The sequence below is a fragment of the Elaeis guineensis genome, chromosome 3 (genome assembly GCF_000442705.2).
Source record: "Elaeis guineensis isolate ETL-2024a chromosome 3, EG11, whole genome shotgun sequence".
Taxonomy (NCBI): Eukaryota; Viridiplantae; Streptophyta; class Magnoliopsida; order Arecales; family Arecaceae; genus Elaeis; species Elaeis guineensis.
In genome coordinates this window covers 116,677,538-116,821,716 of record NC_025995.2, presented here as the reverse complement: position 1 = coordinate 116,821,716, position 144,179 = coordinate 116,677,538, and the positions used below count along the sequence as shown (strand labels likewise).

The window sequence follows — 144,179 nt, the reverse complement described above, 5'->3', positions numbered from 1 at the left end:
AAAAGGCCGAAATCAGAAGTAATGATTTATTGTTGAAGATAAGACAGTGTTATGGTTAATATTTAGAGAAAGAAGATAAACTTGCGTGGAATATTTGTCAGTAACTCCATTTCACCCATCTTGGCTACTTTTAACATGTGTTTTGGTAGGATAATCTGAACATGTTTTTTTTCTTTTTAATTTCCGTGCTCTATTTTTTTGAATTATTATTACTCTATTAGAGTTGTTAAATCATGGTACCCAATTCAGTATTTTTATGACTGAGTGAACAGAATTTGCTCTATAGAACAAATACTAGTAGTTTGGTGCTAGTCATAATAATGATTGCTCTAGTGACTTCTGGAACCATGCCCCATAGTTTGGTGAATAGAGCACTATGCAAGCACCAAGATTTGGAACACATTTTACATGTATTGTACTGTCATTGGAAATAATTAAGGCAAATAGTGATGGATGTTCCATACCTGTCAAATGGTTACTGACTTGAATTTGTGCTTTTGATGCCAGGACTCTGCTAGGAGTCATGATTACCATGGGATTAATAGCCTTCTTAATCTCATTTCTTTTATTCATCGACTGGTGTTCTTGGAAGATTGTTAGACTTCCTCTGGAATCCTTTTATTTCACACACCCTTTTTCATTATCAGCAGTGTTATCTGCATGCGCTGGATGTTTATATGTTCCTATAGCTGAGAGCATGAAGATTCGTCTGATCCGTAGGAGAGAAAGGCCTATGACATATTTCCATAAGAGTGCTACTCCAACAATGGGTGGCTTGTTTTTTCTTCCAATAGGCATTGTTGTTGCAAGAGGCATTGCCGGTCTCAACTCCACTCCAGTAAATGGAGTGGTAGTAGCGACTGTTGCATGTGCAGTAATTGGGTTGCTTGATGACACTTTGAGTTGGATCAAGAATCCCAATTATGGACTGCCACAATGGCTTCAATTCTTTTTACAGGTATGTCATCTCTCTCTCTCTCTCTCTATATATATATATATATATATATATCTCACACACACACATTCTCACCCTCAAACTAGTCGATGCTCTTTGCATAAATTTATACATGCAAATGAAAACTGTCGAATGTTTCTATGGTGTTGTTAACAGGTAGCTGTTGGGACATGGTTTTCAATTTGGCTGGATTCAGCAAATATATCAACACCATACAGCATGTATAGCTTCTCATAACCAATCTGATCAACACTTGTGGCTGGTAACGTGCTACCGATTAATGGTCTGAACATGTCATTGTCTTTGGTCTTATCAATTATTAATATATATACAATTTAGGGAAGTAAATCCGCTTTTACAATAAAGATAGTTTCTTTAAAAACATGCCTTAACTATCTCAAGCTCATAATTGTGAGGTATAGGCTTGAGAAACTTACTGGTTAACATCTATTGCAAATGTGATAATGGTAACAAACAAGGTATTAAATACCATGGTATGGGGCATCCCAATTTTCCCACAAAACGGGTGCCCCATGTCTTGATGGCCATCTCGGGCAAATATCCTGATACTTGCTTGGGATGCCTTTGTTTTTTTGTCCTTACGAAATTGAGATGCCCGGCATCTTGCCTTGTTCTAGTGGCTATCCCTGCCAAACATCCTAATACCTGCTTGGGATGCCTTTTTTTGTTTCTTTTCTTTTATTTATCTGAGAAGTTGTACCATCTTTTTAAGACACATTTGAACTTCAAAAGTAATACATTTAAGGTAAGTTGGCCCTATTTTGTGTACTCTAAGGTCAAAAGCCATGTAACTAGAAATATAATTATCTGAATATTGTTTCATAAACCATATTTCAATATTTCACAAAATACATTCATGATATCAAACTCTCTACCAATCCCTTGCAGAATATCTATTGTACTTGCACACATCTTGGTCCTTTTCATAATTAGGTCCTTGATTATGATGCCAACTTGGATACTAAGCCCATCCCTGTTACTCTTTGTACTGTCAGGATAAGTCTCCTGATAGTATGTCAGATAAAAGACTAGCCATCATTGCTTAGGGTAATGTGAGGCATGATCATACTATGACTCTAGAATATATCCATATAAAGATGGATGCTGTGTAGGTGTGTACCTCTAAGGATATGATGGTTGAGGGTATACATCTGAATCATATCTAGAAGTGAAAGGGTGATAATATGCACTCTGACTATGTAATGTGCTGATAGATCTTCCTCACCAAATATGGTCACCTCAATTAAAATCTGCCTACCCGATTATTGGGTCCAACCCAACAACTCATATCTAGCCACCTCATCACCAAATTCAACCAGTCTGATACATATTGTCTAACCACCCCGATGCACATTTGGCTTACCCATTACTTGATTCAGCCATCTCATGCTTAATCAGGCCTCCTTGATGTCATTTATGACCGCCAAGTGCCAGTTGTTGTTGTGGTTGCGATGCCACCACTGTTCATCTCTCACCGCTTGGTATTCCTATTGCATCGACAACCACTTCCTAAATGCTGGGCAAATAGGTGGGGTTCAACTAAGCTGAGTTGATCCCAGGTCGATTTTGTGTCAGCCATACCTAAACTGTTGGAGGATTGGTCAAGTTCAGTCAGATTCATATGGACTTGATATAGGATGATAACCTTGCCTGAACACAACCCAAACCCAACACATTGCCATGTCTGTTGATGGTGGATGTAATGATATTCCAACTTGAAAGTTACTGTATAGAAGTTTTTATGCGGACTAATTTATTTGTTTATTTATTCCTTGACTGCTACCCAATTGGCTATAAAGGAAATTGCTGGTTCCTCTTCCTCCGCCACATGGCCTTGTCTGCATGGAGAAGTTCTATATAGTCTTGACGGCATGTAGTTTTGTTGCTATGGGGAGTGGAGTGAAGTCAATTGATGGACTTGATGGCTTGGCCGGAGGGGTTGCTGCCTTGGCATTTATAGGGATGTCTGTTGCTGTTCTCCCAATTTGTCCAAGTCAGTATTGTTAACTTGTCAGTATTTTTTATTTGACTAGCATTTGACATAATATTTGGAAGACCAAGGCATGCTTTAAAATTGATTGTATTTCCATCTTATCTTGCCCATCATAGTATTATCAGCTTGTCTGTTTTCTACATACTGGGTCCTTTGTCATGGACTTCTTTTGAGAGATATGGAACTTCAACTACATCTTTATAAATGTTGTTCTTAGCTAACTACTTCAAGTGGTTAATCATTCCATTATTCTTTTTGTTCTTGCAATAAATCATGGAAATTTTTAGGAATCTTCTGGGAAACTGATGCAACCTATGTTACCATCGTATTAATTTTATAGGTACCGCCACAACTCACCAAAAAAGGAAAACACCTATACAGAAAGATGAGTATAAATTGCATATGCCTTTTTTGGTATTAATTTTGACTTATTTTATCATCGGAGTTGCATCAAAGTTTTATGCTTGTATATAACTTACGTCAAGCCATTTTTCAAAGTTCAATTTATGATGGCTATGGGAGACCTTTATATGTATTTATCATGTTTGATGTTAGAAATGTTAGGTTTGGAGTCAGAAATGAATTAATTAACTTTTCCCGTTGGGACTCCAGGGCTTGCTTAGATTCTAGTTTTCTTCTCTATGGCGGGACTCAGTCAAGATTCTCTTACTCCATATAATTGATTGAGTTGGAGTTGAGACCCTCGCCTTCTCACTAATTCCATTTTCTTGTTTGCTTCCAATATATTATTTAACATGTGATATCCAAGGAAAGTCTTATTGTCATGGGAGGATGTTTACCTTGTCTACATTAAAATTTGATGTCCAACAAGTTGCATCTTTGGCAAGGGAGACTCTTTGCTTATGCTGTCTCATAGGGTTGACTTATGGATAAGTCTTAACAGAGTTGGCACAGCACATGAAAGAGCCATATCATGAGGTATTGATTAGGAAGAAAAGAAGCAAGTAGGTGATGTATTCTGGCTTTTACTTTTCTTTTTTTATGCTTAAGGTTGGTTCTTATGGTTAAAAGAGAGAGTCAAGTATGAAAGAGGTGAGTTCCAACTTTATTTTTTGGATCACTGGATGATTGATGCAACTTCCAGATGAGTGAAAAGAGAAGGTCATGTATAAAAGGTGAAGCCAAAAACTCTGGGTGTCACTGAATTTTAGTTTTGAGTCATGTTTTGCTGTAACTAATGTTCATGGGGTTTAGAGGCTATTGTTTAGGAGTTGTAGGGGTGGATGCATCGGTTTTCTTGTTTAGATGATGGGATATGAATATATGGCTTCTTTTGTATGGTTCCATTGAGTTTAAAGTTGTAGGATCAGAACTTATGTTATATCAGCCTCTTCTTGGGGACTGAGGCTTACTAAAGGACTGACTGTTTGAAAAGGGAGAATGATCAAAAGGATGTTCATGCTGCTTCAAATAGTTATTCTTCAAATGTATAACTATAGCTATATCATCATCATCACCATTCATGTTCTATTCTATGAGCTGCATGGTTGAATAAGTTTTGCATTGGACCTATCACAATATTTATTTAATGCCTGTTGTGGTTGAGAAAACACTCATTTATGTTGCAAGAGGGTGACCACAACACTAAATATCCTAGTAAACCCAAACATGAGAAAAAATAGCAGAAATGGATCAAATCCCATCAATTAATGACCAGCCAAGCGGCAAGCATGACATGGCTACAATAGTGATGTGGGAGATAACACTATAAAAAGGTGAAGGACTGAGATTAATAGTTACCACTTAAAGCTTGTTTGCAGAGATTTTTGAGGGAATGGACTCTTTGTGAAGGGGGTGATTTTTCTATAGTAAATGATCCAAGATCAACTACCGTAGATTAGATTATATTGAAGTTCTTACTGCTTCAACAATAAAGTATGCATGCAAATAATGAGTTACACACACACACACACACACACACACAGAGCAAAGAAAATGTCTCCTGTTATGATAGACATGCTGTGAAGAATATAATGCCCCTACATAATGCTGCTTCCTTGAGATTTAGAAACTGCTATCTGAATTTTTTTTTTCATGCATGAATGCTTGTTCAATAACCTGTTGGTCCATGATCTTGTATGATGATTTTCTATGCTTTAATTTGACCTTCATGAATAAGTCCTCAGAGCCTAAGGAATGATATACTGTCTGAGGGTTGTTTATTTGTTTTTTTTTTATTAATTTTTTTTAACTTTAAAAAAGAAAAATCTTCTTTGAATTTGAACAAAAGCCAATTTCCATGCATGGTCACATGTATAAGTACAAAGATTAGTATGGAGTTTACAGATTTTCTCATGTTGCAGTAGAAGAATTTTATCTGGTATTACAGAGTAAGTTGTCAAATCTGATATTTGAAAGCCATGGTTTGTGGTTGTCGTTACCGCCTCCAGCATTATCTAATATTATCATTTATCCTTGTGTATGCTATAGATAAGAATTTGGACTTTTTTAAACTATGTTCTAGGATCTGATTGTTCGGCTTTTTTCCCCTTCCTAATTGGAACAGAACTGTCCATTTTTGGAGTGTCAATGGCAGGAGCCTGCATTGGCTTTCTTTTCCACAACAGGTATAAGGCTACCGTATATATGGGTAGAATTGGATCCTTGGCTCTTGGTGGAGCACTTGCTGCAATTGCTGCTTGCACAGGAATGTTTTTCCCTTTGCTTATATCATCTGGTGTTTTCATCCTGGAATTGTTGTCAGTCATCGTGCAGGTATGATCACCTATCCCAAATATTTTTATTTCTTAGTTACCAGTAGATTGTTACTAATATGTTGGATTAAGGCCTGAATCTTTGGTTTTCATCGGGCTCCATCACGTCGGTTTCATTTGGTTCACCAATAGTTGTCACAATTCTGGAAGGAAAATGATTTAAAAGTGATTATTTTTGTAGACTTTTGACTCCACTGTCATTTCTTTGAGGTGTACATTGACCGGAAGAGGTTTTATTTTTCATTGCTTAGTACTGGCATGACACCTCATACTTTCATAACCAACATCCATACCAGCATTTTTACAACTATGGACAATATAGTGTTTGTTTTTAGACTAGCATACACCATCATGGGGCTCCTATTAAGGAGGTTGGGGAGTTTTGCAACTTGACGGTTATGGTATTATCAACATGTCAGTTCTATCGTATCTCAAACTTTCTGCTGTTGCTAAAGGAGTATATTCCACACCATGTTATCTAATTTTCAAGGAAGTGTATATGGGTGTAAAGAGAGGACTTTGCATTCACAATCAAATTCAGTGTCCTTTAAAGTAGAACCATTAGATATGATCTACAACTCAAATACATGTTTTGGAGATATCTTGCCCATACATCGACTCCCAAATTCGTAGTTAGGATGGCACAAATAACATGCGTTGACTTTTGGATGCCTTGGTGAATAAGCAAGAAATATTCAAAGCATTTTTTTTTGTTGATATATAGCCATTTTAGACCTTATACGTCATATCAAATCATTTATAACGATTTTATTCACAGGACTTGATAATGGGTGTAACATTTTCTCCTTGTCACCTCCGTCTATTGCAGCACCCAACCATGCAATACCTAATGGATATATGAATCATGACATATTGATGGGACATAATTCATAGATATCTATGTGTTCTTTCTATCACATTTGTCATACAAATTGGAAAATTGTAGTAACAATGAATTTGGTATATGAACATATAAGCATCAGATTGTCCAAATAATTCAGATATCGAGGCAGTCATGTCTCCTCAAAGTTTTTTTTGGTATATCTGCCCGTTGGATTATTTCTAATTATTGCAATAGACGGTTTGTGTCAATTGGTCAAGGTAAATCATGTGGCAACAGCATCTGCTACCCCAGTATTTGAGTGGTTATTGCTAGAAGCCTGGAACTGGGAATCGGGTCCCCTACATGGATGCAGTGGGCCAAGAGTTACAATATGTGATGTCATCTTCCACTGTTATTGGAGTATTATAGTTTTCATGGGTTTGTCCTTCATCTCTTTTGTGTTAGGAAGACGAGAAAGGAAAGCAAAGTTAAGAAGGAACTGTGCTCATGACTAGCAAACAAATTATCTTGTTGTAACTTAGGTCCCTTTTGGCATCTACCAAAAAGCACTTCTTTAAGGGCCAAAGCACTTTTGGATGATTTTGAGGTGCTTGGTGAGAAATCTTAAACAGCGTTCTTGCTCCTCTAGAAGCTGAAAAGTCTTAGGAAAAAGCTTCAATTTGGAGATGCTAGGCAAAAGCTCTATTTGGGATGTGTTGAGAAGTTGTTTTCATTTTAATAAAAACTCCACAAGATGAAAATATCCATGATAACTCATAATAAATATGATATGATAATATAATATAATATACTGTAATATAATATTATTATATTATAGTAATATTATATTATAATGTTATAATGTTGTTATAATAATATTATAATAAGAAAATGTTATTATAAATATGATATGATTAATAATGTAATATAATATATGATTATAATATAATATATTATATAATAATGTTGGAATGTATCATGATATAATATAATTATTATATATTACATTATAATTTGTAATGTGAAAATATTATTATTATAATATGAGTACAACTATTTTATAATTAATATAATGGAATATTACAATATTTTAATATAATGTTCTTGTAATATATTATATTATATTATTATAATACTGTATAATATAATTCAATATCAAATTATTATATCGCCATAAAATATTTAAAGTATAACATAGTATAATATTACTATTTATTATATTGTTTAGATTAAAAAATAAAGTAAAGGATTTATAAATTATGAATATTTTATTATAACAGTTTTGTTGGTACAAAGAGTTGAATGATTGAAAGTATTAAGCAATGTCGTTTATTGTCATTTCTTGTTACTAAAAGTACTTTCTCGGTTTAGTTACCAAACAAATTTAGAAGTTCCATGGTATTTCAGAAATATGGGTAGTGGACAGCAACCAGCTTTTTATTAAAAGCTTTACCACCCAATGCTTTATAGGCAAAAGATCTACTTCCTAAATGCCAAACGGGGCCTTAGTGCACTCAAAAATAGTAATGACCAGCAAATTATGGAGAAATGGTCTACTTCAGGTGCTTCTTAAGTTGTGTGGTTTAAGGGTTTGCCCTTCGGTTGCTAGAATAAATATTTATAATCTCATTTGGTACTTCGTTAAGACATTTTTATTTGTAAAGGGCAGATAGGTTTTTCATGCAAGAGACATCAGGTGCTTTGTAGTCAAACTGCATAATAGTGGTCATTGTTTTAGTCATCTAGGGGGCCTTTTTCTCTTTGGTTCAGCTAATGGTACAGGAGTTTTTTTTATTTCTTCAAGTTAAATCAAGGCATGTTGTCTTGGTATCAGATCCCGTTCAGGTGCCATCTTGTTATTGTATCCGTATGGGTCCGATTCGGTGTACCGAATATCGATACGCCCTCTATACTGTATACTGGTACCAAACCAGTACGGTACACCCCATACCGTCTAGTTTGGTTTCAGTATGGCATACCTTGTTAAATATTCGCTCATGATGGAGCCATTTCAAAATATAACAAGTGAAGCAAATGGGGTTTATATGCTGGTGCTGTGCAGGCCTGGCATATGGATGTTATTGTTAGATACTGTTGGTTCCACAAGCCTGTCTTGGAGACCAGAGTTCAACTATTTTTCTAGGTTGTACTAGTAACATGCCATTGACCCCTTGACAAAGACTTGTCATAATTTTATAGATGAAATAGTTGCCGCCTTTAGAATTTTAAACTAGACTATATGATGGGAATTGCTTGTGATGTCCTTGACACATCATGGTTATGCATTAAAGATTTTAGGCCATTATTTCTTAAAAAATGAGAAAACATTGTGGAACAGTAATGTTGAAACTTCGAGATTACCTTTCATGCTCTGATATCCTTTTTCTTTGTCATTATTGCACATTAATCATCTCAGTCATCTGTTTCTAAGCATGTCACTTTCTGTTTCTTTAATCTGAGAATCGTGCTTTTGTATATGATTAGGTTTTATTCATGATGGCAACAAGGCACATGTACGGAACAACTAGACGTTTTTTCAGGATGGCATCCTTGCATCACTGCTTGAAATTATTTGGTCTAAAGGAACCACTCATTGTTGCAAGCGCATACATCATATCGTCCATCTTGGCTTTGTTCGCTGGATATGTTGGTCTAATTTCAGCTTGAGTTGCAAAGCTTCTTTATCTACTTGTTCTTGTGTCGTTCCTTACCATCAGAATCTCATGATTTCAGCAGAGTGCATTCGACACATGGCTTTTTGTTTACTGCACCATCATCACTCATTGGTCATGTTATAATTTGTGACTCTTGCTGTATTCATGCTTCTATACATGCCTTCGCAGTGAAGAAGCTTGACACCTGGAGTATTATTGAAAGGCAAACTTCCTGGTATTGTTACGGGATGCTGGAGGTTGTGAATTGTGGCTTTTGAAGCTTCTGGCTATTGGGTTGTGATAGCATATTTTTGAAAGAACTGTGATAGCATATTGTATAAATTCTGGTACGCAGTGTATTTCTAATCAATCATCAGATGCACCTTATCCATCACAGACTCAGATTTGGGCCATGATTTGTTTTCCATGTTGAACCTCTTTCCTTTCAAGAGCAGTTCTTTATCTCAAGATATGTTTAGCTAGACTTGTTTTTGCCAAACAATTAGGCAATGTAAATTGCTGTGTTTAGAGTTCCAACTGCCATGCTAGTACATCAACCAATGAAGCAGCTGGGAGGTTCGGTTGTTCTGACAATCAACACATCAACTAACGAAGCAACTGGGAGCCCTCTTGGCATGGTTTTGATTGTTTTGTCAGAAAAGGAAGTCCAGAGGTTTTTGAGAAAAATGGAGAAACTGGTAGCTGTGATTCATGTGGAATTGTTTTAGTCAGTTGACAATACGTTGGACCCACGTTGTGTCTATTTGGACCTTATCATGGACCAAATACAATCATGTTGACCCACGCGCCACGCCTCTCTTTTCATTGTGAATTTTTTGGGGACGAGAGATGGTAATCAGCAGCCATGGATAAGCTCCGCCAGCTAAACATCTTTTTTATAATGAAAGCCCGTTTGATTGGTATCTGCTGCTTTGCCTACGGACACAAAACGAAGCATGGACATGACAAATGCCATGATGTGTGACAGGTAGCTCTATTTTTTTTTTTTTTTCCTTTTTACTTTTTCACTCTACAATGTTAACTTTGATTGCGTCATTCAGCGTGCCGGTTCTCAAATCTCGGCCTTCTTGCCTCGGGTAATTCCCCTTCTGGAGCCATCACGTATAACGGTTCTAAGCGCATCTGCCGGCGGTACTTAACTAGAAAGTACAGGTCTTTGGTCCAGGTGATTAAGCGATTCAACGTAGGTTCCTACGTCACATCATACCGGCTTGTTTTTTTATCGGATATCTTCGAGGAGACCGCATCACATCGACTTTTCTTGCGGGGGAAAGGCCTTTAAAATAAAAGAGCAGTTGAAATGTTCCATTTGTAAATAAAGCTTTCAACATTGGTCAAAGACACAGTCATTGACCTTTGTTTGATCGCGCCAACTGTAAGCCTCCAAACTGGATAGTACATTGACGGATAAATATTCTCTAAAAAATACACATACATAATGTCAAAACATGGCAACAACCCTCTAATTTTTTTGTCGGATCAATCTTCGCACGGAAATCTGCATACCGGATGTCGGTGCGTTCATCAATTGGATGACACCAAAAAAAATATTAGAAGACTTTTTGGACTTCCTATTTGTTCTTCTCAAGTGGTTGCACTTGTGACATAGGCTATTGTTGGAAAGCTAGTCCATTTTGCTTAGACCTACTCAACAGACTGCTCAGCCCGAGGGACCACATTATTTACTTGGACCCAAATCTGATCCACCTCAGCCTCCGGGCCTACTTCTCCAATCGGAATTCGTTAATTATCAAGCTTCAGGCTTTTGGATTGGGCTCTAGAGCTGTTTGCTTTTTTTTTTTTAAGGCCATGGCTTGAGCCAATAAGGGCGAAGTTGGTGGAAAAGGGAAGGCGATGATATAGTGGGCATCATCGGTGGCAATAACATTAGCAAGAGCGAGCATGGATTGAAGGAGAAGGGTGTTGGTGTAGACCAATGACAGATTGGGATAGGAGAGGTCGAGGGGTGGTGGTAGTGTTGGGTGGGGAGGGGGAACGAGGCCTTGGTGGGATTGCGGGAGGAGGAGGAAGCGGAGAGGGTGGCGTGGAGAGGAGGGGAGGAGGGAAGGGGATTGGTGGGGGACTGGGACTCAAGATTGGAGGAGGAGAGGGAGGAGTAGTTTGTATGTGATTGGGATAGGAGGGGTCAAAGGATGGAGGGAGGCCATGGTGGGATCTGGGGAGGGGAAGGAAATGGAAGGAGAGGAGAGGAGGGGAGGAGTCGGGGAGGTCAACAGGGGATTGAGACTTGATATCGAAGGAGAAAAAAGAGGGATCTGAGAATCCATGCAAATGTATTTTTAATCTCATATTGATTATTTACTAAAAAAATCTTAGATACTTATACAGAATCAAAGAATCCAAATAATACTTTTTGGCTAGTCTTTTTAGATGATGTCCTGAATTATTGCAAATGATATCAGAACAGATCCGGTTTATAACTCATGTGAACTAGGAGATATTGTAGCAAGATTTCATTGGACTAACCATGGATCGATCAATGATGTTTATAAATTGATACATGAATTTGAATTCAGAGCTAAGGATCCGTACAATCGTATATTTAGTCCCATATTGATTATTCACTAGAAAGATCTTATGTACGTATACAAGATCAAGAAATCTAAATTACATCTTCTGACTAGTTTTTTTGGATGAGGTCCTGGATTGTGATAAATGGTACCGGAACCAACTCAACCCATAGCCTATATGAACTACGCGGTACTGCAGTACGGATTTATTGAGGCCGATCATGGGACAATCGTGATGTTTGTGAATAAATACATAGATTTAGATATTTAATCTGATGAGGATATCAGAACTTAAACAAAGAGAGTATGTGAGGACTCATGTGGGTGCGTATTTAATCCCATATTGGTTATTCGCTGGGAAGAACGAATCCGATCCATAACTCATATGGACTAGAGAATACTACAGTATAGATTTATGGAACTGACTACAACTCGATTGTAGTATTTATGAATGGATGCATGAATTTGGACTCTTAAACAAGGATCCGTGTGGCAGTGTATTTAGTCCTATATCGATTATTCACTGAAAAGATCTTAGATATTTATACAAGACTAAAAAATCCAAATAACATCTTTCGGCTAGTCTTTTTGGATAAAATCCTGAGTTATTACAAGAAAGAAGTTAGCGGGAATTGGTATGGGAGGGATCAAAGGGTGGAAAGGGCTGTGGTTGGATTGGTGGAGCAGGTTGGTCTCGCAGCCAAGTCCTTGATGAGAGAGAATTGGAAAAGTGCTGGACGAAGACGAAGAGATAATTTCATAATTCATAGGATATTATATTATATAATATATATATTATATATTATGCATATATTATATAAAATTAGGCTTAGATTGGGATCGGGCCGAGTCGATGTAAATCGAGCCAAGCCTGTTTAATGATTGGACTCAAATTTCAGGTCTAGGTCCGTCTGAAACAGTCCAATCTCCATTCGGGATTTAAGCAACTCTAACTCTGCTGAATAGTTTTAGTAGCACATTACATGATGGATCAATAGTTTTGTTTTGTCATACCATTATTCTATATAATAACAGGAAAGTAAAATATAGTCAAGAGAAACCATAATTTTTTATCTATCTGACGACTTAAACTTTGCAATCGATGGGATGAACGTTTAGTGGGAATAGCTAGGCTCTAAAACACATGAATTTTGAGATTATGAAAAAGACAAAGATACAAGTGAAGTTTACACAAGAGCTTAGCTTAGCCTCTAGCTTCAATAATTACTACTATTGCATCTGAAATTAACAATTGGGTGCTATGTATTAAAAAAAAAAGGAAAAAAAAAGGGCCTTTTACATATGAATTTTGCTGTTATTGAAATAATGCAAAATTACATCTCCGGCTCCCATCTTGTTTGACAAACTTTTTTTTTTTTATGGCAAATGGGAGGTTTGGTGTCCTAGTGATAGGAGATCAACAATAATAATTTTATTAGATAATGTACAATATATTACAAAAGGTATTGACTGCTAATGACAATCTTGGTTATTTTTCTAGTAGTATTCTATGATTATAATTATGTAAGTATTCTTCTTCTAATATACTAATAAGTAACCGCAATCTTAGCTCCTTGTTTGAAGTTGTGCAATCATCTCTTCTAATCCTTCCTTTGTTTTACCTTTATAGCATGAGGTCCAATTGCCCAGTAGGAAGATTGAGCAATTATAGGTCATGTTATATGAGAGAGCTTCAAATTGAAAAATTCTTCTATTTTTTTCCTTCCAGTTTACCCAGCATATAGCTATGAATAAACTATTCCAAGCTCCCTTGTGAAGATTTAGAGGGAGCTTCCTTCGCCAATCTTTTCATACCATTTTGATGTTGTCTATAGGAGAGGGAGTATGAAGCTTTTAAGTGATCTCTTTCCAAATGGCTGTGGAATACCTGCATAATAGGAACAGATAGTCTTGTTTAACAAACTTGAATAAGTAAAACTTATTTTTCTAAGTATTACCTGTAAATAAAGTAGGATAAGCAAGGAGATCGGTTATTCTTAGGATGTCAAACAAAGCTTAATGGTGTAACCTTAATGCCAAAATATTGACAATTAACCACCGGCGACATCAAAGAAAGAGGTTACAAAATTATGTTACACTTTCACAAGAATTAATTACTATCGTATTATCTTGCTCCTTGGACAAACTAGTTGTAAGCATCACAAGAAGCACCGAGTAAAATAGATTCTTGGGTGGTTTTTCAATGTGTTCTTTTACGCGTGTGTGTGTGTGTATACTTTCAGAAATTGCCAATGTCTACTATAATACTATGCGACTGAGATAGGGGCAAGCACGCCTGCAAGGGGTAAAAATATTTTCGTCCAAGGAATTGAAATAAGTTTCATTCTTGCAAAAAAGGAATAAAAATCAAATCAAAATTGCAAATTAATTGTTTGATGAATTGTCTTAAGATATACCTATCTTCAAAGATTTTAAAATCTGAAACTACTAATCTTCTCAAGATTACCAACAATAAAATAATTCGAACTCTCAATTTGTTTTGTTCAAGATAAAAGGTAGAATTGGGATATCAATATCTTACCTGATATAATAAGACCGAAATTAACTATATGTTAAACATTTGTTCTTTATTTATTAAAAACATTTTAAGGTAGTAAAAGAAAGATTAAAATGATGTGATGTTGGATTGGCTGATATCTTGGTACACATTGGTGGTTTGCACCAATGAAAATGGTAAGAGTCAAGACTTTATCAAAATTTTATATTTATGATTTTGATAAGTGCTTGCAAGTGATACAAATTAAATCGAGACTGTTGTCATATGTCTTACCTACATTTTAGGGTTTTTTTTTTTTTTTTGAACAATGCATTTTAATCCAAGTTTTATAAAAAGAGAGTTTGTAAAAATGAGTACCTATTATATTAATAATTATTGATAATGGATAGAAGCAGCAAGTTGAGCCAATCCATCAGGTATCCAATCCTAATGGGATAGATTTTATCCAATCCATTTAATATCGGTGACCAAGACATAATTTTAATGCTAAAAGCCCCAGCAAATTTGGAACAAATATGAGTGTTGTAGTCAGAAGACTCCGAGATTCATACGGATGGAAGACTCATCCCAACAAGAGATATTGTTTGTTTTGGCCAACTGGTACGCTTACGATTGCCATAACTTATAGGCTTGCGGCCCTAAAATTGATGACCAAGATATTTTAATGCTATTGCCGTACTCTGGAACTCATACGGATGAACGGCTTATCGCAGCAAGAGATATTGTCTGCTTTGGCCAGCTGGTATACTTACAATTACTTATAGGCTTCCGATCTTTGGACTATAGCTGGTACGCTTGCGGTTGTCGGACCTATCTCATATAAGATAGAGTATTCCTGATTCACAATCGATGTAGGACTAAATCTCTCCCACAACGGTGAGTAATTTTAAGATCTTCCCGAACTTAACCCGATATAATATAATCTTAATTTTTAAAGTGCCCTTCACTTTTCCTTTCCCACCCCTTTACAGCACAAGCTACCCTTCTACCCATTCCATCCCCCTTTCTCCTTAGGTATAGCACATTAACTACTCACCCCCTCCCTGGCATGTCCTGCCTCCAATCGTTGTCACATTGTTGATTACCGATCGACTACTTTCGGTCTCCGTCCGTCATCACATTTACTCTCCTTCTCCCTAAGAACAAGATCATCAGTCTTCATCTCTTGAAGCCTCTATCCCTTGTCGGGATTGTCGCCATCTCTGGCACAGTCCCACCAACGCCCAAAATCTCTTGCTGATGCTTAGGTATGGATGAATCTTCCTTTTGATGCTCTGTGATTAGGTGGAAAGGGGCTAGGGTTTGTGTGTGAATCTTCATCTGCTATATATCAACTTTGTGGTGCTCATTAAGCTCTTCTTTTTTTTATTTATTACTGCTAATTTATTGGCATATTTGAATTAAATGTGAATGGCTATAGATCTGTTGCAATGTGTATAAGGGGTCATGCCAAGCACTCCATACGTTAGCATTGTTTTTGTTGTCCTTCTTTTACGGAAGAAGTCAAGTGTTTATTTATATTTTCGGGTTCCTTTAAATAGTTAAAATTTCTCCATTACAATCTCCTTACCTTCTCGTTTTGCATGGATTCACGAAATCCACACATTTCATATATCCCTTCGAGTATCTCTACATCTGTGTATGCATTTTGCTAAATTACCTTTCCTACAGAGTATATTCTCCATTGCAAGAAGTTCTTGTAAGTAGGGTTCTTGGAATCCTTCTGCATTTCCCTCTTTTGGTGAGATTGTTCCTTTTTTTTTCTTTTTTAAGACTTCTGGAGAAATTGTTCAATACCCAACCGTACCCGCCACAACCCTTCCCGTCTAGCTCTGCCTAATTTGCTCTGGCCCGGAATGGGGAGTATGGATACAGAAATTTCCAGTACAGTGTGGGTGTGGGTATTGGCCTACGTGGCCCATACCCGACGTGCTGCCATGTTACTAATTACGTTGAAAAGCTGTGATTCGTCCGGCTAATCTACCGTATCAACAGTAGTTTTACCTATTTTAAGTTCAGCTTGTAATGGTTGAATCCAAGGTTGAAGCTCCATCAAGTGGCGTATCCTGCGTCCCCATTACCGGCAATTTACGGATGGATGGATGGCGCTGTATACTTCCTTCCCGTGTCACGATGTCGGTGCACGCTCGGATGCTTCGTGCAAGTGCAACACTGAAATCGACCACTTGTCGCCGTTTGAACCACCACCGTGTGAGAAATTATCGCCTGGACCACGCCCGGGTAGACCAGCGCAAATCTTGGAGCACGTGCACGGTGGATAACGCGCAATCGGGAATTCGTGAAATGCGAGGCTTAATGTGGCGTGTTATCCACCGCGTTTCATGTGCTGTGTGGCGCCCAACAACCGGTTCTGTTCTGGAGACCCCACTACCCACGTGCAGACAGGAAAATCCTAGACCGAGACAGCTGGCCGCGGCCCACAGGCACATGAACAGCCCAGCGCCCCCGGTTTAGCGTAGCAAGCAAGGAGAGGCGCCGGAATAATTTTTTACGTGCTCACCTTGTCCGCTTCTTCGTCTGCTCACCCGGCCACCGTTGGGTTTTACGCCCTCTTGCCCCATCTGGCCCACCGGCACTTCGCCCTGCCTGTCTCTCTCTCGGTCCCCTCCTCCTCCGCAGCTCCTGCTCCTCTCTTTTCCTGCCTCTCCAGTCGCTCTCTCTGTGCCTGGTATAAGTCGTTTTTTTGCATATTTTTCCCCTAGACTTCCCTTCTCGATCTTCCATTTTCGTCTGACGCAACGATTCAGAAGCTGCCGCGCTGCAGTTTTTTGAACATTGACCGGAATTTAACTGCCTTGGCTCCGAAAAATCCGCTATTCACGGTTGAGCTCAACACCCGCAAAACGACGCCCTCGGAGATGGAGAAAATCGATTTGGAGGGGATAAGCGCTCGCTGGACGTAAAAGGCGTTCAACGATTCCAGAATCTGACCATGGGCGTTCTTGACACTTGGCCGTCCTTTTTTTTTTTTAAACGCGGAGGGAGGCTGAAAGCCGCCCGAAAGAATTTATATTAAAGTAAGACTGGGACAAAGGTACATATTCAAACTGGAATTCCCGTAATTTAATTCGATTTGATTTCCCTAGCTAGTCTCACCTTTTACCGGTTTAAAATCGGGGCGGTGGAAAAGCGCGCGTGAGATACCAAAAAGCCGATCCACGCAGAGCATCCAACCACAACTCCTCCCTCCCTCCTTTCTCGCTTTCTCGATGCGAGCGGAGAGGTGGGCGAAACAAAAACCAAACCGAGAGAGCGTCAGCAGTGAGCCCAGGCCAGCAGGGCACGACAAGCCCAAACCTTTTATAGCAGTATAATTCGATTCAGAGAGAGAGAGTGATCGGAGAGAGCAAGGAGGCGATGGACGGGGACACCATCCGGCGAGCCCTGGCGGCCTCGGGCCCCTACATCCTCTGCTGCGTCGTCCTCTTGGTTCTCTTGGAGCAGCTCTCCTACCTCCGGAAGAAGGGGACCCTCCCCGGACCCCACCTCATCGTCCCCTTCCTCGGCAGCGCCGTCCCCATGATCCGCCACCCCACCCGCTTCTGGGAGCGCCAGGCCGCCCTCGCCAAGTCCTCCGGCCTCGGCTTATCCGCCGATTACCTCGTCGGCCGCTTCATCCTCTTCATCCGCTCCACGGAGCTCTCCCACAAGGTCTTCGCCAACGTCCGTTCCGACGCCTTCCACCTGATCGGTCACCCCTTCGGCAAGAAGCTCTTTGGCGAGCACAACCTCATCTACATGTTCGACCAGCAGCACAAGGATCTCCGCCGCCGCATCGCCCCCAACTTCACCCCCCGCGCCCTCTCCACCTACCTCGACATCCAGCAGCGCGTTATCCTCTCCCACCTCCGCCGCTGGCTCGACCTCTCCTCCCCCTCCAAGCCCCTCCGCCTCCGCCTCCTCTGCCGCGATCTCAACCTCGAGACCTCCCAGACCGTCTTCGTGGGCCCCTACCTCACCCCCGCCGCCCGCGAACTGTTCAACCGCGACTACAATCTCTTCAATGTCGGTCTCATGGCCATCCCCTTCGACTTTCCCGGCTTCGCCTTCCGTCGCGCGCGCCTAGCCGTCGCCCGCCTCATCCAGACCCTCTCCGGCTGCGTCTCCCAGAGCAAAGATCGGATGCGCGCTGGCGAGGAGCCCTCCTGCCTCGTCGATTTCTGGATGCAGGACAGCCTCCGGGAGATCGCCGAGGCAGCGGACTCCGGCGCGCCCCCGCCACCGGAGACCAGCGACCTCGAGATTGGCGGCCACCTGTTCGACTTCCTCTTCGCCGCCCAGGACGCATCGACCTCGTCGCTGTTGTGGGCGGTGGCGCTGCTGGAGTCCCACCCGGAGGTGCTCGAGAAGGTCCGGGCGGATGTGGCGGCGGTGTGGTCGCCGGAGTCTGGGAATCCCATCGGCGCCGAGCAGCTCCGAGAGATGCGGTACACGGAGGCAGTGGCGCGGGAGGTGGTGCGGTTCCGTCCACCGGCGACGATGGTGCCGCACATCACCGGGGAGCCGTTCCCGCTGACTGAATGGTATACAATCCCCAAGGGGGCGATCGTGTTTCCGTCGGCGTACGAGTCGTCGTTCCAGGGGTTCACCGAGCCGGACCGCTTCGACCCGGATCGGTTCTCGAAGGAGCGGCAGGAGGACCGGATCTGCAAGCGCAACTTTTTGGCCTTCGGTGCCGGCCCCCACCAGTGCGTGGGCCAGCGCTACGCCATCAACCACCTCGTCCTCTTCATCGCCATGTTCGTCTCGCTGATCGACTTCGAGCGCCACCGGACGGACGGCTGCGATGACATCGCCTACGTTCCCACCATAGTCCCCAACGATGAGTGTCAGGTGTACCTCTCCCAACGCTGCACCTGCTTCCCCTCCTTCTGACGTGAGCTGTTCTCCTCGCTGGCTAGATTGGATTTCCTTCGTCTCTTTCTCCGTCGCTCTGAGTTCTCTCTCTCACAGTGTGTGTGATGGTGGGTTGTCTTGGTGGTCGATTTATTTATTTCTTTAAGACCCTCCCTGGTCTGTTGTTTGCTGGTAACGAAGGACGCCTGTGCAACGGTACTGTAGCTGAGCTGTCCGTAAAAGTTCCAAAGGGAATCAGTTTGATCCAGATAACAAACAAGTTGATATTAGTGGAGGGGGAGGTGCATGTTGATTGTGGTTTTCTTTGTCTTGATCAATTGTTTATTCGACCTCTATTTTCTGTGACTAGTACTAGGTTCTTTTCTTTTTCTAAATTTGAATGCGTGATTAAAAAAGGAAAGCTGATTGGACCGTAGAGATTTAGACCCACATCATTATAAATCAAGAGTACTCTACTTTATACGAGGTATGAAATATTTTTTTTTTTAAAAAAAAATTTGAGTCAAAATTCAAGAGACAAAATCACGATGCTCGACGGCTGCAAGCATATCAACTACGATCCAAAGATCAAAAGCGTTATGAATTACTATTGGATGAATGTCTTATCAGGACACTACCTCTCAAGATCTTTTCAGTACCACGCGATGCAGCAGGAAGAAATAAGAAGCAAAACAAAATAATCAAAATACATGGATCAGCCATAAAAGGGTTCGCCTCTACGGAGCATGTAAATTTCACTATAAAAAAAAAATTTATAAGAGAATATCTCACCCTCAACCCTCGTACACCCAATTTATCTCACCTAAAGTTCTCCTCACAAAAGCTCTCTCTCTTTGAAGACCCCCAGAACTCCTGAAGTGACCAGTGTTCGCTGTCCAAGAGCCTCCTGCTCCTTCTCTCTCAGCGCTTCAGCCTCTCTTTCTTCTCTCGGATTTCGTACGACTCTACATGGCACGTCCTCCGGTATCAGACCACTCTCTTTCCCTCAGTGCCTCACAGGCCTTTTTAAAGAGCTTAAATCCAATTAAATTAGGTTTAAGACTCCTTAATCAACCCATATAAGGATCTGGACCGTTAGATCGAGAACCAGATCAACCCACGCCCTCCAATTGCGCTCCGCCTGGGCCGCGTGCCCGCTTGGGCCGTGCGCCCAGCTGGGCCGCCTGCCCGCTTGGGCCGCACGCTGCCGCCGCCCCGCCGGCCCACAGCCTCGAGTCTCGTACCGACTTCAAAAGCTCGTATCTCCTCCATCCGAGCTCCGTTTGGGATGATCTTGATCTCGTTGGACTCTATTTTTCACCACAAACCTTGCTGTGGGTTCAATTTGGGCTGAATCTCAAAGCGTCAAATCCTAACAATCTCCACCTCAATTCGATATTCGGCGTCCTCCAAACTCCGAGAGCTTCTGGATCTTCCAGCCCCCATGCCCTAGGACAATCGTCTGCTGATCATGGATGGACAAACATGAGAGTCGAGCCAGGCTGCTCGATCTCATCTCCATCGTATGCTGTGCTCCTCCTGATCTGAGACTTGCTCGGGGCATCGTCCTGCGGCAATAGGAATCTCACCTTGCGACGTCGCCTCTCGTCCTCCCAAGTCTCCTGTCTCGTGCCCGATCCGCCTCCTGGAGCTCCACCTCGCTTTGAGCTCCGCCTGGCTCCTGAAGCTCCACCTCGCACTGGACTTCCTGCCAGATAATAATGTCCTCTGCTCCCCTTCTTCCCCTCCAGCACAATCCTATCGCCGCGTAGCACCCTCAGGATTCCTCCACCAGCTACCGTCCTGTAGCCTCTCGAATCCAGTCTGCTAAGTGAGATAAGATTTCGTCTGAAATTGGGTATGTATCGGACCTCCCCCAATCTCCTCACTACACCGTCATGTGTCCTCCAACTGACCGTCCCAATGCCTCTGATCGCACAGCTCGATCCATCCGGCAGATATACAGTGCCCTCACTGTTCTCCATGGAGTCAAACTACTCCTCTCTGCAACATACATAATAGGAGCATGCAGAATCTAATATCCACTGCTGGAAAGAAGTAGATACTTCGTCAGATATCTCCAGGACATCTCCATCTGCATCGCTGCCGGCCGTCGCTACAGCAGCCATCATCCGATTTTTGAGTTAAGGGCAATCTCTGACTAGATGCCCAAACTCCTTACACCGATAACACCTGATTTTGCTCAAGTCCCTCCTGTAATTAGACCGTCCTCATTGCGATCTCCTGTCGCTCCGTCTACCACCTCCTATTCCTCCAGAAGCCACCAAAACTGAGCTACCGCCACCTGAGCTCGAAGCCGGATTCTCCCTCCTGAGAACCTCATTCTGGAGTATCGCCACGATGACTTCATCCATCTTGATAGTGCTATTCCCCACTAGAATAGCAGTCACCAAGGACTCGTATGAAGATGGAAGCGACGCTAGCAAAATCAGTGCACTGGTTTTCTCCTCAACATTCTCACCAACGCTGAGGAGGTCAGTGAGGATCTTCTGGAAATGGCTAAGATGCTCCTGCATGCTCTGTCCCTCAGCCATCCGCAGTTAATAGAACTGTCTCCAGAGAAAAAGAGTGTTGGTGAGAGACTTTACCATGTACAACTCCTCGAGCTTCGATCACAGCACTGTCGGAGAAGTCTCGCTCAGCATATGGATCACCACCTCATCCGTCAGGTACATGCGGATGGTGTTCACCACCTGCATCTGTAGCCGTTTTCAATTCCACACCTCCACGGTGGTCGGCTTCTCATCGCACAAGAGAGCATCAATCAACCCCTGTTGGATGAGCACGTCCTTCACTCTTGCCTGCCATAAGGAGAAATTGCTCTTACCATCAAACTTGTTGATCTCCATCTTGATTGTTCCTGTCTTCTCCATCTTCAGTCTTGCTTACCACCACTGCAATCTGCGTCCTTGTACCGTCTGGCTCTGATACCACTTGTTGGGTGGATGTCTGGCCAGGACACCACCTTTCAAGACCTTTTCAGTACCACGCAATGCAGCAGAAAGAAAGAAGAAACAAAACAAAACAATCAAAATAAGTGGATCAGCCACAAAAGGGCTAGCCTCCACCGGGCATGCAAACTTCACTATAAAAAAAATTTACAAGAGGAGATCTCACCCTCAACCCTCGTACATCCAATTTCTCTTTCACCTGAAGTTCTCCTCACAAAAGCTCTCTCTCTTTTGGAAGACCCCCCTGAAGTGACTGGCGTCCGCTGTCTAAGAGCCTCATGCTCCTTCTCTCTCAGAGCTTTAGTCTCTCTTTCTTCTCTCGGGTTTCGTATGGCTCCGTACGGCATGTCCCCGGCAAAATCAGACCACTCTCTTTCCCTTTGTGCCTCACAGGCCCTTTTAAAGGGCTTAAACCCAGTTAGATTAGGTTTAAGACTCCTTAATCAACCAATATAAGGACTTGAACCGTTAGATCAAGAACCAGATCAACCCACGCCCTCCGATCACGCTTCGGTCTATAGAATAGTATCGTGAACCATGAAAAATATGTGGAAAATGCTCACACGGTCCACAGGCCCAGCCGTGGACCGTTCGGTCCACGATAGACTGGGGTACAGGCCCAGGCAAGGCGCCTGCGGTCCTCCATCGTCTCGGATCTCGTGCCAACTTCAAAAGTTCGTATCTCCTCCATCCGAGCTCCGTTTGGGATAATCTTGGTCTCGTTGGACTCCGTTTTTCGTCGCGAATCTCGCTATGGGCTGAATCTCGAGGCATCAAATCCTAATAATTACGATGAAAATTTGAAGAAAAGACGACTCCTATCTATCCTCACCGACAATTCAGCTGATTAAGTACTATGCTATGAATTGAACCGAGCCATCTAGACACAGCTTTCGCAATAGTCATCTACAAGCAATCCATTACTTGACTTTAATGGTAGTTAATGAGATAATCATTTAGCTGTGCTCTTTCTTCAACTAACTTAAATATCGAAAGGTTCTCTATTGGACAACTTTCTGCAAGAGGACTTATTTTACATCTAATTTTATAAATTTCCTGCGATTTATCACTCAGGAGCAATAATTTGGCTCACTACCAACCAGCTCACCAGAGATTGGCTGCAACAGACCCAAAACGAGAATCCAAAGCTAATATGTTTTCCTACGGGATATCTTTACAGTAGAGGATACATATATGCTTCTACCTCCACGGTGTTCACCACCTGCATCTGTAGCCGTTTTCAATTCCACACCTCCACGGTGGTCGGCTTCTCATCGCACAAGAGAGCATCAATCAACCCCTGTTGGATGAGCACGTCCTTCACTCTTGCCTGCCATAAGGAGAAATTGCTCTTACCATCAAACTTGTTGATCTCCATCTTGATTGTTCCTGTCTTCTCCATCTTCAGTCTTGCTTACCACCACTGCAATCTGCGTCCTTGTACCGTCTGGCTCTGATACCACTTGTTGGGTGGATGTCTGGCCAGGACACCACCTTTCAAGACCTTTTCAGTACCACGCAATGCAGCAGAAAGAAAGAAGAAACAAAACAAAACAATCAAAATACGTGGATCAGCCACAAAAGGGCTAGCCTCCACCGGGCATGCAAACTTCACTATAAAAAAAATTTACAAGAGGAGATCTCACCCTCAACCCTCGTACATCCAATTTCTCTTTCACCTGAAGTTCTCCTCACAAAAGCTCTCTCTCTTTTGGAAGACCCCCCTGAAGTGACTGGCGTCCGCTGTCTAAGAGCCTCATGCTCCTTCTCTCTCAGAGCTTTAGTCTCTCTTTCTTCTCTCGGGTTTCGTATGGCTCCGTACGGCATGTCCCCGGCAAAATCAGACCACTCTCTTTCCCTTTGTGCCTCACAGGCCCTTTTAAAGGGCTTAAACCCAGTTAGATTAGGTTTAAGACTCCTTAATCAACCAAGGACTTGAACCGTTAGATCAAGAACCAGATCAACCCACGCCCTCCGATCACGCTTCGGTCTATAGAATAGTATCGTGAACCATGAAAAATATGTGAAAAATGCTCACACGGTCCACAGGCCCAGCCGTGGACCGTTCGGTCCACGATAGACTGGGGTACAGGCCCAGGCAAGGCGCCTGCGGTCCTCCATCGTCTCGGATCTCGTGCCAACTTCAAAAGTTCGTATCTCCTCCATCCGAGCTCCGTTTGGGATAATCTTGGTCTCGTTGGACTCCGTTTTTCGTCGCGAATCTCGCTATGGGCTGAATCTCGAGGCATCAAATCCTAATAATTACGATGAAAATTTGAAGAAAAGACGACTCCTATCTATCCTCACCGACAATTCAGCTGATTAAGTACTATGCTATGAATTGAACCGAGCCATCTAGACACAGCTTTCGCAATAGTCATCTACAAGCAATCCATTACTTGACTTTAATGGTAGTTAATGAGATAATCATTTAGCTGTGCTCTTTCTTCAACTAACTTAAATATCGAAAGATTCTCTATTGGACAACTTTCTGCAAGAGGACTTATTTTACATCTAATTTTATAAATTTCCTGCGATTTATCACTCAGGAGCAATAATTTGGCTCACTACCAACCAGCTCACCAGAGATTGGCTGCAACAGACCCAAAACGAGAATCCAAAGCTAATATGTTTTCCTACGGGATATCTTTACAGTAGAGGATACATATATGCTTCTACCTAAATACGGACCCAGTTCAAGTAACCATGAAATGCTGGATGATTTTTCCCCTTAGCGCTTGCGCATGACTTTTTTTCTTTTTTTATAATATGGTTCATTCTATGGTCCCTTTTATTACGTTGTTTTCTGTCTTGGCTTTTCCTATCAGTTTTGGAAGGTCTAGTTTGGCTGATAGTATTCTTGGATATATGAACAGTTGTATGTCATCCAATTATCAAACAAGACAAAAGGATAAAATTGTGCCTTTACCTGCATTGAACGCTGAGGTTCTTGTAGCAATGCTCGTTTTAAATAGTGGCATGCGTGCACATAAGCTCCACTTTTAGTAAATAAGTATTGCTATAATTTAATAAAATAGTGAAGATGAGGGATAAGGAAAGATGATGAACCATGATAAACCATAAGAGTTGAATTGGTTGCTAAGATCACATCAAACTTAATTTTCAAATTTTTCATGTTTTTAATGATTATGCGGTAATGTGTGTGTCTATATATATATATATATATATATATATATATATATATATATAAAATAGGAGTTCAAGAAAATAAGTGTTTTTAGAGAGAGATTTTTTTTTTTTTTTTATCGGGGGGGGGGGGGGGGGCTGAATAAAAGTAAGGGTCAAAGCTTTAATATTAAAACAGAGAAAGGTTAAGACATACATCCATCACACTTATGGCAGGCTTCTAAGCATCCAACCACCCTTCCACATGCAACAAAAAGGATGAGCACCAAACTAAAACCTGCACGTCAATAACACATAATTGAAACAAGGATCAAGTAAACACATGAGAACCACATGCCCTGGAGGAGCGCTGGATGGCAGCATCTTGAAGCTTATGCCCCACACCATCTACATTTATGAAGAGCGAGAGTTTAGTTAATATAGAGAAAAAGCAATTCAGCATATTGGAAAACTTCCATGGGATTTGGATGCAGAAGGAAGAATTGGGAGTAGTTATTTGTATATCTCTGTTTCCAAAATTATTCATGCCAACATCCTAATATAATAAAATTTTAAATTTTGTTATAGTGCTCTATTATAGTAAAATATTATAAAAAATATTTAAAATATTATATATTATAATTTATATATTTTATTATTTTTTTTAAAATAATATTTATTATTATATTTTTTTCATTCCTCTTCCTCTCGTTGTCCATGGCTTGTCTGCACTTACCCTACGGATGTCGCAACTCCTTTACGTGCCCCCCTGGTGGCTCCTCCGCCTCCACACCTCCATCAATAGTCCGTGCCTCCTTGCTCTCAGTCCCCATCTCTACTCCCGGCATCGCATCTCCCTGCGCACCCCCGTCCCCCTGTGCGTCGTGCCCTGCCTATCAGGCAACCCCCCTGGTGCTGTGGCTCCTCTGCGACACCACCTTCCCCCTGGTTTCTCCATGGTCTCCTTTCTCCCCACCACAGGTGCTGCGGCTCCTCTACGCACCGCCCCCTAGCACCAAGGTCCTCTACATGCCGCACCCCCCCTCCCGATGGTGTCGTGGCTCCTCTACACACTGCCCCACCACCCTCCCAGGCGTCAGGCTGCTCTTCTACATGTGCAATCCTCCCCCCCAAAACGAGCGCCGCCCACATAAAAGATATTTTCAAACTAAAAAAAAATATAGTATAAAATAATTTTTATTTTTAAAATATTTACGGCATCAGTCATGCACATAAACACTGCAATCGATTGAAATCTGAGTAATTCATCTCTAATCCAACGGTCAGAATTAAATAAATAATAAAAAAATTAAAATACCTTTTGGAAGAGTGTAACAAAATTCTAAAGTTATACTTGTAAATCATCGTTGGCAAATTTGACATGAAATAACCCAGTGCCCGATCAAACTTCGTAGATCCAAAACTACTTTCCAATGCTCTTTTGAATGTAGTATGGACTTGTGGTAGTATAAATTGTTGATAAATAAGTTTCATATTTTTATCATTTGAATAGAAGTTGCTGATGCTTGCAGCCTTAAACACGTGATACCGTTTGTTGGTGATTGCTAGGGCTCTCAATGAGCTAGTTTGGCTCGAGCATCCCAAATATCTTATTTCATGAAAAAAAAAAAATCAAAATAAGGCTCAATGTTTTATCTCTCTCTCTCTCTCTCTCTGTGTAACGGAGCTAAACACCAGATCAATGGTGTCAGTCAAGCTCCAATTGCACCATCTGTAATTGGCCAATCACAGGCTTCATCTCCCAGTGAATTTGGTTGTTGTAAGTAGGAGTAGAAGTTATATCTTCAAGATTAACAAATGATTCACTTTTCTTAGTGCGAATCCACCTATGGATCGTATAATTATTGTTTTGAGATTAATACAATTTGATAAATAATAGAATTTGAAGTGCTTTGAGAGCTACATGGGATCATGTGATCCACAAATGATTATGCGAAAGAAGTCAATTATTCTTTCACATGAAAGATACGATCTGTATTGTCTGAGTAGTGGGTGATCCGGGATATTTTTTTTGAAAAATAAAAAAAAATCTTATGGGCCCCAAGACTAAAAGGCCCGAAAGAATCTTTAAAAAAAATATTTTTTTGAAAAAAAAGACCCGAAAGAATACAGCCTATACGTGATTTAAAACTTTCTAAAAATCTGCGTTGGAATTGTATTGAGCAACACAAAAACATCGGATTCTGTATGGGAGTTGCACCTTGCAATCGTACAGAAATATGGGATATACCCATCAAAAATAAATAAATAAATAAACTAAAAAAAAAAGACGCACCCAAGGCATGAGGTTATAAAGCCACTGGATCTGGTCATCTAGAAAAAGCACCTATAAGGCTATAACTTATAGGTGTGAGATGAGGACAGGACCGGTCCTGATATTTTTTAGGCCTAGGATCAAATAAAAAAAAAATTTATTAAAAATTAATATATTTTAAATATTAATTATTATTGAAAAATTAATCTACGTACATTTTGTAATGCAAGATTTTTTATAATTTCTTTGTAATCAATATTTGACAATAATTCTTCTTCAATAGATAGCATAGCTAAACCATTTAATCTTTCTTGTAACATTGTTGATCGTAAATATGATTTTAATAATTTTAATTTTGAAAAACTTCTTTCAGCAGAGGCAACAGTGACAGGTATGGTCAATAATATTCTATATGCAATTGATGTATTTGGATAACAATTCATTTCATTAATTAATTAAGTATATCAATAGCAGTATTGTTTTCTTTTGGCATAATTGCTTTTAGAACTTTTAATTCTGAAAATAAATCAATCCCATCAAGATCATAATGATTACCATTTGTTAAAATATTTTGAAGATTAAGACAAAATTTTTTCAAACTTTCTTCATCCAATGAAATTAATATTTTGAAATCAAACAAAAATTCAAAATTATTTTCATATAATTGAAATTGTTCAAATTTATGTTTCAATGAAAAGATAGCTTGATCTACTAAATATAAAAAATAATTAACTCTAAATGATTCTTCTGGTGATTGTTCAATATCTACAGTAATATTTTCATCAAATTATTTTTTTCTTTTTACTTGACATTTTATATGAAATATAGGATCAATTCTCATCTCATTTGCAATTTCCTTAGCTGAAATCATGGCAGAAGTAAAGCCAGTCTCTCTATATCTTTCAAAAAATGAAACTAATCCTTTTAATTGATCAATGACAACATCTATACGCATATCCTTAGATTGTAAATTTTTGCTAACTAAATTAACAGTAAATAGTATATCATACCAAATAATCATTCCTAATAAAAATTCAAAATTTTCAAACTCATGTGTTGCTAAAGATTCAGTTTCACTCTTTGTTTTTGAATCCTCACAAATTTCAGCTAATTGATATAAAGCTTCTCTTATTTGTGGAGTTTGAAATCTTATTGCTTTGACGCTCTCAATGCGACTTTCCCAACGTGTTTGTGACAATGGCTTTAATGTTACATTAGGTACATTATCAAGTAAAATTTTTCATCTCTTTGTAGAACCACCAAATGCATTATATATATGTTGTATTACACCAAAAAAAATTTTAGCTTTACTACAAGATGAAGTCATATCACAAAGTGTTAAGTTAAGACTATGACAAGCACATGGTGTATAAAATGCTCTAGAATTTATTTCTAATAATCTTTTTTGTACTCCCTGATTTTTTCCTTTCATATTAGATCCATTGTCGTATCCTTGTCCTCTTATATCATCAATGTTTAAATCAAGAGTTTCTATAATAGATTGTAATTTATTAAAAAGGCCTAAACCTGATGTATTATCTACTTTTAAAAATTCTAAAAAGTATTCTTCTATTGTTATTGGTCTTTTTGAAATATTCACACATCGTATGATCAAAGACATTTGTTCTTGATGACTTGCATCTGGAGTACAATCAAGTATAATGGAATAATATTTTGCTTCTTTAATTCTTTTAATTATTAAATTTTTTATATTAGATCCTAATGCAATTACTAACTCATCTTGAATTTTATGACTAAGATAATGATATTGAATTTCATTATTTTGAATACGTCTAAGATGTTCTTGCATAATTGGATCAAAAACAGCAATCATTTCAATTAATCGTAAAAAATTATCATTACTATTTTGATAAATTTTTTCATTCGTTCCACGAAAAGCTAGAGAACTTTGAGCAAGAAATTTAACAGCAGCTACTATTCTTAATAGTACTTTTTTTCAATATTCTTTCTCTTTATTAATTTACTCTTGAATATGTTTATCGATTGTTTGATTTTTTTTAAATCTATTATGTAAATCAATCCAAGTGGTCATATTATGAATGTGATCATTACTAGTTTCATGAGCTTTAAGTCTTTCACTAAGATGTTTCCAATCTCTAAAGCCATCACTTGCTAATTGACTTCTACTACTATTATCATTTGATTTAAATAGCTTACAACAAAAACAAAATAATTTGTCTAACTCTTTTGAATATACTAACCATTTTCAGTCATGTTGCTCTCCATTTGGTAAAGTTCGATCATAATGTGTTAAAGAAAAATGTCTATTATATTGATCAAGAGGAAACTTTATATGAATATCTCTTTTAGGACCATTTTTAATTAATAAATCTTTAGAATTTGTATCAAGACTATCCCATATCCTAGGATCATAAATGTCAAAAGTATTTGATTCACTTGATTTTTCATTCATTAAATTTTTATCACCACTAATGAGATCATCTGTGCTATTAGTATTATCATTATTAATAATATTATTATCATTATCTAATTCATAAGTAATATTTGTATTTTTATTGACAAATTCACTAGCAATATTATTTGAATTCTCAACTATATCACTTTTTTTACTTATAATAAATTTATCAAGACCTCCTTTTAATGATTGAGTCAATTATTCTTGTTTTCTTTTTTTCTTAAGTTTTTCATGACCCGAAGGATATTTTCTAGGTATCATTTTGATAAATAAAATAATAAATATTAGCTAAAATTAGTAATCAATAAATTTAAAGTTTAGAACAATAGAACCTGATTTAAAGCTTTTTAATAGAACAATAGAACTTGCTTGAAGGCTTTGTTGATGGAACAAAATTTGAGCAAAAGCTACTGTAATTGTAATAAAAATTTAAACCTGAAAAATAAAACATGACAATTAATCAATTATTTTAAGAATAAGATATAGTAAAAACAATAAGAAAATGAAGTGAAACCATAAGCTATCTAAAAAAATAAGATGGATATAAAGATCATAATTATATTTATTTAAAAAAGTAAGTCCTAGGTAGGATCCGAATTGAATTGCTAAAAGAGATAAGTAGGGGTGCAGATGGACATTATGGGAAGGCTAAAACTAAGGCAGAGCTTGTGCCCTGTCTCTCCCCTATACTTTCAAAAAGATTCTTTATTGTATTAGATGATGTATGGAAGACAGATATGTGGAAAGATTTGTTTGAATATTCCTTTGAAAGCGCAACAGCTCGTGGCAGGATTGTGATTGCCACTCGAAACACGAACGTGCCTAAAAATATTGGAGCAGAGATCCATCATGTTGATTGTTGGGTGGATGTCTGGCCAGGACACCACCTCCCAAGATCCTTTCAGTACCACGCGATGCAGCAGGAAGAAAGAAGAAACAAAACAAAAGGAAAAACAATCAAAATACGTGGATCAGCCATAAAAGGGCTCGCCTCCACGGGGCATGCAAACTTCACTATGAAAAAGAAATTTTACAAGAGGAGACCTCACCCTCAACCCTTGTACACCCAATTCTCTCTCACATGAAGTTTCCCTCACAAAAGCTCTCTCTCTCTTGGAGACCCCCCTGAACCCCTGAAGAGCCTGGCGACCGCTGTCCAGGAGCCTCCTGCTCCTTCTCTCACAGCACACCCGCGCCTCTCTCTCTCTCCACGGTTCGTACGGCAGCGAGAAAACCGAAAACCCACAACCCTCTGTTTCGTCACAGGCCTTTTAAAGGCTTAAACAAAGGTTAAAGCATGATTAGAAAGGGATTAGGACTCCTTAACAAAGCCAAGAAACCCTCCTGACCGTCGGATCAAGACCGGGAATCACCTGGGCCCTCCGATCGCACTCCGGTCCACGAAATAGGGCCGTGGACCGCGAGAAATGCGTGGGAAACGCCCACGCGGTCCGCAGACCGCGCCGTGGACCACCCGGTCCACCGTGGACCGGGGCAAGGGCCAGCAGGCCCGCTGGCCTGGGCCGGCCCGCGCCTGCGCGCGCCTGGGCCGCAGGCCCCCCCGCGCGCGGGCCTGGGTCGCGCGTCCCGCACGCCGCCGCCTGCGGCCGCGCCGCTGCCGTCCGCCGCCGGTCGCCGGCGGTCCTCCGCCGCCTCGATTTTCGTGCCATCTTCGAAAGCTCGTATCTCCTCCATCCGAGCTCCGTTTCAGGTGATCTTGATCTCGTTGGACTCCGTTTTTCGCCGCGAACCTCGCTGTGGGCTGAATCTCGAGGCATCAAATCCTAACATTGATAAAATGTATAACGACGATGGCTGGAAATTGCTCTGCAAGAAAGTCTTTGGAGATGATGATGAGGAGGAGGAGATCTCTAGGTTAAGAGATATCGGGATTAAAATTGTTGAAAAATGTGATGGTCTTCCTCTTGCAATCAAGGTCATTGCAGGGGTTTTGCGATCGATGGATAGAAACACCATAGAATGGAATAAGGTTCTCGAAAGTGATGTCTGGTCTATGAGCCAACTTCACGAAGAACTCCCAGGAGCTCTCTTTTTAAGCGGTGAAAATTTATCCTCTGATATCAAACAATGTTTTCTTTATTGCTCGTTGTTTCCTGAGGACTCTAGCATGCTTCATGAGGATCTCATTCGTTACTGGGTGGCCAAGGGTTTTGTAAAAGCAACACCAGGACGTACAGTTATGGAAGATCTAGCAGAGGATTACCTCGGAGAGTTAATTAGGAGGAACCTTCTGCTACATTTCTGTTTTAGATAGAGGATGAGAGCACTTTTCTTGGTGATGGAAAATCGCCAAAAATAAACCCCTTAGCCAAATTTCGTCAATCGTCACTTGCCAAAGATGAACATGGGGCAGATAGTGGAAGTCCCTGATGCAATAAAACAGCAGAAGCGCTTGAGGATACTTCTTATTTTCAACAGTCACAGGGCAAATATGTTCGAGAATGAAATTTTTGGAAGCTTGAGGCTTTTGCCAGTCATGAAACTGGCTGGCACGGGACTTGAGAACCTTCCAGACTCTATAGGAGATCTCTTGCACCTGAGATCTCTTGCTGGGAGCCGTTGGGGTGCCGGGATATGGGAGAGCAAGAAGACGTTTGGTTTACCTAGAAAAGCCATTGGGGTGCTGAGACTCGGGAGAGGGAGAAGGCGTTTGGTTTACCCAGACAAAAAAAAAAAATAGGGGCCTGAGGCGGTCGCCCGCTTTGACCCGCCCCAGGGCCGGCAGTGGATGAAGATGTGGATTAGATAAATTTCGGAACTCTCTCACAATCACAATTACCATGCGTTTGGTTGGATTTCGGATTTCGTTCACATCCATGTGTATGACATCTTTTGGTTGGATGTTGGATCGCCTTCACATTCAGTATATGACATCAAGAAAAAAAATTGCATTTGCAATATGTTGTGATTTAAATTACTAAATTAGTTCCATGTGTTCAGGCTTTTCAATGATAAGACTGCCCTTTTAAGATGTTATTCTTCTTAGGAGTCCTTGAGATCCTCTCTGGTATCTCAGTTTTAAGTCCTACCCTACAACAGTCTCAAAAAACATTAAGATCTTTTGAATTGCAATAAATATCAGTATGCACTGCATGTCTCATGACTAAAGAAAGAAGATAAAATCTATCTTGCTAATAAAATAAATAAATAAATAAAGAAGTGTCGGTGGAGATACCATTTCTTGATATTTGGGAGCTGGAGTTTGTTTGAGGGTCTGATTTCTTAGATATTCTGACTTCACCAGGAATCTTGTTGTTTTCCTTCCTCTTTCTCTTTCCTATCTTTACTTTTTGTGGGGCGAAATGTAAGCTTATCCACATTGTTATTAGAATTTAAATTTGTTATAAAAATTAAAGCACCATGGCTCTCTCTCTCTCTATAAATATATATATATATATATAACGGGAAGCCCTGAAGTCCGAAGTCCAGCATACTCTTAGACTTAATTGAGGCTTCCCTGCTTCGTCGTGAAAGAAGTACTCCAAGACAATGGTGCTTCTAAAAATCTAAAATTGGATACACTGACCCCACCCCAGGGCCGGCCCTGGGGCAGGTCGAATTGGGCGACCGCCCCAGGCCCAGGCCCAGGCCCAAATCCTGTATTAATATTTCAATGGGGTGCAAGAATAATTTTTTATAATATTATAATAAAAAAAATAATTACATAGGTTAATGATGGATTTTATATACTACTTAACGAATATATCTATAAAAAATTATTGCACGTAAATTAATTTTTTTAATGATAATTAATGTTTAAAGTATGTTAATTTTTAATAGAGAAAATCTCTTTTTTTTATTTAGCCCCAGGTCTAAAAAATATCAGGACCGACCCTGCCCCACCCACCACGTGACCCCTCCACGGCTTTTCTTTTATTTTCTGTTCTTTTTAACATGTGGAATGCGTGCAAGTTTCTATGATCTCAATTAAAAAATAAATAAATAAATAAATAAATGTCTTCGCCTAAAATAGAGAGACACAGAAATAAACGTTTCACCTAACATAAAGAGAGAGAAAATTAAAATAAAAAATAAAAAATCAACCTTCTCATATCCGGAACATCTTTTTTTGATCACTCCTACGTGCCACCACCTTAGTCGCCACCTTGTTTCCATATAGCTATTTAAGGGTTTATTTTCTTCCCCGTTCTTTTTGTTTTTGAAATCAAATATATATATGTTGTTTGGGTTTTATGAACGGATTTTGATAGTGGGATTCCGTGAATCTTGTGTGTAGTTGTTTCTTGTTTTGTGGAAGTGATTGGAATTTGGGGATTGTTTTGCTCCTCGTTTGCTTGATGCTAGACCCCCATTATGCGAAGGTGATCTGAGGAAGATTCTACGTCACTAAATTTCTTTCGTGTTGCGAAAATCATTAGGAGACATTGATGTATAAAGCTTATACGCCACCTTCTTTTGATGTGCGTATATGCTCCCTATATATACAAGCTTCATTTTATCAACTATTATATTGACAAAATATGAATAACCATATGTTGCTGGCATTTCCAAAGGAACTAACAATTGCATTACGCAATTGTATAAAGTCCATGCTGAAGGTTAAATATGTCAATGTGGATCATGAAAGTAACAACACATTTTGATATGTTCAAGTTGATTGATACTTAACACAAGCTTAGAAGGTATTTTAGCCAGTTGCTGGTGGTGATGTTGAATTAACACAACATTTAAAAGCAGATAAGATTGACATTTGACAGGTGAGAAGCAACATTACTTGATGGGATTTGATTGTTCTGTAGCTTAGTTATGCGGTGATGTCACCAAAGAGATGTAGTATCAAGGACATAAGCATGACTCTCCATCTATAGTTGGACATAAGAAATCCTTCAATCAACGAAAATAAGGACCATAGATTTTTCTGAAGCAGAATGGAGCATGACCATGTAATGACAAAAAAGGAGGGGAGAAAACACTAATGCATCCTAATTCCTAAAAGGGTTACAATGAATCCATCTTTAGATGTCAGATTATTTGCCAGGCTTCCAAACGGGCTGCGACCCAATCCGATTTCCATATTGGCTAGCTGGATCGGGCCGGTTCTTCTATACAATTCTTTAGACCCATTGGATCAGTTAAGCTGGGCCTAGTCAGGAATGATCCAAACTGGACCCAATACATTCGGGGCCTAGTTGGTATGGTCTTGTGCTCCATATAAAACAACAAGCAAGAGGAAATAACTAAGGACACGTCAGATATTGCTTTTGATTTCTGTTTTTGTTTTCAAAAACACAAGAATAACAATGAACTAGACTGAATGACATATATGATGAAACCCTTCCATTTTTAATAGAACTGCCAGTAAAACTTCAGAGATTTTGCAAGCAAAAATCTGTTGCTTCCAACGAAGAGAAAATAAAAGCAAATAATGATATATCTCACTAATTTGTAGGTAAAAAAGCACAAAACGAATAACAATGCCAAATAGACCTTAAAGAAATGGTGTTGATGTGGAATGCTAATATTAATGTTCCGTATAATGATACAATTAGCATTAATTAAAAACGAATATCTTGAGACCCAATGCGAGAGAAGGAGGAGGGAATTTTCAAAAACACAAGAATTGAATAACTTGGAGTAGGCCGAGCGAGCCTGAGTAGAAAAATTTGTGCCCTGCCCGGACTTGGTTCCTTAAATGAACCATACTTTAGAACCAGACCCAGACCATTGATCTAAACAAATATTGGGCTGAACTTGGCCTCTGACCAGGTCGAGCCATGAGTTGTGACAACCCAAATGCAGTGCTGGTTTTTATGAAAAACCAATTGATCTTGATTTGATTTTGGTGGGTTATTGGAAATCTCTTGCCAATGTAATGATTGACAATTTGTGGCTACTGATATTGTAAATATCTTGCCAAAATAATAATTGTGCAGTTGTGGCTACAGATTTACTAAATGAATTCCAGACATATTGGTTCAATTTTGGGTTTGATTCAGGTTCAGGGTGAAATTTAGCTAGATCGAACATTAAGATCATCTGTGGTTGCATGTAGCATGGCCATCAGTTGGGAATGGGGATAACAGCATATGGATCAAAATTTTTACCAGCACCGCAAATTAGATGCTTTACTTTGTATGGGTTTTCTCTCATCAAAAAATTAGGACTGAAATCGGATTGGATATGAATCAGATACCAGCATATTTATATCCATATTTGTTTGATCTGAAGAATACAAATACATATACAGATATTATTTAGATATAAAAATTTATATTTATATTTATTTTAAATTGATACGGACATAATTTGAATACTAAAAGTATGGATATAATTACAGATATAATTTAGATAATTAAATTTGATGATTACAAAGTCAAAGATACTACTAAATAGATAATAAATCAAGTTAATAACATGTTTATATGGATGTATATCTTTAAAAAAAATTAATAAGTATCATATAAAATTATATAGGATTATATATATATTCAGATATTATTAGGATACGGATTGGATAGTTGTTTATCCATATTCATATCTTTTTTTTTTTTTGACGAATATAAATACAGATATAGATATTAGTCAAATCCTCAAATTTTTATTTATATCCAAATTGATTTGGATATGAAAATAGATCCAGCCATGCTACTTTCATCCCTACCAAAAATTGTATAAAAAGTTTTTGATGAGGGTGGCCTATTCTATAATTACTTAGGTCCTAATATGAAGATATTTAAAGATATACCATGCAAGATTCAAATTCAAATCCCATCATCATCACCATCATTATAAGTGAAGATACGTGACCGCTGGGGTGAGTTCTAGTCCATCAAACATGACTGTACAGGAATCCAATAAATTACAGGGTTGTAATGGTTGCAAGGCTGTGCAAGAGTGTTGCAGTGTCTCCTTGAGGAGAAATGTTTATATAGCCGTGGAAACAAAACATGATCTACAAGCAAGGAATCCAACAACAGGTTATCTTTCCTCAAACAGCATTCAACTTGCAAATAATCGGTGCACATGATCCTAAATTCAACTGGCAACTTACAACTCAACGTTTCTTTAATTAAATTTTGACAGGACATCTTCGAAAACGAGGAAGTCGTTATTAAGGAATGGATCGGGTGCAAGAATTTTTAGACCATCTAGGCTGCATGGAACTTGGTTGTCAGCTGGGATGACAGATTTTAGATCGAAATTTCAACCAAACTGCGGATCGTATAACTTTAATTTTACACGGATCTTCTCTCACCAAACACTATACAACAGTTAGTTTCGGGTTTACGTTTCACGCTTGATACGGTAGAGACTACAAGACTTTGTGTGCATGTGCGAGCGCGAGAGGAGGTCATGTTTAGATACTTAGACATATTTCATTAACATACAAATTTAGAACCTCTTGTTAGTTGTTACTAAGCACAGAGATTAGACTATCGAGACAAGTTCTAATCCATCAAACACTACCATACTGTTTTACCAAAAAAAAAAACACTACAATACTGGGATAGAATAAATTAGAAGGTTATGATGGATGCAAGGCTGTACAAGAGTATTGCAGTGTTTCCTTCGAGATATATATTTATACAGCCATGGAAATGCGAACATGATTTGCTAGCAATGAATCCAACAACGGATTACCTTTTCGCAGATAGCATTCAACTTACGTCTTACAACTCGTAGGTGCATCTGTGCATGAACCTAAATTCAACTTACAACTGAAGTTTTCATTGTTTACCTAAATTTTGACATGACATGTAATTGGACAATGAGGATATCATTATTAAAGAATGGATCGAGGTGCATTTACTAATCCTATCTATCTTATCTCGTACTTTCGCAAGATTTGCCTTTTCATGGCACTTCAATTTTTATTACAACTCGGAGAGAGCATTAATTCGGCTTCCAAAGTGGAATCTCCATATAATGTGAATAGATGCCTCAAAGATATAATGCACGCTCGTAGCAAGGCATATTCATGCACGAACCAGCCACTTGTCTTCCAGGATCCTAAACCAGGCGTATTATTTTATGCATGGAGGGTGGTAGTTTATTGATGCAAAATTTTATGCAATTTTTTTCGCTCGAATGTCTTGGATCTCGTCCACCACCACCTTAATTGGGGATTGGCCTTCACATGCCGCCTCAATCCCCACCACTAACCACTCCTTTGCCCAACAAGTGTCTCCTCTAATATATTCATATAACCCTTCAATTATTAACCCGAACAAGATTCCAAGCATAAGAAAGTTGCAAATTGATGTGTTGAACGCATTTAATATACAATATTTTTCATAGACTTCCCAATCCCCAATGTCTTATGCTTGCTTTTTGCCTCCTATTGAAACGGCCATCTTTGCCCCGCATTGTGCCCCACGTCCAAGGATACAAGGTGTTATGCATCTTAATCCCTCCACAATATCTTTTCCTTTTTAATATTAAATAATCTTCAAGCAATAAGCTAAATCACATGAGGTGAATTAAAAACCAGCTGTAAACTCATATGAAAACAGACAATATATAATTCTAGAAATCAATAGCAAAACTAGTTTACAATAGTTGTCCATCGGTGAGTCCCTTCCTACAAACAGATGGTTTGGGTTGTATCTTTCACGTAAAAGAATGCTTCACCTTTTTTGGCAATATGAACCATTAGATTGCATAATAACTGTTTAAAAATTTATATAGTATAATATAGTAAGAATAGAGTGCTTTGAGATCTATGCAAGATGAGATCTAATAGCTGATGTCACGAAAAAATATCAATCATTTTTTTGTGTGAAAGATACAACCCAAATCCACAAACAAAAATCCTTAGCACTAATCCTTGTTCTCTTTTGAATTACTCAAATTAGTTTTAAATTGGTTTTGCATTGCTCACTTAAACTTTTAAAAGTTTCTAGCATAGAAAAATGGCAATTTCTCATCACCATGCTCCATATATGTTCTTTGTATGTATGAATTCATTTATACTTCTCCATGCATGATTTCGTTTATATTTTAGAGTTGATTGGGTTTTTCTTTAGAAAATATGGCCGGGGGCACCGACCCTGCTAATCCACCAACTCCATGCCATCTTGGCTCAAGGAGCCTACGCGTTAAGCGCGCGGCACCAAATATTTGAGTATGGTAATAATACTCTTCTTTACTTGTTGATGCCCACATGGGGAGACGATGTATACGCCCATGGCCAACCTGGAGACCCCACTTTGGAATTATTTGGGGTTAGTGGCTTCATTGACCAAGCGTGGGTTCGGTGCCTTTCTCGCTTTTATCACCTATTGGACGCTGCGAGGAGACGATACGTACTAAATCTTCATGAGATTTGGCTCATGTGGACATATGTTAATTTATTGACTCAAGCAGGGGACCTTGTTCATCAAAAAAAGAGAGGATGTAGAGTATACCGGCAGTGTTATTTGAACGAAATGCAGATGAACTTTTCCGTCAGCTATATAATTTAATTATATCAGATGCTAATGAGTACATCTATATTAGGATTCCTTAATATAGCTGCATGCTATAGTTTGGACGTGCAAACCCAAGCAAAGGAGTAAACTATATCCTCCACCGCATACATCATGTGGCAATATACCATGTCAATCACAGATTTACTTATAGATTTTATTTATCAAGCATTCATCTCAATGATTAATCCACAAGAACAAATACTTGTGATTGATGTGGGGATTCATCATATGATGCATGTGGCGTAAGATATATTTTTTCAAACAAAAGACTAGATTTAGATACTTAATGACTGAATTATAGGAGCACAAGACAACTAGCTAGTGTGAGCAATTAGCGTCAATTATGGTCGTAGAGTTGTTTGACAGAATCTCTACAGCATGGGAAAGGAAAGGAAACCGATGGCCGACAAGCCAGCACAAAATCGTATTTTTCTATATGATAAACTCTCCATCATCCAGTATTGGGATGGAAGCAGTGGATCAACAAGTAGCATAATTTTTTTGAGCAAAGAAGAGACCAATAGAAAGAAAGACTGGTGGTCGGGACGGGAGAACTAGTTGATTCCATCTAGCTGGCTAAATGGAGAAAACAGTAAAGAAATGATTACTTTTAACTGGCAGGCAAAATAATGTACTCAAACCTTCGGAACGCGTTTAGAAGTCGTATAGAATACACAAAAATAAAACCTTAATTTCTCTATCATCCATGCACAATGATTCCCTTCGAACTTTTTGAATTTCAAGCTCTGGTGTAACCATGTGAAGAACAAGATGGAAAATGGCTGTGTGTAAAGATTGGGGATCCAGTGCTGTCAAACAGAGAAACAATCATAAAGTCTCCCTAGAAATTTTCCGTGGGACTCCCATAGTTAATTTGCAGCCTTAATTGTGAACTCTTGAAATCCTGAGTTTGTTTAATGTTAAAAATGTGGAAAATCAACAAATGCATAAAGGCTAAACATAAAAGCGTACAGTCAGCCCTCGGAGTATGAATCAAAAGTCCAATGGTTTAGTGGTCAATTTTTATTCATTTTTTCTTTTAATTTTCCAATTCAGTTATGGCGCACCACAAGAATGGACAACTTCGTGGGGGTTTGAATTGCAAGGTGGAGTAGTTCAATCTCCGATGAAAGAATGGTTGATCTCAACCATTGCACTACGGATTTTAAAATATTTCAATCCCTTTTTTCTATTTATCTGTATAGATCACGAAATAGATATTTTAAAATCCGACTGTTGATGTCGTGAAAAAAAAATTATTTTTTTATATGAAAGGAACAATCAGAACTCCACCACCACCCACAATAGATAGCTGGAAGTGATTGAGCGATAGTAGGCAAAATCTCAATCTAAGCCTAACTCCACCCACGGAAAGGGCCAGTATCATCAGGTTCTCCAACAAAAGCATTGGGAGTTGCTCTCTCCTGGTCAGACCCTGGGCAGCCACACAAGCCAAATCCTCAACTCACTACCACACTTTCATCCTATCACCATCCTCCTCCATTTTAAACGCAGATCCCCATTATCCCTATCACATTTGAGTGGCCTATGCTTCCTACGGTGGCAGCTCCACTTGCCTCTCCTCTCATCCCTTCCTTCTCTGACTCACTAAAATAATTGTAGAATCCACTGCTGCCTGATGCTGCCCCCTCACTGTTCCCTTGTCGTTGTTTGCCATCTAATTAATGCCATGACATCTGTTCCAATGCATGCCTTCTTTTTATTTCTTTTCTGTGCCATAATCCTAGCCACCATTCCCGTTGGTATTTGTTATTGGGGTTGAGAGGGCATCTTTCGAGGATATTAGGTGCACATGGCCATAGTGTTTGAACTGGAATCCACCTTTTGATGCTCGACTAACGATCCATCTTACACTATATAAGCCAAACCTTGACTCATTTGCAACATGACTCCCATCTCTTCCTCCATTCCAGTTGTTTAGCTTTCTACTTCTTTTTTCATATCGTCTTTTCTTGAGATAACAAGATGGCATCCATGTCTAATGAGAGCTGGAACCGCAACCTGGAGGAGAAGGACCTAGAAAGGCTGGGGGTGCCGGAGCTCGATGGCGCCCTTCTCATGGAATTGCTGGAGGAGTCGGACGCCGACGAGGCCGAGGATGACCGGCTAAGATTCGTCATGCGATCTCTGGAAGCGGAGATCGGCCATGTCGGTCCGACGATGATCAGTGATGGTGAATCCACCACCGGTCCTCATGATGACAGCGAAGATGGTGGATTGGAGGATATACTGTCGAATTTCGATAGCTCTGATGGTTCGAGATCGCCAGCATACCTTATGGAGGACCCGTTTGACTTGGTGGACATGGAGGTGGGTGATGGCATAGGGGGTTGGTGCACGGAGGGTGAGACGGGTGGCGGTGGGATGGTTGGGTATGGAGAGCCAGGACAGTACGGTGGCTTTTACCATGGGGAGGGCACCATGGAACAAGTCTACAGCCCTCTATGGCTCTGAATTTAATCTTGTGCGATCTAGTTCTATAAAATTACTTCTCATAAATACTTGTCAAATTTATGATTATAAGTCCTCCATTTAATGATGAAATATATTAATTTTTATGTCTTAATCAATTGCACGGACAAGAATTTGTCGAAAGCCTCGGGATTGTAGACGATACGGGTGCAAACACTTCACTGTAAATTGCAGAGGAAAAAATAAAAGAAAAAGAAGGCCCAAGCGCGCTATAAATTTCAAGACATACTTATTCCAAGTAAAATTAGGCCCAAGCACATCGAGTTGTTACCTTTTCTTCAAAAAATTGTTTCAAATTAAAGTAGATCCAAGTTATCGGATAAAGGCCTTGAGTCATTATCAGACAATTTAATCAGGAATTTTGTCCACTCAAAAGAAGAGATTTGTGTACCAGATTTTTGGGACTATACTTTTTTCTACCTTATGTACAAGGGGTGACAAACATGAGGTACGAGTAGCATGTGACACGACAACTGCTGATGCGAGAATAGATATGTCAATTTGGAGGGCCATGTCATTTTTCGGAGAGGGCACCTAACACACGATCCAAAATCGGGCCTTTTCTTGTGTTAGAAGGAACGGAAGGCTGGCTGCCACTACGTTTGTCCCTTCTACTTCTTTCCCCCATTCCCCCAAACCAAGGAGAAGAAGAAGACCTGACCGCTGTATAATTAATCCTCGGTTATGCGAGCAATGACTTGGATATAATAGAGAATATCTAACAGCCCTTTCCAGCTTTTAAAAAAGCTTTAAAAATATGTTTTATTTTGTTTGTTTTGGTAAAAGTAAGAGCTGGTCGTTGATTACACATATAAAGGTATGACAATTGCGGTGTAGGTTATAACCATGCGATGACTCGCACTATTAATAGAAGAGCACTAATTTTACAAGTAAGAAAAGCGGACCAAAGACCAGCCTCAATCTTCATACAAATAAGGCAGCACAGGAGCTTGCATCTTGCGGATGATTTGCGGATGCAGGTAGCATCATGATGTCATGAGATCACCGTAGAATCTGATGGATGTAATTAAGGATCGGACTAGAAAATAGACCCATGACCGATGGCATGAGAAGCACCCTGGACGATAGGAGCCTAAGAGAATATCTCAAAAAGAAAAATCTTTTACTTATTAGGCAATGGTCACTGGTCCATGCTTTCCTTGAAATATGGTTGGGTTGCCATTATCAAACTGAACTTGGGACTCCCTCTTATGGATATGGTGGCAATTGATTAGCTAGCTGAGCAAGTCTAATTGGCCTTGGAAGGCCACAGTGGATTAGCATGAGACAGCCGCTAGGAAAAAGTTGTTAACCTGAATATGACCAATTTATTAACCATGTCATAAATCCAAAATTGAATATTCTAACATTTATTAAATACAAATTTGATCTGATCTACGTAACCTATTTAATAAATAGTTTGGACTGGGCCAGACCCATGATAACATGTTTAACGGATTGAATGAATGTGAACTGATTTGATTGATTAAACAAGTCTTGAACTAATTGAATTATAATTAACTATGTTGCTGTGACCTAATGATTAAACCAGTCAGAATAGATTAGATATGTCAGGATCCTAAATTTGAACCGACCTGTTTAATAAATAAATTAAGTTGGGATTTACAATAGACCCATTTAAATCTGAACATGTTTAATTTGGGTCAATTACGGGTCAGATTATAAATTGCCAACCTAATAGCCATTTTATCATCCTTAGTTCGGGCTTGAATTATTTCCACTATCATGCATGGTTGTTGGCGTATTAGGTGATAGTGGTGCCTGAATGAACTCGATGTGGAATCATGTAGCATGGTTAATTTCTTACAATGATCATCGCACAATATGCAGATGATTGTGATTATGAAATTGGACCTCTCCGTTCCACCCCAAACAAGAAAGATTATGAACTCTAACTCTACATTCCATGGTCTATAATCGAATTTGTTCGGAGATGAAGAATGCTACCTTTTGTTTGCCAAGGAAGAGGTGATGGTTTACATGTTAATCCGTCATGTTTTCCACCGGTTTTTGAAAGCCTGACGTGCTTTCTGTGGCCAATCTCTCCGTTCCATTGACTAAAGGAGTGATTGACTTCATCATCTCGCAACGGACTAAAATGTTTGGTAAAAGGTGCTCAGAAGTTTATCCACAACAAATATCAGTAGTTTCTTGACGAAACGAATATTAGAAGTTGACTGCGATTGCCGAGACATCCCAAAATTTTATGTCTGATATGCTTGAGTTCTTTGCTGTTGAATGCAATAATTTCAAGAACTACTGATATTTGTTGTCTGGAAGAGAAGCTAATTTATACAATTGGATGGAACCGGACAGAAACACAAATCAGAATAAGAGAGGATTGCATTTTATATAGATCTATGCAAACTGTTAGTTCTAACGAGCTAATCTATTTTAATTATGAAACTGTATTGAACGTAGTCAAATTCCCTCGTCTCAGAATGGCCTCTGCTTGTGCTCATTTGTTGCAAAGGCCTTCAGGGGACAGAGAATCAACATCCTTCACTTACCATGAAGAATTATTGGGCTGGGCCTTTGATATCGTCGAGCTTGAATAGGCCGAGCCACGCTTTCTTCTCACTTCGTGCATGGTGAACTCACAGTGCAGGGTTTGGATTATGCTACGCATCCTGGTCCAAATTACGCTGGTTTAGCATGGACTTGATGCTTTTTCACGCTTCGAAAACAAATCTATGTCTGGAAGTCAGGTGGGGTTCGGTCAAGCTACTCAATTTGGAGACGAACATGACAACGTGGAATATATACATTCGATTGTGGTGATTGACTGCCTGTTTAAATCATCCCAGGTACCACTGATCAGAGAAGGGTTGGGCATGATGTTCATTAGTCCCTCGGATTCGTGGATCTGCATCAATAAAGTCCATGTGAAGCACAGGTTTTGATGTGACGTCCATGTGCTTTGCCTGTGATATGCATTATGCAGTCCTTAATGCATATCTAAGGGTCCATGCTGCATGGGACCATCAGATGGTACGATGACTCAGATCTACGCTATTTCTAATAAAGTAATGAATCAATTTATTCATATCCAAACATGTGTTTAGTTGCACATTAGTTATGCATTAGATATGTCTTGAATATTTATATAGAACTATGAAATTTAAATAATACTTTTTATTCTTTTTGATGAGATCTTGAGTCATAATAAATAATATCAGTGGACTCAATCTATAGCTTATATAGATTAGGAGATATTGCAATAAAGAATATTTTGAGCTAATTTCTTATGATATTTGTGATTAGATTTGATTGAATTTAGATGCTTAGCCTGACAAGAGCTGCAAGACTTAAATATAGGAAATGTGTGAAGACCTATGCGAGTGTGTTTAGTCCTATATAAATTATGTACTGAGTAGATCTTGGATGTTTATATGGGGCCAAGAAATCTCAATAACTTTTTTAGACTTTTTTTTTTCTTTTTTGTATAAGGTGCTGAATTGATATATCCAATATCTAGATGGGGCCTTCTTTAGCATCGACATTAATGAAGTCAATATTGCACGGAGGGTAGATATAGAAGCAATCCACAATGGAACCTCTAAGGTTTGGCTTAAGATGGGGCTTACGAAGCCAATGATGAAGTTGGAGGAGAGAAGTTGGGTGTGATTGGTTTGATTTGTGAATGCCATCGATGGTGGTGGTGATGGTGGTGGTGGAGCAAGAGGATGGGTGATTGGGAATAGTTTTTTTGATACTGGAGTAACTGAGCTTATGAAACATCGTCTAAACCCAAAATATAAAGAATATTTTATCAAAGATTAGACAGAGCGTATTTGCTACCACTATTGTAGGATTGGTGAAGACATAAAATAATTGGGCAAAGTATATCTACAATACTGTCTTAAAGACAATATTTCTCTATTAAGATCGTAATCCATATATATGCAGATAGCTACTTAAAAAAATTATTTGCACGATACAATACCTAACTATAATCTTCTTCTTCTAAATCTGTGCACGTAGAGAAAAATAAACCCATTAGAATTGTTGATAGCTAAAATAATACAATGAAAATATATTAAAAATATATATATATCTTTTATGTTTTTGTATCAAATTTATAGTAATCCAAAGGATATTATTTAAAAGCCATGTTTTTTTTAGGAGAATACATCTTTTCGGAGGAGAGATCAAAAGAAAGAAAACTTTTTAGAGTTTGGATTTAAAGAAACCTAATACTATTCAAAGAAACCACCAAAACCGAAGTTGCCGTTGGTTTCAAACCTCACGTAGTCCAGTGGACCCCCCCAAAAAATAAAAATTAACAAAAAAAACTTGGTCGCCCATCAAATCTCTATTTTTTTTTTTAATTCTGAAGAAAAGTACAACGACTGCTAGGTTGAGTTCCCCTCCTTGGGCTTGGGAGGGGGCGGGGGAGCTGGTACATCCGATGTGGCGCATGATGTAATTTCTCGTGGGAGGGTATGTTACGAGATGCACGGACTTACAAAGGTGTTTGCATACATGGGAGCGGTGCGGGTGCATGAACCCTGCGTACCCCGTTAACATATGTGCGGGTTTCGGAGATAACTTGGATGCAACCCATACTACAAGAAAGGGCTTTCTATTCTCAACACGTGCACGAAAGCAAACATGTTTTGGCCGATCCCAAATTCGCCATCAAGTTGAGTGGATTGGATACCAAGCAAAGCGTCGTTGAGCCCTTAGAGGGCATATATAGACTTGGCCCTTAAGGAAGCGGCAGTGCGCTTCTCCCGAGAAAAGGTCCCACAAAAAGCAAAGAGAGAAAGACAAGTGGTAGCTGGCTCGGGAGATCATGGAAGGAACCGGATGGTCCAACGTTGCAGGCCCATGCAAAGGGAGCGGAGCTCGCCTCCCGTTTGGTCCGACAAACCCTTTACAGCCGCATGAAGTGCCGCCTACCAGGCGCCAGAAAATTTCCAAGGTAATAAAAATTCATTTTCTTCCTTTTTGTCATCACGTTCGACATCACGCTCAAGCTTTGAAAAAAAAAATGGCGATGCAGTGAATTGCTCCTCGTGGCCCCGCTAACTGGATCAAACAAAAGCCAAAACTTGAAATGTTTCAAGCATTATAGTTACTTTCCAAAAGGTAAAGTGGAAAATGCAGTACACTCGCCGACAGATCTATCCAACTAAAGGCAAAGCAACCACTCCCGAAGGAAGATCCATGCACCAGGATTGCTTTACTTCTTAGGTGACAGCTCCGGCGACGCCACATCATTGTGGTTTGGATGCGAGATCACGCAGAACATTTTTGACCTTCCGCTTTGAGGACTCGACGTTTAGGTTGCGCTTTGTTATTGATTGAGATCATGTTAATTGTTAAACCTAGTTATTCAGTAAACCAGCCAAACAGTTCCATATTTTGCACCATCGATTTTACCTGGTTGACACACTTCAGCCATATAATGGTGATAGAGTTATTTCGAGATGGAATGAGAGGGCAGGGGTAACTTTAATTGCCTGGTTAAACCCCTCAACCCCCTCTCTAAAATGCCCCCTACCCCTACGTGGTTGAAACCCTAGTCTCTTTTTTATTTTGGCTAGGGTTGGTACAGCCCCCTTTTCATCGCAATCATCTTACTCTCAATTCAGGTAGGTGTCATGCAGCTAGCTCTCTTTTTCCCTCTACCATCAGTGCTCCCTTTCGCTTTCTCCCTTGTTAGTTTCCTTTTTTCTTTTTTGGCATATGGGGACCATCACATCACTCTAGTATAAATACAGTTCATAAAGTCGGAAAGCAAAAGGTCTTATAGGGCCCGTGGGCAAGCCTCACCCTTATTAGTTTCCTCCAAACGTAGCCAACAGCAAATCTGCTATCTCTACCTCATTGGATTTAGTTTGGTGCTTGTGGGCTATATAAATTAAGGCTCAACTTAGGTTTCCAACTATTTACTTGTTACCTGATCTGGATCAGCCACTAGTAGTGGTGGATGGCTTATTCCCGATTCAAAAGATCTTGAGGTTCTCTAATCTTCATGATCTCATGGCTATGCTGACATCCATGCACAGAATGTGATGTTTGCTGATGGTAGTTTTTGTTGTTGAATTTTGAGGACAGACTGAGTTCGGTAGGGATCGAGGTGTGTTGAGGTGGTGTGGTAGCCAATACTTCTTGGTTGGCCGTAGAACTTGAAATAAAGTTCTCTTGTTAAAGTTTTTTTAGTGGAAGATTTTCCGACACTCAAGCCATTTGGACTCTAGACTACCGTTCTTATTCTCTCACTTTCCTACTTTCTTTTTTCCACTTTTCTCTGGATTCCAATTGATTTGAGCATCGAAGGATTTTTCATTGGAAAAACTCCGATAAAAAAACTTCTTTTCAAGTTTTGCAACAAACCAAAGAGCATTGACAATTGCACCAACCTCAACTCATCTCGCTCCCTACTAATCTCAGTCAAACTTTAGAGTTTAGCGGTAACAATAGCTAAATTAAGTGAGAATCATTTTCAATGGATAAGTTGATTGAGTTTGGATTTCATATTTAATTAGTTGACCACTCTTATTTTAGAGCTTGGATTTTATTCTTGTATTTATGTAGCCCTTAGTCGTGCATAGTGAATGATATTTACATGATTTTTTTTTTGTTACAATGCATAATATACGATTTGAATAAATATGAGCTTATGTTTCTTTCATTTAGACCTTTTGTATTAAAGGTTCAAATATTTCATACTAGCGTATTAAAGGCCCAAATTGAGGTTTTGGCGACAGGGTGAGCAGGAGTAATTCTTTGTGCACCATAGGCAGCAAAATTATTGTGAAGCATACCATCCAATCATATTGGACCATGTAGCACAATTAATAGTGGGACAGATATTTAATGCCACTTAACTTTTTTTTATCATATTTTTTTTGATGAAAATGTCCTTTCCCTCTGTAGAACAAAGAAAGAATAGTATTATTATTTTCTGATGCCTTATATGACTTCATGTAAGTATATATGATATTCTGAATAATATATATAATTATTTATATTTTTATATGATATCTTGTTAGTTATTATAACTTTATGATATCTTGTATTGATTTTTTATCTTTATATGATATTCTAAACAATATATATGATTTTCTGATGTCTTATATGACTTTTTATGTATATATATGATATTCTGAATAATATATATAACTTTATGTGAATATGTATGACATTCTAAATAATATATATGACTTCTTATATCTTTATATAGCATCCTGAATAATATATATAGCTTGCTGATGCCTTATATGACTTTTTGTGGATATATATGACATCCTAAACAATATATATAACTTTCTGTGAATATATATGATATTCTGAATAATATATATGGCTTTTTGATGTGCTATATGACTTCTTGTCAATATATATGACATCTTGAATAATATATATGATTTTCTATGTGTATATATATATGATATCTTGAATAATATATATGATTTTTTTTTATCTTTATATGATACCTTATTGGTTATTATGACTTTCTGATGCTTTATATGACTTCCTATTGATTATAATAATCAATAGGATATCATATAAAGATACAGAAAGTCATATATATTATTTAGAATGTTATATATATTCATTAGAAGTCATATATATATATATATTGACAGAAAAACTAATATAAGGCATCAAGAAGCCATATATATTTTTCAAGATGTCATATATATTCACAGAAAGTTATATATATTATTCAGGATGTCATATATATATATATATATCCACAGGAAGTCATATAAGATATCAAACAATATATATTATTCAAGATGTCATATAAAGATACAAAAAATTACATATATTATTCAAGATGTCATATATATTCACAGAAAGACATACAAGACATCAAAAAGTAATAATATTGTTCTTTCATTATTGTATGGAAGAAAAATGATATTTTTCATCAACAAAAATCTGTCCAAAAAAAGTCGAGCAACATTAATTGTTTTATCCATTAGTAATTATGCTATGTGATCCAATATGATTGGACGGTGCACTCTACATTAATTTTATTGCATTGTATGCGGTGCACAAAGAATTACTTGAATGAGCAGACACTTAGGGTTGAGCAAATAATCAAAACTCGAAGAAATCCACCCAATCCAACCCGATAAACATCGATTTCAGTCAATTGAAAGATTTGAATCGGGTTGAATCAGGTTGTGATTTATAAAAAATTTGGTTAATTATAGTTGGTTTGATTTTTACATTTTTAATCTGTATGAAACCGAATCCGACCGACCGATATAGTATTTTCAATACTTAAGCTGTTTGAAAAATTAAAAATTGATAATTATGACGTATTATGTACTGACTTATCGATGTTATGAAATTATTATATTCTAATTTTTATATAAATTGAATGGTGTATTGGTTTGTGATGTTTAAAATCAATATTTGATCAATATTAAAGTCCAAACCGATACAACCCATTCGAATCCGCTACATACCGTTAACTTCGGTTTCAAACGTTTATATATGATAAACGGTTGGCAGCGGGTTGGATTTTCTTTAATCTGATTGGATTCGGTCGAATCCATTTTTTTTCTCAACCGAATCCGTGCTTAGCCCTATAGACACCTATGGGCAACTAAAGATGAAGAGATACATTATTGCAGGAATATTAATTGGATGCCCGAATTGGGAGAGGGTTTGGTTGCATCTTCCTCACAAAAAATGATTGTTCTTTTTTGATGACACCAATCATTGGATCATATCTTACACAAATATCAAAAAATATATATATATATTTTTCCATCTGCATATATCTTAAATCGATTATTAGGCGATCCAGCGGTTAACGTTGCCAAAGGAGGGAATCATTCTTTAAGGATACAAACTGAACTTTCCCGCTCGCCAAACACAAGTAGACCCCAGCAGGGGCCGCTTACAATTGGCTTGGTTGGATACTGCAATCTGGCGAGTGGCTTGCTGATTGCGGGATCATAAAGAAGCCGGCCACCCAAGCACCGAGGTCCGTAAGTACGTTTTCGGCACTGCGCGTCCCCTACCTGGAAAACGCTACGTGCCCATCAATTAAAGATCTCCAATCAACGTTGTTCAAAAGACCGTCCCCCTCCCTTCCCTCGTTTTCCCATCTGCGCCGACTTCCCCACTCCCCTCGGAGGGAAAGAACCCCAGCACTCTTATCCCTCGTCCTCCCCCTTCTTCCACCCATCCAGCCATAAAAAAAGAAAGAAAGGCGAGGAGCAAGAAAAGCAAAAGCAAAAGGACTCGCCATTCCACCAAAAAGAAACACTTTCTCCTGGAAAAGAAGAAGACAGCGAGAGATATAGTCTCGAGGAAGGCATGGGGATCGGAGGCAGAAGTACCCACGAGTCTTCGCCGCTTAATGCCAGAGCTCAGATCGTTCGAAAATGTCGGAAATCGTGCCCGAAGGCCCCTCCCACCGGCCGATCCGGCCCTCCTCCACGCGGTGCCTCTGGCGGCCGTCGAGGGACCCGGACTACGTACCGGAGCCCTTCGACAGCGAGAAGCTGCCTTCCACTCTACTGACCGAGATCCGGCCCTTCCTTCGCGTCGCCAACCAGATTGAGAGCGAGTCTCCTCGCGTTGCCTACCTCTGTAAGAAATTAGGGGGCTTTCATAATTCTCTTCGATTCCTTCTTGTTTCTTGCTTTTGTACTCTGGCGCTCGTCTCTGTTTCTTGATAGTTGTTTTGATTTGCTTGCCTGTATTTGTTTGTCGATTCTTGTTTTGAGTCTTTTTTTTTTTTTTTTTGCCTCAATCTTGGTTTCCTTGTGCTGTTTGGAGTTTCTATCTAGCTGTGTCTGCTTCTTGATTCTTGTTTTGAATTTCTTGGTGTATTAGCCTGTTTAATCTACTGTCTGATGTGGAAATTTTTCTGGTCAATTTCTCAACTCTTTCTTATGCTTATGCTGTATTATATCGCCAGTTGCCTCTTATCTGTTTCTTGATTCTCATTTGATCTTTTCGTGATCCCGATCTCCATTTCTTTCTGATGTGCTATTGCTCAGTTTTTCCTGTTCTTGTTTCTTGAAGTCTTGAAACGAGTTTCTTTTTATTCTTGGTCTTCTCAACTGCTGTCCGATGCTGGAAACGTTGATTTCTTTCTTTTTATTTTTTGTGCGTATTTACTGCCTTTATCTGTTTCTCGATCCTTTTTTTTTTTGAGGTAAATGTTTCTTGATTCTTGTTTTGAGCTTTTCTGTCTTAATAGTCTCGCTCTCAATATTTTTGTTTTCTTTTTCTGGACCGTGTTTCTCTCTTCCTGTATCTGTTTCTTGGCTCTTTTTTGCAGTTTCCTTGTATTCCTAGGCATTTTAGCTGATGATTACTTGGAAGTTTTGGTTTCTTGGATGCTCTAACAGAATTCAAACATCATGATCAGGAGAAACAAAATAACATTCACTAAATTATGCGCGTTATATGACTGATGATGATTGTGGCAGAAAGCATGAAAAAAAAACTTAAAATCGTCCAATATTGTTAGGATTAAGATTGTGCTGTACATCTTGCAGGGGTCACATCATATTGGATTGTGAATCACAAGTTTTTCATACTTTTAAAAAGTGAAAGCACGGACAAACAAATTCATAAGAAATTGATAGCTAATCATTATTAATATGAGTAGTTATCAAATGGAAAATAACCAAAATCTCACCTAATTATTGTGCGATTACTTAACCAGAGGGTTTCTTTTCCCTTTTCTTTTCCTTAAGATTTGTGAAGTTGTACCCTTTTTATATTCATAATAACATAATCTTCATGAACAGGTCGTTTCCATGCTTTTGAAAAGGCACACTTGATGGATCCTCATTCAAGTGGACGAGGTGTTCGACAGTTAAAAACTTCACTTCTTCAGCGTCTTGAAAAGGTTCTTGTATTGTTTGCTGTTTTTATGGAAGATGCTAAATACATTCAATGTGTATAATACTACTTCTCTTTAGGATTGACAAACTTGTATTGCTGTAAACTGGCCTTAAGGGTCGGGTGTTTCACCCTAGTTTTACTGTTTTAGGTCTAACATTTTGGTGGTGCTGTCTCCCTGGTATTTGACATAGGTCTATTGTTGTTCCTAAACAAGGAGAAAAGACACCTCTATAATTGTTGCCAGTGAAAGTATCATGCTCCCAAACATATAGAGCATGGAAGTCCATCTGGTTTTGTTAAACTAAAAACCAAATTGCAGCATCGTGTTGAGAGAGAGAGTTTCACCTCGGTAATACTGAAAGTAACTTGTCAGACTGAAAATCAAACAACTTGCAGATATCACAAATAGGACTAAACCATTATAATCCTTCAGCACTCCACTACCTTTCTCTTGTCCAATTTTTCATCCAGCTTAAAGGGACTCAACTGTTGATGTGGTGGATATATGTGTTGCAAAGCCTAGCGACATGTCAAAAATGCATCTCTGTGATAGAAGAATATTATGAGCTTGTGGATAGATGTATAGATATAACAGCATGACACTTTCTCTATGTTGACCATAATATAGGAGTGTACAGTTTGGAAATACAAGCACACCTAGTTAGATGTGTTAAGGACTGGTCCTTCTGCAACCTTGTAACTCTTGTATTGAGAAACTAGTTAGATCACCATGATCTTGCCAGATTTCCACATGTTTCAAATGCAGGGTGTTTTAATTTAATGAGATGGAAGATTCTAAATAAATAGAAATATCCAATGCAATCTAAACATGCCTTTCTTCAGTTAAGGAACAATGCATCAGTTAAGGAATTTTTCTGCCTTTGCTTGCTTTTCCTGATATTTATTTTACCAAATATCTCTGCCCAAGCCTTTATGGATGCCTGGAAATACAATAGTTTCTTTCTTCTTCTTCTTCTTCTTCTTCTTCCTTTTTTTTTTTTTTTTGTGCATATCCTTTTCTTTTTTTGACATTTTTCATAAATCTGAACCATGTTTTTTATGCCTCATATTTGTCTTATATTATAGGACGACAAAGCCACTGTACGGGAGGGAAAACATGATGCTAAAGAGCTGAAATCATTCTTGAATAGGTATGCATTACATGTATATGCCATAATGATTAGAGAATATTATTACTCATTCTATAGCTAATGCATGGTAGTTCTATTTTTTTTGGATCCTAGCTTTTTTCATTTCCTTAACTTTTCTTCTCAGTTTTTTTACTTGAATTGTTTACAGAAAAAAATTGATGAATCAACATGATATTGCATCTGTTCTGTCTGAAGTTTTGAAGGCTGTTGCATCTGGAGCCTGTCCTGAGGTCACCTATAATTTTTTTTTGTTCGTTTGTAGACTACAATAAACATTCTTGGAACTGCATTACAGACCAATAAGTACCTGAAAGTTTTTCTTCATATTAATGAAGGTTCCATCATTTTTCCAGATCCTTGCTGCTGGTGAAGAAATTGAAGAAAAGTCAGGTTCATATCGTCCATATAATATTCTTCCGCTTGATTCTAGAGGTGGTCAGCAAGCAATTATGCTTCTACCAGAGGTTGAATATGCTACACTGTCTGAACTCTTCAAGTATTTTTATTCTTTTGTTTCTATCACAAACTTATTGTAATAAAAGTTGGATTAGTTTGCATTTTTGAAGTTACTTATTCCCTTGATTGTTAAGTAAAAGTACTATCTATCCACAATCTTCCATCCAAACCACTGCCCTATGACACTGATATTTTCACTTTACAACATCTTTTGGTTAACATTATTTTTGTAAAATAATGATCCCCAGATTAAAGCTGCAGTTTCTGCTGTCCGTAACATACGAGGTCTTCCCTTAGCAAGTACTCATCAGGAAACAGGTGCCTATGCAGATATACTTGAATGGCTTCAATGCTGGTTTGGATTTCAGGTAGACAATTAAAAGCTATCTCTTCAGTCTATACAACCCTTTAACATTACAATTTTAATGCAAGCAGCGATGGAGGGCACGGAGGACACAGTTGTTGCTTAGGTCTTCATTTCTATATTATTCTTATATTTTAATAGTGTAATGGAGTTGATGAAGTTGTTTTTTCTTTTAGAACGGAAATGTAGCAAATCAGCGGGAGCATCTAATTTTGTTGCTTGCTAATATACATGCTAGATTGTATCCAAAGCCTGCATCCATGATGAAGGTATCACTTATTGGGTTTTTATTTGCCAGGCTCAAATATTATTTCTTGTGGAATCTAAAAATAACTAGAAAATGCTTCCTGTTTCAGCTTGATGATAGAGCTGTGAATAAACTGATGCTGAAAATATTTAAAAATTACTTGAACTGGTGCAAATTTTTGGGCCGAGAAAGCAACATTTGGTAAGATTTTGAACCACCTACCTTGCACTTGTCCATTAGCTTGGGATGACGGGGATCGTTAATATGTTGCTAAATTCATTAGTTTTAACTCATTAAAGTTATTATTCCAATCACTTTACTTTCTCTAGCTTACTGCATTTGTTGCCCTGCAGGTTACCATCTGTGAAGCAGGAAGTACAACAGTATAAAATATTGTATATTGCTCTTTATCTTCTTATTTGGGGGGAGGCTTCAAACTTGCGGCTCTTGCCAGAGTGTCTGTGTTACATATTTCATCATGTAATATGCAGTCTATCTCCTTATTGGCATGATACAACTCTTTGAAGTCAGACATGATCATCTCTTTTGATATTATTACTCCTGCTTTATGTTGAAAAATATGAATCACTATTAGGTTTGGAATCTGTTGAGATAAGTTTCACAATTTTTTTTGTTCACTTCTCTAGGTTAGCATGAGGGCTTCAAATTCTGCCCTATATTTTTTAACGTCATCATCTATTACCAATATATGCTTTTTGTTCCTCCATTCTTCAAGCAGAATTCAGCCATAGGAAACATATTTCTAGTAAACTTCAAAATAATTGAAAGCTGCAGAATCCGAGGGAGAAGGGATAATATAATAGAAATAGTTGAACTTAATCATTTCCATTAAACCGTGAATTTTGATTGCCCTCAATAAGTTTAGGCATACTAAAGTCATACCATTAAATGTTAAATACTCCTTAAAGGCCTGATGTACAAGGCAATTGTTAGCTTAACCTTTTTTCTGATAGTCTCCCTTGTGGTTTTATTTTTTCGTTTTTTTAAAAATCCTACATACCCAATTATGCACCTGACAACCTAGGATCTTGGGAGGGGCAAACTGGAGACAACCTAACTTTTGACATTTATTTAAACAAAGTGGCTGCCCAGGACTTGAACCTGTGCCATTGCAGTTGTCAGTGGAAGCCTTTACCATTGCACCAAGCAGTGGCCCCTTAAGTCTCCCTTGCAATTTGAGGGGTCTAATTCCTTTGCAAACTGGGTGGTCCTTTTGGGGCAAAGAGGTACTGAAGAAGGAAACATTGTGGATCTTGATAATAATTATTGACTTCTCATAGCAGGCAATGTAACAGTGGTGAACTTGTTGTGAAAAACTTACATGATAAAAAATGATAGTTGAGAAGAACAGTTCTTCAACTTTGACATTATGCATGTCAATATTTTTTTTTTCTTTTTTTTGGTTTTTTGTAGTGTCATTTTCTTGATGGTTCTCATATTTTCTTGACCATAGGCTCAGTCTCATGAATAATTGTTATTGGAAGAACTTAAAAATGCATGTGGCTTTAAGTAGGAGGATGGTGAACATGACTGTGGTGCCATGATGGAACATTGTAAATATGTTATCTGGACAAAGGGATTATACTTATGGTTTTCTATATTTGCTTTAAGCTAAAATTCTGCTTTACAATAAAAAGAAGCAAAAAAGACCATGACTCAATCCTCAGTTACATTTCATTGATGATCTTATATCATCAATTCAAGACCATATGGGGGTTATGAATCAGGCTTGTGTTTCATTGATGGGCCAAATTTATTTATTTAGTCTTATTGATGTGTGACTGTAGAAATCCATGCATCAACATGGCTATGCTGTTATCTGATTTTGCATCCATGCAGTATCTGATATATAAAGTAAACATTGGAGTTCTTGTATTCTAAACTTACCACAAGTAGCAATCCCGATATTACAAATATTTTAACACCTGTATAGTCTGCACCATGACTTCTAGAATTGTCACAGGCTACACAAGTAATAATGCTATTTATGAGCATAGCTGTAATCGTCCATCCTCATTTCAACTATTTGGGTCTGGTTTTGAAAAGCCTCCTCTGCTAATAATTTTTATTAAAGCTAGCTTCTGTGTTATTGCAAGTTTGCCAAATCCTTTCTTATGACTTTCATCCACATGCCACCTTAGGTCCTACCTTATGTTCTCTTTTGACATTGATTCAAGTAACTCTTCATTAGAGAGCCTTGTTAAATACTTAAATTCTGGTGTACATATCCATACCAGCTCAATTATTTCAATGTCACTCTGTCCATATTTTCTATTGCTCTTATTAGTCTGATATGCTTATTTTCAATAGCTCCCTTCTAGTTTAACCATACATCTACTATCAACATTCTCATTTTTCCTGCATTCATTGTGTTCTCGTGGATGTTTTTGGTTGCTAGAGCCATATAACACTATTGGTCCTTTTTTCTCCTCTTTATAGACCTTTACCATGGTTTCCAATAAACCTTGATGGTTGATCACATGACGATATTACACCATAGAAGTACCTCTCCACTTATCATCTCATCTCTAATTATGCTAATTACTAATGTTTCCATCTATTTCTCCGTTCTTTGTACAAGAGATCTTGAATAATGAAATTGAACACTGCATGATAACTTCTGTTCATCAATCTTGATTGGAGCACCATACTCAATTTTCTTTTTCTCTAAACTTGCATTACATATACTTTGCTTTCATTTTGCTGATATTTGTATTGTTTTCAAGGGCATTCCTAATAAATCCAATCCATCAATCTTGAATAATGAAATCGAACACTGTATGATATCTTTTGTCCATCAATCTTGATTGGAGCATCATACGCATTTTCTTTTTCTATAAACTTGCATGACATATACTTTGCTTTCATTTTGCTGATATTTGTATTGTTTTCAAGGGCTTTCCTAATAAATCCAATTTAGCATCTAACCTTGTTTCATCTCATCTGTTAATATTATATTGTTGATCAACAGTAGTAAGATATATGTGACAGCTACAATTGAAAATTTGAAGTTTACAAAAGTCTTTTAGGAGAAATTGTACTGGCTGGCCCTCTGGCAAAAGACTCTATGTACATAATTTCTTTCAATTAGACTGGCTGCTGAATGACAAAAATATTTTGTGATTGTTATGTGTATGTCAACAACTCAAAGACATCCACCATGGACCTGCTGAATTAATAGCAAATATTATGCAAGTTCTCTGATTTCTCCATCTTTCTCTGATAAAATTAATCAAGATTGATGATTAGATGTCTGCTGACTATGAGATTAACCTGTGCAACATAGGATTTGATGGGAGGTTGACCATATGGAATTTGAATACTATCTGATGCGATGCGGTTTGGCCAATTAATAGCATCTCACTTTATCATTTTTTATTACAATTTCTTGTTAAGATGAGATGCTCACCCATTGGAAAATATTCACTTTAATATGTTTGGGATATCTCTTGGGTTTAAAAACATGCAACAGTTTATTCGGGCATGCCTTGATAATCACGTTCTACATGTCATTTGCTATTCTTAGGAAATCCCAGATTCATGTCTTTTTGTGTGTAACATGTGAATTTGAGCTTCTACTCAAGTGATAAATTTACAGTTGTTTTGACAGATGGTCTTCTTATCGTGATTTCTTGCATCATTATTCTTTATCATGAATGGAAAGAATCAATACATTGTATCTTGTCATAGACCAATGTGGAGTATGCAACTATGCTTTGTGTTTCTGTGTATGATAACTTCTTGCACTGTTATGGAGATCCTTATATATTATCAAATCAACTTGCTTGACACTTTCTCATTTCTTAATGTTATGCAAAATGTATTTTACTGTATAATCATGGTCACTGGCTCACTGCCATGAGATGCCAGTGCTTTCATTCGAATGCCTTCTTTATAAGCAAATGAGACTAGTGTGTTACCCTTGTTTGGGTCCAATGTTTTTAGTTTCTTGTGTTTGTATATCTAATTGTAAGGATTTTGTTTTGTGATATGATGCTGCCGTTGATATTATTTTGGTCACAAAATGAAATGCATGATAAACCTCAAGTAAATAGATAGGGTAGGATACTTAATAGGTGAAGAAACTACATTAAGATGATTTTCCACCTTGATTGGCTGCTGGGTATTAATGCAAATTGGTATAACCGAAATAACATTGGCACTGAACATAAATATCAAAATTAGTGCACTTCAAAAATAAGCTGATCATTTTTCTCTTTAATATACTTTCTGGTACTGAATACTTGTACAATGAACTTTTTCTTTTTCTCCAATTTTGTGTTTCATGGTCTTCTTCACTCTCTTATTTTCCTTTGATGTGATTAAACTCTTGCATCAGATGGCATATGAGGTACGTGGAGTGTTAACTGGTGCTGTTAGCATAAACACTGGAGAAAAAGTTGTACCTGCAGGTGGAGGAGAATGTGAATCTTTTCTTAATAATGTAGTTACTCCAATATACAGGGTCATATATGAGGTTCTGCATCACTTCTTAATCCCTATTAGTGTTGCACATTTGTAAATTCTCAAATATTCTTATTTTGGTTTTGTTAATGAAGGAAGCTCAAAAGAACCAAAATGGGACTGCTGACCATTCTACATGGAGAAATTATGATGATCTGAATGAGTATTTCTGGTTGGCAATGTCTATCTATTGTTCTAGCTTTCATGTATCGCTAATAGTTTGAAGTTATATTACTCAACTGCATCATTTGAATATTCTACAACCTGTGCAGGTCTGTTGATTGTTTCAAGCTTGGTTGGCCTATGCGTCTTGACAATGACTTCTTTTGTACATTGTCTTCTACTAAAAGTGAACAACCTAAGGTCTCTTGCAATCACATTCCTTTATTTATGTATATGGCTTGCTGTTGTCGGCTGGCAACTTCATTAGTATACAATTATATATGGGTCTAAAATTAAAGATTTGTTCATCATCTCACCTAGTTTAGATGTATCACTTGTTTTTATGTGCTAGATTTAGGGATCCAATTGCTTTATACCATAACATTTGAAGGAATATGACAAAGCATTCAATTAGTTGTTGAAAACCAACATTTTGGATTTTCAAGTTATTGCTACATACTTAACATTGTGTTTCTTAGTTTCTTTTTTAATATTCACATTATATGGTCTCAAATAGGCTCTTTGTGCTTTCTTTAAATTTGGTTTAGTTCAATTCTTGAATAGATGACTTGGTGCAATAAGTGTGCTCGTGTCACTTTTGTCAAGTGATCTTCTAAAAGTGCACTATTCATGCTTATGTGGGTAGCTTTGATTCACTGGAGATAATTTGTCTTATCTAGTCTATTAAGGAGCAGATTGAAAACTGCTTTTTAGCACGAAGACCTTGACTTTCTTTTGCTATTTTTTAGGCTTTTTTTTTTTTACTTAGAGTAATAAATCAGTGTTTTCTTTTCAATACTTGCTACTTTGGCAGTCATTTCCCATGCTTACATGACTGACACCAAGAGTATATATGTTGTGCTATGGAATTCAGTTAAGAGCTTGTTAGGTACATCATGACTTTACTAGCTAACATTAGCTCACTATTGGTTTCATTTACCTCACCATCTCTAGGCTTGATGTTGCTCATGCGCAACACTATGCATGGTCCTGAGCCAAAAACAGACATATTCTTTTTTCTCCTTTTTTTCACTTCATGTCTGATTCATAGTGCTGTTTATGGGGTTGATGATGTCATTAGTTGGTGCTCCATAACCTGCTAACTTAGGTGATTTTTCTAGTCTCTTGTGAGGCTAAAAAAGACATAATTCTACACTGCCAAGGGCAAGAATTAGCAGGAATCGAAAGAATGAAGATGATGATGACTCGGCCTGAATCTTGGTATTCTTATGAGCAAACCTAGCACAAGAATGTATTTTGGTGAAACAGTTGACAGTTTCTTGTTTCTAAGTTTCATGCTGACATAATTAAGCAAACTATATTAATACTGTTGGCACTTTTTCTTTCATGTGGTTTTAACAAACCTCTCAAGGCTGACCTGGGGTTTCAGTAGGTATGCTCTGCACATGATTGTGACTAGCTGGAGTGCATAGTATGTTTCTAGCGATTCAGTTTATCTAACAAAAGAACATCACCATTGTTTGCCAGCTTCGCTCGACATCATTACTTGAGTTGCTCTCCTACCCTGTATCTTCACTCTGTTGTTTCCAACTTTAACATAAAGCTTCTCGTTAAGTAGTTATTCTGGGCATACTATTCAATCTTTTTGAATGTGAGAGGGGAATGACTTGGTATTATTGTATACTAGATTTATATACTTTGTTTATATTCTTCAATTTGTATTCATATGTCACAGTACTTTCACCCGTGCAATCACTACTATATGACTAGTGGATTGGTGCATTTCATGGTCTTTCTTACATACTTGATCTCCTTGGAACATGATTTGTTTTACTCTTCCTTCTCTCTAATTGACTTCTACTAATAACTAAGTGCATGAAACAATAGTACTTTTAGTTAAAGCATGAAACTGTAAACATGGAAAAGAAAGAAAACAAAAAATAGGCAAAAGAATTCCCAGCATAACTGGGAATCACTCCCTAGGGCCTCACACCTGTTGCTTATTCCTAATATGTAGAGAAAGAGAAAAGGAAATCAGAACTTTCGCTCAGAAAATAAAAAATACAGCGTGCTCATTATTAGTAAAACAAAAAACTCTTTACTAGTGGGGTTGGGAGAGACATTTACGTGGAACCAGTTAAGCCAACCTTTTAAATAACACCGTTAAGCGAGTTTTTTCAAGCATTAACAATCTACGCAAATGTGTCCATAAAAAATAGGTCCAACTAAAGTCATGACTGCAATCGCATAACAAAAATAATAATCCTGACTCTAACTTGACTCCAGTGCTTCAAATCAGCTTCCAATCATAAGATAAAGTTGTATTAATTCTTCTGGAGGCCTGGTTAAGCCAACCTTTTAGATAACACCGCTAAATGAGGTTTTTCAAGCATTAACAATCTATGCAAATGTGTCCAGAAAAAATAGGTCCAACTAAAGTCATCACTCCTGACTGCAATTGCATAACAAAAATAATAATCCTGACTCTAACCTGTCTCCAGTGCTTCAAATCAGCTTCCAATCATAAGATAAAGTTGTATTAATTCTTCAGGAGGCTTGGGCGCATTCTTACATTCCTTGTTTACACCAAAATCCATCGTAATCCCCAATAGATCATAGGATAACTACAATTAAAATGTTACCCAAATTTATATTATTTATCGACCACAGTATCTCCTTTAAGTATTGAATGAGCGGAGAGTCTTGACTAAGAAACCAACCATTAAACTTCATCTTTTTTATAGCAAAATCATAATCATGGCATTTCCAATTTTCTTTACTAATTGCTTTTGTATTTCTAATCTTTTTTTCTTCTTTTTTTTTTCTTTTGACATGGTAGCATGACACTCAGGCTGCTACAAATACATCTTGTCAGCAGAAATGGTTGGGGAAGACAAATTTTGTAGAAATTCGATCATTTTGGCACATTTTCAGAAGCTTTGATAGGATGTGGACATTTTTTGTACTTGCACTCCAGGTTTAAACCAACTGTTATCGATGTGTAGAACTTGTGCATTCACCATTTTTCCTTAGGCGGACCATTATTGATATTTAACATTCGCTATATTTTTCTAGGTAATGATAATTATGGCATGGCATGACCTGGAAACTCCTCTTCAGTTGCTTGATCCAATGATCTTTGAGGATCTTTTGAGCATTTTTGTAACTAACGCAGTTCTGAGGCTCATACAAGGTCTGATACTCTGATTCATTATGTTTCGCGAGCCATTATATATTAAAGAGCAATATGAGTTTGCTAATAGTTTATCTTTTGAATCTAACTATAGAATGTGCAATCCTAGTTGAAATTTCTTCTTTTAATTGCATTATCTAAATGGTTGCATTAGCATTATACATATGACTAGTTATAACAAAACTGCAGCTAAACAACATTACCCAGGAATAACATTGAAGGGATATTGAGTAGTAGGGATAGCCATTCCATCTTTTCCTACGACATGACAAAACACAACCTACATAGATTATTTTAGTGCCTCAGTCTTAATGATTTTTTTCATTTTTAGTACATGTTGTATTTTTGACATCACACAGCTCTTTCTATGTTTTTTATTTAAATGAAAATCTATGTTAGAATTGTTTTTATAGTGAAAATATCTTTATGGAATTTGCTTCATTGCAGTGACTCTAGACATTGCTTTTACATGGAAAGCAAGACACACAATGAACTTTAATCAGAAACTAAGATTCCTGGTCAAGTTTTTTATTGCTGCTGCATGGGCTGTCACCCTTCCAGTTTCTTATGCCAGTTCACATGGAGATTCTCTCTGCCACACCAAACATCCTGAAAGCAATATTTATATTTTTTGTTGGTCACCATATATGATTGTCGTTGCAGTATACTTGGTGACCAATGTAATTGGGGTGGCATTATTTTTTGTTCCTGTGGTTAGCAGCTACATTGAAACCTCAAATTCGTGGGTGTGTAACATTCTGTCATGGTGGGCTCAAGTAAGTTTTTTTTTTAATCTTATTCCTGAACATGTACTTAATCTTCAAGTTCAAGCACTACATTGTACTATCACAAATTAATTTCTGCATAACATACAAGAACTGGAACTGGAACACTTGATGGATTAAGATTTAAATTAGTGTGGTAGTCACAGTTTAAAGTCATCGCAATAAAGCAGTCCTTTTAGCACCTACCACTATCTCCTAGTTCATCTTAAAGTTGAAAAGTTTGAATATAATTGTTTTATTTATTTGTCATTATTAACAAAAGCTGGATATAAAGATAGGAGCTCAAAGTGTCTTTTAAAGCAAAACTTTGATCAAAAAAGGACTGCTAAGGTCTTGATAATTATATTTGCAATTTATATGATACAAGAACCACTGATGCTACACTGGTATTTGCAACGTCGGATGCACAAAGATATTCATGAACATAAAAATTATCTTGATATGAATAGTAACCTTTTTGAAGAAAATAATATGCTTCTACATATTATTAAGGTGTGGAAGCTCTAGAAAATAACAATGTACAACAAATTATGGATGGTATGCATCATCAAAAAGTAGTGTCTTGAAACTTATGTTTTGTTCTCTAAAAAGAGATCAGAATAGTAAGGATATTGTTTTAAGTGTTCCTGTTTTGGTGTTTTAGTACTTGGTCCTGTACAAAGTGGGGCCCAATGTATTTTACACAACATATTCTTGTTTTGGTGTTTTAGTACTTGGGCCCGTACGAAGGCCCCAAAGGGGCCCAACATATTTTACGCAATATAGTCTTACCCAGTCCCTATGCTTCATTGGCCCTATGTCAGCCTAAAACAAAACTAAATTTCCTGACCCATTGAACATCTTCTAAAAGAGAATGATCAGACTGAAGTCCTCTAATAGCAGTGGACCCTGAAGTAAGGACCACCTTTAACATACATTAAATTTGGCATCAATACTCAATGAACTGTCAACCCAAATCAATCTGCAATATGAAATAAAATAGCCAGATTTGTCCATCGGAGATCCATTGTGACAACCTTGGTATTTGAGTGAACTACCACGTACACCACTAGAACATGTCTTGAGAAGCCTTAAAAATTTTGTTCTGACTGTTGCATCAATATTAGGGCTTCTCACCAACTTTTGTGCCCAATTGAATAACTAGCAGTTTCATCATGAGTCAGGAACATTTTGTAAAAAGAACTTATTTTGTGCCATACCTCATAATTTATCCCCAAATCCAGAACACATTGATATTATTTACCAGATGCCCTAAATCATTTTTAGTTTTGGCTCAGGCAGAGTGCTCCATAGGCCTAATTTTGCTTTTTTCCAAAAAAAATAAAAATTCTGCTGATATTAAAGAAACTTCAGTCTGTCCTTAAAGAGAAGCATCATTGATATTCAGTATGTACTATAGAGTGGCCAAGAAACAAAGCTATGTACCCACAATAAACTGATTGAATAAAAAGGAAACAAACGGGAGCAACAAGACATCAAGTCTCTTGAATGAAATAAGAAAGTACCTTGACACACTATATGCAATCTAGCATTCTGCAGTCCTAGTCATCAGCCATCCATTTGCATGTGTTCAAGACTAGTTCCTGCAAAGCAAAGGAACTTTTGAAAACTGCAGTATTACTTGAAATACTTACAAACTATTTCCTTCTTCTTTTTATGGTGACTTGTTCAACTCCCAGCAGTTGAAATTTTGTGACTCATCTCTTTGTCTGTCCCGTAACAGCCGGAAAACATTGGCATAATAATTTGATAAGAATATATAAATCTGGATTAAAGAATGCAATTATGTGTAGGTTGTTGAAGGGATAATAAATAGAGTGAAATAATATGTTGTGTTGTGGGTAACCTGAAAGCATGCTGCATGGAACAATCCTGAATAACACAAGATAACCTGAAAGCATGCTGCATGGACTGCAATGATTTATTGGTTTTTTGATGAGTTGTTTTTTATTTTCCACTATTATACTGCTTGTTTTGGGAGGATAACTTTTAGCCGATATGTCTATTAACTGTTCTATATCCGAGGACTTTATTTTATTTTAATATCATCCTTTTTCAGATATGAATGCACTTTGACCTGTGATTGAGCATGTGATATCATATCTTTGTTGATCTCTTATAATGTACAATTATGTTGTATGTTTAGATATAGAAGTTTTAGAATGTATTAATCTATTGATGGGTTCCAATAAGAGTTCTTTTGTGCAGCCTCGACTGTACATTGGACGAGGGATGCAAGAAGGCCAAGTATCTCTTCTAAAGTAATTTTTTGAATTGTATGTTGAAAATCATTTTATCAATAAAATGTATTGACACTCCCTTTTCTCAGGTATACAATATTCTGGGTGATTTTATTGTCAAGCAAATTTTCATTCAGCTACAATTTTGAGGTAATTGACGATGATTTCTACAACGTGTTTTTTTCTTAAATGTGCATTAGTTGTCCATTTCCTAGTATATGAAATCTGCAAAAGGTACAGGTTTGACCAACAAGGGATTTGGGAACACAAAGTGCTAGAGACTTTTGATGCTTGCTTAATATAGATGCAATGACCAAGTGATGACCTAAAATCATTGTATGTAAAAGAAGAACTGAATGTGGAGCATAATATCTGGGTTGTTGCAATAGAGATTGATGGTTAAGAAATGTTGATTTCTTCAAATGCCATGCAAAAACAACTATTAAAAGATTTTAAGTTGTGTGCCGATCTCCCATGAACATCCTATAGTCAGATCTTTGCAAGAACTCCTCTATCTAAAGATGAACAAAAGTCACATGGTGGTTCTACTAATGTTTCAGGTGGCTAAGAATTATTACTTGCTGGTGCTGAAGGTTCTTGAGTGACAATTTCCACCGTAGAGATGGGAAATGCATGAGCCACTTTGCAGGATTCTTTTCCAAGGTCTCCCAGGAAAGTTGGAAAGATCTTGTTTCATTTTACTCTGAGAATGACTGTTTGTAGGAAAACATAGAAGTTGGGCGGGGTTGTTGGTGGGTTGTTGTTGTTCATCCCAGTGGTAAGCATTCCACATTAGAAGGATAAAAAAGAATTCTACATTCCATATATCTGAATCCATTTTACGTTGAGAACAAGTGTTTGTAGGAAAACATAGAAGTCCGGTGGGGGCGGTGATGAGCTATTGTTGTTCATCCCAGTGGTAAGCATTCCATGTCGGCAGGATAAAGAAGAATTCTACACTCAATATATCATGCAATATGTTTAGGCACTGACACCAACAAAGATGACTTTCACTTAAGGTCTAAAATTGCATGCTACAGACATTTAATGCCATGAACCCACTTTGGTTCTAGAGGCCCATGTCATTAGATTCAAGTACACCGGCTTCTGCATTTTATGGGGTATTTTCTTTATTTTCTTTATCTTTTTTTATTGTATGTTGACTTGCATGTAAATATTTGGGCTACTTAGTTTGTTTAGAGGACTCAAGAAGTCCAATATAACTAAAACTATCTCTACTTGGCTTCCTTGAAATGATTAATAAAACACATATATAAAATTGCTTACATCCATATTGCAGGGGCATTCTAGGATTGATCCTTTTTTTTTGTTTGGGGGGTGGGGGGGGGTGCAAAAACAAAATCATAAATAATAATAATAAAAAATCTTGTAAACAATACAAAAATTTATGTATGTTATAGTTTTTATATCTTTTTACCTTTTTTACCAACAAGGAAAACCAAGTCCATGTCCAGACAAGATTTTAGCAACATTAATTGCACTTCTGTTCCTTAATAAACATATCTTTACTATAAAGAGTATACATCTCTTTTAACAATCCTTATTGTCTGCATTAATAGTTGAAAAATTGAAAGATGTTAAGTTGCTAAATTGACATAGGCTTGTAGTGATTGAGAGGAAAGAGACTGGAGAAGCCTGTGTGAGCTCAAGGATCATACTTGTGGGTGAAGTAGGGACAAGAGGTTGGTTCTATGGTGAGGAAATCTGATCAAATCAAAAATAATGGTGCGAGACAATCATAATATGTTTATACATTAGTTAAAAAGAAATTCCACTGCAAAGACCTTTGCCTCCATGAAATCTAATCCAAGTTACCTATTGTGATAAAGAGCAACCTGTCGTGGTGTACTGGCATTGGGCTTCCATAGGAGAACTTTAGCTGAAACCTAGTGATTTTTGAGGGGTAATTTTGGACCTATCCTCCTATTGAGTCATTGACTGGATTAGAATGGATTGGGTCCTGATCTGGGAAGCATGCTGACCAGACGTCTATATTTGATTACAATTTTAATTTTTGATAGGATTTTTTTGATAAATCATTTTTGATAGGATTTGATATAAATATGTTTTAAGACTTTAGGTTTGCCCTACCGGTGTGTACTGTCCCTTACTGGTGCCAAATCAGGACGAAGTACTAGAGGTGTAATAAGTCTCGATACGTCGAACTTACCCCATACCGATAGTATCGACACTGTATCAACATGATACCCTACCGGATCTGGAACCAAGATTATGAACCTGATATGGCTTCCTCACTTGATAAGAGATGAGAATTATCTTATTGATACAAGATACAATCATGCGATCAAGATTTAACTACAAGATAAGCACATTGCATGATTTTCAGTCTTGAAAGAGGGACACGCTTAATTATTTTGAGGGGCTGAAAAATCAGCTTTATACTTGTTGTATGGAGATTTTTCAGATTTTTTTCTTCTTTTGGAAAGGGGTTGGGGTGGCCCCACTTGCCTCCGCTTGGATGCACCACTGCCTTACTGTTTCGGTATTTGGGGAATTTCAAGACCTTATGACGGTTATTCGCATGCTTTTAAAACTAGGCAGCTCAAAATTTCAGTTAAATCAACTATGAAGAATGTATGTCTTGTGAGTTTACACCATGTTAATTTAGTTGATGTCTTTTTGCCTTCTTATTTGAATAACTCATCCTAAAGAACTGCTATCTGGTATTTGTTACCGATTGGCACAATAATCTTCATGGTCTAGTATTTGATGAAAATTGCATTAGTCTAATGGATCCTAGCTTACTAATACTTTAGTACTAAATGCTACAAGTATGTTCTTAAAACTTATTGTGTATTTGAATATGGTGCGTGTGATGACCATCGATTATGAGTAATATCATCCCCACCTCCCTCTACCCCAAAAAAATGGTAAAAGGAAAAACGGTTCTATGATCAGATTACGTGATACATACCAAGTGAATTTAGAAGCACCAGTACTAGTCACCCACTAAGATGATGTAGAAATATACTGTTTTGAAGTATATTATGCTTCAATAGACATACTATTTTCCAACCAAAGTTCGCAGACTCGATATTGGAACCCATACCGGTTGCCTACTGGTATCATACCGTACCATACCGATAATAAAAAAATCAAAAAAATTCCATCCAACAGCAAAAAAAAAAAAAAAGAACCAAACCGGACCAAATCGGCCCCAAACTGTACCGAAGTGGATTAAACTGCCCAGTATCAGGCGGTTCGGGCCGATACTATACTAAACTGACCGGTTTGATCCGGTTTAGATCATTTTCCGAAAATTCGGCCTGAACCGGACTGGTTCCCCGCTGGTAGGATATGGTACAGGGTGTACCGATCGATTCAGGCTGGTACGAAATATCATGTTTTCAATAAATATCTGTTTATAATGCTTTATATCTGTCTAATGTCAACATGCTTTGGGTATCTCCTCTTCATCATTGATAATTGGAAAAGCTAAAAGTCTTAATGTTTTCCTATATTTTTCCAATTTGGTAGGCACAGACATATCCAAACTTGCCCTGTCTTTATGCATCTAGGAATTGGCCCGCTAATGCACTTAATTTCCATATTTATTGATTCTTTGGACTTACGATGCATACAGATAAAGCCACTTGTAGAACCCACGAAACAAATAATGAAAGTCAGTGTAAACGAATATGATTGGCATGAGCTATTTCCAGAAGGTGAGCTTGATATTTCAAGTGTTAGAGTAATATTGATAAAATATAAATCTTGTTTACAATAACCGCCTATCTTATTCTGTCTCAGTTAAAAGCAATGCTGGTGCAATTCTTGCTGTGTGGTCCCCAATTATTCTGGTAAGGATGCTTTAATACATACTTAAAAATGATTGTTTTGGACACTGAAATTCTACCATTCCTCTATGGTCATATTTCTTGAAAAGTCTTGTACTAAGTGCGCAATTTTCATGTTGAGTACAGGTCTATTTCATGGACACACAAATATGGTATTCTATATTTTGCACAATATTTGGTGGAATTTATGGCATTGTTCATCATCTGGGTGAGGTGTGATGCCATGTTATCTGCAAGTTTGCATGCTTAAATCAGATGCATATACTTTGCTTGTAATTGGGATGTCTGTTTAATTTGGGAATCAATTACCTTTCACATCCAGATTCGTACAATGGGAATGGTGAGAACTAGATTTGACTGCTTGCCATCTGCATTTAATGTTTTTCTTGTACCTCACTCATCACAAAATGCAAATAAGAGGTCTTTCAGAAGCTTCTTGCAAAACAACATTTTTAAGGTCAGAGTTGTTATATATTTTTTACTCATTGTAAAGAATTTGATCACTCCTTTCCCATGTTAATAACCTCTTTTTTTTTCTTTGCTTGCATCAGGATTCAAAAATTGAAAGGAATGATTTTGCTAGATTTGCTTTAGTTTGGAATCATATCATCCGTAGTTTCCGTATGGAGGACTTAATAAGCAACAGGTAGTTGCTAATTTTGGTTTTTAATGCAATGTCTTCTGTGACTAGAAAGTTTAACAATTTAATTTCCATGCAACAGAGAGATGGATTTGATGATCATGCCACTGTCATCAGGCTTGACTTCTGGCCCTGTGCGGTGGCCCTTGTTTCTCTTAGCTAGTAAGGTTGTTCTTTATTCTTGGAAAAATTATCAGATCTATCGGATATCATTTAGCCTTATGACTCACTTGTCCTTTTAATGCCAGTTTTCAACAGCAGTGAACATGACTCGAGATTTTGTTGGAAAGCATGAGCACCTCCACCGAAAATTAAAAAAAGATAATTACATGTTCTGTGCTGTTAAGGAGTTTTATGACTCAGTAAAGAGTATCTTCAAGTTTCTTGTTGTTGGTGAACTTGAAATAAGGTAGATATCTTCTTTCCTTCTACATTATTTTGTTTATACTTGTTTCTACCTTTGCTTCTACTTTCAAAACATCAATTCTGTCACTTTCTGCTTATCTTAGATATCATTGTAACATTATATAACTGGCGTTCCAGGATTGTGGATACCATTTTCAATGAAATTGAAAGAAGTATCAGAAATTCAAGCCTCCTCGTGGATTTTAAGATGCATGAACTGCAAACTCTACGTGATAAATTTGTCCAACTAGTTAAATTACTGGTAAATTAGCTGTTCAAATTTTTTATTTTTTATTTAAATCTTTTCCCCTAGTCATTAGTGATCCCTTGTTTTATTTCTCATATCTTCATCCAGTTTGAGAATGATAAAGATCATTGGGATAAAGTAGTCATATTACTTCAAGATATTGTTGAAATCTTGATCAATGATATGATGGTAGATGGCCGCAGGTGAGATACAGAAACAAGTGCTCTTTTCTGCTCTAATTTAATGTTTCATAATAATAAAGCAGACTTCATTTCAAATTTTCATACAGGATATTGGATATGATTAATTGTTCTCAAATCATGAAGTGGAATGATGATGGCCTATTAAGAGATCATGAACCAGAGTTGTTTGCATCAAATGCCCCGAACTCTTCTATACGTTTCCCGCTTCCAGATGATGGCCTACTGAAGGAACAGGTTGATTCTGAATTATTATTATTTTTTAAAATGTTTATTTTGCTTTAATCCACTGTCTACTTTATGGCAGGTTAAACGACTATTTTTGCTGCTTACTGTCAATGAAACAGCTATGGATATTCCTACTAACTTAGAGGCTCGACGGCGCATCTCGTTTTTTGCAACTTCTCTTTTTATGGATATGCCTGTTGCTCCCAGAGTTCGCAATATGTTGTCATTTAGGTAATCAGATTTTTGTTCAAATACAATGATCAGTTCTTTGATGTCATTATCCTTAAGCAACTAAAATTGGCAACTGCACCACACATTTCAAAGGGGAACTTTTAATTCTGGAGGCTTCCAGCACTAATTAAATTACAAGTACCATATCCTTTGCAAACATTTATGGTGTAAGAAATAAAAATCTCTCATTTGTGGCTGTTCTGTTTACAGCACTGTTGAATCCTAGATTCATGAAAGATGGAAGCGATGAGTTGAAATTTCCCAAAAATGTTGAGGGAAATAACTATTTACATTTCACTCTTAGCTATATGCATTTGAACATACAATTAACAAGCCTTCCTTGGATAGAGACACCGGGGTATATATCTTTGCTTTGAGAGTCTGTTCTATTGATATCTTTTCCTATTAGTTTTATATATCAAGATATATAACTAAATTGAAAAATAAACAAAAAAGTTTGCCCCAAACAGTGAGAATGATTGCCAAATTTTCATGTCCATGCACCGACACATTAAAAGCTTTTTCAAATGCTACATTTTATTTGTTATATTGAATATAGGCTTTACTTGAAAAGGGAAAAGTGAGTGGATTAGCAAAACTAGAATTCTAGAACTTGTGATACAAGAATATAGTTTAATCATTCATTTTTTTGGGGAAAAGGTTGGAAAAATTTATCCTTAATTTGATAAGGCATCCTAGTGCACGAGGCGTCCACCACTGTAGGATCTTGAGAGGGTCAAATGTACATAGGTCACAAGGAGAGGTTTGTTTCCATGTTTTGAACCTGTGAGACCCAGGTCATGATAGAGTGATCTTACTGTTGCATCAAGTCCCACTTTCCCAATCCATAATTCGATGATATTTTATATTTAAAGGATATGTACAATATTTTAAGTTCTACTTGCTAGCGAGAGAAGCTTCTTGGATGACATTTCCTGGTCTGACTAAACTTTCTTTTTTCCCGAAATTAGTGTGATGACTCCATACTTTCTTGAAGAAGTTAATTTTTCAGAGGAGGAGCTTCATTCAAGTGAAGATGGGGTATCCATCTTATCTTATATGCAAAAGATATACCCAGGTAATTTTCAAGGAGAATTGGACCTACATGATTGTTTCCTTGAAGATGCTTTTTCTTGTGGTATGATTTTTGTGTTCTGTTTTCAGATGAGTGGAAAAACTTCCTGGAACGTTTAGGTACTAAGGTGACCAATGATGAAGTTCGATATTGGGCTTCTTTCCGTGGGCAAACACTAAGTCGCACAGGTGGTTCAGATGTAGCAGTTATTAATGTGAATCTAAGATGTTGACATGTTGTTCCTAGTGTTATAGTTTCATGTTATTCAAATTCTTGTTCTAACATAAAATTCTTTCCTCCTCTGAACAAACTAGTTCGAGGAATGATGTACTATAGAGAAGCAATAAGGTTACAAGCATTTCTTGACAGGGCCAGTGATAATGGTGAGTTTGACTCTAAATATATGAGGTATCTATTCATATAAGAGAACTTCCCTTCATCACCTTTTTTATTTTCTTTATGTAAATAGTCTTTGAATTTACAATACTTTGAACTCTTCACTTGTGATCTTTTTACATTGAAAGTGGATCTTTTCGTCCTCACATGATAAAGAATGCTTAATCAGATATTCATAGAGAAAATATTGCCATTGAACGAGAATACAATAAGAAGAACAGCCAACAATCATTGTTTGCCCAATTTGATGCACTGGCAGACATGAAATTCACATATGTCATGTCTTGTCAAATGTTTGGAGAACAAAAGTCTTCTGGTGATCCACATGCTCAAGATATTATTGATTTGATGATAAGGTATACCTAGATTATTTGCATTATTATTAGGATTTCTATTTCAAATTTATATTATTATTCATTTACAAATGCTAATGTCATAGGTTTCCATCTTTACGTGTTGCCTACATTGAAGAGAAAGAAGAAATAGCAGACAGTAAGCCTCACAAGGTTTATTATTCAGTTTTGGTTAAAGCAGGCAATAATCTGGACCAGGTAGTGCTCTTTTTCGGTTAGGGCAAAATTTTGTGTTCGAATTTCATCTACTGAATATAATTATTAGGTTTGTAGTTGTTTGGTTCATGCATACTAGTAGCTCTGTTGAGATATTGAGTCACTAGTAATGTAGAATTATAATTGCATGTTTGCTAGAATTACGTAATTAAATTGATGGAGAGACCACTTCCTTTCATTAGAAATTAATAATCATAAGAGGAGCACCTTGAGCTGTCTTGTGTAATGGCAAGATTTGTTATTAGGATGATCCTTCGTTGTTATGCATTGTCATTGAGAATTGAAGGGAATTAATAGAGAGGCTTAGTGAACAATGGGATAACAGTCTGATTGAGATTGTTTGTTCTCAATTTTGAGTTAATTCCCTACGTTGCCAGGTTATTATTAAATGATCAAGTGCATTGCTCGATTAATCCAGCTATTCTGTGAGTCAACTTTTGCTCAACAAGCCAGCCACTGGTTCATGAACATTGGTGCAAGAATTTCTAAAACTTCCACACTTGCTTAAACAAAGATTTGCAGCCTGAAGTGGATCTAGGTAGGAATTGATACCACAGGTTCTTTAGGAATTGAGAGCTCAAATTACATCTATCAATCTTGATATTGAGTTTGTGTGAAGTAAAGTTGGATCCAAATAATAAATATCAAAGAAATGGGAGAGCGAGAGAATAAATAAATAAAGATAGAATGGTAGTAATCTGTTCTCAAATGAGTATTGGATGTTTGAACCACAGATTCAGACATTGTTGCCTGCATTTGGTAGAAGTCATTTAAGCAAAGTCACATCAGTTGCTTTGGACATGTCAGGTAGGGGTAGGGGTAGGGGAGGAGCTAAATTGCTGGCCATCTTGTAGTGAGGTCTTTGGTGTGGGTAGTGTGAGGAATAAGAGGTTTCCTAGGAGTGGCAGAATAGGATAAGTTGGCACAGCAATGCTAGCATTAAATAGGATTGTGAGTATGGATGCAGGGTGCAATATTCAACTTCAAAGTGATAGCAGTGAAGAGCTAGGATGGTGGTCTAGGACATGGTTTTAGATCTCGCATGGTGGGGATCCTGGCCATGCCATCCCGTCCTTGTGAGAGAATTACAATCGGGACTAGGGCGGGATCCCCAAACACACCAACATGGGGCATCTTGCTCGTCTTGCCTTTGTCTCCTGTGGGACATCAACTATTTACTTTATCCTATGGATGACAAGGGTGGAGAGACTTGTGATTCAGGGAGCATGGAAGGAAGGTCTTTTGGGACTCAAAGTTTTGATCCATTTGACTTTCTTTATAAATAGTATGGCTAGAAATTGAGAGAGAGAGGAAGAGAGAGAAATTAAAAAAAAAAAAAAAAAGAAAGCAATGAAGGAAGAAAGGAAAGAAAGAAGAAGAAGCAAGGATAGAGGAAAGAAGAGGAAAAGGAAAGAAAGGAAGGAAAGAAGAGGAAAAGGAAAGAAAAGAAGCAAGAAGAAGGAAGGAAAAAAAAAGGAAGAAAGAAGAAAAAGAAAGGAAGAAAATAAGGAAGCAAGAAAGAAAGAAGAAAAGAAACAAAGAAAGAAAGAAAAAGAAAAGAAGGGGAGAGGGATGCGCATAACTTCTGAGATGCTTGATTGGGGCAGCTGCGAAACTAGATGTGACACGAGGTGTCTTGCTTCATGGGGGAACCGGGAAAGCAGGAAACCGCCTTTCCTGGGATTTGGAACCTTTGTTTGATGTAATTGGTTGATGGGTATGTTTGCATGGAGGCATGAACTTGTGCGGGTTTGGTTGTTGGAAAATATCAGGAGACATTGAAAGGGAAGCATGATCAAACTACTTGTCCATTTTTGCAACAGCAAATATAGCAAGATCTTGGGTGTGGGCCTTTCTGCAATTGGCCATTAGACATGTTCACTCAAACTTGTTAATGGAATCTTGGGTAAGGGGGGTTGTAGGTGGATGAAGAGCAAGGAGGAAAGGGGTGCTTTAGTGCAACTGGTCGGGGATTTGCAGTGAAATGGATTGGAAGTAAGGATGGGGTTAGGAGGTGCAATGCATAGGTGAACCAAGAGTACTCAGGGGATATGAAGAGGCAAAGGATACAAGGGGTAAAAGAAGATAGGGGCCAATAGGAGTTGACGTAAATATTTAATGGAGATCCTCCATCTCTAAACTAGAATCCTGCCATCATAATTGCTATTTCTCAAGTGATGGTGGGTAGAAGAGTCATGATAGAGTCTAAGAAAATTATGGGTTTGGGTGAGAGGAGGGACATGATAATTTTGGGGACTTAAATTGAGATCCTCAAAGGAGAGCCCTTCTCTGTTTCATTGCATGCTATTCCAATCCAGGCAAAAATAGGTTTTGCAAATCAGATTAAGCTTTAGAGAACCTAAATTGCTTTATTCTTTACAGGTCAGGAGTCTTGGATGCTAAAACAAGCTTGCTTCCATGTAATTTCTGGGGCAAGGGAGATATAGAGAAAGAAAGACCTTTTGACCTTGTATTTGCAAGATCAGGAATTGGATGTTCAAATATTTGACATTGGATACAACAAGGCCCAAGGTTAAGGGTGTAGTCTGGGCTGGTCGTAAGGTAGTGTTCTGTTCACAGTTGTTGATGGAGAACCAAGGTGAGTGGAGTTGTGGGTGGATGGAGGTCATAGAATGCTTTAATGCAGTCGATCAATGGTTCATGGTAAGAGCAAAAGTGTTCTAAGTCTGAGGTTAGACTAGAGGGCATGGAGATGGGTGGCGCGAGGGCAATGAGGATATTTTGGGGGGAGGGTGACGAGGAGTTAAAGAAGCTAGGGGCAATGAGAGTTAATGAAGATTGTGAAAAAAATGGCAGTTGGTTCAATGATTACAGAGCAGAGATCTCCATCTTTGAAGTTTGAACTACAATTGAGTTATCGTGATCACTATTTCTTAGGCAATGTTGGTGGAAAAGAATGCACAAAAGAATTCAAGGAAACTATGGGTTCGGGTACGAGGAGGGTTGTGGCACTTTTAGGAACTCTTAGACTAAGAACTTGAAAAGAGAGTCCTTCCCCTTTTTCGGTAATGGAGCCCTTCTCCTTTACATAGCATCCCAATCTAGACAAAAATCATGGATCAGATTCAGCTTTATAAACCTAAACTACTTTGTTCTTTGTGGGAAAGAGGATTTTTGGATGTGAAGGCGAGCTTGCTTCCATGAAATTTACAAGGCAAGAGAAACAAAGAGAAAGGGAGGGAGAGAAGGAACATAAGTTATTGTCTTTGTATTTGAAAACCATATTTTAATCATCCTATAGTATTTGATGTTGGATACAATGAGTTTTGAGTGGGGATTTTTGGGGTTGGCCACAAGGTGATGTTCTATGTGTAATCGTCAATGGAGACCCTGATGAGGGGGTTGTGGATAGATAGAGGATGGGGTTTAGGGATGCCACTTTAATGCTGTTGATTGATGGCTTGTAGAAGCAAGGGTGAATTGGGGGATTGTTTTTTATCTACGGGCTAAGGAAGTCTTGTATATGAATGTGAGTTTACTTATATGGAACTTCTAGGGCAAGAGAAAAAGAAACAAAGGGAGAGTAGGAACATAATTTATTAATCTATCGAGAGAGCCAAGCTTTAGTCACTTTAAAATATCTAAGATTGAATATAGTGAGGTCTAAGGTGGGATTCTGCTTGCATTTGTTAATGGGGGCCTCATTTAAGAGGTGTCGTGGGTAGATGGAATGTCACGCCCCCGGCCCGAGATCGCGAGCAGGAGGTCGCGGCAACCGCCACATACTTATGAAGAACTCTCTCCATAAGCATGCAAGGCATCTCATCACGATATGAATGCATCACAGCGGAATAAATTCAAATAATTATTATTCAACTTTAATTCAAGTAATTAAAATAAATATCTTACATCCGGTAAAATTTTACTAAAAATAAAACAATAGATCTAAGTTCAATGAAGTTGACAATGCTAAATCTCGCCTCTAAAAGCTCTGTCCCAATATTTCTTCCCACGCTCGAAATTAATTATCTGAATCTGAAAAATAGAAAGAAAGGTACTGAGCTAGACAGCCCAGTAAGTAACAAATATCTCAACTAGATATTTCAGATATTATCTAATTTTCAAGAACAATATTGCAAATAAACATAAAAATATATTTTATGCTGATTTAATACAAATCCAATATTTTCAAATATTCATATATAATATAATCATAAATCCGATTCGATTCAAAACACTCGTAACTCAACAGCCTCGACTATGACCAACGTTTAACCTCCATTGGCGGGGTCCACAAACACCAGCACACAACCCCCACTGGCAGGGTCCACTGAGTACCAACGTATAATCCCCATTGGCGGGGCCCACTGAAACATAGTTAGGCTGAGAGCATAAATCCGATCTGTATCAAAACACTTTGTATCATAATATATCATAATTTTTCACTGATCATGTGCATAATCGACGTACCATAATATTTCAAAAGTATTTTTCTTTCAAAGCATAATTCATAATTCATGCATAATTTCAGAGAATAATTATTTATTTTCAGAATAAATATGAAATATCTCGAGAAGATGATTCATTACTTACCTTTCACAGAGCACTGAATGAATAGATCGACTAACTTCTAGGAGATTCTTCAGTGCCTATTATCCAAAATTATATTTTTACATTAATTTTAATTCAAAATTTAAATCTAAACAAATCCCAAATCAAAATCTCACTTAGAATCAGATTCTTTCCTAAACTCGATCAAAATCATCAAAATGAAGCCTTTCACTACGCTAATCTTAGAAGGATAACTTTAGAGAGAGAAATCCATCAAGAGAGAGAAACAATCTAGAGAGAGAAAATTCTAGAGAGAGAAAGTAGAGAGAGAAAGTCCAATTCCAGAGAGAGAAAGTAAGGGTTCAGACTGAAAGAAGAGAGAGAAACTCTCTCTCATTTATTTATTTATTTATTTATTTATTTATATATATTTTATATTTTTCTTTTCTTTTCTTCTTTTTCTTCTTTTTCTTTTCTTTTTCTTTTCTTTTCTTTTCTTTTCTCTTTTTCTTCTTTTCTTCTTTTTTTTCTTGTTCTTCTCTCGGGCTCCTTCCAGGCCGAATAGGGAATCGGTGGTTCTCCTCTTTTGCCGGGCCATTCAGGCCGCGGCCGCCATGGCGGAGGCCGGCGGTAGAGGGGGCCACTCCCCTGGTTACAGAGAGGCATGGCCGGCGGTCGATTGCGATCGCCGGCGCCGGAAAAATCCAAGGAAAAAGAGGCCAAAACAGGGGTCTCTTTTCTGACCAAGAATCGGCGACATCCGTCGCCGGCAGTCGCGCACAAAGGCACGGGAAGAAGGTGAAAGAAGAGAGGAAGAGAAGGGGAACTCACTTCGACCTCCGGTGACCCCACCGGCGAGCAATCACGGCGAGAACAAGATGAGTGTCCGCGGCTTCAATCGGGAAATCAGGGAGAAAGAGAGGGGTAGCGGTCCGGTGATCGGTTTCTAAGGAGGGGAGGTCTTTTTATAGAGAGCCTTAGGACTCCGAGAGGTCCTAGGACTCCCGATTCCGAGGTTTGATCGGAGAAGAAGACTCCTACCGGGAGTCTTCTTCCCGATCCCCTGTTTCTCTCTATTTTTTTTTTTGGCTTGGTTCTTTTAATTTGGGCTTGGGTTTGGGCTATAACATTCTTCACCCCTAAAAGAAATTTCGTCCTCGAAATTTTTCATACCTGTCACCATTGTATTGGAAGCCTGTGCATTCTGTTGAGTAAGCGCATAAACTCTTCTCTGAATTTTAGAAATCTGTCCACCACCCTTATGTTGTCCTTCATAAGTTCTTTGGCCAACTTGATTTTCAGTATTTAGCGGGCAGCTAGCAATTTTATGATCCATCCGACCACATTTGAAACAAGCACCCGTATTCCAATGGCAATCCTTGTCTGCATGATTTTTGCCACATCTGGAGCACTGCTTACTGTCAATCTGTTGAGTCTTATTATCTATTGCTCCTTTAGCTGAACTTTTTATGTTTTTATTATTTTGCCCTTGTGTATCATTTGATTTTGCTCTCTTTCTTTGCTTTCTTTCCCTTTCCATGCATTCTTCATTGACTTCTCTTTCAATTATCAGTGCTTTGTTTACCACATCTGCATAAGTTGTCAATTCATATGGAATCACTTGTTTTCGAATCTCAGTTCTCAGTCCCATCTCAAACTTGTGAACACGTTCTTGCTCACCATCCACTAATCTCGGAGCAAATTTTGCTAACTCTGTAAATTTTGCTTCATATTCAGTCACACTCATACCCTTTTGCTTCAAATAAATAAACTCTTGCTCTTTCTGGATCCTTATACTCTGAGGAAAATACTGATCATAGAATGCAATCCGAAATCTTTCTCAGATAAGTATTTCACCGTCTTGTTCATACTTGCGCTGTAGTCGCTGACACCAGTTGTATGCTTCTCCTTGTAGTAAATAAGCTGCATATCGAATCTTTTCTTCATTAAGACACTCTTGGACAGCGAAGGCCTTCTCCATCTTCATTATCCAGTTATCAGCCTCCAAAGGTTCAGTAGTCCCCTTGAAAGCTGGAGGAGCAAGTTTTTTTAAATTCTGAAATGTTGTTCCGTTGTACTGGTTGCTCTCCATGTTGTGGTGGTGGATGCTGATGTTGTTGTGTATCTCGTTGTATCTGCTGTTGTTCAAGCATTTGCTGCTGTATTTGTTGTTGCGTTTGTACCATCCTGATTAGGATCTGCATTAACTGAGCCATATCTGGTTCCTGACGTGCTCTCGAAGTACTCCCATTAGGATCTACGACTCCCTCCTCCTGAGGGGTGCCACTGATCAGATGGGGAGTACTACCATCCCGTGGTTGTGATGTCTCTCTTGCAATTCCTTGAGTAGTTCTTGTCATTCTACGGGGAGGCATGATAACCTTGTAGTAGTAAAACTTTATTAGATTCATTTATCTATTTGTTAGGATGGGTTTATTATGATGCTCATACTTTAACGTCCCAATATTTCTAATGTTTACCCACCTACACTCATACTATGTCTAATTCTATGTATCATAATTTATCCACTTATGCTCTGATACCATATTAATTGTCTGCCCCCGGCTCGAGATCGCGAGCAGGAGGTCGCGGCAACCGCCGCATACTTATGAAGAACTCTCTCCATAAGCATGCAAGGCATCTCATCACGATATCAATGCATCACAGCGGAATAAATTCAAATAATTATTATTCAACTTTAATTCAAGTAATTAAAATAAATATCTTACATCCGATAAAATTTTACTAAAAATAAAACAATAGATCTAAGTTCAATGAAGTTGACAATGCTAAATCTCACCTCTAAAAGCTCTGTCCCAATATTTCTTCCCACGCTCGAAATTAATTATCTGAATCTGAAAAATAGAAAGAAAGGTAATGAGCTAGACAGCCCAGTAAGTAACAAATATCTCAACTAGATATTTCGATATTATCTAATTTTCAAGAACAATATTGTAAATAAACATAAAAATATATTTTATGCTGATTTAATACAAATCCAATATTTTTAAATATTCACATATAATATAATCATAAATCCGATTTGATTCAAAATACTCGTAACTCAACAGTCTCGACTATGACCAACGTTTAACTCCCATTGGTGGGGTCCACAGAATACCAGCGCACAACCCCCACTGGCAGGGTCCATAAACACCAGCACACAACCCCCACTGGCAGGGTCCACTGAGTACCAACGTATAATCCCCATTGGCGGGGCCCACTAAAACATAGTTAGGCTGAGAACATAAATCCGATCTGTATCAAAACACTTTGTATCATAATATATCATAATTTTTCACTGATCATGTGCATAATCGACGTACCATAATATTTCAAAAGTACTTTTCTTTCAAAGCATAATTCATAATTCATGCATAATTTCAGAGAATAATTATTTATTTTCAAAATAAATATGAAATATCTCGAGAAGATTCATTACTTCCTTTCACAGAGCACTGAATGAATAGATCGACTAACTTCTAGGAGATTCTTCAGTGCCTATTATCCAAAATTATATTTTTACATTAATTTTAATTCAAAATTTAAATCTAAACAAATCCCAAATCAAAACCTCACTTAGAATTAGACTTTTCCATAAACTCGATCAAAATCATCAAAATGAAGCCTTTCACTACGCTAATCTTAGAAAGATAACTTTAGAGAGAGAAATCCATCAAGAGAGAGAAACAACCTAGAAAGAGAAAATTCTAGAGAGAGAAAGTCCAATTCCAGAGAGAGAAAGTAAGGGTTCAGACTGAAAGAAGAGAGAGAAGAGAGAGAAACTCTCTCTCATTTTATTTATTTATTTATTTATTTATTTATATATATATATATATTTTATATTTTTTTCTTTTCTTTTCGTTTCTCTTTTTCTTCTTTTTCTTTTCTTTTTCTTTTCTTTTCTTTTCTCTTTTTCTTCTTTTTTTTCTTCTTCTTCTTCTTCTCTCGGGCTCCTTCCAGGCCGAACAGGGAACCGGTGGTTCTCCTCTTTTGCCGGGCCATTCAGGCCGCGGCCGCCACGACGGAGGCCGGCGGTAGAGGGGGCCACTCCCCCGGTTATGGAGAGGCATGGCCGGCGGTCGATTGCGATCGCCGGCGTCGGAAAAATCCAAGGGAAAAGAAGCCAAAACAGGGGTCTCTTTTCCGACCAAGAATCGGCGACACTCGTCGCCGGCAGTCGCGCACAAAGGCACGGGAAGAAGGGGAAAGAAGAGAGGAAGAGAAGGGAAACTCATTTTGGCCTCCGGTGACCCCACCGACGAGCAATCACGGCGAGAACAAGATGAGTGTCCGCGGCTTCAATCGGAAAATCAGGGAGAAAGAGAGGGGTAGCGGTCCGGTGATCGGTTTCTAAGGAGGGGAGGTCCTTTTATAGAGAGCCCTAGGACTTCGGGAGGTCCTAGGACTCCCGATTCCGAGGTTTGATCGGAGAAGAAGACTCCTACCGGGAGTCTTCTTCCCGATCCCCTGTTTCTCTCTGTTTTTTTTTTTTTTTGGCTTGGTTCTTTTAATTTGGGCTTGGGTTTGGGCTATAACATGGAAGGTGAGCAAAATTTGTGTTTTTTGAGGGGAGCGGAAGGGAGGGGGGTAGATGCAGCACAAGATGTAGCCAACAAGTACTATGACCAGCTAGACCATTCCAAACATCGTAAGAGCCAGTAGATTCGTGGGCGAAAACTTCAATAAACAAATATTTGAGGTTGCACTTCGAAAATTAACACATAAATAGAACTAAATTGGACTGAAGACCCTTTGCTTGGTGAAGAAAATTTTCTCGAAAAATTTTATTAATATGTCAAAAGGCTACCCTTTAATTCGGTATTAAACCGAATACTGAATCATACTTAAAATAGAACTCGAGAATAAGGAAGCATGCTAGAGTTATGCTGCTACACTTATGTAATCCTAGCTAAAATTCAATATTGTCCCTAATGGAAAATTCATAAGAAAGTCTAGCAGAAATCTCGGAATCTTGTTTGCCTGCATGCTCACTTACACGATGGAAATAAATCAAATATTTGCTTATTAAAGTCTTCGCCTGCAAATTCACTGGCTCTTGCGATGCTTGGTATGGTCTAGCTGTCGTAGTACTTGGTGGCCGCACTTGGTGCTGCATTGGTGCTCACAATGAGAGCTAAAGTGGTGTGGGAGTGAGGATGGGCTGAGGGGATTGCTTTATTTTTTGTAAGCTAAAGTAAGTCTTGGATGCAAAGACATGCTTGCTTTCATGAAACTTTAGTACAAGAGAGATAATGAAAGGGAGTGAATGAATACAACTTATTGCTTCATGCAAGGTTCAATAAACCGGTACCAGCTGACAACTGGTTTAAAATGGTACAGGTTCATTCTGTGCCATTCTGGGTTGCACAGAAAATATGAAGAGGGAGGGTGGGATGGAGAGATGTGGGGAGAGAGAAACCCTAGCTGGAACCCTTGGAGAGGGAGGGGAGAGAGAGGGAGGAGGGGGGGGGGGACAGAGGGAGGGGGAAGGGACAAGGTTTAATAACATATAGCTTCATCTCAGCCTTTAATAGCATATAGGTTCATCTCGAAGTCATTTATTAAATCAAATAATCAGCTCCTTTTGTTTTAGTGAAGTATATATCTCTATGTATAATGTGGTTTTCTCATAAGTAGGTTTCCTTTTGATCAGATTGTTAGGGCACCCTTCTTCAAGGTTGCATCCTTACAGCTTACTTGCAGCACCAGAACTTGTTTCAATGATATAGGGAACTGAAATGAGCATTCCAGCTCAGCCATAAGGTGGACAGGAGGAGAACACTTTATGTGAATTTATACTCTTGAAGAATTCATTTATACCTTAGGAAGTGCCAGGTAGCAAAAAATATAAAGAATATCAAGATTGTTATAAAAGCTTTGGAATATGTATATCATCTTATGAAAAAAAACATTCGTTTTAGATGGTTTTCAAAAGCTGAGACAAGGAGAGAAATTTAACATGGAAATTCTTTAGGAGCAAATATTTACCTTCGTAAACAAGCTGATGAAGAACATACACAAAATTGACATAAACACGAAGCAAATAGCAAACAAGAGTAGCATCACTAAATGGTGGTTTTCAATGCCAGTCCAATTTTCCAAATATGACTTTACGGATATTTTGAAAACTTTAACTTTATATTTATGTTAACTCTAATGTATGTTTGTAATTGGTTTACTGGTGACATCTACAGGAGATATATCGTATCAAGCTTCCTGGTTGTCCAATTATTGGGGAGGGGAAGCCTGAGAACCAAAATCATGCAATTATTTTTACTCGGGGTGAAGCCCTCCAGACAATTGACATGAACCAAGTATATGCTTTATATACTTCCTTTTATTCTCTTTCTCTACCTTTCTCTTTCGCCTGAACATATTTGGTTTTTCAGGACAACTATCTAGAAGAAGCCTGTAAAATGAGAAATGTTCTTCAAGAATTTCTTAAAAATCATGGAGAGCACCACCCAACTATACTTGGGCTTAGAGAACACATATTCACTGGAAGGTTAAGCTCTCTTTCCTAGCATATTCTTTATAGATTATGCACCTTAAAAACAAGGATCAATATTCAATTATTTTAATATAACAATTCTTCACATCTTGGTTTCCCTAATTGCAGTGTTTCATCTCTTGCTGGGTTTATGTCTTATCAAGAGGCTAGCTTCGTCACCATTGGACAGCGGTTTCTCGCAAATCCCCTCAGGTAAGGAGTACACTGCATGTTCATATTTGTGAAATTCTAAAACAGTAATGTCAATAAATAGATGCTTGCTTAATTATATTGCATAAGATCAACTATGTGACATTGTAGCTATAAATGTACAGGGATTGCAGTTTGAAATAGCTGTCTGATCTACTAATATAAAACTATTTCATTATTTTATTTTCCTCCATAAAGAACCTTTAATCCACTCATACACTTTTGATATATCCAGGGTACGATTTCATTATGGTCATCCAGATGTGTTTGATAGGGTATTTCACATAACAAGAGGTGGCATAAGCAAAGCATCTAAAACTATCAATTTGAGCGAGGATATATTTGCAGGTAGGAGTGGACAAGTTTTATTTTATGTTTTTTAATTGCATTTATTAGTACATGTTGTATCGTGAGTTGCTTTGCAGGATATAATTCCACACTGCGTCGCGGATGTATAACTTATAATGAGTACATGCAAGTTGGCAAAGGACGTGATGTTGGTCTCAACCAGATTTCCAAGTTTGAAGCTAAAGTAGCAAATGGAAACAGTGAACAAACCCTGAGCCGGGACATTTACCGCCTTGGGAGACGCTTCGACTTTTTTCGAATGCTTTCTTGTTATTTCACCACAGTTGGCTTTTACTTCAACAGCCTAGTATGTAAAGAACTCTTGCTGGAACTCTTCTATTAGTGTTCTGTCTGCCTGCATTTATGTATATTGGAATAATAAATTCAACAAGAATCCCATTTCTTTACTGTTTTTCCAAGTGCGGCCTTCTTTCAATATGCCACTAAGTTTTATTTAGTATAGGAACAATTAATTGCTTAGAAAACTTGCGTAGTTCTTTTCAGAGTTGTCATGTGCATCATTGTTTTTGTGGCTAGCTTTCTGAACCACCAGTTGCACCTTGCAGACCCTAATTTAGATATTTTTATGTTGAATACTCATGACATGATTTATTATTCCAGTTGGTTTAATGTTATGGGAAATTTTGCAGATATCAATACTCGGGGTTTATATTTTTCTCTATGGGCAGCTATACTTGGTTCTTAGTGGAGTGGAGAAAGCGCTGCTTGCTGAGGCTCAGATGCATAACATAGAATCTTTAGAGACAGCTCTCGCATCTCAGTCTTTCCTGCAACTAGGTCTTCTGACAGGATTACCAATGGTGATGGAGCTTGGTTTGGAGAAAGGATTTCGTTTGGCCTTGAGTGATTTTATTCTCATGCAATTGCAGCTAGCATCTGTCTTTTTCACATTTTCCCTCGGAACAAAGGCCCACTATTTTGGTCGAACAATCCTTCATGGCGGTTCTAAGTACAGACCAACAGGCCGCAGATTTGTAGTTTTTCATGCAAGTTTTGCTGAAAATTATCAACTATACTCTCGCAGCCACTTTGTTAAAGGATTTGAATTGCTTTTCCTCTTGATTGTTTATAATATGTTTAGGAAATCTTATGAGAGCAGTATGGTATATTTCATGGTCACATTCTCCACATGGTTCATGGCTGCGACATGGTTGTTCGCTCCTTTCCTTTTTAATCCTTCTGGGTTTGTCTGGCAGAAGATTGTGGAAGACTGGACAGAGTGGAACAAGTGGATGAAGAATCAGGGGGGTATAGGAGTACAGCCTGACAAGAGCTGGGAATCATGGTGGAATGCTGAACATGCTCATCTCAGGCACTCAGGGCTGAGTTCTAGAATTCTCGAAGTACTTCTCTCCCTACGCTTCTTCATTTATCAATATGGACTAGTTTATCACCTTGATATATCTCAAGATAATAAAAATTTCATGGTCTATGTGCTTTCTTGGCTTGTTATTGTTGCTGTCTTTATATCAGTTAAGGTATGTGCATGCACTTTTATTTTTCTGGTACTTGTTCAACTTTGCAGAAATTGCTAGTTTACTAGTATAATCTCTTTTTTTTTCCCCTGATGCACACATGACTATGCTGCAGGCTGTAAATGAGGGGCATCGGTGTCTTAGTACAAATTATCATCTTCTGTTCAGGTTTTTAAAACTGTTGCTATTCCTGGGTGTGATAGCTTGCATGGTTACTCTTTCAAGTGTATGCAAACTCTCTATCACGGATTTGATTGTATGCTGTCTTGCATTTCTGCCCACTGGTTGGGGACTGTTGTTGGTAAGTAGGGTATGTGCCATATGATTACTTTTAGCTTGTACAATGACTTTGATGATCAATAATTGGTTATTTGTTTTCCAGATTGTGCAAGTTTTGAGGCCCAATATAGAAAGGTATGGAATATGGGAGCCTATCCGAGTTATTGCTCAAGCCTATGACTATGGAATGGGTTCTTTGCTTTTTGCACCTATAGCAGCATTAGCATGGATGCCTGTCATCTCAGCCATTCAAACTCGTGTTCTTTTCCACCAGGCATTTTACCGGCAGTTGCAAATTCAACCAATTCTTGCTGCAAAAAGGAAACATAGGTAAATCAAGGCTTGATGCGGTTGCCATTCAAGGCTGTCAATGTCTTTCTTGTTAAGTATTCCTTGTAATTTATCTTCACACTCTGCATCCTTTCATGAAAGTACTGTTCTTAAGTTAGGCTCTGCATGCATCATGAAGCGCTTGCTTAGATGGTAGCACCTCTTGCTTGGCAAGAGGCCAGGTTTTTGATTTGTAGTGGCATTGATTTGTAATGGCTATAGGACGGTGGGCCGGCATTAGCCTCTTTTTCTTTGAAGTACGGGGGAAAATGTTTTTTGCTTGATCAGAAATGTAGTTAGAAATTCAATGAATTCGGTGCATATGAGAGGTGGCAAATGGCCATAAATTACAAGATTTGGAGCATTCTAACTAGTATGTTTGCGAGAGTGGTTCTAATTCTATATAATTATTATCTTGGGGTTTAATTGAAATTTCAATTAAGTGTAGTCTTGTTTAAGCATAGGTGATCTTTTTAACAAGCTAGATTAGCATGCATGATTTCATCTCTTCGAACACTTTGTAGTATGCTGATGCTTGGAACAATGTTGTCTAGCGAACAATGTAGATAAGAATATGCCTTTGGTTCCGCCGGATGATGGCAACGCCCGGCGGGAGGCCAGCCGGCTTGGAAAAGGCCGGAGGCGTAGAAGGGGGAAGGGGAAGAAGAGCGGACGTGGGTGCTTTAATGACTTCATGCATGATGATAAGTAGAAGCTTTGTGTGATGTGCTGCATTCTGTCTATTATTTTTCCGTGGATTTTGTGGATGTTCGTATGCTTCTATCAATTATTTTTCTTTTCATGAACAATTGGACAGAGAGGGGGTTGAGATTCGTCATGCTATGGTTCACTGAGTTTTCTGTTTTTAATATTTTAATAGTAAATTTTTGAAAATATCCAGAAGAATAAAATCAAGTTTATTTTTTCTTATATTTCAGGAAAGAAAAAAAAAAATGGGTATTGAATTATCACAAAATATAGTAAATAATTTTATTAGGTAACACATGACAAAATATATAAATAATGGTTACGAGTGAAATTATGCCGAGCTAAAGGTTTGACTCTTTTTCAATTCCCCATTTTAGTGGGATTACAAAGAATTATGAAACCCAATTTTTTAAAAAAAAAATCAGCGATTATTTATTTACCCTTGAATAGAGGCTCCATTGGTCTCGAGTGGATCAGGTGATCTGAGACGGCAAGCCTTGGAAGTCTTCCACGGCAATTTCGGCTCGGTCTGAAACCAAAGGACGCTTTTAACAATGGACCAGGTCTCCTACTTGCGCCTTAAGGTCGACTATTTTTGCACCCAAGGTTTTTTCCCAAGTTTTTCGGGGGATGACAGTTGTCAATGTTGACTTGTTCTCGTGTTTCAGCGCGTTTGTCCCTCATGTTGCTTCAGAGCTTGGCATTATTCTTTCATCTTACCATCTTGACCTACAAACTTCTGGAAATGGGCCAACAAAGAGAACCCTTCACATAAATAATGATACAACAAGGAATCTTCCAACGTGGTGAGGCAACGGAAGCTCGATGACTTTCGTGTTGGCATCCGACGCTGGTAGTATTTAGCATTTTGTGGTCTTTTTTTATTAAATAGAGTAAAATATTTCCCAAATTATTCACAGAAAATTTTTGTTACAAAAAGGGTATTTAATCTAATGCGTGAAGGCAACGTACCTGGACTGTCTGATGGTGTTTATATCAGTCCACTAGGCTTTAATCAACATTGATATGACTGCCCTTGCATATATATGATCAGCTACACTATATATGTACCAACTTCAAAAATCAGTGACTACAGCTTATTCTTGATGGAGCCGTGTGAAATACCTCGAGCAAATATTCTTTCTGTCCTATAGATCACTTGAAAACACTTTCAAACCACAGGCAATATCAGCTTTTCCTCGTAACCATGCAGAAAATAAAATAAAAGAGGCATGACGGGAGGTGGAGTGTTTATGGGATGAAGATTGAGATGGTTCACTTTACATGTTCATCTAAAATTAAATATAAACAAAAATCAACTTAACATAGAGGGATTTGAAACAACAAAAAGCCAATGAAATTGGTGCGAGAAAAAAGCCTTAATCTCCCGCTTCCAATGCAGTGCATCTCTTTACTAGGATGAAAGGTATGACCCTCAAGCCAGAATTCTTTATTTTTAAGATTCAATGACAGTATATTGAATTATAATATGCCACACTTGTGCCATATGATGAAAGAAATTTTTTATGTTTCAGGATGATAGCTCAGCAATAACATACGTCATTCTCATTCATCATCAGCAGTTCAATTAATTATTAGCAATTTTTAATATCAAAATGCATCTAGATAAGTTCCTAAAATCTTTTCATCTTGATCACTACAACATGCATTTCATGACTCAATCCCCTCTTATCACCATTTTAACGAGTCAAAAGAGCAGCACCTTTTCTATAATGCAATAGCATATTTCATTTTCACTCATCATTAGCAGTTCAATTAATCATCAATAATTTTTAAAAAAATTAAAATGCATCTAGAGAGAGTTCCTAAAATCTTTCATCTTGAGCACTACAACATGCATTTCACTCAATCCTCTTTTATCACCATTTTAATGAGTCAAGATCCTCCCTAGTTCCAGATTAAACTAGCGAGTTTCAACCTCTCAATCGTAACAGTCCATACATTGCATGATGGACATAAATGAAAAGGCTACAACTTGTAGGGCCCATTCAATCATAACTGTTGCATAACATGCGGATGACCGTGATTATTAGATGGACTAGAGAGGATTGAATGAAGCAAAATTTTAGATCCCGTGGATTGAAGATGTCTTGATTTTTTTATGAAAAAGGGTGCTCTATTATCCTGTACAATCCGAGCAACGGCCCCAATTATATATTTCGATAGATATTTTCTGTTTTTCTCCATTCCTTTCTTTCTTTCTTTTTTCAATTTCTTCTTTTTTTTATTTTTTTTTACACTTCTTTCTTTTTTTCCTTTTTTTTCTTTTTGTTCGGATTATTTTCTTTATTTTTTTTCTTTTTCTTCTTCTTTCAGCCTTTCTTTCATCTTTCTCTTCTTCTTTTCTTTCACTTTTTTCTTTCTTCATCTTTCCTTTCTTTTCTCTTTCTTCTTCTCTTACTATATGAATGAGTTTTAAAATTTCAATCTCATTCTGATTTTATTTTCTCATAGAAATGGAATGAAATAGCCGAGTCACCTCCCATTCTAATAGAACATAAAATCATTGGAATGAAGCATGAATTGTAAATCAAAATTTGTTAACATTTGAAAGCAAAAGTTTTATTTGATTCATGTTAAAACATAAAATGTTATATAATTCGGTAATGTGATCAAATTTTTAAAAATAGATTGAATCTCGAATCAAATATTGACAAATATTAATATGAAATATGTATAGATACTACAACTGATAGATATTTATATGACTGTTATTGAAGTTCAGATTGATAATTTTTTCAAGTAAAGATCTTTGAAATATGTATAAATTGTGCATAGCACAAAAATATCTTAAAAGGTTTCAAGTTGTATTTTTCATACCCAAGAATAATTGATCTTCTTTAGTGAACTTAGCCGATAGCATTTTGCATAATTTTTAAAACAACATAAAGATGTTCCAATTCCACGGCATAAATCATGAAACTGTAGCACACATGAGAAACTGTGCAAAATGCAATCCAACATCTAAGATGGCAAAAGAAGATCAACCCTTCTTTGGCACAAAAGATACAACCCCAATCCTCTTGAGAGGATGAGCTCTCCTACCGTTTCCTTGATCTCCATCCAATGCCCCATGATGGTGGTCCCCGCGTCCCGCTTCAGTGGTTCCCCACCACCTCCACCCCAATTACGAAATAAATTAAAAATAAAAAATAAATACAATATAATTACACAAACAGCACAACATCCATCACCGCCACCATCACCATTGATGATCACAGCCTCCGAACTCGGTAAACAATCACCCCAACCCCAAACAAACAAATGGCTGCTCATCGTCCACCGTTGGTGCCATCTGCCATGGAAGACTGGGACCTACAGTTCGTCAGTTCACGAGGGCTTCTAAGGGGAAGTGTCACGTGTGTGGGCACCGCCGGTGGCTCCGTCCGACCTAAGGAGCTTGTTATCAGCGGGAACGGCGGGGTCGGAGGTGGGAGCACCCATCTTATCGAGGCTCTGCTGGTGGTGGACTTGCCTCAGCCTCTCTAGCTCCTTCTTCAATGCCTCTTGATGAGCTGCAATTTTTTTTTTTGGCCCCCATCAGACATAGAAAACCCATAAACACGTTCATCTCAAATTATTCCGACAAGAGAGCTAATTTTTCACTATGCTGGTGAATATACTCCACTCATTATTCCTTTGCCCCTCAGTTTATATCGAGATACCTAGCATAGTTATGTGAGCCCTCGTACAATATTGTAACAGTAGTAGTTTATACCATACAAACAAAATCTTGACCTTGTTTCGATTCAAGCACTCATTCCGAAAAAAAAAGTAAAGCTTAATTTAATCATCTATAGAATTATTAAGCACCTACCATCCTTAAAGATCTTATCCTGCACGAGGGCAGCAATCCGCTGCTTAAGATGGCTGTTACCCACGGTGAGAAGGGAGCGCTGACGATCAAGGAATGCGACTTGTGGTGACAATGCCGATACCTCGGTCTTCATTTTAGCAGCAGAAAAAAGATCAGTCGCAAATAATTCACAGCCAACCAGCGAACCAGACCTTAATTTTGAACACCCGAACGAAGTTTAAAGCTCGAGGTACCTGCAATGTTGTTACACTGCGTTCGAGCTCGGAGATATACTGCAGCTTCCTAACTCGGGATCTCTGAGCCGATTGCCTGTTCGCCAGGATCCTGATCGAACCCGAATATAATTAAGATATCTTCGAGGTGAATTTAACGTCAGAAACAGTTATTTATACTGCATTGTTGTGATTTGAATGATCTGGGGCTCACCTTTTGACCCTCTTGGGATCAATTGCAGGCTGAGGCGTGGCTGCCGGTGTGGCCTGAGGCTCCACCTTGCACGTACTTTGCGCCTCCTCTGCCTCATTCCGCTGCTGCAGCTCCCCCGTCTTCTCGTCGCTGTTGCTATTGCGATCGGACGGCGTCGACGTGTTCGACGACGAGACGGGTGCCGCCGCCGCCGCCGACAAATGGAGCGCGTCATCCGCGAACATGGATAGGAGCTGGCCGTCATCGAGGCGGTCGAACTCATGGACCATGCTGTCACTGTCGGCCGGGGCCTCGAGGAAGGTGACCGAATCGCTAACCGACCTGCGGTGGGCGCCGCGCTTGGCGGCCGAGAAGTCCAGGAACTCGTCCACCCAGGAGGGCTGGGCGGCGGGAGAGGGCGCCGCGGCCGGGAAGAATGTGCCCATGGAGGGGGACTTCTGGTAGCCAAAATTGGGCCACTCGGTGGATAGGTTAGGGATCTTGGGAGGCAATTGGGCCATTTCTCGGATTCTTGGAATTATACAGCCGGATCCGAGCAACTCAGAGGACCAATGCTAGATCGAAAAAAACGGTGAATCGCGTAACGGCCAGACTGCCGTACCAGGAAAATGGGAGACAGGCAGTTGGAGTGCGAGGCCAAAACTGCCACATTTCTCTAGAAATTGGCATCTTACCTCCCTTTCCGTTTCTCTGACCTCCAATCTGTTCTCGTTTTCGGGAGCGTGGTGGATTGGATGCTTTCCGTTAACGGGGCGAAGGGAGGGAGGTATAGGAGGGAGAGGAAGGGATCACATCCGAGGGAAGAGGGGGACAGCTAGCAACAGCCGTAGAGAAACGGAGACAGATTGGGGGATGGTGACTGGAGAGAGAAAGAGGGGAAAGGTGGGAGTTGGGGCTCAACGGTTATGCGGGGAAGTCGCAAGAGCAGTTTAATTAACCGGCGGAATCAGCGACCACATGCTGACATGACCGCCGATTGTGGATCCTTGGCCTGTAAGCGTATATATTTATTAAACTATTTTATCAGAATTTTGCAAGCTTTCAAGGCTTTAAATTATGAGATATTGGTTATCTTTATAGATGATTTGATATCTCGTTTATCTCACAAGAGAGATGAAAAAAATTAAATGAAGTTAAATTAAATTTTTTTAGATCATATTTGATATTTTATGACTAAGATATCAAATTCTTGATTCATATGTTTAAGTCTGAAATTATTGTTTATATTTAGATATTAATTTTAAAATTGATAATTATAAATATTAAAAAAATTATTGGTTCATATATTTATATCATGTTGTATTGACTTATATATGTCGAGATGACAGAACCAAGATTATTTTGGATGATACATGGGAGGGCGTGTAATATTAGTATGAATTAGTACTTATTTATATTTAAAAAATTAAGATAAAGTTAGATGTGATGGTGATGTAGGTATTGGTGGTTAAGAGGGGAGGGATGATGGAGTTTTCAAAAATAACGATGTGGTTAGGAGGGGAGGGGTGATGGACTTTTCAAAAATAATGACGAAATTTCAGAATAAGAAAAGTAAAGAAACTACGTATTTAAATGATGACTGTCCAATATTGCGGTACTAGTCTCTTTTCTAGTTTTGCCCTAGATAGCACCCCCTCACATACTTGCATCATATCTTATTTTTTATATATTAAATTTTTTTCATTTTTATTGACCTTTATAACTTGCTCTTGCAGGAAAAAACTCATAAAAAATTAAAAAAATATATTTAATTAAAATTTTCAAAAAAAAGAGATTGGAGAAAGATTTTTTTATAAGGATATAATTCTCATATTCCATGAAAAAAAAATCATGAAGGAGATGGACTTTTGAAATTTATATGAGATAAAAATTGAAGATATTTTTTCTGAAAATACTTTTCTAATGATATTTTTTTATATTATATAATATAAATATTAATATAATATTAAATTAATATCCATATTAACATTAATATTTATATTGTATCAAATATATTTATATTAATATACTATTAATATTATACTTTTAATATATAAATATAAATATTAATATATATTATATTAATATAATATATAATTATGATCTGATGTTGTATTATATTATATTAATATTATATTTATATTGATAAAATTTGAGAGCAAAAATATATGATCTTATATCTATCAAAGATATGATAAATATTTTATACAATTTTTTCAGCAAAATAGATGTTCACTAAATATAAATTATTTTGAAATAAGCGTCCATCAAACATGTAAAAATTATTTTTTTAGGTATCATATTCTAATAAATTAATTTTTTAAAAATAATATTTAAGAAAAAAAATTTCCGCAAATCAAATGAATCCCAGGAATAAAAGATGTTGATGCTTAACCAGGAAAAAAAAAAAATGTATTGTTTGATGGCACTTGTATGTTAAGTATTTAGATACAGGAAAATATATGCTGTAATCGGAAAATATGAGCCATTTATAGCTCTGCCAACTTTAGGTATTGGGATTGAGAACATTTAATTAAATTATTATCAAAATACCCGTAGAGAGGAGACCAGGACCATCAGAATGGCGAATCAGTAAGTACGGAAAACCTCGGAAAGTGTATTGTGCTTTGCACACTGGAAGCCATCAGAAAACCATGGGAAGCGTATGTGCTTAATTTGCAAACAGGAAGCCATCACTTACAGTGGTCTAGAATGCACCATGGCCACCTTATGCCACCAGGAGTGGTAAAAACCGGAAACGTACTCGAGGTCAACCTCCATGACACCTCGCAGCAATCTTCGCAGCGATTCACTACAACCATCGATGATCCTGAGAAGGCACTCATTGGGTTAAGAAATTCGTTAATTTTACTGGTGATGTAAGGAGCCGCAGCTGATCTCTCTGCAGCCCTCTCCGCTTTCCCGCATGCATGGTGAGCATTTACGGCGGCGAAATAAGGCAACAAAAATCAAGTAGGGCTGGCACCGAGGAAAAATTATAGGACTGATTTTATCATTTATTATATATTTTTTAATATCAATTTTAAAGTAAAAATTTGAAAATTAAAATTTTTTTCTAAAGCCATTAGTCTCATGATTAAAAATTAAAAAAATAAAATATTATTTTTCTCATTGTCATGCTATAATGTTTAATTATCAATACATACTAAATGACCAAATGAATACATCAAGCAAATTGGTTATCAAGTCAGTCAGTACACACCTTCAAATAAATCAATATATAATTTTTTGAATATGAAGTTCATCCATACATAATACATAATCAGATAATACACATTCACTAAATTAGCCATCTAGCAATCCAATACACATCTTCAAGCAAATTGATATGCAATTTTCAGAATATTATGTTCTTCAACACACACTACATTATATAGTGATACACACTTATCGACTTTCTAATATATACTGTAAGCTTGTCTAATACATATCTAGCAATGATTCAATACACACCTCTACCTCTAGATAAATTGGTACACAATTTTAAGAATATCAAGTTTATCAATATATAGTATATAACCAGATGATACATACTTAGTAAATCGGTCATCTAACAATCTGATACGCACTTCCAAACAAATTAATACATAATTTTCAAAACATTATGTTCACCAGTACACACAATATAGAATGGTGATGCACGTACTCATGGATTTTTTGATATATATTATTCAATATATAACTTCAGATAAATTGATATAGTTTCTAAAACATATTTTTTACATAGAAATATATATTAGACCACTACTGATGTGTATCAAAGGAGCTTACAGTATGTATCAAAAAATCAATAGATATATATCATCAGACTATACGGTATGTACTAATGAATATAATATTTTAAAAATTATGTATTAATTTGCTTGGAGGTATGTATTAGATTACTAGATGACTAATTTGCTAACTATATATCATGTGACTATTTAGCATCCATCGATAAACTTCATATTCTAAAAATTATATATTTATTTATTTAAAAATATATATTAACTTGCTTGATAATTAATTTATTTAGTATCTACCATATCGTCATGTAGTATATATTGATAAAATTTATATACTCAAAATAATGAAGAGAGAGAATGTTACATGGTTAGTAGAAAAATTTTTGATTTTTAAATTTATTTTTTAAATTGATGTTAAAAGAAATGTGACAAATTATGAAATCAATTTCATAATTTTTTCTCTAATACCTGCCCCATATGATTTTTATTCAAAATAAGGCTATGCAACGCCTAAAAAATCAAGTATCAAATTCCGTTGCATCCTTGGATCCTAAAAAACTCATGGATTTTAAATTTCCAAGCCTCGCCGTCCCGAAAGGAAATGGAAAAGACGGTTAAAGGCTTGCAACCACACATAGAAGAGAGAAAGAGGCAATGCATGTGGATGGTGCAAAAAGACGAGAGCAACCATTCCTCTTCAAGCTGCTCGGTGACCGTGGGTTCAAATTGTATCTTTCACACAAATGGATGATTGATCTTCTTTTATGACATTAACTATTGGATCATATTTTGAATAGTTCTCAAAGTTTTTCAAATCTTATCTTTCATTTGTATCATAGTGTCTATTTTGTATTCCAACAGTGTATATTGTGAAATGAATTGAATTATTCTTTCGCACAAAAGATACAACCTGACTCTGTGCGCGGCTCACCCGGATGCCAGCCACTAGAGCCCAACAATCCCAGTGGTGTACTGTTGATGATGTTAGAACTTGTTGGCGGTCCCCTCGCATTTGTCCGACCATGGTGCGGGACTCGCGAATGTTACATCGCTCTCTTGGCCATCCACCAACCACTGTGATGTGGGCCCCCATTTTAAAGACACCATGACAAGCCCTGGCGTGCCAACCAAAAGTCACAAACGATCCAACAACCAGAGCTCCAACTTACTACTCACAGCTCTACGGATGGATGGAACCAACCTGAGCCAAAATTACTTGATCCAATTTAAAAACTTCCACTCAAAGCAAGTGAAAAAAAAAAAAAATGGCCCGTGTCGACTGAGCCGACCAAATCATAGATAATAACATCCAAAAAGTCGGACAGTTATATTCAATACGATCATGCTAAACATTCCTTTTTTTCTTCTTTTTGGAAGAATATTGGATAATGCATGGCACATCAAAATCTTGAAGTGATTCAAACTGCGGGCACCGAAAATTACAATAAAAGTAGTGGGCGCATAGAATAAACGCATGACTGAAGAGCACTACAGTTTATGACCGTGAAACGAACAGAAATTACTGTTCATTTACCAACATACGTAGACAAATCTCAGAATAATGTTAACAAGGCGGATTCAATTCAGGACCCCGGAAGGAGAGAAAGTTGGCTGGGTCCATTACATGCTCCAGGACAGGACAGCTTGCAAATGTCATTTGTGGTAGCCCGTGGATTTCTACATGTGCAAAGCCTTGTCCACATGTGCTCCAGCTGTCCGGAATCTAAGCTTAACTGGTACATCATCTGAAGTAGGTCGGTCCCAAAATACCAACTCCCTGCTTGGGTGCAGTTCTAATCTTAAAATAGAACCGGTGAGATCTTGGAGTACCGAGTTTGGCATGTGACCTCGTTTATTTCGTAAGTTTGTCTCACAATTAAATAATGAATGTGAAAGAACAAGTCTATCTTCAACATTAGAGAATAAAGAAAAGAAGACCTAATGGATACGAGCAAACAGAAATATAAAGCAAATTCAAGAGGAATGGGATTTTTATGGGTATAAGGAGGAATGGGATTCAAAGAACTAAGTGGTTCTGGCAAGAAATCAGCTGGGAGGATAACAAGGTCATGGAGGAAATCACCCAGGAAAATAGCTCTGACTTGATACATGGTCATGAACAACTAACCTAATAAATTTCATAGGAATCATTCTGTAAATTTCTTAAGAGGAAGTCTTCTGACAAAATATGAACTACCCTCTAACATTTGAGTTGCGCTCTTTATTTCTCTAATTGCTTATGGCCTGCCAGAGATACAGAGGTACAACATTCCACAGCTAGCTACATCCGATGCATACAACATGGAAAGATGTTTAAAAGGTGTTTTGTTCTTATTTTTTTAAGAAAAATCTATGAATCCAATTAGGTCAACAATGGAAGTAGTGCTTCCATAAAAAGACTAAAAAGTTCTGAAGGAATGCAAATAGTGCAAAGGAGGGGTAGTAACAAAAAACAACAGCAAAGAGATCGCTCCTCGAAGAAGAAAGGAAAAAAAAAAAAAAGAAAGAAAAGAAAGGATATGTAATTGAGTGTACACCGACAAGTGTTCTCCAAATTAGAATAGCCATCATTCTAGATTATGAGATAAATTGTTAAGAGTCTGAGATGTGGACTCTTCTTGACATCGATCGATCTCCTCGAAGATGGAATGGGACATCATATGTGAAAACATTGGATCATTCATGGATGCAAAATTATCTTCATACTTGTTGCCGCAAATTTTCGATGAGATGATCGGTTGGGAGCCGAGGTATTGCGCCTAGTTGTCGAATGGCAGAAAACTTACAAAATCAAATTTACTTGTCAGAAATCGATGGACGGGGTATCCTTCCAAGCTTAAATCAGCCATAAAAAGAGAACAGTCGAAAAGTCCAAAATATGAGAGTAGAATATTTGATAGCCAAAAAAACTCATCCAATCCCCCTGCTTATCACTTTATATAGGGTAGAGAGTACCGTTACCATATAACTTCCGTCACTTGGAATCTAGGGCATGGGCATTGTCCTTAGTGGGCGGTTATCTCCTTAATTATCATTAAAACTAAGTGACGGATGACCCGTAGGAAGTTGTTATGCCCCACGATTCTCTGACTGTGGGAGATTAACGTCCACATTGAGTAACTATCGTTCAACTTCTATTTCCTCGAGATTGAGAAGTCCGAAAAAATTCCAAGCAAGTATTTATCTAGATATTGACGGTATGTCAGGCCTAGTCGGCCCAAACCTAATTTAGTATAATTGATCATCATCGGTTAATCCCGAGTTAGATCATCGGCGGAGAACAAAGTTGATATGATTCTTTTAATCGGTTGTACGTTCAGTCGATGGGGAGATGAGGATTATACCTAGTCGGTTGAACGATGAGGATTTATCCCAACAATACTCATCATAATAAATATGAGAGGCATAAAAGCCTTATCTCGTGTTAGGGTAGCCATGCGTCTGTATGTTTAAAGTATGAGAGAGTGAATGAAGCAATCTTCCTTTTGCATGATGTAAATTTTTAGTTGTTTTCAGCCATAATTACCCCTTTTTGATGGTTTCTTTTTCTACTGACACCCTTCTTGGTGGTTATCAAAGGTTACCGGCATAAATAATTGTCCTAATAACTTCTTTTACAAAGTTAGTTCTAACAATTAACTACTTAATATGGCCTTTTATATGAATGATAAGTGGTTAAATGAGTTCCTTTCTATGCGTCGAGCATAAATGAATTACTAGAACTTGATCGGTCTTACATTCTTTACCGTTTACTGTAATTGGCTGATGACGCATTAACCATCGTATGTAAACAATTCTATTAACTTCAACAGCTAATGCCGCTTTTAGGAGGGAAAGAAGGGGGAGAGGGAGAGCATTTTATATGACACAAAACACACCATCAACTACTTTCTCCGATAGCATCACACCTTGCCATTTGAGCATGAGGGTATGGGTTATATTTAGTTGAAGTTGGCCCTCAAGGATAGGGTAGATAAGTGTAGAATAGCCTCTCCAAATACATACACACATACATACATATATGTATCTGTATTAGATATTGTGCAAATATAATTCTGAACAACCAATCATACCATGATATGCAAAGTTCTAAAAGCTAGTAAAAGAGAGCGCACCAACTTTTTGAAAAGCCAGTACAATACCTAATACTGACACAGTACGGGATACATAATATGAGACTATATCCCACATCGACATTGTGTATGATGCCAATTTTTTGCCAGAATGATACAATTTTGCATATACCATTCCATTACCACATGTTTTAAAACATTATCAATCTGGTTCCTGTTGACCCTTATAACTTCCTAAAAAACATAAGAACAGGAAGCAAAGACTCATTTAATCTGGAACATACCTCCATGTCGTTGGGATTGCAAGATTACTTTATCCCAAACGAAGCTTAAAGTTAACATTGAACCATGATAGAGATTAAAAAATCTTGCTGAGGCAAACAAACAATATATTCTGGATGAGTGCGCTTTCCGAAACAGAAACTCCATTGCTCCGTTACCATGCAGAACACAAAGTCCTCTACTTGGCTCAAGGAGCAGCCCCTGCTGTAGAGGACGATCATGCATGCAGCACAGGCACCGCCGCCATAGAAACCATGCTCATTCTGGTAATCCTTTGAATTCTGGAGAAAAAAAGATAAAATGTAGCTCAGAATCTTTTGGGGAACCTCGCAATGCACTTACGTGAGTGCAGCAGTAAAAACACAAGCATTACATAGCACTAGGAAATCAGAGCATAGATATTAACATCCACTGTGCATCCCAAAAGAGGATCCTTCATTTGCAAGGAGGACCGCCAAATCATGAGATAGCCATAGGCTACTAGCTCAGCTGTTTTGTACCCTCTTCTAAAGACTTGCCCTTGGGGCAGGTCTAACGTTCAAACCTTGCTAGTGGCAAATCGCCAATGCATTGCCCAAAACATAAACATGAAAAGAAAAGAGCAAAAGAAAAATTAAGGTATGTGCGGGCAATGCAAGGCTTTGCACTGAGGCTTTTTGCATCCAAAACAATGGAATCAGATTCCTACAAAATATCAACAGCTCAAATGCTGAAGGTAATTGAGGGTTTAATTTAGTTATAAATCACTCTTTAAGAAAAATAGATTCCCCAGTTGGATGGCAATATGAATTGAATCATTGATTACATGACTCAAGGACAAAAATGATGAACAAGCTGACAACAAGAAGCAGCCTGACATAAGCTCATTTTGCTGTCAATAACACTAGCCAGAATTCTTAGAACGGGAGGAACCGTATGATGTGGCAAGCTACCAAAGCATCCAGAAAGTGGATAAAGTATGAGAATGAAGTAGCTACAAGACCACAATTTTTCCAAAGCAAAACACTTTGGAATCAGCTGCACCTTAGACATGTCTTACAGAATGTTGGTTACATCTTTGGAAGCGGCTTTCAGGCAGTAATGTAAGCGTGAGCAGATTGCCAGTCTCACAGATTTGATATGAAAGGTATAACCACAGAAGAACAAATCTTGAATCACAAAGACATTCTTAAACAGGTACAAATAATAATTTTAATCAAGAAAAAAGAAAACATTAAGTCTGTGATAGACATCATAGAACTTCAAAAAGTAATTTTGCTTAGTACCTGATTTGCTTTCCAGCTACGCATGATAGACTTCATTTTTTGTAAAAAGTCCAAAACTCTTGCTTGCTTTGAAACTGATATGTGAAATCATGGTAATACTTAAACCTCTAAGCCAGAAGAATTACTACTCTCGGAAAGTTATACAAAATTAAATTAAAGTTATCCAGGCAAAAATATCATGCAGATGAATCATGCACAAATTTCAGTGCCTGCTTGTATTATTAGGGGTTAATGGCTCTTTGACCAAAATATTGTCATAATCCTTGAAGCATCTCCGATAGATGATCTCTTAAGCATACAGTTCAAACACCTTTGATTTGGAGCAAGGGTCGCTCTCGTGGCCCTTGAAAGTTTCTGGACCAGATGGTACTTTCATATTGGACATCATATTTGTTAATGACAAACTCGCAAGAAGTGGCTAAAATGTAAAAATCTTTGCAGCTCAAACCTCAGAAGATATGATCAAAAATAAACTACTCATCTTGATAGAGGAAACTTATAAAAGAGTGTAAATTCAATTAATATTGCAATCAATATTTTATATCCTGACGGGATGAAAGGTGTCCTGACCATCCCATCCTGTTTCTGTGAGAAAAAAAGATCGGGATGGAGTTGGGACTTTGAAACCCATCCATATAGGAAGAGAAGAAGGAAGAGAAAAGAAAGAAAGGAAGATGAAAAAAGGAAAAGATGAAAGGAAAGAAGAAAAAAAAGAAAAAAAAAAAAAAGGAAGGAAGGAAAGAGAGAATCAGAAAAAGGAAAAAAAAAAGGAAAAAAAATAAAACAAAAGAAAAGAAAAGAAAGGCATATAAAAGAAAAAGGAAAGAAAGACATGTAGAAGAAAAAGAAAGAAAAGAAGAAAGAAAAGAAAAAAAAAGAAAGAAATGAAAGAAGAAGAGAGATATCTACCGAGATGTATGATCGGGACAGCTGTCAGGATGGGACGGAGCTACACAGTATCCCGTTCTATAGAGATACCGAGACACCACTATCCCATAGAATTTAAAAACTTGATTGTAATCATACTGGTTCTCCATGTATGTAAGAGATTTTAACTTCACCCAATGAATTAACTTGTAGAAAGCCATATGAGACAAAAAACTTGAATGTGTTAAATTATATAAATAAACAAGCAGTACAAAAAGGACTTGTGCATATAGACTGATCTTGCTCCACCCAACTGCCACTATTAGGGTTGGTCAACTGCAAAAATATCATACAGGCAAAAGATGTGCTTGCACCATGCCCCTTCATGCAAAAAGTAAGGAATCCTCCCTATCAATTAAATTCACCGGATCCATCATGTAGTAATCAATAACCATAATCATAACAACCAGTCTTGCTCAACTATTGGGTTGGCTTCATGGATCCTCATTAGCCAAGCATTTTTATTCCAAGCCATATCTTCAAACTCTTCATATCTCTTTTTACAGCCTCCGTCTATGTTACCTTAGGTCTTCCCCACCTCATCCGACGTTCTTCAAAAGAAACTTAGGTACCTTTCCTTACAAGAGCCCTCTCAGATCTTTGTAGTAGTAGATAAACTTAAATGAAAAAGGAAAATAGATAATATTGATGCCACAATTTTCTACTGCATTCTTTTCTTCTTATTCTTTTCAAGCAATAATATTCACCAAATAGTAAATGAAAGATGAGGTAGCACAAAGAATAAGCAATAGAGCAAGCCAACTAGCAATTTCATAGAATTTTGAACCAATTACATGAAATAAAACATGAGTAGGATTGCAAACATCAAGAAAGCTTCGCTAATCAAGGAACACGAAAAGTAGCTATCTACACCAAGAAAACTTGAAACTTGATTATGTCAAGGCAACCCAAAAACAACTTTCCTAGCGTCGAGAAGACCTCACTTTATCAAGTGCCTGGGGAGCTAATTCTTATCTGCAAATCCTATCTGATGTTTTTGTTTCATCAAAATGAATTTCTTATTCTTGTATTTGTCTTTCTGTTGTAAAATAACCAAGCTGCTTTAAAACTAATCGAGGTTCATTCTAGAGAGGACTTCAGTCCAAGTCGATGAGATTTTGGATGTCTCTAACTAGATTGGCTTTGAGATGTCGGGACATCTAGTCTCCCTTCTATTTTTGGAGTGCGCCACATGGTGTTTATCATTTGGGAGCCCTTATCCTCGCTTTTTCTCAAGGTCAACTTCGATGGTAGCATGATTGGAGACTATGGCGATACTAGGTTCATCATCTGACCTTGATTCCTGATTTATTACGGCTGATGGGGTCCATCTATTTGGGTCTATTGATGCTGGTGCGGAGTTACATGCAGCTTGGGTGGGCATCTTCTATGCGAGGTATATTCTCCGGATGGATTGGTTGGTGGTCGAGAGAGACTTAGTCATGATGATGGACTGGATTTGCTGTCGAGGGGGAACCATTGCCTCTAGTTCTCTTGTCTGCGATATTCGATATTTGTTAACTGGGTGTGCTTCCATCGACAATAGGCATATCTATCATGAGGTGAATAGTGCTGCGAATTAGATGGTGAGTTTTATTACTGATCACTCAAGAAGGGTCAATTGGTCGTGTTTTGATGCATTGCTGTTTACTTTTAAAGATATTCTTTTTTCTGATCTTATGGGTTGTTTTCATACTCATGTTGTATGAACACTCCGTTTTATCAAAATACCAGCCAAAGACAGAAAATGCACCCCAAAAATGGTCCTTACGATGGAGGATTGTGATATTTGTATGCTATATGAGGTGAGCGAACCTTCAAAATTTTTGAGAATGCTAAAATTAACCACTGAATTTTTTTCTTTAAATACAAATAATACTGTTTACCCTGAAAAAAAGCATGGTCTAATGTGACTATTAAATTTTAGAAATCACATAAAGTTAACGACATCACAAAAGCCCACTTCGTTCTCTCGCTTTACTCACTGCGCTTCTTGCTCGCGGAGCGGCATATCAGAAAAAAATGATCCCTTATCGAAATTGAACCGATGCCTTCCGAGTTGGTTTGTACCAAGAGATCCGGATGCAAGCTCTGGCCTTGTCGTTAATGGCTCGCTTGAAAAACTCGTGGAGGTCCTCTTCTCTCTTCTTTCTCTGAGTTCGGATTATGAAAGAAGGAATTGAGAAGGAGGTATCAGCAATAACTAATTTTATTACGGGACAGCTCATGATGTTCATATTGATCTATTATGCAGTTCTACATCTAGCATTGGGCAGACCTCATAGAATAACTATTTTAGTTCTATCGTAAAGCAAGTTTCATAAGGGGTTGTTCACTACAAGCTATCAGCACCGTCTTAGATTGAATGGCAATAAAAAAATTAAGATAAGTGGATGTTCAATCTCTAAGGTGGGTTTCAGCTAATTTTTTTTAAAAAAATCAAGGTTTCAAGATCTTGGGGGATGACAAAGTATCTAATATGAGTATGGAAATCTTGCCCATACAATAATGCCATCATATTTAAAGATATTAATATAATACCAAATAATAAAAAAAATGAGATGGTAAAGATTGATTAAAAAATATTTTAAATTTATATTAGCAAAAACAATAAAGATTGATATGCCATTTATTTTTTGACACGGAGTGCCTGGTATCATTGCAAACGATGATTTTAAACAAGATCTTAATTTGTATCATATTTTAATGCAATAAATTTTTAGCTTGCAAATTTGATTAAGAAAATTCTATTTTTTCTTTGCTCACTAAAATAGCTAACTTATCAAGTAGTAAAAAACTTACCGCATGTAGTATATCACTTAGAATTAGAGTTCATTAGAGTTAACACCTTGTATAGAAGGTGTTTCATATGGAAAGATCAATGTTTATAAAAATAAATATAACATACAAAATTGCCATAATTATCCCGGGATTGAACTTATAGATCACTCTATCAAAAATATGAGAAGGGTAATTAAACAAAGATTTGAAAGAAAAGCAATTATCTTAGATAATCAAATCAAATTTTGTGCCTAGAAAATCAATATTGAATTTCTTTTTTTTTTTTTTTTTTTTGTTTACTTGGACCATTGATGGAAAAATAGAGAGAAAATGAGAAGTCTATATACAATCTTCGTTGATTTTAAGAAAGCTTATAATAGAGTGCTAGGAAAGGTGAATTAGTGGGCTTGAAGGAAGAAGGGCATATAACATATTGAAATAATAAAGAATATGCATTCTAGAATAGTAACAAATATATGAGTTGTTGTGCCATAATAAATATTTTTTGGTTACAACATGTTTATATCAATGATCAACAGTGAGTATACATGGCCAATATCCAGAGAGATGTACCATGATGTATCATTTATGGATAATATAGTATAAATCAATGAAAATAAAACTATATTAATGATGAATTGGACTTATGGAGGAAATTTTTTTAGAAGAAAGGTTGAAATTAGTGGAAAAAGATAGCTAAAAAAGGAGATATGATACTTGGATGAATATTTTTTGTTTGGATTTCCAAAAGGAACTCAACTATTACCATGCCTTATACAGAACTTTTTGGAACGTGGCATCCAACATAAAAATTTTTCTTCCTATCAATTGGCAGGACATAATCTTATATTTTTATGCTGAATATAGAGAGAATAATGTGCACCCTTCGTAAAAGAGATATGTCTATAATTTTCTAGGTCATAAGTTGATTATTTTCATATGGATTTCCATTTCAATCCCTTCCGTAGACAACACATTGGTATTTTTTATTGTGATCCACCAAATTATATTTGAACTATGTATTGATGAATCAGATTTACCTTGTATCTTCTGATCAAATAGTTAGATAAGAAAGTTATTATTTAGCAAATTTGTACCCTACATCCGATGATTTTACCCGATTAAGCTTCTTTTTGAAAAAAATATAATCCAACTTAAAAGATTAAAACATAGCGAGATATTGGATCATGCCAACTCAAACTTTTTTTATAAACATATCAATTTTTCTATCTTTTACATCATATTCCAAGAGCAAAAAGGTATCATGGATAAGTGATGTGGGAAAGACAAAATTTCTTTCTAATGATACGGACTGTGGGATCAATGTCTCATAATTTTGATATTTGAAGAAATTCAAACAAAATACACACTTTCAATTTCATTCAAATTTATTTATCTAAAAAAATTTTGAAGTAATATAATAAAATTTCAGTAACAAACGATACTTTTAGGATCAAAGAAACACTAAAGAACTCACTTGGTTCACAAAGAAAATGAAAAAAAAAAATATGGTTAATAGAAAAATGATAAAATGATTTATGTTTGGTTGGAGTTTTTAAATAAAAAATATAAAAAAATAGATTTTCTATTAGAATAAGTTCCTCATATTTCATGAAAAATAGAATCTATATAGGATATTAAAAATCAACTTTATCTCAAAATCAAGATTTTTAATCTATTTTTATAGAAATCTTTATGATTCTATTGGCTTATATTATTTTTTTTCATAAAAATACTTTTAACCCTAATGGCTTATGTCAATTTTTCTCGTGCAATCAATTTATTAAAAAATATAAAAATATTTTATGTAATTTTTTTTGGATGCTCAACTAAATATATCACTTCGGAAATATTTTATTTTATTAATCAAAGTTTTCAAAAATTATTATCTTAAATCGTTATCTCGTCTCCATGTGTACCTGATGGCAAGGTAGGTCCCACATGCAGACGAACCGAAAAACCTGGCTCGACCCGGTTCGAACCGGGCTAGCAATTTGAACTCGCCCTTGGAACCTCGTTGTGAGCAAGCAGATTAATTCTATAGATACGCAACCAAGGCGAAATCAACGCGTCCTTGCTCTCCTAAAACATTTCCGCTGTCCTCCCCAAGCGGCACCGTGATAGAGCGGAGAGCGGCAATGTCCAAGTACTGGAAACCAGGCTCCGAGAGGCCACGGACGGTTCTCGTCGACGACGAGGAAGGCGGAGTGCTCTTCGTTTCCACCCCTGCCTCCTCCTCCGGGTATTCTCTTTTGCTCTTTTCTGATCCTTTTGATCGTTCTTCTTCTCAATCCTTTCTTTCCTCCTTCGCATGGCTTCCTTTCCCCTTCTCTCAAGACCCTCGAAACCTTAATGCGTGAGCTATTCTTGGATCGAATAGGTTCGGGTATTTAAGTCTGGAGAGGCAGCGGCAGAGGCTTCCGGTGTATAAATATCGGACTGCAATTCTTTATTTGGTGGAGAATCACGCTACCACTATAATCGTTGGAGAAACGGGAAGCGGAAAGACCACCCAGATACCCCAGGTTCGCATCTTAATCCTCGATTCTCTGCTCAAGAATTGGGTTATTTGGAGTTTTCTTGAATTTTTTTTTGCAGTTAAACAGGGTTTTTCAATTCCTTTTTGCGCTCAATGCTTTTGCTATGCTACTCAAGAATTAGGTTCTTGTTTTTTTTTTTTTTTCTTGAGATCTTACTTTCAATAGAATAGGGCTTTTCAATTTCTTTTCATGTCCTATACTTCCCGCGACCCTATTCAAGAATTGGGTTCGTGGGGTAATCTTGAAACCTTTTCCGAAACAGAATAAGCACTTCAATTTCTTTTTTGTGCTTGATGCTTCCGATATTTTCTTCAAGATTTCGTTTCTTGGAGTTCCCTTGAAATCATTCTTCCAATGGGGCAAGCGTATCTTAATTTCTTGTTTGTGCTCTATGCTTCTGTTGATGCATAGGCGCATGCAGTGCTAGCTAACTTATACTTTTTTGTCCCTGTGTTTTTTCCTTGAAATTCATTGTGATTTAAAGGCACCTGCTGACTGTTGTATAGGGCGTGCTCTATGCATGCCATGGGAGGAATAGGTAGCAAGTGGAGGTGGTTGGATGAAAATGGAGTTTGTAACCCTAGAAAGACGTTTGCTATTAACTGTGGAATGGGAGTAATATGAAATAAATTTTAATAGCTGATGCGAGTGAGTTATTATACAAGATGAGAAATAATTGTTCCAAATCAGTGCTATTGATATATGTTACAGCTGGGAGAGGGATGTAGAATTTCTACTCATTGGTAATTGAATTTTTTCATGTATTATTTCTTTTTTCTTTCTTTTTTCATTAATATTGTTAATATTATTATTATCATCATTCCTAGTTTATTGGTATTTACTGTTTAAATGCCTATTTAATAATGTACTTTTAGGGTTTATGCTCCCTAGAGGAAATTTTAATCCCTTTTTTATAGGTATTTTGACAATTTTATTCATTTTTTAATATAGTCAAGTGTAACAAGATGCAGTGCCTTGAATCTCATTTACTGTTTTGTGAATTTGTGAATATTACTCTTTAATGTAACTTTGTTTTCATTCTACCATGAAAAGAAAGTTTACACCTTTGAGATATAGGCATGCTGTGTTTTTGGATTAATAAAGCATACCTTTAAAGACTAATCCTGCTAACTTTTATGTGCACATCTTTTCTCAGTATCTTAAAGAGGCAGGTTGGGCTGAAGGTGGTCGAGTTATAGCTTGCACCCAGCCAAGACGATTGGCTGTTCAGGTGACTATTATAACCATGTTTTGGAGCCACCGTTCTATTGCTTACGTTCAGTTATCTCATATTGAGATCTGCACTTTCAACATATTCATTCAAATAACTTCTACACACAACTAATAGTGCCTAAAGAAATAATGTTCTGTCTGCTGGTTGTTGTGAGTGTTATGTTGCTGAAATCCATTATTTGTCTTAAGTATGTGGCATCATGTTTCTCAGCCTCTCCAATGCTGTAACTATAAATTTGTTAGATTATTTGGCTTTGATAATTTTTTATTGACTATAGAGAAGCATGTTGTCTTTGTTGTGTTGCTGCTTGTACTCTACTTTGTGCTTTGTTGGAATTTTTACCTGCTTTTTTATTTTGTGTTATCTGACATATGACTGGTTTTTATTAGATAAAAGATGCTTCAAATAAGTATCTGAGATCTCGAAAAGATTGTACATGCCCTATTTGTGTTACTTTATTTTCTTTTGCACCATAAGCCCTGCAAGATACTCCGTGAAGGCTACATTTTGTGGAACCAAGTGCATGTTATAGACCCTTTGATTATCATACTCTCCGTAATTAGAATTAAAACCAGTATTTCCATATCAAGAAATTACAGGTACTTGATGTTATAGCATCAGTTGATTTGTGGTATTTTATGGAGATTCTTTTTTGTACCATAAACTAATAATTCTCAACTGTGTTTTTACAGTCTGTTGCCTCACGGGTAGCTGAAGAGATGGGTGTCAAACTTGGAGAAGAGGTTGGCTATACCATTCGTTTTGAGGATCAAACAAAGCCGGTATGACTTATGTATTTTTGGCTGTTAGCATTCTCTGTAGCTAAATATCACTTAAAATACGGCGGCATCTAGGCTTTTTTTTTTTTTTTTTTTAAATTAGACCTTTTCATATGGACACAAGGTGATTAGCTTTCTAGTTCATTTGGATATGGTTGATATGGAGTTTTCTCCTAGATTAGGTGGCAATTAACTGATTTTATTGCTCTCTCTCCCCCAACCCCCCTTCCTCCCACCCTCCCCACTTTCTCTCTGCATGTGTATTGTTACAGAATGTAACCAAGATCAAATTTCTAACCGATGGGGTGTTGCTTAGAGAAATGATGGATGACCCTCTGCTGATCAAGTACAGGTATCAGTTACCATTCAAATATGGATGCTTTCCTTTTTTCATATACATTTAGTCAGTGAAGAAAGATTTATTATTCTGTTGCTTTCTTGCTTACCTCTGTTAAACAAGACTTATCCCAACTACCATGGGGGCTTTATGTATTCTTCTTTAACATGGATTTCATAAAAAAATGCATATTCTGTCCTTAAAAAAAAAAAAGAAACAAAACAAATAACTTATACTATTTTCTTTCTGTTAATATGAACATGAGCTACCCTTCTTACCATGATGTCCTCACGTGGATGCTTTCATACTCAGTTTAGCTCCTTCAGATTTTCCTGAATTATTGCAACTCTACCTTTATCAATGAATAATGTCTAACATGTAACGTCAGTGTGTGCTTCATATTGTAATCATGATCTTAGATTTTTGTGTGGACTTATATTCTGATTTACACAACAGTTTGGCTCTTATTACTGCACCATAAGTTTTTTTCCCCAAAAAAATTGCACAGATATTGAAGGCACTGACTGGTGACATAATGCTATGGGCATCTTTAGTGTTGCTATTTTCTTCCCTACATGAACTAAGTAACCATGTAAGTTTTTTATCATGATAGCAGTGCCACGATATAATATTTTATAGCTCTATTTATCGAGGTTCGCCATCTTAGTACCGGACCCCATACTGGTAAAATCATATTATAATGTCGGTGTGCGGTTCGGTACGGTACGGTAGTGTCGATAAGCTCCGAAACGGCGTACCGATACATAATGATATGGGCGGTATGGGTCGGTACAGCATTCCATGCTATCTATATTTCTGATATCTTCTTTTACCATTGTCTTTTTTTTCGTCTTTTTAAGAATATGTACTACTACAGTTTGGCTTTGGCACAAATATTTGGATGAATTAACAGTTTGCATACATCTTTTTGGTTTTGGTTTTGGTTGTTGAGGGCTTTGAGCAATTTTAATAACTTTTTTCATCAATCCTCTTATCTTTTTATGTTGTCTTGTATTAGTGTCATAATGGTAGATGAGGCTCATGAAAGATCCCTTTCAACAGACATGTTACTAGGCCTCTTGAAAAAGGTACATATTGTAAATATCTTAACAGTTCTTAATTTGACCAGTGCTTCTTTTTGTACATCTTCTTGAACCTAATTTCTTGCATGGATGTTTCAGGTCCAACGCCGTAGACCTCAGCTGCGTATAATCATTTCATCTGCAACAATTGATGCGAAATCCATGGCAACCTTTTTCCATATTAGGTCTTATCCTGATTGAGTTAGAATTGGATAGCTGGTTATTTTGTCTTGTTTGGTTAGCTGGTTATTTTGTCTTGTTTGCTTTATTGTATCACCGGTTTATGTTATATTGTTCTGCTTCAATGAAGAAAGAAGTTTTCTACAGGCTTTTGGAACCGAAGGCCTTAAATTTTTTCATTGATCTGCTAACCCAAACTTGGTCTGGATTAACTTCTGTTGTAATTATTCCATAATCTTTTTGTCATTCTTTATTTTTCTATCATGTAGTTTTATTTTAAATGTTGTAATATTCAAGCTTGTATAGTTGTCGTGGTAGTGCTTTATGATCAAAGTTTTAAATTCCATGAGATACGGCTATAACAATTTTCTCATGGAACGGGATGCGCCGCCGTCTTGCCTTGTCTCGACACTTGGGATAGAAGATGTCCTAAAATGTTTCGATCGGGATGTTGGGACTGTCTTGTCCCGACACATGGGATGGTACCCCGTCTCAATATCCCACGGGACGTTCCGCCAGGACCTGAATCTTTGTTTATGAACTTATTAGTCATGATGATTCACCAAAATAATGATTGGTTTTTGGGACTCTGTGAAGAGTTGACCCAATTTATATTTTAGTTCTCAACACAATTGTATGCTAGTTTTTTATGAACAATCTGACTATAGACAGATCCAAAATTTGAGAAATGCAAAATAATTTTGAATATTTAGTATAGAACACCACTTTTCTTTGTATTGGTGGGAAAGTTGCTAACAAGATGGAATATAATGAGCCATGTTCTTTTGGATTTAGGTTTTGTTGTAAGATGTTTTTCTTGAGGCATTATTTCAAGAAGCTATCCAATGTGACGTTTGTCTAGATATTCGTTCAGAGGACCATTTTTAAAGGTGTCATCTATGGTTCCATTATCATTCATCTATAGTGACCATGATCCAAAACTATCATGGGGAATGCCGAGGCAAAATTAGGATAAACAAAAACTGTCCTAGTAAATTAATTACAAGCTATCATAACATCTAAATTGGATTACAACATAGGTAAAACAATATGATGAGGAATTTATGTTAGAATGATTTTTCTTCAAATAATTTTATCATAGATATACTTTAAGTTCATATTGTAAATCAAATTTCCAAGAAAAAAAAGGATATTATTACTTGTAAATTGAGATTGCTGTGACGTGTTTGGGCCGTTCTTTATACAGTGTCATCTATGTTGAATATAAAACCTGTGTGCCCTCTTATTTAAAACCAAGTTGTTATCATTAGGATCATTGTTCATCATGTTAGACTGTACTACCTTGTACTGCACATGCTTACTGGATCAATAGCAAACAAATAACATGTGCAAGATGAGTACCGAGTGTTGGTACCACGAACTGACCTGTGTCGACACAATGCCAGAATGGAACCAATACAGCCACCGAAACTTGTATCATGAACCATGGCTAGGATATGGTGAGACAACAGTAAACAGCAGGTATATCATCAGAATATGGTTCTGTCATATGTATATTGAATGTCACCGCTACTCTAAATCTAAGGTGTCATTGTTGGAGTACATCAAGATAAAAATAAATGGTGGCCATGTCATTTGAATTTGCTTGTGGCATAGATACTTTGAAGATTTCAGTTTGGAGGAGCAAACTTCTTTCAGGGGAAATCATATGGGACCAACATAATTCAGTTTTATCGACCAGCCTGTTTTTATACTATTATTATCTGCAAATATTACTTGACTGTAATGCATAACTTATTCTACCTCTTTCACTATTTGATACTCTTTCAAACTTGGATTCTGTACATTGATTTGACGCATGAATATTTTAGACAGTGGCTGTAGCCTTGGCATGTGTTTCTTGGTTTTTGCTTGACTTTAACTTGGCGTTTTGTTCTCAGGAGAAGGAATATAGGACAGGCTACAGAAGATCCCGCACCTAGTGAGCTGCCTGCCACACTTTCTGTTGAAGTATGTTGTGAAGAGTTTTATGATCTTCAACACTGCATATAAAGACAAAACATTTAGCAGCACCTTCAAATTCTGAAAATGAGCTAATCAGCTTTCAATTCTACCAGGGAAAAGGTTACAATGTGGAAATTCATTATGTTGAGGAGCCTGTCTCCGATTATTTACAAGCTGCTGTTGATACTGTGATGTCAATTCATGATAAGGTGGATTGCTGCTCACAGTAGGTGATGTTAATCTATACAAGTTGTTATGCCATATTAGTATACATGATTCCAGTTAATTGTATCATAATTTGCGGTAACCTTCTAGCTAGATGTCACACCAGCCCTGCAACTTGCATCCTCGTTCTTATATTCTTCTGGACTTCAAACTCTTTTTTTTCCCTATCTGCGCATGTTAATGTAATTCCATCCAGGCCACCAAAGTAACAACGTTCAATGAGATCAGTACTTTTTTGCCATTTTTGGATCTGAGATGTAAATTTTGTTCTACATGTCCTTTTTTTAAATTCAAATTTGTTATGCTTTTAAAATCTGTCTCTTTAACTACATTAAGGAGTTTTACTTTATTTATTTTGTCAGATAATTTCAATGGACGTGTTTCATAATTCCATGTTTTTGTTCACTTTCTTTTTTCCCTAAATTTAGCTTAACTCAGTTTGCTTATTATGTCAATATTTTTTGCAGGAACCACCTGGTGACATTCTGGTCTTCCTTACAGGTCAAGATGATATTGATGCTGCTGTACAGTTACTTACAGAAGATGCTCAAAACAATGGTAGCTGCTTTTCTGATATTACAATATCGACAATTTAACACCATCTTTTTACTTTTGATCTAGGAAACATTGAATTAGAAAATGTGGTAGCAAAGTACATTGAATAGAAGTAAATGAAGTAAAAACATCGAGAATATGGCCTCTGCTCTCTTATTCATGTAGACTGAAATATGGATTCACCCTAAAATATTCAAAATACACTTCTACTTATCTGTCAGCTGACCTGTGTGAGCAAGCTAATTATTCAGCTGGTTTTGGAGTTTGGGCATAACATCTTGTACGAGAGAAAGACCAATATACAGTCAATTGCCTTGTTCTCTTCTAATATACCTTTTTGTTACTGAATTTTGAATGGGATTGTCAGTTATGTTTTCATTCTGGAACATGAACCCAACCACTCAAGAGGCACTCTGGAACACCTTGAACCACTAATCTGTTTTATTGCTTGAGTGCACCATGTTCTACCTTTATACTTGAACCATCAATGGTCCCTTATTACTGCTTGTTTTCACATTCTGTTTATAGAAGTATAATCATAAACCACAAGCCTTTCTGACGTAAGTATATGGTCTGCTATATAATACTCTTTTGATTGACATTTAACTCACTGAAAATATAGACTATTACAACATGAGTACTTTAGTACATTTCAATAGAGGCTTTTCCTCCGTGGAACTTGTAGAAGCACTAAAGTGTAGGAGCCTTCTAACTTTTATTTCTTATGCTTTGTTTTGCCTCTTAATTATTTTTTATTGCAGTTCTTAATCAACCTATTTAACAGGGTCAAAAATTTTGGGATTTGAATAAGTCTCAGCATGCTTATGTCTCTACTTTGTTTGGTTAAAGATTGGAAGCTCTAAATCAAACAGGATGAAAGTGAAATAAATTTATTAAGCAAACATTTTTGGGTGAACTACAAGAAAGAACTGCAAATGAAAAAAAAAAAAAAAAGAGAAAAAATTAGAGCATATTTGATGGCCTTTTATCATTGTTCTTTTTACACATGACATATCATCATGTAAGCAAGCATGCACTGTAAGCACCATGATAATTTTTTTATAATGTGTTACCAGTTGAAGTAACCATTTTGCAAACTATTATTATTTTTAACATTTTGAAATCTGTTAGTAATCTTTGCATGAACTCAGAAAATGTAAGTATACGAGACTAAACTCCTGTGGAGTTTGTTTTAATTATGATTTTTGGAATCACGATTTTTGTCCTTTTCTTTGAATAAAAATTTTTAAACTAGAAAAGAGAAAGATCATGAACTTGAAAATCTCTGTTCGAAGTAGAATTTTACTTAGAAATTTTGCATTGGAACTGAGTAAATTTCTTTCGGAATCCTACCTGCTGGTTCCATTAATTTGCTTCAGAGTTCTGATTTGTCGACACATGAGGCATCTTTCTAGATCTTGAGGGGAAATGATGAATACAAAGAAACAAAGGAAGGGAATGAGGGAAGACTAAAAGTACACAAAGTTGTCCCAAAGAACATAGCTGATCTTGTGCTGAACCAAGTTAATTTTTGTGAGAGTCTGCCATCTATGAGGTGGCTTGCATATGACAAAGCACTCTTCTCTAAGGTTACACGTAGGAGAAATTTACTATAGATTAGATCTTTTATTACCATAATATGAAATGTTGAATATACACAAACCTATGAATTTCAGCAATCTTTTCTAGCACATTTGACTGACATTATCCTTTTTGGTAATTCTTTGCAAAATGAATGGTTTGTAGCTGGATGCCCCATAACTTACCGTGTGTGCTGGGCTTGTGTTTTTTGAACAAATCTTGGCCAATTTTGTCGTTTATAGTGCTAAACAAGCTGAAAGCACTATATATTACAGAACTGCATTCAATCTGGTTGGTAAACAACCAAAATGTTTTTGGACCATGTAAGATGATCTAGAAGATACATCAAGCTCTACTTTATGATGACCTAATATTTTGTTATATGTCATGTTTTTGCATTCTTACAATACTGTTAGCGAATTGTCAATACTTATTTTCAGCTTACTAGTCATGCTAATCTCTTAATGCTATGAATAACTTTTAGGATTTGATTTTGATAGATTTGCTAACATCAGTATGTCACCATGTCGAGGCTGAAGAAAATTGTAAACATTTTTTTCATTGATATATTTAATGATGTTTTATTTTTAGGTTTGTTAGTTTTGCCACTATACTCGGGGCTTTCACGTGCAGATCAGGTAAGTGGTAACTGATGATTATTATGAAACCTACCAATGTTTGTGGGCCTGATGGAAGAACCATCTATATATGCATTAATATTTCTTTGTTTGAAGGACCTCATTTTTTCTCCCACTCCCAAGGGAAAAAGGAAAGTTGTGATATCAACTAATATTGCTGAGACATCATTGACTTTGGAGGTATAATCCAGCATTTTACTAAAATGTTTATAAGACATGATAGCAATAATTTTTAGCTAATCTTTTTTTAATTTTGTGCAGGGAATAGTGTATGTCGTAGATAGTGGGTTCTCAAAGCAGCGCTTTTATAATCCAGTATATATCTACATTCTTTATTTTCTACATCGATTTGTCTATGTTGTTTGTTAGCCATATAAATTTTAAATTGAGTATTCATATTACTTCATTGGCAGAGATTAGATAAATCTTCATCTTAGTTCAATAATAATTGATATTAAACTTAAGAAAAGGTAATATATGACTCCTTGAGATTCCAAACACCTTGCAAGAGCCTCCAAATCCATATTGAGTTTTCCCTCTTTCTCATGGCCCATCATCATAGATTCAAATGAACAGATATTAGAGTCTCAGATTTTTTTGTCCCATGTCCATCTACTACCTCAAATTGGTCTTCTTCATTTTGTACTCGTTTTTTGCAGCTCAGTTGCTTTCTTTGATGTACTCATCATTAAGTATTTCCTGATATTTTAGTGCATTTGCTTTTTTTAAATTAGTATATATTTTCTTTGGACAAAAGTAAAATATGAATCTTTGCTATGCACACATTGGTGTGTCCTTTCCTTGTTTATAAAGTGACTCCATGTATGTAACTGTTCTGATTATTGGGGAATTAAACTTATGAGTTGATCTAAGAGATTACAGGAAAGGGCAACTAAACAAAGATCAAGAAAATAATAGCTATTTCAGATAAATCAATTTGGATTAACGCTTGAAAGATTGACAATGAAATCCATCTTTTTTACTTAGACAATTGATAGAAAAATATACGGAAAAAGAAAGGGTGATTCGGCGGGTTTTAAAAGGAAGGGTGTACATAAACTATATATTGAAATAATTAAGGACATGTAGACTGGGGGAAGGGTGTACATAGACTATATATTGAAATAATTAAGGACATGTGTGCTGGGGCATTAACAAGTGTTAGGAGTGCCTATAGTTCAATAAGCGTATTTTGAATTACTATAGGTTGCATCAAGGATCATTAGTTAGCCCATATCTTTTTGTACTAATTATAAATGGACTTACTGCTAATATTTTGGAAGGTGTACCATAGTGTGTGTTATTTGTGGATGATATAGCATTGGTTGATGAAAAGAAAACTACATTAAATACTAAAATGGACTTATAAAGGAAAACCTTAGAGGATAAGGGTTTAGAGATTAGTAAAAATAAAGATAGAGTATATGGAATGTAAATTTAGTGAGTACTGAACTAGGATGTGATACCAATTAAGATTGATGACTAATAGATATTGAAAATAGCTGATCTTGTTATTTAGGATCTATTATATAAAATAATAAGGAGATATATGAAGATATATGTAATAAAATTATAGTTGATTGGATGAAGTGGAGAGGTGTATTTGGAATATTATGTGATGGGCACATACCTTGGAGACTGGAGGAAAAATTTATAGAACAACAATAAGTCCTGCTATGTTGTAGGCTTAGAGTGTTGAGAAATGAAACAATCATATGTACACAAGTTGAGTATGGCAGAAACAAGAGTGTTAAAGTTGAATGTCTGGTAAGATTATAAAAGATAAAATAAGAAATAAGTATATTAGAGGAACTATAGAAGTTTTAAGGATAAAGTGATGCAGAATTGAATGACATGGTATGGAGATGTACAACAAAGATTCGAGAAGGCTATTACATCAAAAAAAGAAAGAGATCATAGGAGGCTCCAGTAAGGATAGGTACTTTGGCTTGTGTTGAGAGTTGTAAGAAAAGGAGGGGAGGATCTAAGATAATGTGGGTGAAGGTTGTGAGGAACGATATGAAGAAACTAAATAATACCAGAGATAGCTCTAAATAAGAATACTTGGTGTATAAACATACATAAAGCTGATGTAGAATTTTTAGGAAAAGGCTAGATGGTTATGGTTGTGGTCATACTTCAACTCCATCTCCATGTCTCTTTGCCTAATTTAATTTGCACATGAGAGTTTTCCCTTCATAACGAATAGAGCTTTTGTGTTATCTTCTCATAAAATTATAAGTATTTAATGTTTAGGCCTTGTTCTTATTGTATGACAATGGATTGGACTTGAGAATAACTTCAAACATTGATTTGCTATTGGAGCTGTAAGGTCTCTATTGTGAGATCAAAGATTTGAGACATCTGCATTAACCTAATTATCTGCACTAACCTAATTAGTGCAGCCAATCATGCCTGGGAAACCTTGATGACATAAAGGGAGGTTGATTCCCATATGGAACATGTTAGCTATTATGTCTACCATGTGATGAGTAATTGCAACTTCAGCTTGGATGCTCTCGTGGATTTGTTTCCGAGATGTGTATATTGATGGTGATTTGTGATCCTGATCAACTGTAGATAATTATTCAGTTGATCTGATCGAAGAGATGTTGAGAAAGCCCTGTCAAACATGTCAGTCCCATCCAGCTTGAGATTCTTGAATACCCCCAGGCCATAAGTGCTATTATTGAATATTTGATTTGTGGGTGATTTTTGTGATATCAACATTTAAAAAGATCCTTATTCTGTATATAGTTGCAACTCAATCCAAAGGCTATGAAGAATTATCTTGATTTTATATTTGCAGATGCATGCTGCATCAATTAGTTTATCTCAAATGTTGAGATCAGTGATTAGCAGATTAGGAGCAACTTTTTCCCCAAGGTGTTGATCCCTTCAGAGGACACTTGGCCTCCATCATGGACTGTCAAATATCTAACAGCAAAGAATCTAAAGATTGGAGTCTAAAATTGAACGGATCCTGAGGTAAGGCCCAAACAGCAGAACCCAGCCACAGATAATCAAATGCCCTGCTAGATATTATCAGTAATTGATATTAATCATGACACTTTGAATTGTTAGTGGATGCCTCTCTCAATATATTGCATTTGGTAGGATCGTGCCACTGAAACTTGAACTTTTGGATTAGTTTGACTGTGGGGAATGGTGCTGCTGCTCACTTTTGAAAAAGGCCGGTGGTATACGGAAGTCACTTTCATGCATGCCTTCCCATCCTAGGCCGAATTTGTATTTGATATAAGGGCAGATGTATCCATTTTTTCTGGAAAGGGGAGACTATCTGACCATATGTGTTCTTATTCAGGGAATCTGGATTAGTGTTCTTATTCGGAGAATCTGGATTACCAGAAATTTGTGGATCCTGTCAATTTTCTAGAAATGCTAAAAGAAGCAAATTGACCTGATGGGTTTGGTAGTTACAGATGAAGATGAAAATTTGATATGAAATTCAGTGCAATTTTGTGTTTTCTCTGGTTCGGCAGGCATGTTCCTGATCATGAACTTGTCCTGTTACAGGCAAAGATTTTACATGGACTATGTTTGATGCTTTTATGTGGATTATGTTGGATGACAGGTATTTTGAGCTCCTCATGGGGAGGAAATATGCCAGAGTTCTTGCTCTGCAGCTATTGGAAAGCAAATATGGAACAGCTCTTCATTGTTTCCTAAACATCTCTTTCTAGTCAGGGAGAAGTTGTTTGTTGAGTAGCTTGTAGTTTGGTTGCTTTAAGATGTATCTTTTGTTTTCTACAGTTTGGGGGTTCTAGCTTGTTATCAACTTTTTTATAATATTCTCTCAAGTTGTCCTTTTTTTTTGGCTCCTAGACATACTATGGATTTTATTCATAAGATCCCTGATCTTGTGTCTCTCTTCTGTATTATATAAAAGGATACATGAGAGAGCACTTTAGATTATATGAAATACTATTTGTTCCTTTTACCATTTGTTCTTATAAGGAACAAATGGTGTATGAGGATGCAGATAGAAGATGGGCTATGGTCTGTCTATCATGTTCTTTCTGTACCGGATGATCACATCAGGTCTGATAAAATTGATCGAGATGGCTTAGTCAGCTGTGTGGAGGGGAGAGAAAGCCTTATTAGTTGGGTCATTTGTGTTCGGCTGAAAAGTTGCAGAGTGATAGACCAAGGAAGAAAATTATAGCACATTGACGAGGTCCTCAGGAAGCATTCTTTGACTTAAGACATGGTATGATTGGAAACATTAGAAGCAAAAGATTCATACGATAAGCTAAAATATATGGTTGGGGCTTAAATATTCTTCTTCACGCTTTCTAATAGCTCGATAATGCAGCTTTGAGTTTTGATTGTGCGATAATTAGTTCTATTCTGCACTCCACTTATTTTTCACAAGTAGGTGGTGTTGCTTTTTCATATCTCTGTCATCATTATTTTCAAGATCTAGTTGGAAAAGCTAGTCACAAAAACCATCAGAGTTTCTGCCATAATTTTGCATATCAGTACGGCTATGCTATTGAATTCCATCTGTATTATCTCTTTTTGAATTCTTGCTAAACATGGTATTAAGGTTCTCTTTCAAACTATACATGGCTAAAACTTTGATTTGGGTTTCCTTTAACTTTTGTTTTTATTGACCAGATGACTTGCAACATTAACTTTGTGATGGGGAGCAGAGTTTTTCTGCATCAAATCAAATTTAGAATTAATGTTATTTTTCTTCTAAACAATTGTAAAACAAGGTTGCTTTCCAAGTTTTTTTTTTTTTTGAATAACAGAAACTATTAACGGTTTTGTAAGTTATAATAATCAGAGGTTTATTGGACCCAAGTTATCATACTCTTTGTATTTATTATAAATTGATTAGTTGTTCTCACCTGCTATGCCTTTTTAGCACATGTAGTTCTCTTTATAAAATGGATGACCCATATCAGGGGCTTCCTTTTCTGATGTTCTTGTTTTTGAAAGAGTTATGATGCATAAATTGTAGCCATTTTCTTGTTAGATTGCCGATATTGAGAACTTGGTTGTGGCACCAATATCCAAGGCTTCTGCAAGACAAAGGGCAGGGAGGGCTGGAAGGGTACGACCAGGGAAGTGTTTTAGGTATATGCATGTTGCACTTATGAGTTGTTGTTATTAATCTAGTTCTGTCAAATATCTTTAGTATTTGTAGATAATATATGTGAGATATTTATCACGTATATACATGCCTTGACCATGAATTTTGTTTCTTCAACCATAAATGTTCATCTTTCGTCTACTGTTCTCAGATGTCAGTGGACTACACCTTTGTCTGTAAATCCAATCCCACATAACTGAGAAAGTAGTTGCTGCTTAGGGTATCTATCATGGTTTATTGTACTGGATCGTACCACCCCTTACCAGGCACAGAGTATGGTATTGGTGGCGAACCAATACTCGGAATGGAAGGCATATCATGTGTCAGTACTATGACCCGACCTGTATTGACACTACACTGGAATGGTGCTGAGACAGGTACTGTAACCGGTACAATGAACCTTGGTACTATGCATGTATAGTTCTTCCTTGCATCAGCAAGTCTGAGTCTTTTGTGCATGATAAGTGTGTGGCTGCACTAATTGTATATTGTAACATGAAGAACAACTCAAGGGGGGCCAATGGCTGAGAGTTGAATTCTCGTGATGTGACCTCTAAAAGGGGAAGTTGCTTGACATGTACAGTTGGAAGGGACCATTTCTCAAATTTAGTATACGAAATTCATATAAATACAATCTACTCGCATAATACAATAATATGCTATATTTGTTATTAGTGTCTTTAAATATCAAGCTTGTAATGGATCAAAGAATGGACTAGATGACAAAAGGATGCAGCGTAGTACTACACTCAAATTAACTGAATGTACAAGATGATTGAATATGTATGAAATGAGGTGAATCTTTTAAATTGGCAGTGTGTGGGATTAGGAGCATTAAGTGCAACATTTAGTTTTAAGGTAAGGTGAAGCAACATAACTCGCATGGTCGCACTCTGAGTCATTGCCTACTGCCTGGGCTCATTGTTTGTGTGAGTTGGTATTTTGCTTTGTACTTTTAGAAGTCCAGTCTCCATCCAACACATCAGTGCTTACCAATAACATTAATTAACAATCTATTTAAGTGAGCATATATATAAGCTCTCAGGCAAGAAGTTGGTAGAGATTATGTGACAATGATTGATCATCCGTTGAAGGCAGAAGAATGCTTAAGAGAGTTTACAATGATCGATCATCCATTAAAGGCAGAAGAATGCTTAAGAGAATGTTGTCGAACATGATGTCCATATTCCATAGCAACTACGTTGCCAAAAACCTTGAAGATTATGAATATCTTTGATAATCATTGTACTATAAATTGTAGTCATGTTATGCTGGCATTATTGATGTAATTTTGCAAAGCAAAACTAGACCGGGGTTTAGAATAGGTTGGGATGGATTAGAAATTGCAATTTTTTTTCCAAAAAGGAACTGAGGTATAAATGTTTTCTTTTGCATTGCCATTTGTACTATGGTGATATAGTGATGTCTAGAACATGTTCTTTTCTTAAGCTAAACCTCTGTTTTCCTTTAGATTTAGGCTCACAATATTATTTTGTAGTTTTGATGAATTTTCTTTAATTTGTAGCTCTTTGAACTGTTGGATTAGCTTTATTTCTGAAATATTCTATATCTGGTTAAAATTTGCACCAGACTTTATACTGAAGAATATTTTGTCAAGGAAATGCCTGCAGAAGGAATTCCAGAAATGCAAAGGTCAAGCCTTGTTTCCTGCGTGGTACAGGTGTGTATATCATACTGCAAATTGCTGATTCTTTTTTAACTTTTTATTCATGTCTTGCTTTTCTTTGTTCTTTTTACATTACACCCAGAAAGTGTACACTCTACTTTTCAATATTATCTTCTTCTGTTTTGATATTGTTAGGTGCTGAATTTATTTAGTTTACAGTTGAGCAAGGGAAAAGCTTTTATTTTTAGGTTGGCTATATTAAGTGTCTTTTTGGAAACATTCTCAGGTTTCTGTATCTTGGCATTATGTGTTGGCTATATTTAAGTTTGCATGAAGTTGTGCTGTTTGGAAGCTCATATTTTCTCTAACTTTGTATTTGATAGTCAAAAAAGGTGTCTTAAGGTAATAACAGATTCAGCTATATTGCTGCAATGAATTGAGCTGTAAGCAACTAGCATGCCACGGCTAGCCTGCTGTGAGGTTTGTTGGGTTAAGATGAAAACATGAGATTGATTTGGACCAATAGGTTTTAATGAATTTTTAATACAGAGCAGAGCAATAAGGCAGAAAGTGGTGAGCTGAATGATTTGAGAAGAAACCAAAAGACCCAGAATGAACTCACAGTAAGTGGTTTAAATAAGATTTTTAGTTTCTCTTTGTACAAAATGATTGTCTTTACAAGAAATAGTGTTGAAGGGTATATGGTAAATGGGATTTTTTGGTGTTGGTATTAAAGGTTGAACCAGAAATATCTAGGTTTAGATGATTGAGATAAATTATATGATAAGATGATAGTAGTGGTTGTAATCAATTGTCCACTTTGGGGTTTTAGAAATATCGATTCTTTTTCACTTGTCACACAAAATGGCAAGGCATTTAGCGGAGAGTTTCCTGCTTTCATTAGCCAGAGTTATCCACATTTCATGCAGCTTTTTGGAGCATGGTTGTCAAAGGACACATTGATTTTGGTGACACTTCAGTTCTCCATAATTTATGTGCTAATGAAGTTGAAATGTCAGGACAGCCATATCAACTTGTCGTAATTTGTTTATCTAAAACTTTACTGTAATATGGGATGGAAACAAGTTATTTAGCATAGTACTACTTCCTAATTTAATCATGCACTTAATTTTTTTTTTGGATGTATATAAGTGCCCATGGAGTGATTGTCTTTTGCTCCCTTGGAAGTTGAATAAGTAGTTCTTTGGGGCACCTTGACATTCACTGTTCCAAGTTCTAGATAAATAATGCTTGTAGAGTTGGGTAAGTTATTCTGATGAAGAACTCTGTAAAAAGATATTCTTTACTTTGTCACCAAGTATTGGAAAACTAGCGAGTGAAAAATAAATACTTAACAGGAATGGCAAGTTATACTAACTTCCCAATTGTGCCTAGATAAATGATCTCCAACATTGTGAGTGCTGCAATGCGAAGGACAACAAGAAGTGTTGCACCCTAATTGTTTGTTCCCTTGTCATGAATTTGATTCACATCTCTTGATTATAGATATGTTGCTAATAAGTTTCCAGTTTCCAAAGCCTACCCTATACAAAACAGAATGTTTGTTTATTCTCAACTCAACTCAACTAAGCCTGGATCCCAAACTAGTTGGGGTTGGCTAAGAATGTTTCTTCTCATACTCATTTATCTATCTGTAATCACCAATCATTTTTTTAGTGTGGTATCCATGTCATTGCTGCTTCACAATAGTATATCTTGATCAATCACCATACCCATTTTATTGCATAACGATAACCAATCAAATTTATGTTCTGGATGTGCTCCTGTGGAATATGATTGTGCAAACGTTTCAGCAATCTTGAGTTTGACTTTGCAGAGGTCAAACCAACTCCTAAATAGATTATCCCTGGAACATTGCAATGTGCTCCTTTTCTTCAAACCTGATTAAGGAGTAATTCGTGCCAGGTGAATAAATGTTTAAAGGGAAATTAGTAATCTTCAGCTTATGTCAGCATATAATTAAATTCACTATTCCTTTGTGTTTAGAGAGACAGATCCCCCCCACCCCCGCAAAAAGAAAAAAAAGAAGCACTATGATCATATCTTTACCAATGAATGTACAATGTTGACGCATTTTACAATAACAAGGCCAGCAGGTCAACCAGATCGGAACTGTTGGACCTACAGTTTTGCCTTGCTGGTCCTATTTTCAATCGTGTTTTTGACTTTACTTTATTCATTTATTGCAGTCCATGTTTCATATTTTGGGTTACTTGATACATAAAGATGGATGCATGAGCATGCCATCTTTTTTAGAAGGTTCTGGCATCACATTCTTTTGGATCTTAACATTCAATACTTGGGTCTAGTGTTTGATTAGATTCATTACAGCAACTCAGAATGAAACAGTCTCGTTTGATGTACATTACTTAGCAAAGAGACTACCTCTTCTCGTGAGTTGTGACAACCCAGCACCATGTAATTCCTATTCTTTTGCGCTTCGTAACATTTTTATGTACCAAGTCTATGGGATACATTGAAAGTGGATACTTCATGGTGAGCTATCACTCCCGTCCAAGGGTTGATTTGTAGCAACTAAGTTCTAAAACAAGGTTTGAGGCATCACATATTTTGCTTATACCATACTCTGCTTTACATTAACTATACTGCTCTATGACCCATCTTGTTGACTATCATCATATATCCAATATGGAAAGATGCACGATTAATTTATCGATTCTTTACAAGTTATGTGAAGATATGCTCGAAAATTTATAGTATTATGATTATTATCTTAGCATTTGTAATTTTGTACAAAAATGTTAAAGCAGAAATTTTGTTTAACTGGATTTACTGAAGCTTTATATTTGATTTGCCCCTACTATGAAATAAGACTGTTGAATTAAGACGTCAGACAGGCACCCTAGCTGATCAGTGAGATTATTGAGCTGGCATGCATCAAATATCAGCCTATACAAATTGTTGTAGGTTGACATGATGTTCCTTTACAATATAAAAGGTATAACTTCATTTTAGTGAGACAATGCACCATAGGAATTGCGATAGGATATTGTAAACCTTGACATTGAAGAGAAGGTGAGCTAGTATCTTATTTACAGTCTATTAAATGAAGGATATAATTGGTAAGTTAACTCTTAGCATTAACGTAGCTGTTCATTATTCTTGCATAGTATTGGAACAAAATTTTATTTGTTAACATATGGTTATTTCATTTCTTGTCATTTTTTTTGCTTTATTCATTTCATTTGATCCCAATAATAGGGTGTTAACAAACCCACAATGGCAGCAGGTGTCTTTGATGAAGAGTAAAATTGGAGGCTTTGAAGTATTCTTTATTTGTCCTTCTTTTGGAGAGAAATAATCTTTTTTCTTGGCATGTTTATCATATTAAATATAGATAATGCACAATATTAAAGTGAGGGCAGGAGAATTAAATCAAATTAAAGAGTTCTTGAGTATGCAGTCTCTCTAGTTAATTTATCTATTCTCTATGGCATTCCAGTGATTTTTTTTTAAAGTTAAAAGTAGAAAAAAATATTTACGACTTGAAACAATGCTTCTGGTTTTCTAGTAATGTCTGCGTGAAGTTGAGTTCATGTCAAGATATATGAAATATTTGACGCTGGCATGATGATTTTAAAACTTATGCTTGAACCGTGCATGAGTTTATTGTTGATCAATTACTTCAGTTGCTTCCTTTGTGAAACCTCCCCTTCCACTTGGTGTCCATCTTTTATAAATATGCTTAATTGTCTGTAGCAACTTACATGCTTCTTTCACTTGACTTTCATTTTTCAATTATTGATTTCTTATCTTTCATGTGCGCGTGTGTGCATCCTTTGACTTGCTTATCTCGATTTGTTATTATCTTTTCGTACGGGCTTTGTGTTTTTGTCTATTAACAATTGGTTGGCCATATTTATAAAAAGACATTAGTGGCCTGTCATCCACATCGTGAGCCTACCACATCTAGGATTAGATTAAATATGTTAATTTTTATTTTCTTTTCTTTGATCTCCTCTATCTTTCCTCAATGATCATATTCTCTTGTTATCAATGCTAAATTTACTTTTATCATGATCATTTACCTATATATTATCAGAATGTAAATAATATTTTGAATTTATTACTATGGGCCTACTTATCTCCAGAATTGCATGCTCACATCGTGGATGCTGATGTTTTCTATGCACAGTTGAAAGCCTTGGGCATAGATAATATACTGGGCTTTGATTGGCTAGCTTCTCCATCGCCAGAGGCAATGATCCGAGCACTTGAGGTTCTCTACTCCCTTGGAATTCTTGATGAAGATGCCAAACTCACATCACCTACTGGTTTTCAAGTTGCCGAGATTCCATTAGTATGCTTCTTTAACTTCATACCTTGTTCTCTATATGTATTGCTAAATATGTTTAACTTACCTACTTTGTGTTGATTTTTGGTTTGTTGAACTTCTGAGAGAAGCAGGATTTTAGGCTAGGTCTAGATAAAGCCATATGTGATGTATTTCATAAATAAGTTTGCCTCAAAATGATTATAAAACATAAATACCAAGAAAACTTAAGACCTCTCTCTCTCTCTCTCTCTCTCTTTTTGGGGGTACAAAACTTAAGACTTCTCTTAGAACAACAATTCTATACCCTTCTGTCGGGATATAATACCCATTGCACCCAGGTTTTGGTCTATTATGTTGACTTTATTTTTGCTGCATTATAATGTGGATTCTGATGCAACTTTTCTAGACATGATAGCCGGCGAATGTTAATTTCTACCTGAAATTAATTCATAAATAATATTTGAGACTAGGTATGAAATTTGCTGTGAATTCCATATAATTGTATTTTGTTATCTGTAATTTTCCTCAGGTGTGAGGCTCATATTGCAGTGACTACAAAACAACCTGAAAGTACCTTAGCAGGACATCCATCTTCTCTGTTCAAGATCCATGCCTGAAATTGTCTACTTGTTCATGTTGAAATCAGTTAAAATTAGCAAATGTGATCACACTATCTATTGATCAGCACTAACCAGGGACATGATCTTGTGGTGCAAATGTGCAAAGATGTAGTCGAGTATTGCTTGAAGTATGCGGTCAAGTCTCTGTCCTGGTTATTGTTGTTGTAACCTGGGTCCTTTTCCAGGGTGTCAAACTTCTTTCTCCATCTTTAGTGTCAGTGCCAGTTAGTTAGAACATATTGTCCTATTTCCCATAAACAAATATGCTTCAGCACCTTTTGAGTTAGTACATTCAGACATTTGGAGACCAGCTAGGGTCTGAATTTTTTTTTTTTTTTTTGGGGGATTTTCTTATTCTATTGTGTAATTGACGATTAGAAGTATTTTTGAATTTGGTTCTTTTGTTGTATATTTGATGATTAGTCTAAATTAACACAGCTTTATTTTATGATAGGGACATTCATAAATTTTGTTATTGCTTCAATTCTTTTACAAAGAAATACAAATTATTGTTACAAGTTTTTTTTTTCCTTTTTTGTCCTATGCTTCTGGTCAGGATTCGTTGAATCGGTACCAGCCAGTGATCGGTTCAATATGGTATGGATCCATACTGTGCCGTTCCAAAGCATATTAAGGGGGAGAGGGAGAAGCGAAGAGGGGGAGAGGGGGGGGAGAGGAAGCGGGAGGAAAAGCCCTAACCCTGGAGGGTTGGAGAGAAGAAGGGAAGAAAGAAGGATGTGGAGATGGGGGAGGAGAGAGAGATTGATGTACTTGTTCGACTGTTGCTGTCACATGGAAGAGGAAGGCCATCGCCCATGGAGGCAGAGGATACGGAGGCTAGGGTTCTTGGTGGGCGGAGATGGATAAGCATCAATCAAACTGGAAGAGATGTCAACGAGGCCATTGCTGATGCCGGCGAGCTATAGAGATTGAGCAAGGGGAGAGAGAGAACCTCGAAGGCCCTTGATCTATCAAACCATGGGGTGTGGAAGGAAATATCGAAGTGCTGAGGGAGGGGTAAATCAATCTGTTGAACCGTTGGGGGCGGGAGGGGAGGGAGAAGGAGGAGCAAGCTATTTGGTTTTGCTCTTATGGTCTGTCTAACTGAAATAACCTTGCGAATTGTTCCAACTTGGTGATGGTTTGGTTCGGTAGAGGTCGAAGCACCTAGTTCAGGTCAGTTCGATAGATCTTGCTTCTACTAATGTAAAAGAAATTAGTCATGCATGTTTAATGATTATTTTGCTTAATAGGGGTTTAAAATGCACGCACAACATCTAAATGGGGTGACTAAAATAAAGACTAACCTGCTTGTTACCATCTAATCGATTATATGCCTTATTTTATTTAAATTGTGTTGCCTCTTGTACAGTGTTCTGGCATAGAAATTATTTTTCTCTTTTTCTCCTGAAATATTTTATTGTGTTTACTTGTGTGGAAATTTAGAATAAGCAGGATTTCAGAACTTCTGATCATATCTCTGTGGGCTATTTTTCAACTAAGTATAATTGAAAAATAAATTCATGCCACAATTTTTTACTTTGAAATCCATCTTCTCTTCACAACCATCTTCGTAATGTAAACCTACTAGGGTTTGCATGTTACAGAAGTGCAAGGTGTGTGCCTGCATCTCAGCTTGCTGAATCCATTGTCAAGTCTGCCAGAGAAGTATGCTTTGATGCAGTCACCCTCTTGTCTCAAATTTCGTTTCTGTCGAGCATCTTTGCTACTGCATGCTTCAATTCGTCTTCGAAAGTAGGCTCAGCTTGATGTTTGGTGTAAACAAACTTGGAAAATGTAGTCGTCTGCTCTCAAAATTAATTAGATCTAGGAAGAGTTGAATGGTTTGATGGTTAATAAACTATGAATGTTGCTGAACATACATAATTAAATGCTTGACTTGTTACCAAAGGGTGTCCATGAACATACAAAATGGAGTGCATTGAAAAGGATTATTGTAGCTGTTGTTTTCAATCAAGGGTGGCTAGTGTTTGAGTTTGGTGTCAAAGATGCATTTCTTCATGGTGATCTACGATAAGTGTATACGGAGCTTCTGCTTGGTTTCATTACTCATGGGGCATCACCAAAAATGTGTACCTGTGGAAGGTAACGATGGTTTGAAGAAGATTCTTAAGGTTATTTAGATAACTTGGTAGCCTATGGTAATTGAGTGGTTCAGAAGGCAAGTGGATAACTTTATTGTTTATCTAGCTCTGTTTGCTAGATGTGTCAGTATGGTTGTGTATGTAATAGTAACAGAATACTAGCCATAGAAAAATTTAAAAGTGTAGTGTCCTCAATCCTCATGAATTTTACCAAAGATTTGGAATTGTTGAAGTATTTTCTAGGCATTTAAATATTTGGATTTAAGGTAGATGGGTGTATGTCTCAAATAAAGCATGCGGTTGATATTGTGATTGAGACTAAAGCATTACCAGTAAATACTCCAATAGATCCATATAGTATGCAAAACTTGTGCTGAATTGAGGAGTTTTGTATAAGGGGTTGGGTGGGTTTCTTATCTATGATTAAGTCAGATGCAACATTTTCTTTCTTAGGTTGGTTCTCACTTGTCTTGGACTTCACACTGGGTGGTATTAAGATATCAGAAAATGCTCAAGAGAAGGCTTTCTTCTATGAACCCATGAGGTTTTCTTCTATCCATCAAAAGCTTGTAGGAGGCGAGCAAGATCGCATCCTAGCAGAAAGCCTTATTCAGGATTTTGTGTGAGGGATTTTGTATTTAGGAAATTAAGAAACAAAGATCATTGTTGGACAAAATTGGAAGCTGTACATAAAATGATGTTCCATAAAGTTTGTGAGCTTGTATAGGCTGGGGACACTGTCAGGAAAAAAAGGATTCTTGATGAGTGGTGCGAATAAAAAAGATATATTTTGATAAGCATGAAATGATCCACCTTTGTGTTCTAGAAGCAAAAAAAAGCATCTAAAAGTCGATTATCATTTTATTAGGGAGAACATTGAAGATATGCAATTTCTGACCCCTGCGTGGACACAGGAAGTCAACTAGCTGTTATTCCTACCTGACTTCTTATATGGCTATATGTTCTATGTTGTGCATGAAAAATGTCTATGCTGTGGACTTTTGCCAAGAGTTAAGAACTAAGAGGAAAAGTATAGTTTTTGGTGTAGATGAATTCTTTGGTTTATCTTCAATTGTGTAAGTTTTAGCCTAGTGTTTTTTTACCTGTATTTCCAGGGGAAGTTAGTTTTGAACTTTTGATAGCCTTGAAAATAGCAAGATGGTTGCGCTGATGCTGTAATATTAGAAAAAGTTTGCACCTGGACTGGTATTGTGGTCATACGTCCTGGATGTTTCAATATTTCAATTCTTTCTTCTATTTCCTTCTCTTCTCCCCTATTTAATCTCTTGTTTCTTATAATTATTTTTTAAAGATCTTTCCAAACATTTGTCTCAATTATTAAAGATCTAAAGCCTTGTCTTGTGCCTGCTGATTATTATTGAGAACTTGGAGCTCATTAAGCTTTTTCCTGGCAAATCATAAAGTTGGACAAAGCTCTTGCTTTCTCTATATGCTATTGCCTACTGGAGACACCTTTTAAGTGACTGCTTACCATTATTGGGAGATATTTTGTTTAGCAGATGTTGTTTTCCTATATCATGTGGACTGTTTTTATCTCAACACCATGTTAAATGTTGATAGGGTTTCTTTTCCCTTTCTAATTTTCGGATGGACTGCTTTCTATTTATATTGATGAGCTTGCCTGAAACTTTATTGTTTGTTTATCATAATCTCCCTCATCTTGAAGTCATCTTAAAATTCTCGACGAACTGGTATATTCTAGGACCCTATGATCTCCAAAATGATCTTATCAGCAGATACATTTGGGTGTTCGGAGGAGATAATAACTATAGCAGCAGTTCTTTCTGTTCAGGTGAATCTTTTGCTCCTCAAAAATGCAATTTTTTGCTCTTAGTTTCACCTTTAAATCTACTGTATTGTTAGCATGGTGCTTGATGTATATGGGTGATCTTTTTGCAGTCTATATGGGTTTCAGTTAGAGGAGCACAGAGGGAATTTGATGAAGTGAAGCTGCGGTTTGCTGCTGCTGAGGTTCTCATCTAGGTTCTTCTACATAAGTATATATTATTTTATGAACTTCATGGTATCATCTTCCTAATCTTCACACTTGTGTCCAAGGATTTCAATTTTGGTCATGCCAGCAGTATTGCATTGGACTCGGGACAAACCGGGTCCCAGAACACATCTGGGACCCTGAGTCTCTCCAAACTGGGTTGCCCTGGGCCATCCTGGCCTGGATGGTTGCGCCAGACATTTTGGATGGTGTGGCATGCTCAGACATTTTTTTTAAAAGAAAAAAACTTTTTTGTTCTTTCTGGGGACTGATCCTGGACCATCCTGGTACCTGTACTGACCCTACCCCTAAACAAGATAGGCTTTAGTACTGGAACTTAGAGCCTGGCTTGTGTCCTTCACAAATTTTTTCATTCTTCCATCTAATCCCATCACTGAATTAAGTTTAGAGTCACAAAAATGGAGTTACTTTGTGGTTGTTCAGTGATTTTATATGCATTCTTGTGTAAGAACTATACTCGTTGCAACTTTTTCCTGCTTTACTTAGTATTGAGCCAGCAACATGGATTCTGTTGACATATGTACAGTCTTCTGCTCCTCTCTTCTTTTGTATATTTTATTTTGTGTAAATTGGGTTTTGAGCTACAACTTCAAGGTTGAAATTTGACTTATAAATTAATTGAGTCATGACCCTGAATTCCTGTATGTTACGAAAAAAGAATTAGTTTTTGGACAATGGGCACCTTTATTGTTGGTTTTTTGTGGCTTAAATATTGGTTTACCCAAGGATCTATGGTAGCTGGAGCTTCGAAAATGTAGAAGAGTATGATTGCCATTTGGAGCATTGTATCTTAGTGACCCCCCCATCCCCACCACACCCCCCGGCCTGCCCGCCAAAAAAAAAAAAACACACACACACACACACACACAAAGACAGAAGAAGTTCTGCTTGAGAGAGCAATTTGTGAGAACTTGATAGGGCCCTTTAAGTGAGTGAGAGAGAGAGAGAAGGGGGTGGGGGGGCGAAGAGAGAATAGGAAAATTCTAGGATTTATCTGGTATTGTTTTGAAATGGATAAAAACCTTATGTGGCCCCATTTCGCAAATAGAATATGATCTCATATTGCTTATGCTGGTGTGCTTGTAGCTTATGCATTGATTGAAACCTTGCATCATCAGTCCTGCCCAAATAATTGCATAAAAAATCAACTGCTTTATTTTATTTTTTGAAGTGTTGGGTTGAGTGGATGGTGCTGCCTGCCTTTTCAATGATCTGTTGCTATACACTTTTTTTTTTTTAGCTGAGTTGGTTTTTTTTTCACCTTTTCTTTCTATCCATTGATCACATGCTTTCTCATTAAATCCAGACCATGTTGCAACTAGTGAAGCTACCTTGATTCAAAGTTTAAAGAAGACTATGGAACAGGAGAGCTTTGTATGATACATGGTAGACATGTTGATGTTGACACCACCAAAGAGAGATTAGTACCATATGTGGGTATGGTAAAATACTGGGAGGTATAAATTACTAGAATGTTGCCATTACAGTATGGTATGGCGGGTACGACACAATATTTAAATCCATGCCATAAGCACTTTGTCCAGAAACTTGTTGGAGATAGAATTGATTTGGCACTTCTTTATTTTCTTTGGTATAAAAATTAAAACATGAAAGGTATAAACTCTTGTCCTATTAATTTGGGCTTGACTATGCTTAAGCCTACTTTAAAAGTCTTATGCCATTGATTTGATGTTGGTTATGTGAGTCTTATAAGATCTTTGAATTCTGTATTTACTATCTTTCCTTATCCATGTTCAAAATAATCTATATCTGGTAATATGCAGGGAGATCATGTAACATACCTGAATGTCTACAAGGGATTTATTCACTCTGGCAAATCTTCTCAGTGGTGTTACAAAAACTATATAAATTACCAAGCTATGGTGGGTGGCCATGTACTACAGAAATTACTAGTCTCTCTTTTTCCTTTTCTAATTTATAGGAGGATATGGATTATCCGTATGTGGTCAATCTTGGGCATGTCTTTTCTTTTAATAATGTACGTAATATTTGTGCAGAAGAAGGTTGTTGACATCAGGGAACAACTCGGCAGGTTATTGAGGCGGCTTGGCATAGTTCTAAAATCTTGTGAAAGAGACACACAGGCATTCTATTTTAGTGTTTATTTATTGTTTTTATATTACAGTTGATTTTTCTGTTTGAGTACTCGTCATTGGCATAATATTGATTTATCTAGTGCACAGCAGTTTTTTAGAGATTTTTTTCTGGCTGCTTTTACCCCCAATAAGCCTCCTTGTTTGTGGAGCAACCATAGGCTCTTTACTGAACGAATGCAGTTTATTGCGAATTTCTTGAATGAAGTTACATGTTAAATTTTGAAAGACAGATCTTGATTAATACTCCTAACATCAAGAGCTCAAGGTATTGATATTGAAATACTGGTTTTTGGTCTCTTTTGAATCTAGGGTTCAACTTAGCTTATTATATTGATGGCCTTGTTTAACTTGCTTAAGCTGGTAATCTCATCACCAAGCTCTAACTAAAGAAAAATGAGAAAAAGATGGTAAAGATGCAAAAGTTAAATGTGCTGAAGCAGCACCATGTTGCTCTTCCATGCTTCTAAAATCAACACTCTTGAACCTAGGGGAGACAATGAATTTGCAATCACCAAAGCTTTAGTCAAAAAACTGATCTCATCTTGTTTTCCAAAAAATTTCTTGTCTATCAGTTGTGCATGAGTTCATATCTCAAAACATGAAGACAACCTCAAAATGGTGGGACCATCCTTATCAAGTAAAGGGGATAGAACCATCTTATTATTACAAGAACAAAATGCAAAATTGCTTCACTCCCCTGTGAATAAACTCAGAAGAACCCAATCCATCCTCTTAAGAGATAGAACTGGTATCAAGTGTCTGTTGATATTAACAGAACTATAAGTGTCAAACTTCTGACCCATTTTGCATAAATAAAGGAATAAACTAAAATAATTCTTTGTATAAATGCTTACCTGGAATTTATTTCCTAACCAATGGATCCTCACCCACAGTTCATTTTCCAACCAATGGCTTGAATTATGACTGCTCCATCTCTTTTCCAAGATTCTAATTTATTTGTAGGAAGTGTCTCAGAAATAGAATTTATATTCCATTTTCACTTTGAATGCTTGATTTGCTATTAATCTTTATCCAACAAAAACTTTTGGAATTTGGGAAGTGATTGCTCTAGAGCATAATTTCCAGTACAGCTCATGCCGTTCTGTGCTGGCTGGCTTGTACCATGCCAGGCAAGTGCACACACCAGGCACTAGGTCAGTATTGGGTAGCAGGCAAGCTGCTTAATATGAAGTGGTGCTGGCTTGTAATGATCCATATCCATTAAACATGTGGAAGTGACCCAGTAACCTTGATACTAAGCCAAAAGAGCTCTTAAGTCGTTTTTTTGGTTTGGCACAACATATTATGTGTCTCAACATGCCATGTCATGTCTGGTATCATACCCTGTTCCATGGTAGCTAAAACCTATTCTAGAATTTGCCCTAAAGTTTAACAGGTGCCTTGAAATTTTCCCTTTGTTGGGCATAGATGAATATCAATAGTGATATCCTTCTCTTGAAAAACCCAGGACCATAATTTTTCGTGTGGCACTTTGCACTTAAGCTGAATATTAGGGGCAGAATTAACCCATACCTTGTTCTTTGTATCCTGCTCCTTCCAATGATTAGATAGAAAGTATGAAATATTTCATCTCCATGTAACTGCTAAATAAAACATCAGCCTCTAAGGAAGCTCAGTAGGAGCCATCAACTCAACAATATTTTTCATGCTCTAAAGTTTATATTCCAAATCCATGTTGCTATCCAGCATGGTGCCAATGTCAGCATTTAATGTGTAATTGAATTGTACTGTACTATTTATTCTTCATAATAGGGGCCGAGCTGAGTCTTGAACCTTATGCATTCTCATTGTTTCCTATAGCCCACGGAAAAAGATCTCCGAGAGTAAGATGCTGCCAAATATAGAAAGTGTGAGTAAAATCATTGCTATTTCAAAACATTCAAAAAAAAATTTGTAGCTTTATTCAGAGAGAGAAGGGGGTGGGTGGGTTGTGGGGGGGGCGGGGACATTTAGATCTATTGTTAATGTTGTAGGATATGAGTATGAGATATTAGATACGACAAGGTTGAGTATGAGATATGGTACAGATGTGGTCAAGGTAGACAGCAACTGTATCCTACTATATGTGAAGTTGGGAACATAAACATATGGTACAGATGTGGTCAGGGTAGACAGCAACTGTATCCTATTATATGTGAAGTTGGGAACATAAACTCACCAAGGTCATTTGGGTAAGTAGGTGGTAATGCAATCATACCACTAAATTTCTCATAAAAAAATTAGTCAAAAATGATGCCAACACCAGAGGATCTTGGGAAAAAATATGCAGATTAAAACATACCTTTTCTTGTGAATTGGGGCTTATCCCAATGGTCACACCCCTCTAATTAGCAATCAAAGGTTCTGAGTTCGAGTCCCTGGTGGTGCATCCCTAAGTACTTGGGCCTGGGTAATTATATTGTGGACAGTCCGCGGTCCCCCAACCACCACATCTGTCTGGTAAAAAAAATAACAGCAGACAAATTAAAACTATTCAGTAAGCTTGACCTCACAACCTGGCCGAAAATGATGTAAAATAAGGCCTGCAGGGTGCAGGTGCAGGCTGGCTCGTCGACATCCATACCTTTTTATGTCAATATTTTCTCCCCTACATCTCAGTCATGGATTTCTATGGAACAGGGGTTATATTGAGGCCCATGAATTTTTATAAGGCTGGCACTTCCACTGCTTAGTTCACTTATAGCTAACTTGGATGCTGAATGAGGTGCTGGCAACTATATCTCTTGGTATCATGCATCAGATAGGAAACCTGTGTCTTTGTGAGTGCTAATGATTCTGGAACATGCAGAAGCATTACTTAGCATATTTGCATGTGTCATTTTGGGCATCACATAATTGAACTGTATACTGCAACAGTTCATCCTATTTGATTCAGAAAAGTGAATCAGAAAAATAATTGAAAATAAATGCAAATCCCTGAACTATTATGAAGTCTCTATATATAAGATAAGACAACTAAACTTGATCTAATGTGTATGCTGTTTTGCTTTCCTATTGAATGTCTTTCTTTCCTATTGAAAACTCTATTAGTGATTTTATTAACTTCAATAATTTGGTTATTTTTCTCTACAGTGACATTTCAAATGATATGCTCAAAAAAATATGCAATGGACTTTTTTAGGCTGGATTTAATTTCATAAGCTCATTTTTTCATCTCCTTGGTGCCCAGTGTCATTGATAATTTACATGATACTATATCTGAAAAAATTTAAATGTTAAAGTATTTGATAAATGAAGCAGTAATGTAATTATGTTTGAATTGGCTAGAATTCATCTTCTATGTTTTGTAGGTACTAAGAAAGGCAATCCTTGCGGGTTTTTTTGCCCATGCATGCTGCTTGGAGGTAAGTAGCCCTCTGTATTTTATTCTAATGTGTGGCTGTGATATGAGATATTGTTTTTAGGGCACCCGCATGCTTATGTTTTTAGGTGTCTGCTTTGACTTGCAACTAATTGTTCATTCATATACATGCTTGTTTGAGAACAAGAAGAGGATGAGGTTCGATATGTCATCTCTTTACCAAGTGCGTGCATTGATAACTTGATGCATGTCAACATCTATTAGTGTTACCCTGATGTATACTTTTATATACACCCCTCTTTGTGATTTTTTATTTGAACAAGAATATTCACTGGCTGGTGTAATATCTAATTCCCATACCTTGTGTTCCTTATTTCGGTGTACCAATGGCCCTCTTCTGACACCAACACTTTTGCAAAGCAAGTTTAGTTGATCTTTCTTGTATATTGACTGAGCTACTAATGCATTAAGAGTAGATGTGTCAAATTGAGAGCTATGTTTCCACTTTTTCCTTTGTGTAGAAGGAAAATCTCCGTAGCGTTGTTCTAAATATCCAGTCGAGGCAATCATACTGACCTGGTACATACCGTGTTGGCCGCTCCAGGCAGCAATACCATACTGACCTGGTACAGAGCGTATGGTAGCTGTATGGTAGGAAGCTCAGCACACCCCCACCAACACATGGTGCAGGTGCTGCACTGGCTTCAAGAATGTTCCATGTGTCCTGACATGGTCATATTGTATTGTATCGGCTTGTTCTAGTAATGACACTGGTACATTTTCTGGTACCAAGACTAAAACCATTGATTTTTGTAATAATATTTTTAAGTGTTCTTTTAAATGTGCCATAAGATTAATCTGTTCATGATTTGCTAAAGATAGCCATTTGAATCTCACTTTGTTTTTCATTGGTCTTTGAAACTTCTAGGATAAAATGATATATTTTGTCCGAGCAAGTTCTTAAGTATTGACCTGTAGTAGGTGGTACAGAGTACATCATACCTACTTGGTATGGTAATGGTACTGTGGCTTGGTGTGCCCCTGGTATTGACACATGTAATGGGTGCCATGTTGACTCCAGCAGTGTGCCATGCATCAGCATGGGGGCATACCAGATGTTGCTGGTAAGGTACTCCTATGGGCCTGCCACCGAGAGTTAACATAGGTTGAGAATATGATGCCTAGTTTTGTTACAGTAGGAATGTTGTATAGCTATACATAGACTTATATGCCTATCTTGAATCTTAAAAATCTGTTTATGGGGTTTATCATATTTATCTGGATGGCCTCAACATTATCTGCTCTCAGAGACCATTACTTAATGGCCAGCTATTTGATATTAAGATATCTCTCATGTCGTTGCATCTAGTTAAATGCTACAATCTGGTTTTCTTAAAATTATATTTATTTCTTATTTATATTCTTTTTAGATGCCATTAGCCGCATTGTGATGCTTCTTCTCTAAAATTGATTCATACCTCTTACCATGTGTTTTTGTGTTAGTTTTATGCACTCAAGAAGCCGATATAGTAATTATGATATTGTTATTGACCATACTGAGTTGGATTTCTCAGCATGAGTCTTGTTAACCTACTGTGATTTACTTGTAGGAGTTCAGTCCAAATGGAATGTACAAGACAATTAAGAGTTCCCGAGAAGTATACATCCATCCATCTTCTGTACTCTTCAGGTTGGTGTGAGAAATTAGAAGTGTAACATTCATGCCAGGCAATCTGCATTTTGTTTGCCTATAGTTTGTCTTTTGTTATGTGAGATATTTAGCTTCAGTGATTGAAGAAGTGGATTGATCCCGTGACCTCATAATTGCAACTTTTGATACTAAAAACTGTCTAAAGATCAGAACTGAGTAAATGTGATGAACATAATTGTATAGTCCTAACATATATTAAGGCTCATACAGCAGAGAATGAAAGTTCCGACGGTTGGTTCATTTGGACGCAGGAAAGCATCTAGCAGAAGGAAATCTTGATGAACAATGTAGAGGACAAAAAAAAGTAATATTCTTTGCTTTAAATAAAATAGGAATATTTTAAAAAATCAATTTGCCGAGGATGATTAGGGGTTTCATCATACAGGAAAGAGATTGGAGTTTTGAGTTTCAGTAACAGCAAGAGAGAACAAGAAAAGATTTGTTGATTTACATCTAAGTGGCTGCTTAAATATATTCGTTTGTGTGTGTGTGTGTGTGTGTGTGTGTGTAAGCATCGGTTGCTAGCCATATGGAGGCCTTTGATTTCTTATTTTCCTTTTTATCATGTTTGGTACAATACAAGTTAGCATTCAACAGAGTAGCACGAACTAATTTGATCAGATGGACAATCAAGCCTTTCCTGTTAATTTCAGGAATGTTTTGGTTATTTCAAAGGTGTCTGGAAGGCTACAAGATTGAACATATGCCTCTGTAGAATATTTTGACTTTGTCATTAGGGTATTTGTCCATTCTAGGTCCATTTCATCGCTAGACTCTAACATTTTTTTTTCCATGGATAATTCCAATTATACTACCTGAAAATGGTTTCAAACTATTGTTAAAATGTTCGAGGTATCTTCCTGAAATGAACTTTATTAAAGTAGGAAACCAGTATTCTTGAAACTTCATGCTGGTAAACTAGATTCTTATTCTATAATAATTCACATATATACAAAATGGATTGCCTGTAATTGACATATTTGTAGTGTGATAGAACATCATTCAAGGTAACTGAACTTGTTTTCTGTATAAAACCTTCCCACCCTGTTCACCTTAACTGACTTTTTTTTTTTGCCCCTAATAAAGGTGATCTAAAATGAGATGAATCAACAAATTGAATTTCTTCTTTGGTCTTTATGATTTTTGTGAAATCCATATTTATATTTTCTTTATTGCAAGTAAAAAAAAATAAAAAGAGCTTGAACAGTGATATATTTTAGGTTTAGTAACAAATACATTGATCTATTCTTGAAAAGAAAAGATCAAGGGATGTATTGCATTCTTTCAAAAAATTTCTGGAATTTGAAAACTTTCAAAACAACTCAACTTTTATTAATGTGATTTAAGTATAGATTTAGAAATGTTGTCAACTGATGGCCTATCTACAAGGTTATCCATGCTGGCAAAATCTTCATACAGTGCTTTATGTATTATTTTTTTTTATTGGATAACCAAATATTGTAAAATTTTGTTTTAAACATAATTATTTTTCTCATTTAAACAAGCTGGAACAATACCCATTAAGCTTTTCTAGATTAATTATGCTGCTTTAGTGGATTTTGTGGAGTCATTCATGGTTATAATAAAATACTTGATTTTAACATATCTGATTGCATTTTCTATGTTGATGCATTATTAGGTTTACCAACATATTTGTTTTTTACTGAATATGTGTATCTATGCTTTTATGAATGCATCTTGCCAACCTATCTCTCAGATAATTTTTTATTTTGAAATTTAGAGAATTTCTTGGAATGTAGAAGTTGTGTTGCTATTGACCATGTTGTTTGTGTAAGAGTGGTAAGTTTTTAAGCAGAGAAAAGCCAGCTTCCTATATCCTGGCCTGTGGAAAAGGCAAGAGTAGTTTTTATATCCATTATGTACTGAAAAATGCGAACATGCTTGATATCAAGCAACATCTTCTTGAGGAGTTGGCAGGCTTTATCCTGCTATTGGAGAGGTCATCATTTCAAGCCCCATGAGGTGGTGTGGGGGATTCTCAACTCCCACCATTTCTTGGTGACGCTAGTAAGCACAGTTGGAAAGAAATCGTGCCATTGTGGTGGTGTGGATTGGTGCAGTTGCTGGCCGCTGGGCAAGATTTATGTGGCATGGTTTAATATGTTTGTGATTTGTCAAGTTTTTGGCTATATATCCCGATCTATGTAACTGTTCAGCAGATGGCCCAAGCATCTATTGTTTCATCCTGTTGAGCACCTTGTTGGGGGAAGATGGTCTATTTTTGCTCTGGTTGATTAAGCTATTGGACAGTGAATGCGACCTGGAAGGATAACGGTGTTTCAGTACATAGTCAATTCAGACTTGTAGAAAAGGAAATTATGGTTAAAATATTTGGTTCCCAATTGGTCGTGTGTAGTTATAATACCTTTGGAGATGATCATATGAGAGAATAACCCAAGCAAAGGAACAAAAATACATCTGTTGGCAGAAATTGCTGACATTGGCCACCTTTTAGTTGATTACGTGATAGAAGATTCTCTCTAGGGTTTCTCCGATGTAGTCATTTTGGCTGTGATTAGGTGGCACCATGGTGTAGAAGGTTATATATATATATATATAAAATCATTGCCCATTTATAGCCATAATTAAGACTTCCAATATTTTTCAGAAATAAGTGCATAGCTCCATCATTTTTTGTGCATGTTTATAGATTACAGGTGTTTCTAATATTTAAGCAAGTATGAATGCTGGTGATCATGGGATGTTATATTCATTGAACTAGCATGTGCGGTCAGTGTTGGTTGGTTTCATTGTCTTTCTTCGCTTATCCTATGCATACCACCTAACAAATTTCATGTTCAGCAGTTCTTTTACTGTTTATTATTTATAACATTATATGTTCATTCTTAATTCTAAACTTCCAAGCAATTCTATCACCGTCCATGGTATTATGAAAGGAAGGTGCTAAACTTATTCCTTTGTCCTTGGACAGAGTCAATCCAAAGTGGGTGGTCTACCATTCTCTTGTTTCCACTGACAAGCATTATATGCGCAATGTAATTGCTATTGATCCATCCTGGCTTATTGAAGCTGCACCACATTTCTATCAACTCCGGAAGCCCAATCCTGCTCCCTACTGATTGCTGTATTTGTCCAAACCTCTTCTATATGGAAATCAGCAGGGCACCATGAAAGGGTGACATCAACAACTTGATTGAGAGGTGACATGATCGTGGATTTCTTGCAATCCCACTCCGTAAAGTGACTGTTAGGTCATTTTCAAATCAGTTGTTTGATCAGTTATCATAAGCAGGTGATTTCAAGTGGGATCTGGAAGTTAGATTGGCATGTAGATAAATTCCAGTTGAGGAAATATAAGAATCTTGTAAGTTGATGTGATTACCGTTTGTTCTATCCAGAAGAGCTGGGTGTTGGGGATTGGGAGGAGAGCTGATATTTAACGTGATCTTCTCTTAATCAGCTTAGCGTGGAGATGATGTTAATTTCCATTTTGGTGCATATGTTGAACCTATGTTAATTAAATTTTTTTGTTTTGCATAAATAGTTTTTAGGTGAGAAATATTAATAATGATGCTAATCATCTGTCATTTTTGCTACTAGGTAGCAACCGTAGTTTTTTATGTAATATCGCCAGTATCTTGCACTGATAATCTTCATTTTTTTCTTATCATTTTCTATGTTTGTATCAAGATTTTCAAAATCGATATTGGATATTATTTCGGTTGGTTGGTGGTACGAATTGGTATGAACTCGTATCGGATTGGATCGGTGTGAACCGATAAAGGGATGAATCGGAGAGGAGGTAGAGAGAGAGAGAGAGAGAGAGAGAGAGGAGGGAAGTAGGTTGAGGTAGTGGAGATGCCATCGGAGGGTTACGTGGGCTCTCGGAGGGTGGTGGTGGCCATCGTGACTCTGTATCATTCGTGAGAGGAGATAAGAGAGGGGGGAGGAAAAAAAAAAAAGACGGAGATTGGGGGGAGGGAAAGAAAAGGATCGAGGGGGTTCGATGGAGAGGTCAGTCAGAGAGGCTAATCGAAGGGTCTTCGATTGGCCATCGGACAGTGTAAACGTCATCTTTAGCTCTGCGATCATGAAACATGGACGATTGTCTTGACTTTATGGGATTTTTTAAAAAAGTATGACAATAGTGAAATTGGCAGTGGATTTGCGGGTTTGAATTTTTTTTAAAAAATATTGAAATAGTAAGGCTGGCAAATCTATTATTGGTTTTACTGTTTCTTGATTTTTTTTAAAAAAATTGAAATAGTAAAATCGATAAATTTATCGATTTTACTATTCATCATCATTTTTAAAAAACATAATGCAGGGAGCTGACGTGGCCATCTTTGTTCTGCGATTGTGGTTTTGTCCGTGCATTTTTCGTCATTTGGTGGTCACGATGGCCATCCAGCGATATTGGAGATCTTTTTCTGTTGTCGTCTGATATCGTTCGATAGCATCCTTTCTCTCTCTTTTGAGGTTAAACCTCTTATTGGATGACACTGAGTGCGAATACCTTTACGGTCTTTCGATAGCCTCGACGGATCAGTATCGTCCTTCGATGATGTCATCCGGTATTTTTTTCTCCTTCCTCTTTGTCTTTCTCTTTTTTCTTCTTTTCTCCCCGGATATTGACGTGTGCCATTTTTCAAGTCGAAATCATCTTAGTTCTCCGCCGATCCAATTTGAGATGGTTCTTAAAATTATGGTCTGCAAAGATTGTTTGTACTTCATGGCATTGCACTTAGGAAGGAGGACTACGTACCTTTATAATTTTAAGTTTTTGAAGATGTGAAAAATTATTATGCATAAAC

The 144,179-nt window shown here is 37.2% G+C and overlaps 6 protein-coding genes across 12 annotated transcripts in view; 5 read left to right on the top strand and 1 right to left on the bottom strand.

The window, feature by feature from the left end:
• The window catches only part of LOC105040642 (phospho-N-acetylmuramoyl-pentapeptide-transferase homolog), an 11,519-nt gene extending 1,942 nt beyond the window's left edge, over positions 1-9,577 (top strand). Inside the window, exons 4-8 of one of the 3 annotated variants that reach the window (XM_010917266.3) lie at positions 508-958; positions 1,112-1,176; positions 2,776-2,969; positions 5,527-5,705; positions 9,012-9,577. In XM_010917266.3, the coding sequence (XP_010915568.1) occupies positions 508-958; positions 1,112-1,176; positions 2,776-2,969; positions 5,527-5,705; positions 9,012-9,194 (1,072 nt within the window). In that variant the 3' untranslated portion in view covers positions 9,195-9,577. Of the gene's footprint in view, positions 1-507; positions 959-1,111; positions 1,177-2,775; positions 2,970-3,309; positions 5,706-9,011 lie in introns of those variants that run through there. The other 2 variants (XM_010917265.3, XM_073254568.1) reach the window with 2 other exon arrangements.
• Positions 9,578-17,252: 7,675 nt separating this feature from the next.
• On the top strand, positions 17,253-19,589 carry LOC105040643 (cytochrome P450 710A11). The gene has a single exon (XM_010917271.4). The coding sequence runs from the start codon at positions 17,630-17,632 to the stop codon at positions 19,145-19,147; it is 1,518 nt and encodes a 505-aa protein (XP_010915573.1). The 5' UTR covers positions 17,253-17,629; the 3' UTR covers positions 19,148-19,589.
• Positions 19,590-40,920: 21,331 nt separating this feature from the next.
• On the top strand, positions 40,921-41,953 carry LOC105040644 (uncharacterized). The gene has a single exon (XM_010917272.4). It carries the CDS (start codon positions 41,357-41,359, stop codon positions 41,843-41,845), a length of 489 nt encoding a protein of 162 aa, XP_010915574.1. The 5' UTR covers positions 40,921-41,356; the 3' UTR covers positions 41,846-41,953.
• An 8,978-nt stretch (positions 41,954-50,931) lies between these two features.
• LOC105040645 (putative callose synthase 8) lies at positions 50,932-87,638 on the top strand. Of its 4 annotated transcripts, XM_019849458.3 has the most exons (42): positions 50,932-51,454; positions 52,627-52,727; positions 53,810-53,874; positions 54,023-54,104; positions 54,228-54,338; positions 54,579-54,698; positions 54,871-54,963; positions 55,051-55,142; positions 55,295-55,421; positions 59,302-59,439; positions 59,522-59,598; positions 59,699-59,789; positions 62,389-62,526; positions 62,625-62,742; positions 63,190-63,518; positions 65,736-65,788; positions 65,857-65,917; positions 69,393-69,474; positions 69,560-69,609; positions 69,733-69,819; positions 69,929-70,063; positions 70,158-70,252; positions 70,329-70,413; positions 70,495-70,655; positions 70,790-70,913; positions 71,007-71,101; positions 71,188-71,335; positions 71,406-71,557; positions 72,529-72,635; positions 72,722-72,820; positions 72,947-73,015; positions 73,198-73,384; positions 73,468-73,579; positions 84,307-84,426; positions 84,502-84,617; positions 84,732-84,815; positions 85,048-85,160; positions 85,238-85,467; positions 85,811-86,659; positions 86,772-86,957; positions 87,039-87,070; positions 87,210-87,638. In XM_019849458.3, the coding sequence occupies exons 1-42, from the start codon at positions 51,247-51,249 to the stop codon at positions 87,319-87,321; spliced, it is 5,634 nt and encodes a 1,877-aa protein (XP_019705017.1). In that variant the 5' UTR covers positions 50,932-51,246; the 3' UTR covers positions 87,322-87,638. The 4 variants fall into 4 exon arrangements, with proteins under 4 accessions (XP_019705017.1, XP_073110667.1, XP_073110666.1 ...); XM_073254566.1 differs by having other exon boundaries at positions 50,933-51,454; positions 85,811-86,524; positions 87,039-87,638; XM_073254565.1 differs by having other exon boundaries at positions 50,934-51,454; positions 59,302-59,374; positions 59,526-59,598; positions 87,039-87,638.
• Positions 87,639-90,964: 3,326 nt separating this feature from the next.
• LOC105040646 (basic leucine zipper 34) lies at positions 90,965-93,153 on the bottom strand. The gene is made up of 4 exons (XM_010917274.4): positions 92,238-93,153; positions 92,045-92,135; positions 91,812-91,938; positions 90,965-91,509 (listed from the first exon to the last, which is right to left on the bottom strand). Exons 1-4 carry the CDS (start codon positions 92,735-92,737, stop codon positions 91,337-91,339), a joined length of 891 nt encoding a protein of 296 aa, XP_010915576.1. The 5' UTR covers positions 92,738-93,153; the 3' UTR covers positions 90,965-91,336.
• Positions 93,154-107,343: 14,190 nt separating this feature from the next.
• Positions 107,344-143,035, top strand: LOC105040647 (probable pre-mRNA-splicing factor ATP-dependent RNA helicase DEAH9). 2 transcript variants are annotated; one of them, XR_002164303.3, is made up of 24 exons: positions 107,344-107,532; positions 107,671-107,815; positions 108,987-109,061; positions 109,757-109,846; positions 110,116-110,195; positions 111,199-111,268; positions 111,362-111,447; positions 113,344-113,413; positions 113,521-113,616; positions 114,100-114,190; positions 116,360-116,406; positions 116,503-116,586; positions 116,668-116,721; positions 121,412-121,512; positions 123,119-123,209; positions 127,333-127,497; positions 131,922-132,011; positions 132,119-132,190; positions 134,018-134,116; positions 134,252-134,338; positions 137,662-137,715; positions 139,283-139,362; positions 142,337-142,657; positions 142,764-143,035. XR_002164303.3 is itself a non-coding variant. In XM_010917275.3 (23 exons), exons 1-23 carry the CDS (start codon positions 107,429-107,431, stop codon positions 142,482-142,484), a joined length of 2,079 nt encoding a protein of 692 aa, XP_010915577.1. In that variant the 5' UTR covers positions 107,344-107,428; the 3' UTR covers positions 142,485-143,035. The 2 variants fall into 2 exon arrangements, 1 of the variants encoding a protein (XP_010915577.1); XM_010917275.3 differs by having other exon boundaries at positions 142,337-143,035.
• The last annotated feature ends 1,144 nt before the right edge of the window (positions 143,036-144,179 follow it).

Excerpts from the sequence above, each read along its gene's own strand:
- LOC105040646 (XM_010917274.4), bottom strand. The coding sequence starts at position 92,737 with ATGGCCCAATTGCCTCCCAAGATCCCTAACCTATCCACCGAGTGGCCC. Across the intron at positions 91,939-92,044 it reads GCAGTGTAACAACATTGCAG|ACCGAGGTATCGGCATTGTC; the intron begins GTACCTCGAGCT and ends GCTAAAATGAAG. Across the intron at positions 91,510-91,811 it reads GGATAAGATCTTTAAGGATG|CTCATCAAGAGGCATTGAAG; the intron begins GTAGGTGCTTAA and ends AAAAAATTGCAG.
- LOC105040643 (XM_010917271.4), top strand. The coding sequence starts at position 17,630 with ATGGACGGGGACACCATCCGGCGAGCCCTGGCGGCCTCGGGCCCCTAC.
- LOC105040647 (XM_010917275.3), top strand. The coding sequence starts at position 107,429 with ATGTCCAAGTACTGGAAACCAGGCTCCGAGAGGCCACGGACGGTTCTC. Across the intron at positions 113,414-113,520 it reads CTGCCACACTTTCTGTTGAA|GGAAAAGGTTACAATGTGGA; the intron begins GTATGTTGTGAA and ends CAATTCTACCAG. Across the intron at positions 132,191-134,017 it reads TGCGGTTTGCTGCTGCTGAG|GGAGATCATGTAACATACCT; the intron begins GTTCTCATCTAG and ends GGTAATATGCAG.
- LOC105040645 (XM_019849457.3), top strand. The coding sequence starts at position 51,247 with ATGTCGGAAATCGTGCCCGAAGGCCCCTCCCACCGGCCGATCCGGCCC. Across the intron at positions 54,964-55,050 it reads AGCCTGCATCCATGATGAAG|CTTGATGATAGAGCTGTGAA; the intron begins GTATCACTTATT and ends TTCCTGTTTCAG. Across the intron at positions 85,468-85,810 it reads GCTTTTACTTCAACAGCCTA|ATATCAATACTCGGGGTTTA; the intron begins GTATGTAAAGAA and ends GAAATTTTGCAG.
- LOC105040644 (XM_010917272.4), top strand. The coding sequence starts at position 41,357 with ATGGCATCCATGTCTAATGAGAGCTGGAACCGCAACCTGGAGGAGAAG.